The sequence below is a fragment of the Physcomitrium patens genome, chromosome 26 (genome assembly GCF_059467195.1).
Source record: "Physcomitrium patens ecotype Gransden chromosome 26, ASM5946719v1, whole genome shotgun sequence".
In the NCBI taxonomy this organism is placed as follows: Eukaryota; Viridiplantae; Streptophyta; class Bryopsida; order Funariales; family Funariaceae; genus Physcomitrium; species Physcomitrium patens.
The window spans coordinates 3913594-4038721 of NC_143435.1; the positions used below are offsets into that span (position 1 = coordinate 3913594).

Here is a 125128-nt window from a genome sequence, read left to right on the forward strand (position 1 = left end):
TATAGATTATTCTTGTCTAATTTAAGTTTTTTAATTTATTTGAGTTGTCTATAGAAGAAAAGATTATGGATGCTACTCTCAATAGAAGTGAAAATAGATTTGCAACTATTACGAATCTTCACGAGCTTATCAATACTCTAAGAATAAAAATCTCACATATTTTTAATATAAATTATAGAAGTACTATTCCTATACATATGGAAGAAGTCTAGAATCTATGCGAAGAAGTTGTATAGTTGAAGGAAGCAAGTAGATCAGCATTACAATCAAATCTAGGAAGTCTTGCTTCTACAAGCATAAAAGAGACAAGAATTAGTATATCCAAGAAGTTTGATGGAATAAGATCAAAATTTTGAAGATTTCTACAACAAGATAAGCTCTATTTGAAATTCCATCTTTTCCAATATCTTAATGGATTTACTCAAGTTGGATTCATTAATGTACTTTTATTAAGAAGTATTCTCTCTTAATTTGTACCTTTGATGGAAAAAGATTCGTGACTATTTTATGACTTGAATTCATTTTTTATAATATTTACAACTACATTTAGAGAAAGTGATTGAGAAATGATAGTAGAGACCAAGTTCATATCGCTACATCAAAAATCACATTCAACCACTACATATTTTGTTGAATTTCAAAATCTTATTAGTAAGGTGGATTGAAATAACAAAGCTCTTATGAATGAATTTTAATATGATTTAAAAGATAATGCCAAATATTTATTGTTGAAAATACCAAGAATAAGTTTATTAGAATAATATATTACTTAAGCCATTGCATGCAATAATCAATTCTTTGAAAAATATCAAGAATAGAGATTTGGTTGAAGAAGTATAAGACAAGCCATAGCAACACCTTTTATACTCAATTATAAAATAAAGAGTATGGTTGTCAAAGAAGACAATGTATCAAAAAAGAAGTTTTTTTAGATACAATAAGAACTATAATAGTGTATAGATAAGATATTTGTATTATTGGCACATAACAATAGATAATTAGAACCATGAAAGTTTCTAGAATTGTGATAAGATTACTAGACCGAGTAGAATCTACTATTGAATATTCAAAAACAAGTTTAGGATGGTTATCTAGATAAGGCCTATCGTAGAACCTTTTAGAAAGAATTTAAAGCGGTTATTTAAGTAAGGTCCATCATCTAAGAATATTTTAGAAAGTGCAAGGTATAAATAGGAGTGGCTAAGGCCTTTTGAAGCATCTGATCAGGTATGGCTTTGAATTCTTTTTCTTAATACAATTAAATTTTGTATCCTCCTGTTTTGTTCTGTTTTGTTCTAATTTTGATTATTCAATTTTTTCTTTTGTATCCCATTTTATTTAACTTTTTTAGTTTTATTTTGATCTAGTTGAATTATCTTGTAATAAAGTTTTATGTTATTAAAGATTAAAAAAGTCTTGGATACTTGAGATAGACTAGTTTTGTTTTATTGATATCGGAGCGAGTGTTAGATTGCTCTTTGGTAGTATATTGATAGTCATCATCTAATCCAAGGTCAATTATTGTGGTTTCAATAAATATCGTGTTGAAGCTACCACAAAATACTCTTAAAAAATCAACTAGAAGGTGAAAAGATATTACAATAATAGAATGTAATAGAAAAATTACAGTATGGAAGATATGGCAGAGCAACCCCAAATAGAAGCTCAAATACAGTACTTCTAAGGTCAGATAGCTACTTTGCAAGAACAAATAGAAGCCTCAAGGATAAAGGAATCAACATCTACTAGGTTGAAATTGAGTAAGCTTAATACATACTTTGGGACTTCAAAACAAGATGTATATCAATGGTTCTTTAATATGCAGCAATACTTTCAACTATGTAGGATAAATATTAGTGAAGGAACTATATATATAGCCAACTATTTGAAAGATGCGGCATCTAATTGGTGATGACATCGAGTTCAAAGCTATGGAGTTGAAGGTGGATTTTGTGATTGGAAGGAATTTGAGACTAAGTTTAGGAATCAATTTTGGTCTATTAATGCAAAGAAGATAGCATGTAATTAGTTGACAAATCTTATACAATCTAGATCGGTCCAAGATTATGTCACTCAATTCAAGTTCTTATATCTCCAAATTGACAATGTTTTGGAGGCAAAGATAATAGATCAATTCCTACAAGGTTTAAAATTTGGAGTTGAGCAAGAGATGGAACTAAGGGATCTACAAACATTTGAAGAAGCAATTTGGATTGCAGAGAAGATTGATGCTATAGATTTTAGAAATCATGGAGCTTGACCTACGATACAAAGTCCTATGCTCCTATCTAATACTATAGCACAACAATCAATGCCAATGGAAATTGATGCCCTACAAGAATCATTGACATCACAAAGACAACAAATATTGATGTTAAAATAATTGTATTTTTATTGTTGAGAGCTATGCCATTAGATTACAAGTTATTCAAAACGTCAAAATTCAAGTACCAGCAAAATTAGGTAGATTCACAATCTTGAAATTCACCAAGTCGATAATGAGATAGAGTAAGAAAACATGACTCTTCAGTAAAGGTGTTGAGGGCTAGTACTAGGAATAGCTATTGTCTCTGAGAGACATATGGCATGACCTTGGATAATTATAAAAAGAATTGATTTGTATATCTAATAGGACTATTAAGAGGACAACCATGTCGAGTGCTTATAAATTGTGGCTTTATAGAAAATTATATCTCAATTGAAATTACCAATGAATTTGGAATTAAAACTAAAGAAATCAAGGAAAAAAGTATATACCTTAGAGATAATTGAAAGAACATATTAAATAAGACATGTGAAGAAGAAACCTTGAGGTTGATTGACACCTACATTTTAAGACAGAGGTTCAAAGTGACAAAGCTAAGATATGATATTATCCATAATATGCCATGGCTAGAGATAGAAAATAAGCAAGTTGATTGGATAGCAAGGACAATCTCCTCTAAGAATCAACATATATGATTTCTTGTCAATAAGCTCTAGTAGTATACTGTTGAAATTTTGGTACCAAAATCCAAGCATGACAACCAAATACTTGTAGGTGAGATATATTTGAAATACGACCTGAAATGAAATCTTCTGATGTAATAATTTTAAGAAAAGAAGGACGGAGACATATCAATTCTACAACATGCAAAATTGCATGATACCACATAGATGCAAGTAAATTTATTTGAAGAAAGAGTGGTTGAGTAATGAATTATATATGCCTTATAAATGACTTTGCAAGTCTATTTTGAACATATTCATATAGAATACAATATATCAATTCAATCCTTGTTGTAATATAATAGTCTTTAAAAGACTTTGATGCAAATTCTTTTGCATTATCTATATGCAATGTTTTGATAGGATAAGTAGAAAAATGTGCTCAAAAACAAATAAGTATAGATATAGGATTAGAAAATACCATATTTTGGATTGATAATAATGAAATATGTGATTTTTTTGCTTGATGCATAAAGAAAGATCAAAAAATAAAGAAATAATCTAAATATTGGATTAATAGGACCACAAATATTACCATGTAACCTTTCAAGAATTGATAGTAACTCTCATCGGAGTTTCTAAATTGAAGGCCAAGTAATCATCTTGCCTTGCATATATGCACGACATAATTCTATAGAATCTACATTTGTAAATCTTAAATTATGTCCAATTATATATAGAATTATCTTCCAAAATAATGTAGACTTTGGATGTCTCAATCATCCATGCCAGAAAGAAACATGACTCTCTATGATAGATGATGCAAAATTAAATATAATGGGAGGCCACATTGCAATCCAATATAAATCATTTGTTGTAGCAAAGGCTTTTTTTATAATTTTATGGTTTTGTGCAAGAACCAAACCTCCCGCCTATCTAAAATTACAGTTAATAGTAATAGATAATTATTGGCATGCATATCTCGATAGCTGATCAGACTCCAAGATCTTAAAGGTGGAAATATTACGTATTTATATTTTATAATACAATCCATAGGCAATTTTATCACAACTGTTTCCTCTTAGAAACAAAACGCATTTACTCCAAACATAGTCATCAAATTTTTAGTTTACAAAGTTGATTTTCTTTTTAGTAAAAAACCATCTATCCTATAGAATAGTATGTGTTGTTGCAAAATCAATGAGCACATCATTTGATTCATCATTAGAGGTTTTATCATTCATATAAGTCTCTAAATCATCAACATCAATTGAGTCCATGGACGCATCCATAGTATAAACTATATGAGCCTCAACTCAAAGTTTTTAATTTTTTTGGAATATTTTAACAAATTATTTTAAAGTATAGTATGCATGTGCCAAATATCCAATCATCCCACATTTATGGCAAGAATTCATCTTTGATTTTTGTTTTTCATTATAATTAATTATAGAATTTTTATTTTTTTATATGGTTAGAAATTGTCATAATTATAACTGACCTGGTGTTTATGAGCATTTTTTCCATCTTTGTATAATATTTCTTTAGACTTTAAAATATTAAATGCATGAGATTTTAGAACCATGGTTCTAATATGATGAGCTTTTACATTATACAAGAGTAGCTCATTTTGATTCTCTACATGAAGTAGATAGGACATGAAATCATAATAACTCTAAAATTTCATATTCCTATATTTTTGTACAAGCACAACACATGCATGAGGAAATATAAAGAGAGTTTTTTCAATCATTTCTTCTTTAAAGATAATTTATCTACATAACTATAGTTGTGAGATAATACAATATATTTCACTGTTAAAAGCATATAAATTTGGAAAATCCAAGATATATAAATGTGTCCAATCATGATGTGTAGGTGGAAAGAAAATGGTCTTTTGATGATGAAATCTGGATTTAAGATTCTTCTAGAGCTTGGTTAGATCTTTCATTTCAAACTATTCATATTCCAATGTAAATACAAGATGACAATGAAAGAGAAGAAGTGCTTTCCAATAGATAGGAAGAAGAATTGAAGTACTTACAATATGAGATTCTTCAAAAAAAATTACATCTAAGAGTTTTTTTACAAATAATTTTTTTTTTGCTATTTTTGTCCACAATAGATAATAATTTCTATTACCAGCCAATGGTAGAAATAGAAGAGCTTAAAAATATTGGAATACAGTAGTGATAGTTGGAAATATAATAGAGGTAGTTAAGGATTTTGAAGCACTCATTATAAATAAATTTGTGTACAAAAAATACAAGTTCAAGTAGAAAAAATTGAGTAAAATACACATTGAAATTTAAAGCCAAATAAAATGATAAAGTTGAAACTTCAAATTAAAAATATTAAAATTTGATAAGATTTTTTTTTATTTCATAAAAATAAGAGTTTGTGGTGGACTGTGGCAAGGTGCAACAATTGGTGGTAGGGTGCAACAATCAGTAGCAAGGTGCGGTAGTTGGTAGCAAGATGTAGTAGTTTGGTAGTAATGTGCGATAGTCAATAGCAAGGTGTAACTCAGCAGCAACATAGTACAATAATACAATATCAGTAAGATAGCACAGCAATAATATAATATAATAGAAACATAGCACATTAGCAACAACAGAGCATAGTAGTTGCAGTATGGCAATAACACAACAACACAACACAACAACAACATAGTTAGGGAAAGAAAAAAAAAATGAAGAAAAAATAAAGGACAAAGTGCACATAAATTTTAAAGAACCAAGACTAATGTATAAAAAAATTGTGTTGATAACATTTTCATATTATATGTCATCCTATTTAAAAATTCATTGAGCATTTGACTATAGAAGATGAAGTTATATTTTATAAGTATTTAAGAAACTTAATATGTTTCACCCTTATAAAAAGAATGTAATTTGAATTTCAATTCAAAAGTACTTAAATTCAATACAAAGTGATCAAAAAAAATCTTCTTAATAATCTCAACCATACATAAACTCCAATTACCTTATTACTTTCATAATTAGGTAATTTTGATTTTTCTTTACAAGTTGTTATCATATTACGTATTGTCTTGCTTGAAAATGCACCGGGCATCTAGTTGTGGAAGGTGAGATTGTATTTCACAAGTATCCAAGAAACCCTAATAGGTTTCACCCATACGAGAAGAATTTAATCTGAATTTTAATTCAAAAGTGCTAAAAACACTCTTCTTAGTAGCCTTAACCATACGTAAATCCCAATTACCTTGTTACTTTCATATTTAAGTAATTTAGATTTTTCTTGTAAGCCCCAATCCTAATAAGTGAGTTTTAACAAGCTATAACATCCAATCCGATCGTCTACTTGATGTAAAATTTTGCATGAAATTGTCAATGTAAGACTTCCATGTGCTCAAGAATTTTTAGGCCAATCCAACTTACAAATTGTGAGAAAACCTCCAAAAATTGCACTGATGTCACTCGGTAGCCAACTTGGAAAGTGAAGCAAAAATTCCTATAGTGATTTCTCCTTTTTCAACTATTAACTTTCACTCAAAATTTGTTTGCAGCTTGATCTTCAAGTCCTTCAATACCATGCCAAATTTCACCTTGATCCAACTAATAGATCTCCAGATATCATAGGAATCCTATCCAACCTCAAACTGCCAACATCCAAAATCCTCTTGTGCTAAAAATTAGATATCTCTAAACCACGCCGTTGGATTATTACAAAATTTTGTATAAACTTAGCACACCTAATAATCCAAACAATATCAAATTTTCAACCATAGATGTTACACCAATTGCACAAACTAGCCAAAATTACTAGCCCTAATTATATTACATAAAACCCAAATCACTAATATAAACCCTGATTTTGAACAACAATTGCTAAGTCCTCAAAAACCCTCCAAAAACAATCCTTATGCCTGTGAAAAGAACTTCAAGCTAGCTCTCAAATCCTATCTTCCAATCTTCAAATGAATCCCTATTTTGCCCTAGGCTGTCATTGTAGTGGCCAGAGGTCTGATTTTGATCCTGTCTCACAAACGGCTGACCCTCAGGTACCAATCTAACTTCAATTCAAAATTGGTGTGTAACTTGATCTTCAAGTCTTCTAATACTATGCCAAATTTTACTTTGATTTAATTAATAGATCTTCAAATATTATAGAAACCGTATCCAACCCCAAACTACCAACTTCTTATGCCTTCTTGTACAAAAATTTAGATATCTCTCAATCGCATTATTAGATTATTACAAAATTTTACATACAATTAGCACACCTAATTAATCAAATATTTTTAAATTTTAAACTATAGATGTGATACCAATTTTACGAACTAGCCAAGAGTAGTAGCCTTAATTGTATTGTATAAATTTCAAGTCACTAATATAAACCTTGACTTTGAACAATAATTGCAAAGTCAAACAAAATCCTACAAAAAATAGGTCTTTAGTCTTTGGAACAAGTTTTAAGTTAGTTCTCCAACTTTATATACTAATCTTCAAATACCTCCATATTTTTTCCTAGGTCGTCATTTTAGTGGCTAGAGGTTTGATTTTGACCGTGTTTCACAAACGATTAATCCCTCAGATATCAATCTAACATATCCTAGGGGTTTTTTAGCCCAACTCTATCTTTAACTTAATTCTAGTATCAACCTTACTAATTATTTACCTCTTCTAAGCTGATTTTATCAATTTATGGTCTTTCTAAGGCAATAAAAGAATCTACAACCTAGAAGGTAAAATTACTAACTAATCTTTAACCTACTAACTATTAAAACAAGAAAATAAACTAATAGGCTTTTATAAAAACCATATTTAAATGTTTTGAATTATTATTGAACCAAGATAATTAGATATTAATTAGAAATTTACTTTTGATTATATTTTCACCATATAGTCGTATTATAATATAACAACATATTGAGAATGTTTTTGAGAGAAATACAAGAGTAGCTAGAAGTAATATGCACACACTTTATCAAAACACACACACACATGAGAGAGTATATTGATATTGTTATCTACCATATACAAAGAAAAGGGGAGAAGATAAATTGTTTCTTCTCATTACATTCCAAACACTATAACTATAGTATTTATTGTAAACTATAGTAAGTATCATGAAGAGCACCGACTACATTTAATGCTCTTATCTCAGTAGAACTCAAATAATCGGGCCCAGATTATCTCTCAATGGCATGGTCATGGAACAAACACGAACCCATGCCAATTCCACGGGATTAGACATTCCAGGGTGACGTACTCTTTGGCAATCAAGTCATTTCCCTCATTCAGTTGATATGGAATTTCCTCGTTCGGCGGCGTCACAGGCGCTTCACCCTGCCAGGCTCGCCTTCGCTGCCAATCCGAATCTACAACTTGTATGAATTGTGCTAAATTGTTTTACCTCACGATTGGGCGTGATCTGTTGGTACGTATATTAACAAAGAGTGTGCTCCCGCTGGAAGAATTGTCTGAGAGTGGATAGTTACCCAAACGTTTTGTATGTGAAGAAGCGGAAGATGAGTGTTGCCATTGTGCGACCGAGTGGAAGCTTCAATGGTGCGGGTGAGCTCGCATTTGGGGGCAGGGAGCCGCTTTGTGGGTAATTGTCAAGCTGGTTTGAGGATCAAGATCGATAAATGCGTTTAGGGTTTTGGGGGATATGGAAGGGATGGTGTAGAGCTCGGATGACAGAGCTGCAACTTTTTCTAATGTATCGGAAATTTTGGGACGTGGGTGTTCGAAGGCTGTGGAGGAGCGTTGGGTTTAGGACCGAAGTGGAGAGGGTGCTGTAGTGAGAACCAATCTCAATTCCAGTTGCAGACTAGGGTTAGGAATGCCAGTATTGTTGCCTTGGACAAGAAGGCTTTGAGTACGAATGGGTGTGGTGTTGGGGGAATGATGTGGCGTGCAACGAAGGTTCGTAACTAATGTGAGCTAATGGTTCTTCATTAAAGAATAATGATGTGAGTACGTTACAATGACAAGTTGTGTTTTTTTGGGGCTGCGTTTTAGTGTCCTGTCGTCAGTGAATTCTTTCAAAATTGATGCTGATCAATTATATGCTTGCTCGACAGACAGGATCAAGGAAGGTCCATACTGATGCGTTTATTTGGAGAAAACGTGAGCGAGGTTCGCTCTCTTGTAACCAAGTCATAGAATCCCAAGTTGTACCTTTTTACACAGTCCAGTTATGAGTCATTTTGTGCTCCTTCCACTATTCGTCTCCTTCACACATTTATCTATCTTTTTGGAAGCGAAGGAACACTCTCCTCGCACGTCATCAGAGTCACGTCTAATGATAGAAACTTCCTTTTCAATGTGTCGATTGTGGGGGTTGCGAAGAATTATCTTTTTTGCATTGGGGATAGATCCAGAATAGGGAAAAGGTGACCATGTTTCTTGTTGAGCCTCATTATCCAAACTCGGGTCAACATCTACTTAGCTATTCACCCTATTTTTTGACTTGTACAACGTCTGTGTGCTTCTTCTTGCAAATGTGCAGCATTGAGTTTTGATTCAATGGGAAAAATACACTTCAGACAAATAGAGTTTTTGGACTATTTTCCAGAATTCAAAGGAGCTGATGGGAGAATCTTTAGCCAGTGCAGTCTGATTTGGAAAGAGTGAGAACAGAAAAGCCTTGAAACAACAATAGGATTGTGTCCTTCACCTAAGATCATAGTTTGACTTGATTGAGTGTGAAGTAAGAATTTCAGACTCCACGTGTGGGGAGGCTTCAAGAAGGCCTTAAGTACCTGCTTACACTTAGATTTCTATAACCATTTCTACATGAGGTATGTGCAATTTTAATATCATTTTAGTTCTTTTTAACTTCTACGGAATTGAAAGGTAACATAGAGTATATCTCATCATTGCATTTTCTATTTAGCATGTTATACATTGTAAAGTAGCATATTTTCATGGACAATGTGCATTAAAACTTGAATATCATATGCAGAATTTAACTAATTGTTTTTGAGTACTACATACATTATACATTAGAATTGCACCAAATGATTTGATTTTGCAATCATTTTTTTTAAAACATAGTGTATTTATTTCAAATTCCTTGTAGATAGAAGTAAAGAGGTTTCTTTTGTAACTATATATATAAGGAAATAACTTAAATAATTAGGTTTTATATGAAAAAATATTAATTTTATAAATATATATATATATATATATATATATATTTATAAATTAATATTAAAAAAATATTAAATTTATTTAACTTATTTAATTATATAAGTTTATTTTTATTTTATCTAAATAATTAAAATATATAAAATATATATAAAAAAATATTACTTAATATATTATATACAATAAAATTCTTGTAATATAAATATTTGTTATAGACATATGTTTATTGTAGTTATTATTTATATAATATAAATAAGTAAAAATAGATTAATTTCATGATATCTTTTAGAAAAGTTTCTTAAAAACTTTATAGATATTATTTTGATTTTACATGTATTTGTAGTTGATTGATAAGTAAAAAACTTGGTCAATAAGTTAACTATGAGCTACATGTATTATTGGCTTGTGGAATAAGATATTTATGTGGCATTCATATCACAAATTTATCTTACAAGTTAAAATACGTGTTATACAAAGTTAACACATTTAGGAGGTCTTACAAAATGTTGTCATATAGCTCCTAAATAGATAGTATAAATAGAAGTAAGAGTGAAGCCTTCCTCATTCTTGTCAATTCTTTTCTTGCTTCTAATCTAGTTTTGAATGACTTTAATTTTCTTGTCTTTTGGCAAAAGCTATTCTAGTTTCTTTTCAAAATACATACTTCTTTATTTTTACTTTGTTATATTTTTTTAAGAAATTCTTAGTTATTTATTAGTTTTTATCAAGTTCTTGTCCTTCACAACACCTTGTTTAAAATATTTTTTAGTTGCAATACATATAATATAATTTTAGTATAAAAATTTATTTTTAATCTATATTTTAAATTTGATTACATATTTTTTTAAAACATATTCAACCATAAATTATTAAAAAATAATCTATTCATTTAAATATAATGATTTTTAATTTTTTACTATTATATTTATTGATATATACATGCATAATAGGTATATATACATTTAATAATAAATATATGTAATTTTTAAGCTTTAATAAGTAATTTATTCCACTTTTAATTTATATGCAAATTCTTGGCTTCCAAAACCTCTTCACTTTATATAAAATATCCAAATTGTAGCAAAATTCCTCAAAATATATTTTTCTCTAAAAGGATTTCTTTTTTTGAACTTTAGAAATTCATATCTTTTGATCCGAAAATTCAATTTCTTTCAAATTTTCATATAATATAGCTATTATCTTTAAACTTTAATATAAAAAAAATTAACCATAATATTCCTATTTATCTTTTGACATCTTAGAAATTCTTGTAGATGCTCTAAATCCTAACTTACAAGCACCTAAGAACTATTTTCTTCATATTTCAAAAATCCAAAATTTAAATATCACAAAATTTATGCATGAAGTTTCTTTTTTAAAATATATATCAAGTTATTTTTGACAATAGCCATTTCAGTTTCTTTTTTAATATATATATATCAAAAGTCATGGTTGAAAAGAAAAAAACATAAGATAGTAGATAAGAAGGTGAAACTTGTTCTTAAACACTTGCTAGAAGATTCTAAAGAACAAATAGAAAAAGCATAAAAAAAAGAGTTGAAGGGATCTAAGGAATATTAGGCACAAGTTCACTGAAAAGACTTTTGAGGAATTGAAGATTCATTTTGATGGTTCTTTATTGCCAAAAAAAATTATTCACTTCAAAGAAATGTTAGCAAAAGAAAGTAGATCATTTGCCTTTGAATCTCATAAAATTAGGTGTGTAGATCCAAATATTATAATGCTTATGGTTATTTTTATTGTACCACATATATCTTAAAATTTAAGGTCAATTCTAGTATCAAGGGCACATTTACCAAGCTTAGTAGAATTAGTGAAAGAAAAGATGAAGATGAAGATTTTTGAACCCTCTTTTATACCATATTTTAGTTAATGGTTTACAGTTCCTAAGAAAAATAAATCATTATAATTTATTTAAAATATGTAGCTAATGAATGTGGTAACTATCAAAAATATAGGAATTGGATTAATAATGTATGAATTTGTTAAAACATTTAAAGAAAGGACAATCTATTCAATGAGTGATTTATATTTGGACTATGATCAATTTCAACTTGCAGAAGGGAATAGAAATATGACAACGATGAAAACACCATTTGGACTATTTAAAATGTATACTCTTCCTGAAGATGCAATTAACTCAATTGCATATATGATGAAAGGGATGAATAAGGTGTTGAGGGATTTTATTCTTAAAAATATTATACCTTTTTTAGATGATGTTCCTATTAAGGGGTGCAAAAAAAAAAGACAAGGACAAGACTTTAGATAAGAAGAGGTGTTGTAAGTATATTATTGATCATATACAAGACTGTACAAAAATATTGACTTAACTTGAGGAAGTTCATCTCACATTATTGGATACAAAATCTACTTTTAGAGTATAAGTGTCAAAGACAAGAATTCGATGAAAAAGAAATTCAGACAAGTGAGCCTTCACTCAAAGAAAGGTAACAAAATATAAATAAACAAATATATATATTGAAAGAGAAATTGGAATGGCTATTGACAAAAGACAAGAAAACTAGAGACCCTTGAAACTAGACTGGAAGTAAGAAAGGAGTTGACAAGAGTGAAGAAGGCTTCACTCTTGTCTCTATATATACTATCTAACTAGGAGCTACATGGCGACGTTCTATAGGAACTCCAATATGTGTTGACTTTATAGGACACATGCTTTGACTTACAAGGCAAGTTTTTCTACGTGTGGGCCACATAGTTAGCTTGATCTTCAAGCTAACAACTTGTGTGGCATATGGCCAACTTGTTGACCACGTTTCTAATCCAAAAAGTCAATTAAAGATACCTATGGAGTCAAGGCAACGTCTATAAAGCTTCTAGGAAGCTTCCATATTAAATACTATAGAATTAACTTACTTTTATCTATTTTTACTTACTTCCACCTATTTGTATATGTAATTACTAGCTTACATGAGTATGTCCATGACATTACCCTCCTTTCTAGGGACGAGTTCTACGAGGAGCGATCATCATATGTTGAGAAAATCTATGATGCGACAAATTATATTCGCTACATACTCTGATCTTTGTTCTCTTCGAAGATGATTGATAGGGCCTCTCAATCATTCGTAGTGTCCCATACCAGGGCGTGAAAACCACCCACTTATTTTATCATTATTGAGGCCTTCATAACTTCTTTCGAATAGAACATTTGGAAGACCATCAAGAGTTGTTCCTACCTCTAGCAAAATCACCAAACATCGAGAGTTCCTTTCCAAATCATGATACCAAATACGTTGTATCTTGCCATCTATTCAAGGACGAACATGTTGTTCTTGAAGATCTTTATCTCGATTGCGTCGTCTTGAAGGTTGTGACAATCGTAATGTCTCGTCCGGTAGGTCAGTAAATAAAGGTTCTTGAGTCAAATTTGCTAGTTGTTGGTTCTCTATCTCTTGAGCGTCACAACTACAAAGAAGCTACAAACAAGGATTGAAAGTAGAATGTTATCTTGCCTAGATATTGTTTCTTTTATAAAAAAGGTTTTCATCTTGATATTGATGGATGTCATTGATGAAAAGCCTCCACCACCTTTGCTGCATTTACAAGCTTCTTTATTGGCTCCCATGTGCATTCACTAATATCATATCCACGCCAATGGACAAGATATTCTAATTTATTTCGACGCTGCCTTGAATCTAAGACTTCTTCTACTTCAAACTCTTCATTATTGTCCACTTCTATAGTAAGAGGTGGAGCTTGTCATCTTCTTGGTATGTCCACTGTCTTGTATGGTTTGTCACGGACACAGAATACAAACTTGATATCTACCAAGAAGTTCAAGAAGAACTGGCAAGAACTAGATTAATCAGATGAATACAAGAACAACACCAGAGAGGTGAGCTAAAGCTCCAAGAGATGTGTTGTCGAGACTGAAGAACTCTTCAGCCTCGATTCCAATATATACTCCTATTTAGGAAGCTTCTCAAGCAACTTCTATCAACTAGGAAGCTTCTAGAAGGTTCCAGAGACTTGCTTCTAGAAGGTTCTAGAAACTTATCTCTAGAAGGTTCTAAGGACTATGTCCCTAATATCTTCTACCAACTAAGAAGCTTCTAGAAGGTTCCAGAGACTTGTTTCTAGAAGGTTCTAGAAGCTTGTCTCAAGAAGGTTCTAGAAACTTGTCTCTAGAAGGTTCTAAGGACTATGTCCCTAACATCACCCCCTCCTTTAGCTTTGAGGTCTCTGAGAAGCAATGTTGTTGTCAATCAGTACCAACGCAAGAAAATGAAGATCTGTCGCATAACGTCTGCTATGAACTCCAACTGTTGTTCACGAGGTAAGTGGTTCATCGGCCCTTGAAGCCAATGGTAGTGGCCCACTCCTTCAACTTCTGATCAAGCATGAACTTCCGTGTCTTCATTGTGAAATTGTCCTACAAAATATGCCTTCTGGTTGACCATTGTAAGCAGGCTCGAACTTAAATACAATCACCAATGATCGGTTACTTGGTATCCTCCGTCGTCATCGTGGTGCAGGTGGTTCTTCATCTCAGGGTCGCCTTCGTGAATTAGTTGGTTGAGATAATCTGACTAGCATAGTATCTATCTCTTGGCTATCCATATCAGAAGACCAAACTATGGCTATTGAAAAAATTCTATTTTATCTTGGAGAAAATAACTACATCAACTACAAATTTTGGTGGTGCTCTCCTCCTTTCTTATATTCTTGGGTGAGCAAGCTTCAGAAAGAAGCTATTGTCGAACCGGCTTAGGTTTATGAGGATGTTGTTGATGAAACTCTTGTACCTTTTGCGGCGCATTGGTGAGATTTTCAACTGGCTCCAACATTTGCTCATTAATGTCGTAGCCGCACCAATGAACAAGATATTCTAACTTGCCCCACCTTCGCCGAGAATTCAGCACCTTTTCAACCTCGTATTCCTTGTGGTTCTCGATCTCAATACTAAGTGGCCGACATTGCACTCTTCCAGGAAAAGACGACTCTCGATAAGGCTCCAACAAAGAAACATGAAAGATTGGATGTACCTTCATAAAAGTCGGTAATTCCAGACGGTACGCCACTGGATTGATTTGCTTTTGGATGATAAATGGTCCCAATCTTCGATAGTCCAACTTATCACATGGTCGCTTGGTCTTGATATTCCGTCGAAGAAGCCATGCTTTATCTCCAATTTTGAAAGTAGGTGCTTGATTCCGAAATCTATCTGCAGACGCCTTGTAGGATTCTTGAGCGGATTGTAATTGAAGCTTCAACGTATTTTGAAGCTCTGATAGTTGTTTCGCAAATCCATCAGCTGTTGGATTGTTATTTGTTGATGGACTCAATAAATCAAGCTTTGGATGATACCCATAGTTGGAAAAGAATTGTGTGTATTGAGTCGATGCATGGAGGGTGTTGTTATATGCAAACTCGACTAGCGACAGATATGTGGTCCAATCGTCTTGTTGATAGTTGATGCTGCATCGTAAGTATTGTTCCAAGATTTGGTTCACCCGTTCCGTTTGACCGTCAGTTTGAGGATGAGAAGCCAAAAAAAGCTTGATATCCACCTTTAGTATCTCAAAGAGAGATCTCTAAAACTTTGATACGAACTGGATTCCTCGAACTGATACGATATCATCTGGTAGTCCATGATATCGATACACATTATCGAGAAAGAGTCTTACTGTGACTTCACTGGACGATGTTTTCTTGCAAGGGACGAAGTGTGCCATTTTTGTAAGCCGATCTACCACGACAAAGATGCTGTCAAATGAGTTCGATGATGGTAGGTCCGTGATGAAGTCCATGGAAATTGAAGACTATGGTCGATGTGGAATCGGCAATGGCTGTAGGAGTTCATAAGGGTGATGTCGAGGATTCTTGGATCTTGAACAGATGTCACAGGAGAGGACAAAATCTTTCACATCCTTCCACATTTGAGGCCACCAAAAATCTCGAGAAATAAGCTTCAAGGTCTTGTTGAATCCAAAATGTCCCGCAACTGGAAAATCGTGGCGAGATTGAAGAACTCGGAGTCATGCTGGTCCTTTTGGGATATATAACCGCTCTTCAAAGTATAAAAGATCTCCCTCCACCTTGAACTTGTCGTCATTGGCACGCTGCTTAATATCAATGGCTACTGAATCTTCAATGGTTACGGCACGTACCTGATTCAAGAAGTCAGCATCAATTGGTATAATAGTAGCGCAAAGCTGAAATTGCTTTGGCTTCAACAATGTCGTACATTGTTGATGAAACGCTGCTTCTCCAACCTTTGGTACAAGATACGATCTCCTTGATAAGGCATCAGATAGTCCTTGCTGCTTTTCAGGTCGATAAGTGATAATAAAATCGAACCTAGATAGCAACATACTCCATCGAGCTTGACGTCGATTTAAAACTTGGGCCGACATGAAATACTCCAAATTCTTGTGATCTGTGTATATGGTCACTCGATGTGCAACTCTTTCAAGAAAGTGACGCCATTCTTCGAAAGAATCCACTATAGCAAGAAGTTCCTTATCGTGGATCTCATAATTGATTTCAGCAGCAGAGAACTTTCGAGAATAGAATGCAACCGGATGGAGCTTCTTGTCTTCTCCCATTTGTGAAAGTACAGCTCTCAAAGCAAAATCCGAAGCATCAGTTTCTAAATAGAAGGCCTTTGTAAAGTCTGGATGTACCAAGATTGGAGCCGTAGTAAATGCGGTCTTCAGGTTTTGAAACGCCTTCTCCGCTAGAGGTCCCCATTCCAGCTTATCCTTGCATGTCAACCGAGTGAGAGGAGCAGCAACTTGAGAGTAATTCTTGATAAAGTTCCGATAGAAGTTGGCAAAACCAAGAAAGCATTGTACGTCTCTAACCGTCTTCGGAACCTCCCAGGACACGATTGCTTCCACGTTCTTGGGTTCCATCTTCAAGCCTTCCATAGTCGCAACGAACCCTAGAAACTCCATCTCTATTTGGTGAAATAAACACTTCTCCAACTTGGCATATAGTCCTCGCTTGCGTAGTTTCTCCAATACCAAACGAACGTGTTTTTCATGCTCTTCCTCATTTTTGGAGAATATCAAAATATCATCCAAATAGATGACAACAAAATCGTCAAGGTACTCTCGAAAAATGTCATTCATCATATGTTGAAAGACCGTTGGAGCATTGGTAAGACCAAAGGGCATGACATTATATTCAAAATGGCCATACCTTGTACGGAATGCTGTCTTCCACTCATCTCCTTCCTAGATTTGTACGAGGTTGTAAGCTCCCCTTAGATCAATTTTTGTAAAGATCCTTGCACGTCTAAGTTGTTCTAAGAGACCAGAAATCAAGGGTATCGGATAACGATTCTTCTTTGTTACCTTGTTGAGGCCTCGATAGTCCACGCACATCCGCAATGAGCCATCTTTCTTCTTCACAAATAAGATGGATGCTCCACCTGACGATTTTGAATGACGGATGAAGTTCTTGGCTAGATTCTCGTCGATGTACTTCCGCAACTCCGCCAACTCCATCTGCGATAGATTGTAGATTGGGCCAAAAGGCAGTTGTGCTCCTTCCTGTAAGTCTATGGCGCAATCATATGGTCTGTGTTCTGGTAGCATGTCGGCATTTTTCTTTTAAAACACGTCTTTAAAATCCTTATATTACTCCTGTATACTGGCTGTCGAGATCTTCTCCCCGGTAGTTGGAGCCGCATAAATGACAAACGGTGTGTCTCCCTTGGACAATCTTATAAACGCTCTTGCTCCAATAAATAAAGATTTCTCTATTCGGGGTTTTCTACTAGGCTTGCTCTTGGGTGGTTTTGTGAAAAAAGTCATCTTCCGCAACTTCCAATCTATGGATGGGTTATGCTTTTCCAACCAGGAAAGACCAAGAATAACAGGATTTGATGGGGTTCTAATAATATTGAAAATAATATGACTAATATGGTCCTTAAACGTCACTTCTATAGGTTCTGATTCATGGGTGACACTACTAGACAATAAAGGTCGTCCATCTATGACCTCAACGTGAACAGGTTTGGATTTTTGTACTAGAGGGATCTTATGACGCTTTGCAAATTCTTCGTCTAAGAAACAAGCAGATGCTATTGAATCTAATAATGCTAAGGTTCTCAGTTTCTGAGGGCCAATAAGCAAAGGGATTGTAAAACAAAGGGCAGGTGGAGCGGATAAAAAGGAACCTGGTTGTTGTTGCGATATTTCACTGTCCAGTCGCACGGTTCCTATTGTGGCTGGGCATCCTCGTTTTCCTGAATAAATGTGCCCCTAGTCTTGATAATACATCGATTTTGCTTCTTGGGGCAGTTTCCAACTTTGTGGCCTTCTTCACCGCAATACAAACATAGACCTTCCTCCATACGTCGCTTTTTTTCTTCTAGAGTAAGAGATTTGACACGTACCGCATCAATTGGCATGTCTTCTACCTCTGAATATGAATTCACGCTGCTTGCCGACATAGTTGGGGTGTAGCAAACCGTATGTTGTCTTAAACGTTGGTCTTGGCGACGTTGGAATAGACGATTATTGCACTTCACAGCTTGGCTAATAGCTTCGTTGAGCATTTGCGGATCAGGAAAAGTTAACAGCAAATCCTTCACATCGTCCCATAAATCCCAATAGAATTGACTCATCAACGCTTCTTCGTCCCAATTGATGTCGCATGCTAATTACGTGAAGTCCGATGCATAGACTGATGTAGAACGTATCCCTTGTCGTAGTGACCGAATCTTTGTTGTACTCCATCGAACCTTGTTGTGTTCACCAAATATTTTTGCAAATGCCTCCAAAAAGGTTTCAAAGTTGTTTAGTATGGACGATCGTTTCTCGAACAAACCATGATAGAACTTGTCCTGTAAGTAAGGTTCCAACAAGCCCAACACGTGACTACTCCGTTAAATAGCGTTCGGGCTGTAAAACTGTTATCAACCTGATTTGGTTGACGAATCCTCGAAACTTGGAACGTGTACCATCGAACTTGTCCGGAAGGCTAACTCGGGGTTCCTTATGTTGTAGAACCAGCGGTGCTTGTCGAACCTGAGGTAAAGTTACTTCTCCAAGTATAGAAGTTTGAGGCTGGTGCAACCTAGATTGTACCATCCCAGATGCTCCATCATTATGAAGCCTTGCCACGACTCCTTCAATCTCTACAGTTCTTTGCAATAACTTAGCAAGGGCATTCATGATAGCATCTAATTTGGACTCTGAACTTTCCGTCATACTAATGTCTTCGCCCCCGACCATTCTAAGAGAAGGAAAAAAATGACTCTACAAGAAGACAATATTGGTTTAGAGGAGGGTACTCCGCAACCTCTAAAATGCCTTAAGAGCTTCAAGAAAATGGGTAATCCACTCTCTCCAAGAAGAATAAGACTCCAATATTGTAACAAAAGAAGTATCAGTTTAGAGGAGGGTAATTCGCAACCTCTAAAGTGCTAGTACACTTCCAAGCAGAGGGGTAATCCACACTCTAACAAAAAAGAAACTAGCTCTGATATCTGAGGTGAGTGAAGTCTCGACAAACTGTCATGGACACAAAATACAGACTTGATATCTACCAAGAAGTTCAAGAAGAACTGGCAAGAATTAGATTAATCAGATGAATACAAGAACAACACCAGAGAGGTGAGCTAAAGCTCCAAGAGATGTGTTGTCGAGACTGAAGAACTCTTCAGCCTCGATTCCAATATATACTCCTATTTAGGAAGCTTCTCAAGCAACTTCTACCAACTAGAAAGCTTCTAGAAGGTTCCAGAGACTTGCTTCTAGAAGGTTCTAGAAACTTATCTCTAGAAGGTTCTAAGGACTATGTCCCTAACATCTTCTACCAACTAAGAAGCTTCTAGAAGGTTCCAGAGACTTGTTTCTAGAAGGTTCTAGAAGCTTGTCTCAAGAAGGTTCTAGAAACTTGTCTCAAGAAGGTTCTAGAAACTTGTCTCTAGAAGGTTCTAAGGACTATGTCCCTAACATGGTTCAAGAAGAGACATGTGGAATACTGAATGGATTTTCATTGACTCCGGTAGATGTAAACGAAATGCAACTAGATTGATTTGTATAGAAATAGAAAATGGTTCCAACCTTCAATAGTCCAACTTATCACAAAGACGAGTGGTCTTGATATTGCGATAAAGTAGCTATAGATTATCACCCAAGAGGAATGGTAGTTGTTCCTTTTTATAGACATCTGCATTGATCTTTTATTGTTCTTGAGCCTCTTTTAATTGCGCCTTCATTGTTGCATGTAGCTCTGATAAATGAATCGCCAAATCTTTCTTTGTTGCTCAAAAGCTACATCTCCTTCTTTTGGTAAATGATGAGAACATCTAGACAAGGCATTGGACAAACCTTGTTGTTTTCCTAGCCGATAAGTGATGATGAACTTGAATCTTGATAAAGACATGCTCTAACAAGCTTGACGACGATTTAATACGTGAATTGACATAAAATACTCGAGATTCTTGTGATTCGTATACACGGTGACTGGACTGAAACCGCCTTCTAGATAATGATGCCATTCTTGAAAAGAATCCATAATTGCAAGAAGTTCTTTGTCATGGATCTCATAAATGATTTCTGCTGCTGAGAATTTTCTTGAATGAAAGACTACTGAATGAAGTTTGTCATCTATTCTCATTTGTGATAAAACCGCACCTAGAGCAAAATTTGATGCATCTGTTTCCATAAAGAATGCTTTGAAAAAATCAACACGATACAAGATTGGTACAGAAACAAACAATGTCTTCAAAGATTCAAAAGCAACTTCCGCTTCTTAAGTCGATTGGAGTTTGTCTTTACAAATCAAACGTGTAAGTGGAGCTGCAATTCGAGAGAAGTCCTTGATGAAGATCCGATAGTAGTTGGCAAATCCCAAAAAGCATTGGACATCTCTTACCGTTTTTGAGATCTTCCAATCTATAATAATTTGAATTTTCTTAGAATCCATCATAAGTCCATCATTTCAAATGATGTAACCTAAGAAATCGACTTGAGTAGTGTAGAATACATACTTTTCTATCTTAGCATAGAGTCCTGCATCTCTTAATTTTTGTAACACATGACAAACATGAAGTTCATATTCTTCTGAATTCTTAGAATAGATCAAGATGTCGTTTAGATAACATACCACAAAATCGTCCAAAAATTCTCGAAAAATATCATTCATTAGATGTTGAAAAGCTGTTGGTGCATTTGTAAGTCCAAAAGGCCTGACGTTGTATTCAAAATGTCCATACCTAGTTTGAAACGCAGTCTTCCATTCATCTCCTTCTTTGATGTATACTAGATTGTATGCTCTCCGGAGATCTATTTTTGTATAGATCTTAGCTTAATTCAGCTGATCAAGAAGTCCAGATATTAAAAGTAGTTGATACCTGTTCTTGATGGTAATCTTGTTGAGTCCTCAATAATCAACACACATCCGCAATGATCCATCTTTTTTCTTCACAAATAGAATTGGAGCTCCTACAAGAGATTTAGAATGGCGTATGAAATTCTTGGCTAGATTTTCTTCAATATACTCCTTGAGTTTAGTCAACTCATTTTGTGATAAATTGTAGATTGGTCCGAATGGTGGTCGTGCTCCTTCTAAAAGGTCAATTGAGCAATCATAGGGACGATGTTCTGGGAGTGTATCCGCATTCTTTTTTTTGAATACATCTTGAAATTCTTGATATTAGCTTGGAATGCCACTTGAAGTCTTTCTACCAATAGAAACAGGTGTGGCATAAATAATATATGGTGATTCTTTTATAACATTATGTAAGAAAGCTTTTGCACCTATAAATACGGGTTTAATTGAACTGGACTTATGATTCTCTACTTGATTAATTACATTGTTAGTTATACTTTTAGAGAAAGTAAGAGTTCGGGAAATCAAATCTATTTGAGGGTTGTATTTTTCTAACCACGATAAATCTAAAATGATTGGATTAGAGGGAGATCTAATGATATTAAATACTACAAAGCTATTATGACCATTGATTATTACTTCTATAGGAAGGATTTCGTGGATAATATCTCCAGAAGATAATGGATGACCATCTATGACTTCTACATGAACAGGTTCAATTTTCTTTACTAAAGATATGCTATGTCTTTTAGTAAATTTTTCATCTAAGAAACACACCGAGGCTCTTGAATCTAACAAGGCAAAGGCTTTGTAATATTTAGGTCCTAAAATAATATTTAATGTAAAACAAGGAGAGGGCTCTGAGGAGAGAATAGGACCTTTACTAGATGTTGTGCAAGGTTCCAGCCGCACGATCCCTATTGTAGGTGGACAAAACTATTTTCCGACATATTGTCTTCTTTCACAACTATATTCTTCATTTTGTGATTGTGTCGTTTTTTTGGACAATGTTGAGCAGTGTGCTTTGGTTCTCCACAATATAATCCTTCTTGATGAAAACGAGTCTTTTCTTGTTCATTAAGAGGTTTGAAACATACTACATCAATTTACATATCCTCTACTTTCGAATGTATGTGTTGAAGAGGTGTTGGTGTTGCCATTGAATTATAGTAACGTTGAGGTCCACTTGTACGGTTCTCAGATCAAAATTCGAAAAGGCGATTATCGCACTTCACAACAAAGTCAATTGATTGACTCAATGTTTGAGGATCAGGTAAGTTGAGTATTAATTTTTTTACCTCATATTGTAATCTGTAGAGAAATTGGCTAATAAGTGCAGCATCATCCCACTTGATATCAGTTGCAAGTTATCGAAATTGTGAAGTGTATAACGTTACTAATTGATTGCATTATCGTAAAATATGGATCTTATTGGTTGCAACATGAATTGCATCATGTTCTCTATACATGGATTGAAACTCCGCCAGAAAAGCCTCTAGATTATCTAATATTGATTCTCGTCGTTCAAGAAAAGATGAAAACCATGATAGTGCTGAATGTGAAAGAAGCATACCAATGAATCTAACTTGCGATCCTGCAGTTGGATAGCGTTGGAGTTGAAGTTCAATCACAAGTTGCACTTGATTGATAAATCCTCAAAACTTGGATGTGGTGCCATCAAACTTCTCGAGTAGGATAATTCTTCGTTCTCTAATACTGGAAGGACGTTCCACCATAGGAGAAAGGATATGGTTTGGTACAGATATTGAAGCAGCTCCAACCATTTCTATATCTTCACTTCCTTCCAATCTTGTTGCTCCTTGTGGTGGTAAATTGAGTTGATGGATTACAAGCATTAATTCCTTCAATTGCTCTTGCATTTGTGCCATTGCACTCTTCATTTCAACAATTTCTACCATGATAACACTTAGAAAAGAAAAGATGTCTAATATCACTCAAGGCAAATAGAAGAGAGAACTTGAGAATAAAGAAATTACTAAAGACAATATCAGTTTAGAAGAGGGTAATCCACAACTTCTAATATGCTTATATCTTATCAAGAAAAAGGGGTAATCCACTTTTAATCAAGATTAGACAAAGCTCTGATATTGTAGGTGTACTCTTGTCAATTTGTCAAGGACAAGAACTCGATGAAAAAGCAATTCAGACAAGTGAGCCTTCACTCAAAGAAAGGTAACAAAATATAAATAAACAAGTGTATATATTGAAAGAGAAATTGGAATGGCTATTGACAAAAGACAAGAAAATTAGAGACCCTTGAAACTAGACTGGAAGTAAGAAAGGAGTTGACAAGAGTGAAGAAGGCTTCACTCTTGTCTCTATATATACTATCTAACTAGGAGCTATATGGCGACGTTCTATAGGAACTCCAATATGTGTTGACTTTATAGGATACATGCTTTGACTTACAAGGCAAGTTATTCTACGTGTGGGTGACATAGTTAGCTTGATCTTCAAGCTAACAACTTGTGTGGCATATGGCCAACTTGTTGACCACGTTTTTAATCCAAAAAGTCAATTAAAGATACCTATGGAGTCAAAGCAGCATCTATAAAGCTTTTAGGAAGCTTCCATACTAAATACTATAGAATTAACTTATTTTTACCTATTTTTACTTACTTCCACCTATTTATATATGTAATTACTAGCTTACATGAGTGTATCCATGACAATAAGAGATCGTAATTGTTGGACATTTATGTAGATTTTATAGAAGAAAACTAGATCCAACGAAGGTTAATACAATTGAGAGAATGAAATAGGATTGCAATTCTTTAACAAAGATTTGTAGATTTTTGGATGCATGTATCTTTTATCATATTTGGATTTCTTACTATGCTCACATAGTAAATCCACTGTATGAGTGATTATGCAAATATTATCAATTTAAATTGATAAAAAAGTATATTAATGCAATGCAAAGATTAAAGAAATTCTTGACATCACTTCTAGTGATGAAAAAAATTGATTATAAGTACAATAGACCAATGATTCTTATAATGGATACTAGTCTGATTGCCATTAAATAGGTTGTAGGTCAAGATGATTCAAACGGACACAAATTTGTAGTCCAATTTAGAGCTAAGATTTTAAATACTTGTAAATGTGCATATTCACAAGTGAAAAGAAAATTATGGGAGATTATTTCAGTTATGAAAGCTAAGAAGGATTATTTAATAGAGGCAATGATGATAATTGAAATAGATTTTTTGCCTTTACTTGGAATAATTACTAATTGTACAACACCAGATATTGCAATGTTGAGATGAATTCTTTATATCAAGTCATCAAATCTAGAGTTTATGCATATTATAAGAAAAAATAATCTGGTAGCAGATGTATTATGTTAAGCAAAATATAATGGAGAAGATGAGATGATTGAGGATATTGATGATGTAGATACAAAATTTTATTTAGTTTTACAATTGAACAAGAAAAATAAGTCATTTTGTAAAGAAAATTATGAAAGAGAGTTATTCAATATTGGATATTATTTGAACACATTAACCAAGCATATTAATTAGTTAATTAAAAAAAATTAAAAATACATATAAGTTTACATTATAAAGAGGATTTCTTTAGAAGCAGCCAAAATCAAACATTAAAATACCTCAATGAGTAATAGGTACCAAGAAAGATCAACAAAAAGTACTTGTTGAATTTCATGATAGTTTATGGATGAGACATAGAAGAATTTGGCTACTTTTGCTAAATTAAAGAAACAATATTGTTACAAGAATATGTATTGAGATATAGCTTTGTTTATAGAATCTTGTATAATTTATCAAATATAATTAAATATAGAACATTAAAATAGTCTACATCTAATATATCCTTTGGCTATTCATTTTAAATGGATTGAAAATTTGATTATTATATTGATGGGATTATGGCAAATGAGATATTTAGTTTTGGCTTGTAAAGATTTATCAAATAAAGTAGAAGGCAAGGTACTAAGAAAAAAAGTCTACAAAGGTAATTTCCAGGTTTTTGCTTCAAGATATTATTTGTTACTATAGATGTATAGAAAAGATTACTACAGATCGTGGAAAATTAGCTGTACATGAAGCTTGTGAATTCTTTAAAAAATATAGAATTAAATTATCATTGAATATTTCTTATAATCTAAAAAGAAATACAAAGACTGAATATGGACATCCACCAATTATAAAAGCCTTGATTAAAATTTCCAATGGAAGAGTAAAGGAATGGCTTTGATTTCTACCTTATGCATTATGGGTGATTGAATAATATATAGTTTACTTATAGGATATATGCTAATAGAATTCATGATAAGTCAAAAACCTATTTTGTCAATTGAAGAATGTGTGCTAATTTAAAGTGTGCTACTTGACAAGAAAAGAGTTGTTGGCTATTAGAAATTGACAACTTGAACGAAAATGAAAAGATATAAAGCTGACATTGAAATTAGCATGCTTGATATTAGGATTAGGTTGAGGATAGAGTTAGATTAAAAAATCCCTATAACAGGTTAGATTGATACCCAAGGATCGACCATTTGTGCGACAGGGTCAAAATCAGACCTCAAGCCACTAAAATGATTGTCTAGGACAAAATAAAAGGGCATTTAAAGGTCAGCAATTATGATTTAAGAGATATCTTCAAGTTGATTTCAAAAGTATAAGGTTTGTTTTTATAGATTTTGGAATAACTTTAAAATTATTGTTCAAAGTCAAGATTTGTATCATTGATTTGGAATTTACGCAATACAATTAGGGCTAGTACTCTCAACTATTTTGTACAATTGATGTAACATCCATAGTTTTAAAATTTTAAATGCTTAGTTGATTAAGTGTGCTAATTAAGCATAAAATTTTGTACCAATCTAATAGTGCAATTAGAAGATATTTGTGTTTTAATACAAGGTATTAGAAATTGGTAGTTTGGAGTTGAGTAGGGTTTCTATAATATCTAATATCTACTAATTGGATCGAGGTAAAACTTAGCATCATAGTAAAGAACTTAAAGATTAAGCTATATCTCAATTTTTAGTTAAAATTAATAGTTGAAAAAAGAAAAATTGCTACTAAAATATATGCATCAACTTTTAAGTTGGCAGCCAAGTGACATCAATGCGGTTTTTGGACTTTTCTTCATAATCTATAAATTGGATTAAATCGAATTCTTTTAAAATATATATATAAAAACTTTGAGTTGCATTTGTATGTAAAATTTTGTACTAAGTAGATAGTCAAGTTAAGATTTATAGCTTATTAAAACTTATTGACTAAGATTAGGGATTGTAAAAAAAATCAAAATTCTCTAATTATAAAAGTAATAAGGTAATTGGATTTTATATATGGTTAAAGTTACTAAGAAGAATATTTTTGAATACTTTATACTAGCTTTAAGAACTTTTGAATTAAAATTCAAATTATATTCTTTTTATATGAATAGAACCTATTAGAATTTTTTAGATATTTATAAAATGCAACTTCACCTTCCATAGCCAAGTACCTAGTACATTGCCAAACAAAACAATACATAATATAACACCAAAGTCTATTAAGATCCATCTTATATTTCATGTGTCTCTTCTTAAGCCATATAAGACTATAAATATCTTTTAAAAAAGACAAATACCACCTCCTTCTATAAAAATGGATAAGAATCAAGAGTTCAAAATGGAAGAAGTCTTAGATTTAAGGCAGCACCAAAATAGGTAGAAATATCTTATTCATTGGCATAGATATGATATTAGTGAGCACACATAGAAACCAATAAAAAATCTTGCAAACACAATAAAGAAAATTGAGGCTTTTCATCAATGACATCTATCAAAATGAAAATAAAGAATAGCAAATCTTCACTATAAAAGAAATAAGATCCAAAAAATAGCATTCTACCTTCTATCTTAGTTTGTAGCTTTTGTATATTTGTAACATTAAGCAGATAGAGAACCAACAACTACCAAATTTAATTCAAGAGCTTTTATTTGTTGACTTATTAGACGAGACATTATAATTGTTACAACCTTTAAAACAATATAATCGAGATGAAGTTCTTCAAAAATAACATGTCTTGCATTAAATAGCTCAAAAAATATAATATATTTGATATCAAAAATTTAGGAAAGAGACTCTTGATATTTGGTGATTTTATTTTAGATAGGAATAATTTTTTATGGTGTTTCAAATGTTTTATTTGAAGAAATTTATAAAGGCTTCAACAATGACCAAATAACAGGATGATCTTTGTATCTTAGTATGAAACATTATTAATGGCTCAGAAGACCCATCAACCATCTTCAAAGAGAACAAAGATCAAAATATGTAGCAAACATAATTTGCCGCATCTTAGATTTTTTTAATATATAAAGACCGCTCCTTGTGGAACTTATTCTTAGAAAAAAAGATAATGTCACAGACATACATATTTACTCTAATATTTATTTATATGATTAAATAGAAGTATGAAAAGTAAATTTATTTCATAATATTTTCTAGAGAAGCTTTTTAAAAGCTTCATAGATGCTCTTTTGAATTACATATGTTTGTAGTTTATTGATAGATTAGAAACTTGGTCAAAAAGTTAACCATGTGTTAATAGCTTATAAAATAAGCCAAGTTTGTGGTGTTCATATAAAAAACTTGTCTTGCAAGTTAAGATATGTGCCTTACAAAATCAACTTGTTTTGGAGGTCCTATAGGACATCACCATGTAGTTTCTAGTTAAGAATATATATGAAGACAAGAGTGAAGGCTTCTTCACTCTTGTCAATATCTTTTTAGTCTTTAGTCTTATTTCAAGACTTTCTAGTCTTCTTGTCTTTAGCAATAGCTATTCTAGTTTAATATCATATCAACTTTTAGTCACTTTTTAGTTTTTTTGAGTGACACAAGAGTGTATTAAGGATTTCTTTCTTCAAGATTTACATCCTTGACACAAATATGTAAAAGTATAGGATATATTGATTGATACGATTTGCTTCAAATTTCTTTCTGAGCATGAAAAGAAGTATCAAAAAAAACATGACTTATATTTAAATTATGGAGAGCTTAGCCAAAATATTTACAATTGCTACAAAAGATATTAATATATATATATATATATATATATATATATATATATATGTAAATGCAATCACATCACTAAATACTTTTCAAAAAAACAAAGATATCTAATCATAATAAGAATTGTATAACTAAATTTATCTATTCTACAAACCAAAAAAGATTATATATTATCATCTAATCTTTTTTATTTTTTTATAATATAAAAATATTTTAATGATTAATAATTCAAAAAAAATTCTTTAAAAGATTCATAAGCCTTTGCATACTTTATTAACTTAAAATATTCAAAAATCCAAAGCTATTCATATAAAAATCATAAATGATTGATCTTTATCTTCTAGAAATATATTATCTATGAGACTATTCCATTAAAAGTAGAATTAGTATATTATAGTAGTCATATTATATTTGATATAATTAAATTTTTATTTAATTTTATCATTTTATAACTTACTCATATAAAAAGATATAATTTTTATATAAATAAATTATCTTATAAAATAAAAAAAATTAAATTATTACAATTTTTTAATACTAAACTTAATAAGAAATTTTATATATCTTATAGATTCAAAATTATAAAGTCTCCTTTTATGAGAACAATCAAGAAGAGAATTTTTTTATTATTACTTATGCCATTATAATATTTGAAATAAAAAAATACTCTAACAAAAATTTCAAAGAATATAAAGAATTTTAAGATGTATTTAAAAAAAAGACTATAAATATATTGTCAAAATATTGTCTATATAATTGTGATATTAATCTTCAAGATGATGCACAACTACCTTGTTGTCCAATTTATAATTTTTTACAAAATAAGCTTATAGAATAGATGGATCATATTAATAGAAATTTAGTAAAGAATTATATTTATAATTTTAAATCTCATATTAATATACGTTTGTTCTTTCTAAAGAAAAAAATAGATCTTTGCAAATTTCCATTAATTATTGTGGTTTCAATAAAGTGGCCTTAAAATAATATTATCTTTTATCATTGATATTTAGATTTTTAGACGAATTAAATCAAGTTAATATCTACATCAAAATAGATCTTTATGGAGCCTATAATCAAGTATGTATTAAAGAAGAAAATAAATAGAAGACTACTTTTGTATAAGATATGGATTCTTCAAGTATAATATTATATCTTTTTTTCTTAAAAATTCATTAGCTATTTTTCAAATTTTAATTAATAATTTATCTTTTAAATTCTTTATTATATGTAATTTAAATAATATCTTGATTTATTTGAAGATTCTAAAAAAGCATAAATAATATGTTTGTTTCATCTTATAAAAATTATAAAATATTGGATCATTTATCAAATAGGAAAAATGCTTATTTCATAAGTCTAAGGTAGAATTCTTTTGCTATATCATATTAATTACAAGCTCAATGATAGATCCAAAGAAGAATAAGACTATTAGCAATCAAACAACTTCAAATTGGTACATGATATCTAATACTTTCTTATGTTAATATATTTTTATAAGATCTTCATCAATAATTATTCTCAAATAGATGATCTACTTATGCAAGTGACATGATTAATAAGCTTAAATAGAAATCAAAAGCTCAAAAAGCCTTTGAATATTTAAAGATAATATTTTTAACAATTTTTGTCTTAATTCATCTAGACTCTTTCAACTCATTTTTTATAGAAACCAATGCCTCTAAATTTATATTAGAAGCATTCTTGTTACAACTTAGAAGAAAATAAAGACTACTACTACTTGCATTCTATTTCAAAAAATTATCAATTTTAGAAATAAATTATAAGATCCACGACAAAAAAAACTTCTTGTTATTGTAGATTCTTTCTAAGAATTGTGCCATTTTTTTGAAGGTGCTTCAGATCCAATAACATTGTATACATATCACAAGGATCTTAAATATTTCATATTGGCTTGTATTATAAATTATCACCAATTTTATTGAACCATGTCTCTATTATATTTTGATTTCAATATCACATATCAATCCAAGAAGCAATAAAGATTATTAGATTTTTTATCAAGATAATTATACCTTGCATCAAGAAGATGAGAGACAATATGCAATTATTAATAATAAATACTCTTAAAATCTAAAAATATTATATTTGGATAATAATTATATCAATTCAAATAAATATTTTATTTTTTAATCAAGTTTGTGCAAACTTGATTCTAAACTTTTTTATGTTAAATATTTTTCAAGCAAGATTCAAAATACTTTAGTTAATTTTAAGATTAAAGATAGCTTCTTCCACTTTAATTAACGTGTGTGTATTCTAAAAGGGCCATTGTACCTTTGTGCTCTACAAGTACTTCATGACTTTTTAATTGCAAGTGATTTTGGATTCAATAAGACATTAAAATTCATGAGATTTTTTATGGCCTCAAATATGAAAAAAATTCAAAAAATTAATCCTCTCTTGCAATATATTTTTAAATTAAAGAATCATGAATATTTTTTATTTCAACTTTTTCAACAACTTCTAATTTCAAAAAAAAACTATGGTCTTCTTTATTTTTAGACTTTATTGTAGATTTCATGCCATCAAATCTTTTTGATATCATATACATATTTATCAACTAATTTACAAAGATAATAAATTTTATCTCTTGCAAAAAGACTATTATTCATGAAGAAATGATTCAATTCTTTATTATTATTTTTTATTGAAACTATTAATTATCAAATGATATCATATTAGATCAAGGATTAGAATTTGTAACCAAGTTTTGGAAGTTATTTTTTGAAATTATTTTAGTAGATATCAAAAAAATATTAATATATCATTTACAAATTGATAGCTAAAGATAATAAGTAAATCAAATCTTTAAACATACTTGAGATGTACCATCAATTATTAATAAGAAAATCAGACATCTTATTTGTCTCTAGCAAAGTTTGCTTACAACAATATATTTCATGTATCTATTCAATCAATTCTATTTTATTCCAATCATACTTACTATCTAAAATTAGATATTTTTATTTTAGTAGATCCAAAAATCCATCAACATATGATTTTATAAGTTGAATAGTTGATATCTAAGCTACTTTGAAGCTTTAAATGGAAAAAACTCAAGTATTCTCTAATAAATCAATCGATATATAAAAGTAGGAACAATCCCTAATTCAAGTTGGCAACAAATTATTATTATTGTAGCATGATATAAAGACAATCTAAGTATTAATTAAGTTCGATTACTTAAGGTTAGGACCATTTTTCATACAAAATCAAATTAATTTTGTTACTTATTAATTAAAACTACCACCATCCTTAAAGATATATCTTATTTTCTACACTTCTCTTTTAAAATCTTATAAAGAATCAAGCATGTTATAAAGAATACAATTACCACCACCTTATATTGAAGTAGATAACTATTAAGAATTTGAAATAGAAGAAATATTTGATTTGAGGCTAAGACAAAGACAACTAGAGTACTTTGTGCAATAAAGCAGTTATAACATTAGTAAGCATATATACAAGCCAACTTTAAATTTAATAAATATACTGCAAAAGGTATAAGAATTTCATCAAAGACATCTATCTAGATGTAAGGTAGCATTATATGTTAAATAATACTCCTACCTTATATATCCAAATATGATATATCATGGACTTTGTAATAATTATTTTAAAAAAATAGAAGCATTTTTTAAAATTTTCAAGAATTCAATCTACATGTAAAATAAAAAATTATAATAATTTATTCTATTTTATCTTAAATTTATGATAAGTCTTTAATTTAGCTTATGTAATTAGATATGGATAGTCAAATAGCCAATACCATACTAATAAGGCCATTTCAACTACTAATTTCATATTGTTGAATTCAAGAAGAAGAATTCCTTGAACCAAGAAGACATTAAAGAATATCTTGTAGTCACTTTGTAGCAATAATTATTGAAGTAGAATTTGGCCATGAAAGTTGTCTTAAAGCAACTTTTGAAAGATGCATTTGTAATGAAGATACAAAAATTTAAGCTTGATTTATATTAGAAGCCATTAGTTACTATTATTTATTATAAGGACTAATGAATCTTCTAACTTACAAAAGACAACTTTAGTATGTGACACATACCATGCAATATATCTTGACTTCTTTTATTTTTGAATAACATCAACTCTATCTCTCCTTGTTAAACTTGGAACTCTAGAAGGAGATGATATTACAATAGAATTCTAAAAAATTCTAAATGATTCTAAAAAGTTCTTAGTAGATTCTAATATATACCAAGAAGCTTCCAAAAAGACTTAAAAGATTCTAAAGATTTGGAAATGGTTGTAGAAGATACTTAGAGAGTTGCTTCATCTCCAAGTATTAAAAAAACATCTCAAGGAGCTTCTTTATACCTAATTTATATGAGAGTGAAGGTTGAAAAGATCCTAAGTTTTAAAAATGCAATCCATGTGGCTAAGCTTGAACCTTTTGATCTTGTTTATATGCTTGATTATAGCTCTTTGTTTGTAATATAAAGTTAATCTCTTCTATTTTATTTCTTTTAATCCTTCAATTCTTATTCTATTCAAGTAGTATATCCAAAATACTATTATATATAGAGATAAAAATGATGCCAACTTCAATCTTATCAACACCTTATCTATTCAACATATATTATTCAACTTTTAGCACTTTTATTCTAAAAATAAGTATTGTGGAAATTTTTGATAAATATATTAAAAATATATTATTTACAAATGTGTATGTCTTTTTGAGTTTTGTAAGAATTATTTTTATTACTTGACACATTACAATAAATCTTCAGTATTATCATTTGTATTAAAAATCACTTAATGGATCCTTTAAAGAAGTAATGTTACATATGTAATATTTGATATTTTTATATATAGTAGCATATCAAATAAAAATGTATAGCTTTTGGAGCTAAAATATATCTTACATTAATATATAAGTCTACTATATTATTCACATGCTTAATTTTTATAATTCTTCTATCATATCCTTTATATATGTATTTTTTAATATATTTTATTTTATATAAAGAAGCACAAAATTTTATATTGATATGGAAATTTTATATTTATATTTAAATTATAAAAAAATACTATAAATATTTATTATTTTACTGGCAACCTTAAATATTCTTCCATCATTTTTTCATCAGTAAATTAGATAATCATATTTATTCATTGACATAGGTTTTTAATAAAGTCTTAAATATTTGTTTTGGCATTTTATATTTTTCATATATAATATTCTTTGATTTTTTGTTTCTTGTAGACTATAAAATATATTATACATTGTAGTATCAAATAATATAGAATTACCTTCTTTAATAGAAAGTTTTAGCACATATAATATTACCAAAATCCATTATTTTTTATCTTTTTTATTTTAAAAATAATGTAAAATAAACAGGTGGAATACCATGTATTTAAAATTTTAAATGATTTCATTTATACAAGATCATTTTTAATAATCTCATGCTTAAATATATTACCAATTAATACATATTGCTTCAATTCAAATATCCATGCAATAATATTCAATTAATTTTATACTTGTTGTTGTTAAAGGAAGGATTTAATTATTTCTTTCCATTCAAGATTTAATGACAATATTCCAAATATGTAAAAACGGTCAAAAATATGAATAATAGCTATTAAATCTTAAATTATTTTAAACATCGTATATACATTTTTAATTTAAGACAAAGAAAGAATAATTTTTGTCCTAAGTTTTAGTTTTAAATTTCATCTATATTTTCAATCAAGTCTATTTCTTGAGCTTCACTCACTAAGTAATTTTTAATTTAAATAATCCTAGCCAACATAGATACTAGACTATAATTTGATTTATCAAGTAGATATTAAATATAATATCTTTATATGCTTTTGCAATATTTGAATTGAAGGCCTTGTGAAGCAATTTTATGTATTTTTCCATTTTTATATTGAATTCTTTTTGTGTAGTTTCTACTTGGACTCAAAATATAAAAAGAAACTATGCATGAATGCTTAATTGTCTTAAAAAAATATAATTTTAAAAAACTAAAATTATTAAATGGAATCCAAAAACAACCTTAAATAAATTTTACAATACTTGAGGGCATTAAAACAATACATCAAATTAGAAAATATGAAGTTATATAAAACATCTAGCAATTGTAATCATTGCACAATTATTAAAATTCATTTCACAAAATTGATGCTATATATTTTATAATATAAAAGAAAATAGTTTAAATTAGATAGTATTAAATAAGATAAAATATAAACTTACATTATTTTCATATTCAAATCTAGCTTGTATGTTTTTAAATATATCCTTTATATAAGATTTGTACCACCAATTCTATTATTAAGCATGAAAAAAATATTAATTATTCTTTTTTTAACATTGCAATCATCTCTTAATCATGATCCTTTAATTTAACATATCTTTCTTGTCTAAATTGTAACTCATCACACATTTATTCACAAGGTTTATCTAATTGTGATTCACAGGAAACTAAAATCTGTAGATGGCCTTTTAACAACTTGCAAAACATTAAAGCATGTTCATGTTCAATAGTTGGCTCTCTTTCACCTCACACTCCATTACACAAAATATTATAATATTAATGTCTTAAGCATCACCAAATTCATCCCATCAACAACATCTTAGCAAATCCAATTCTAATTAGTATTATTCTAGACATATTCATATTGTTATCATGTATTATTGATACATGATTAATTTTAGTATCCATGAATCGGAAAGTGTTAGTGCTTGCTCACCTACAACACAACAGCTTACTTCCTTGCAAGATCATTGTAACTCTATTACACCTCAAAAGAACGAAAGCTTATTAAAAATCAAAATGGACAGTAGGAGACCATAGCAACCAAGAGTAATAGGAAGGATGGTTTATAAACAATAGAAAATATATATATATATATATATATATACTCTTCCACATTAAAATTACCTTCTAGTTGAACAAAGCTCATGTTTTAACTTTTTCTTCTTCCCTGAAGTCCATGCGTGAAATGCAAACTCTCTAAAATCTTCACTTAAAATACATGCAGCAATGAGAAGGCTTGTTTATTCCTTAAATGTTAAATCTCACATTGACTTTTATATTTGTTTATTTATATTCACATTGGGAGTGTGGCGTGGGCACAGCGACGGACGCGAGCAGCGCGGGGGGGGAGGGGGGGAACCCGCGCCGCGAACGAGCCTCGTGACGGACGAGTCGCCAGCCCGCCTCAACACAGCGAAGCCAAAGTTTGCGAAGGGTAGGCAAAGGCTGCTAGGGAGGGGGGAGGGGGGAGGGGGGGGGGGATCGCATCACGGCTGGCAGAGGAGTAAACCCGACAGCAATGCAGTAGCGCACACAACGGATGGACATTGCTGTGCGGTATACGGCGAGAGCTCAGAGCAGAGCAGACGAGACGAGACGAGCGATGGGATGGGACGCGACTGGGACTGAACTGCACTAGACTAGACACTTTGAGATCGGTGGGCATCATAAACCTTACCTGAGGCGGATGGGGCATGACACGGAATTAGTTGCTGGATTTGCAAGCTGGCGCGGCGTCAAATTTGTGAGAGAGAGGGAGAGAGAGGGGGGGAGGGGGGGGGGGGGGGGGGGGGGACGGGATACGTCCCTCTGATGTGGTCCCGACATTAAGCGCAGGCGGCCCGTCGGTATCAAACGCATCGAATCGTGGTATGTCTGCTGAGGTGATTAACCTGGACAAGGCACAGCGATGGGAGTGTACCCTAGGCCGTAAAGTGGTGGCATGGGTGTTCGAAACTTCGGCTGCAATCAAGCATTCCATATCTGTTGGGCTTGGAGGAGGCTTGGAGCTTTGCTGAGAGAGAAAAGTCGTGCATGTGTGTGGTTTCAAGGCTTCAGCTGCAACTAAACTCTGTATGTTTGTGTGTGTGTGTGTTGAGGCCTTTGGAGATTTGGGCCTTGGGAGCGTGCGAGGCTGCGGAGCGCTGGCCTCGTTTGGTGTAGTTGTGTTGTTGTTGATGTTGTTTTCTGGGGGGTTCACATTGTGCGTATAAGCGGAAGATCGGTTGAACAGCTGCGAAGTAGAAGCCCGATGGATTGTGCGCTGTGGAAGAGCTTCCCGGCGGACCTTCTGGAGATAGTGCTATTGTATGTGCCAATTCCCGAGCTGTGTCGGCTCCGAGTGGTGTGCAAGAGATGGGCTGCGTTGACGAAGGAAGAAGAGTTTAAGTTGAAGGCCAAGCCACAAACTGGTTATCTGTTCCGGACACCTGACGTGATCACACCCAACGACAACGAGTGTAGCTGGGAGATCCGTGACCCGAGTACCCAAAGCCTCTATGTGCTAAGTGATACCTTTCTCTACGACCATCTGAACGAAAAGATCGAAATAGCCGATAACTACCAGCGCTCCACACTCGCCGCGGACAAGGGGTGGTTGGCCGTGCTCTGGATCACTGGAGATGGGGAGGATGAGGCCATGTTCGTGTGCAATCCGGTAACGAAATCATTCAAGGAACTTCCCCCGCTCTTCTCCAACTCCGCTGCAAAATACTTCAACCCTGCCGTGGCGTTGGTGGTCGCTGACGACATGCTGAGTTACAAACTATTTGTGGTCCAGGAGTACGGCATTGAAGACCCAGCGAGAAAGCGCTGCTTCGTCTACAACTCCAGTGTGGGTGAATGGCGACCATTCGCACACCCTCCACCAACCCTCACGCCGTGCCACATACTGAAGGTGGACACTATCTTGTACACAATCTTCCGCGACATGAACGAAAACCATGTATCGCTACGGACGTACGCAATTTACTCTTACGACACAAAGACCGACCAATGGACTGACTTGGAGGTGGATCCGCCCGGAGATTGTTTCATTCCTCAGCTGGTAGCCTGCTCAGGCGATTTGTTTTTCATCGGCTACAACGATGAGGAGATTTCCATTTCAGAGATCGACGCTGCCGGGAAGCAGCTCAATTTTGTTGCGACGATGGAAGACGAAAAATATCACGATATGCTTCCCGACTACGACTCTACATATGGTGGCCACTGGAGTCCTTACATCGATTGCATCGGCACGGGTGCTAATCTTCTTGCTGTGGGAGACGACCAAGGCTGCATCCACTTTTCGTCAGTGACAGGCGATAGCGTGTCCTACGACTTGAATGAGGAGGAGTGGTTTGAGGTGGAAGGTAACGGCCTCGCGGGTCATATGGATTTCGAAGAAGAAAGGGCGGGGTTGTTTGGCAACTTCATTCGTCTCTCTTCGGCTCCAGTTCCCTCTAAAGACTCCCCTAAGATTTGAATAGGCTTCAGGTCGGCAACTCATCGATTAGCCCTATCAAAGTCAATTGCATGGAAGAGCAAAGTACGTCGTCCCCCGCTGAAAAACAACGAAACCCGTTGAGAATCTGTGCAGAATGAATGGAGACGGATTTCTTTGAACTGGGTGTTGTCATTTTCCTCAGTCGGCATGACGCACCCTTCTCTGCTGGCAGCAGTTTCTCCCCCAAACCTCGAGGCTTAGTGTTTTTCGCTGTTGGTGGCGCCTCACACAGTTGGTTACGTTCGCTCTACGCGGAGGCACCCGATGTGACTCTGGTGTTGTGGAGAAGCTGTTCTGACAGCTAGTGATGTCCACAGGTTTTCACTCAGATCTCTCACAACCTTCTTCATGTTTTTCTGTTTTGCGGCACCCGATATTCTTGACTTCTCATGCAGTTTACTGTAGCAATTTTGTCATCTGCCCAGTTGGTGTGCAGATGTTCGACATGCTACTTTGCTGTTGGTGGCGTGAAACCCTAAACTTGGTATCTTGGGCTATGGCCGGAGGCGCATGATGCGGCCCTGCTGTTGTGGAGTTCTGACAGCTGATGACATCTACGGGTCTGAGCAATTGATGTGATAATGTAATTGCGGATGGGATTACAGTAAGTCGGTATCCCATTTTAGGTGAAATTTTCATACTTTGAGAAGTTGAAAATGCTTTACACATTGCAAGGAATTCATCTGTACAACTGTTGGGAAGGGTCTATTGAGGCATCAGTTTTTGAGCGCGCAAAATCATTCAATGTAAATAGAAAGGGATGTCGACTAAGTCACTTCTACTAAGCATTTTCAGACTTCTCGGGCAATTATTGTTCCGATCAACTTGGAACATCATACTGGATAAGCAGTTTCTTTCAGCACTGTGCGGTAGAGTAGTGGATTGCTACATGAAATATTCAACGATTTCAATCATTGCCATCTTACTTAATGTGACTGTTTAAGCTTTGAATGTATGGTAGTCAGAATACTGACTTTATCAACTTATTTTCCAGAGAGGACTTTTTCTCCTCCGCAGAACATAGAACATGATCTTTATCAGAATAACGTCATTTTCCGCCATTCAGAGTTTGTACACACATGTTTAACAGAAGATTTTTCCGAGATCCCCATTTTAGTGGGTCGTACATAGAATATTCTATGAAATATCAAGTGTATGGACATTGTTTAAGATTAAGTACCACAGCATTACATCACAGTGAAGGCGTACTCAAAGTGTCTGTGCCGTATAACTTAAGTTAGGACAGACTGTCAACTAGGCAGTTTGTTACAGACGTTCTGAAGGTAACGATAATATAGGGTAAACCCCGACAACAACGTTGAGCCTACGGCAGAAACTCCTCGTCGAGCGGAGCAATAATACATCAGAAGGGACTACAAGAACATCCGCCAAGAAGGAGGAATAGGAGTATGACGTCAGGAGGTTCCATATTCTAGGAAAACCAGAACCATACGATTGATTGCTTCAGGTTCCAAAGAGAAAATGACTCTTCAACAAGAAAACTCTGAGTGGAGAGGGAAACGGCATTTAAACCTCTTCAATGAGGAACACTCAGGAGTGACTACGCCGAGAGCATTACACACTAATACCAACCAAAAAACGACCTAGAGGAGTAGTACTTGATGTTGTGGCGTCATTTAACTCAACACCCCATGACAAGAGAAGCGAGGTGATAAAACGCCACATCCAGACGCAATGGTGACATCCCATCTGTTTTCACTCTACGAGTTCGTTCAGCCGCGGCGTACATCTACAACGAACCCCGCGGATAGTTATGAACTCACAGATATCCAAACGACACTAACAGCCACAACGACTCAAAGAAAACAAAAAATTAAAAACAAAACCAAAAACACTAGTCACAAGAAGGAGGAGAAAAAAAAAAAAAAGTGCAACTGATAGCATCAATCCCATACCCTAACGACAGTCAAGATCGTTAACCACCTGTGCTAACCTCAGCACAACTCAGTGCTCCGGTCAGCTCCACAACAGAGCCAAATACAATAATGCATTATCTCATGGGCAGGAGAAGACCCAAATACCATCCTCTCGACAGATGAGCGAGATCCACGAGAACCCGCAGCCAACACAGGATTTCGGTGAGGCACCTGCTTTCAGCCTTTATGGAGGACTCCGCGCAACAATGCGAACAAGCAAACCCTAATTCCTGCACGAAGGATGATACCCGAGGTAGATACCATGGTAAAAAAAACACAGAATGCGATAATTTGGTAATGAAGTCCTGGATATACCCGCCATGGTATCTGCTTGGCTTGAAAAGACAGCTCGCTGCTGAATCCTCCGCCCACTGTTTGGTTGTGTTTTGTGTGGGATGTGAGGGGCATGGTGATGTCGATTTGTGCCTCTGAATTGGCTTTCTGCTGTTCGAAGTGCCCGGTGGCCATGACGTCTGATAGCGTGCTTGCTCCTGGACAGCCACGCATCAAATCACAAGTCCAACGGTGAATTCTAATCTCGCTGGTTTTTCAATACAAATTTAGATAAATAAAGCTTAACTTCTGTTAGGTTTCAGGGGAAAAAGGGAAAGAAATGTGCTTTGTGTAACGGGCACACAGGGGCATGGGATGAAAGGAACTGAAGATTAATGAGGAAAATGGTATAGGATTCCACATAAACTGCATTGTGTATGTGATAGTCTTTTAAATCACTTCCAGAACAAGGATTTGAAAAATCAAAAGTCTTGAGAATAAGATTTAATAATAATAATAATAATAATAATACCAACCTGTTTTTTTATTTTGTGACCTCTCATTTTCCTTTGATGTCTATGTTTCATATTGAAGATTTTTAAATTTCTTTTGTTCCATGGAACAGGACAGCCTTTGATCACCCTAATACAATTGTTTTTTTTTATTAAAGAACTTTCAATGAATTTCACCAGTAAGAGAAAGATTTCAATTTTTTTTTTTATAAAGAAGAAAAAAAAAGGCTGAGGAAATAAATAAAGTACAACCACCTCTACTCTTTTTGTTCTTTTTCAACTTAAAAATAAAATATAAATAAAAATGAAACTTTTAAGGAAACAAAAGAATATTTACATATATGGATTGTGTTTTTGCAATATCTTACAAGCATACACACCTTTTTTCAAACTCTTAAACTTATCACCATTGCCTTTTTTTCAATTGATTTGTAATTTATTCTCAGTGATAAGTTAAATATGTCAAAGTTATTCCTTCAAAAGAGTCTACACTGGAACAATGTTATTCATTACTCATCCGCAATCTATTCATTTTAAAAATAATTTAATTTAATTCCTCATAATCTGTGCAAACACCGTAATTCAAGGTGTTCCCCTGTGCAACAAAAAGCCTTGATTTTATCTCCAAAAACCATGTATCAGCATGGTCCTTGAATTATCACCTCACCACACAAATCTCAGTTGGGCCCCACATCACTCTACTGACTTGGGATTTGAGATCCTTGGAACTCACAATGTGCAATTTGTAGTATATATATATATATATATATATGTGTGTGTGTGTGTGTGTGTGTCTCTACTTGAATCTATCTAATACACATATTTGTGTCTATGAATAACTTATACAAAGAGTTCCCAAGTGTAAAATAATAAAAGTGATGTAAATGCAAAAAAATACATGATATAGTATAAAAGTTTTAATTTGAAAAGTGGACTTTGTGCATAGCTTAGTAGGCCATAATGTGAACCATTACAAATTGGGATTGTGACTCTCTAAAAATGTAATTGGGAACGTTGTGTAGTAAAAAGACCAATGATTTCTTTGCTCCTGAAGAAAAATGGGCATCAGTCTAAGTGTGTCTTTTTATATACTTATTTATTTATATGTTTATTCACATTTAAACAAGCAAGTGAGGGAGTTGAAAGATATTCATGAATTGATTTTATTTACAATACTAGCAATTTTTTTCTAGCACCAATATTGTGACATTTTTCTTCTAGTATATTGTCTTTTTCTTTTACAATCTCTTTCAAAGTAGTAATTACATTGCCTAACAATAATACAACTTGGTAGTATACAAACACATTGCATTTGTGCACATTTTTAAATTAAAGTAGATAAAAAATAAAACACTTTTTATTTATTTAAATTTTTTATTCCTTAAAGTCTTTTTATAAATTAAATGTTATTGCTAAAATTTGTTTGACACTTTTGTGAAAATCTAATTGAAAGATTGTCTTTTATTACTTTCTAACATTATTATTGTAATTAATTTGTGAGTCTTTTGAAGCTTGTGAAGGTTGAAGGCTGTATAAATTTTATTTTTTCTATTATTAACCAAATAATATTATTAAAAGTAACATTCAAAATTAATATCACAACAATCCAATACAATACATGTAATAAGACTTTATCATAGTTATGTAATTCCCTATAGATAAAATTACTCTTTGGCATTAATTGTTTTTTTTGTCTTCGTATTTTTAACATTGCATTTTTTTCAAATTTTCATTACTTAAAATTTTATCAAAATAATTTTATGTTATAAATAATGTTTCATAATTTATTATTTTGTTTAGTTATTTTTGTAATGATTCACTGTTTTTAAATTGATGTTATTCTCATCTGATATTTATGTTCTATTTAAATTTACAAAACAATAAGATGTGTCTTAAAATATCCAGAATACTTTAAAAAAACATTAAAATAATATTCATATACATATGATAATAATAAAAATAATAACTTTACATATTTAGTATTGAATATAAATATTTGAAATAATAAATATTGAATACAAATGCAACTTTCTTAACAAAAGATACATGACACATGGCCAACTCCAACAACACATAGGTGCTCTTCATTCAAAAAAATCTAGAGAACTCAACAAACATCTCCAACAAAATATTACATGCTCATCTTCATTTGATGTTACCATCAAGAGTAACAATAACAATCCTCATGAACCTTTTTATTTTGAAATACATAAATAACTAAAAATGTTGGTAGCCCCGCAAAATACAAAAAGTTGATGCATCCAAGGGCAACAAAAAAGCCTCACCCACATAAAAGTGTTGGCAGAATGGGTCGTAGCCATAGAAGGAAGGAAAGAATGAAGGAAGGAAAGAAAGGAGAAAGGAAGAAGACGAGTTGAGTTGAGTTGAGAAAGTAGTGCGGAAGTGAGGTCACCAATGCCACGACTGAGATGAGAGGATGAGTGCCTGCCCGCCCACCTGCCCTCCCATCTGCCCGTTTACCTGCCCGAAGAAGGAAAAAAGGAAACCGGCCCGGCGCAGGGGGGACTCATCGGGACCGGGGACGGCCACGGCCCGTGGCGTGAGGCCATCCCAGGATTCAGGCGAGCCTTTAGTGGCGAGGCGAGGCCCCTCCGCGGCCCAGATTTCCTGTTTCCGAGTGGAGCAGCAGCAGCAGGAGGAGTAGCAGAAGTAGCAGAAGCAGGCAAGGAAGGAAGCAAGTAAGGCAGGCAAAAGCCAGGACTCTCGTAGCGAGCACAGCTTCAACAATCGACGGGTCGACCGTGGGAACTAAGCTTCACAGACAGAGCGAGGGCGGGTGTTGTTTTTTGGTCTCTGACTCTGCCTCTGAGTGCACGGAAATGGAAATCCCGCTCAAGATAAGCTCAGACTGATCGTGCCGCGGCTACCGTGTTTGTAGGTTTTTGTGTGTGTGTGTGTTGGTGGTGGTGTTTTTTGCAAGGGAAAACGCTTAATCACATGAAGGACCGCTTTGCAGATAAGGTAAATAGTGGTGGGTGGGGATTCCCATACTAGGGATCCCATTCTGGGCCCTGTTTCTTTGCATTTGATCTTGTGGGTTCCGCGTGGGCGGTTAATGCGTGATTTTGGGTTTGTTGTTTCTGGTGTTTTGTGTCTCTGTGTGGGGGTAATTGTTGGAGGGCGGTGGTTGGTAGGGGTCGTTATTGTGTGCCGAATGGTAGAGGTTTCCAGGTTGCTTGTGGCGTTTCCCTGCTTCAGTGTTTTTATTCTGGGTATATTTGGTGGTGGAAAATAGAGTTCGCTGCGGTGGTGTGGTTTGGGAGTGTGGGTGTTGGTAGTGGAGTTAGAACGCTGACCCTGATCATGTGGGTGAAATGATGAAAGTGGATGTTCTTCACTTCCGGGGGTATCGTGCAAGCTGTTTTTCGAATTTCACGAGTTTTTAGATGAAGATGCGGAGAGAAATATGAGCTTCGCTTAGGGTTGGTGAACGCCCCTTACACCTGTCTCGGTAGGTATAGAGTTTAGCTGCCAATCTGCAGTCTTGGGTTTCACGCCAAAGGCGACTTCTCAGCTGGGAGGGAATACACCGTCTTAGTTAGGGTTGGGGGATGGGTTTCGACACTGCCTTGGCGGAGGAGCTTAGCCTTGATTTCAACTGTATGAGTATTCCATTTCTCACGTAGAAGTTCGCGAATTGCCTTGCTCAATTCTTGACCTTTCCCGTCTCGAATGAACTGTGTTTATGCAATGGGACGCACTGAAACCAACATTAGTTATGATTTCTCGGGGTTTGTCTGGTTTGGAGGTGTTTCACAACGCACAGTGTAAAGCTTTGAGACCAGTAGTAGTTTGGCTTGATTCTTTCGTTGGATTCCGAATCTGCATTTAGCAACTTATGCGCGTCAAGCCTCTTAAGTTTGGTTGTGATTACGTCTTTAGAATCCTAATTTTCAACTTGCTGCACCTTCAGGTTAAGTTCTTCATTTATCTCGAGTTTTAGAGAGTATCTTTTATATGCTCTTTGTATTTTGTTGTTGTAGGACTGTTCGTCTGAGGAGCTGCAAACATTGCACAGTTTTTGGCAGGACTCGTGCTGCGTAGCACCAGCCTATTACACTCTTTGTGGTCGAGATTCAAAATCCTGGGCCTGCATACAGTCAGCTTGCCTCTTAAGCACGTCTAAGGTATTAACGTTCGAAAGGAGGAGCTGCAAAGCTCTTTACTATGGGGTATAATGGGAGAGAGTTTCGTGAACCATATAAAATGGTAGGGACAAGCAATGTTTTGGCTTCATTTGCAGGTGGCGAAAGCCTCGCTGCGAGCATGTCAAACTTGTCTGTTACTGCTCGAGATCAGAGTAAATCTGGATCCAACGATACCCCTGGCTATTCTAGCAGTCAGAGTCCCCCATTGTTATCCTCACAAAGCCAATCCAACCTCTCTCAGTCAACATCTACTTCTTTATCCCTAGCACGTACGAACCTCAATCCTAATGCAGCGGTATTTGTTCCCAAGACTTACAACGCCCTCTCACCTGGAAGTGTTGCTCAAGTTTGGGAGTCGCAGAAATCTCCTACTTTCGCAGCCAGTGGGGACAAAGAGACTGCAGGCTCAAGATTGAATAGAACAAATTCAAGCAACTCAAATGCTTCAGACGACGAATATAGAAGATTCTGTCGTGCACAGCTTCCAGAAGATCTCATGCCTGATTTTGATTTTGGGGATTTTGTGGAGAATGCAGAGTATGAAGAGCCTGGATCTCTTGATGTTCCTGGTCGGAGTCATATTCCCGCCAGCTGGACTGGTGGTGCTGGAAATGTTGTACCAGGAGAACATTTCACTTACGACGACAGAGCTCATCAGAATGTGTCTAGAGCCCCCACCTACAATCCTTCTGGAACAGTCACCGCTCGGTACAATGGTTCAGAGGGTTCAACCTCTTCCTTGGGACCTGGCTTTGTGAGGCCATACATGCCAGAGCTACGGTCTTCTGTTCAGCAAATGAGTCGTGATAGGCAGTCCGCTTGGACTGATAACAACGAAACAGTGACTGCATTCTCTGAATGGGGTGGATCTGATCTTGCGTTTCCGGAAGATTTAACCCAGGTTGTCGACCCTGTTACTATTCTTGCTAATGAGTTTCCAGGGTTTGCCTCTGATAGTCTTGCCGAGATTTACTACGCCAATGGTGGTGATTTGGCTCTTACGGTGGACATGCTTACCGAGCTTGAGGTGCGGAACAACCTTAGTCATTCTGATGGGCTTCAAACCTTTTCTGCATAACTATGCTGCTGAATGCTTTAGGCTGTTCATGTTTCTGCTTTGTCTTTTCTCCATTAAAGTAGCGGACCTGACAGGCATAGTTGACTTCTCTATCTTGAACTAACATTATATATCTTGCAGCTGCAAAATGAAGGCACCTCGGCAAAGCAATTCCAGGCACCACCTGCGCCTGCACCTCCTTCGCCACGAGATTTTCCAGTTCTACCAGGACTTGAGAACATTTCTGGAAGAGCATCTCTGAGAGAATCTAGATCTGTACCTGATTTTGCTGCAGCTGTGAGGAAGCAAGTAGCGCAACAGGCTGCTCAGCTGCAGTTTGAGAGAAATGGTGGCGTGGATCTCTCTCTTAGTGCTGGACGGGGTTTGTCTCAAGGTCCAGGAGCTGGTGGGTATTCGAGAGAAGCGAGGGTTTCCCACAATGAAAGGTTGGAACCGTTTCACATGCATGGACATGACGTTCAGACTTCTGTACCGTGGTTGGAGACAGGAGAATCTGTGGGTGAGTTGTCTAAGAGATACCCCTTACTGTGAAAAATTTCAAAGATTTTCATGTCCTTGTGTTGCATCCGTTAAGTATTTTGATCGTTCCCGTTACCAACTCTCTGTGTGTGTTTCAGGAAACATGTATTCCGACATGAGAGAGGAAGCTCGTGATCACGCACGTGTCCGAAATGCCTATTTTGAGCAGGTGCGTGTTCTGTACCTTCTTGGGACATTCAGCAGAGTTTGTAGGAGGAATTTAGTTTCGAAATTATTACTTCGCGAGCTTGTGCAATCAAGTTTCAACTTTTGAGGCATACGTATCAACTGCTCCTTAATGTTGCAGGGGTATTCGTATCCTATCGAACATCTGTTGTTAGTTAATTCTGCAAACATTCATTTTGTTGCGTATGCTGCCATTTGTAATTAGAAGGGTGCCTCTGTTTGTCTGGTTACTTTTGCGGACTAATATTACTTGGTTTACGTAGCGTTCTTTCCGTCTTGGATTTGGATGTTGCGAACTAAATAGTGTATGTAGCATTGCAAAGTCATCACTGGCTATTCTGTCGCGAGCAAAAGTACACATAAAATCTAACCGCATTGTCTAGAAGTTCGTTTAGTACTAGAGTTTCTGGTCATCTGCTATAATGTATTGAGAACCAATGTTCTAAGATTGTGTAATCTGAATGTTTCAAACAGGCAAGACAAGCATATCTTGCAGGAAACAAAGCTCTGGCAAAAGAATTGAGTGCAAAGGGACAGTGGCACAATGAGCAAATGAAAGCTGCACACAATAAGGCTGGGGAGGCCATCTTCTGGCAAAGGTTCTGGATGTTGTTGTGATACTTGATGGATCGTGTCTTGTGCCTTCAATTTCTGAATGTCTATCATGCTGGATTTGCAGCATTCTAGATAATCGAAGGGTACTTAGTTGACACTTACAGATTTTGCAATTGAGTGCCTGTCTTAGAGGAGTGTCCCTCTCGTTTTGTGATCGACGCTCATTTTTATGGCTTTGTCTTTTTATGTGCAGAAATTCAAATGCCTATATCAATAACTCTCTAGGGCAGCGATTGATAGACTTACACGGCCTGCATGTGGGTGAAGCAATCCCGTTGTTGAAACGTGAGATTGCGCAGTTGAAATACAACGTAAGAAACACCAGGCAGCGAGAAACTGTCTTCATCTGTGTGGGCACAGGACACCATACAAAGGGTTCGCGAACACCATCTAGGTTACCAGCAGCTGTGCAGAAATACTTGCTTGAGGAGGAGCATTTACAATTTACAGAACCCCAAGCCGGCATGCTTCGCATCATCATAAGATGACGGAGTTTGTCTTTGTCTTATACTGTATTTCAGCTTTTGGCTGGAGAAGCAAGTCCTTGGGCCGTGTCACATGGCCCTGCAAAGTTAGGCAAGTACATTTAACAACTGCTACTGTTTGTAGATGAATCCGTAGGGTTTTCCCTTGGGCTCTTATGTGATCCTTTTTCACTAGCCACTGGGTTTTAGTAGAGCAGCCCTTGCATAGAGGGTATACTTAAACAGTGCTATGTCACTGTCAGTATAATATTTCCATGTTGTGCAGCTTAATATGGTCAGGCACTCTTTTGTACGTGTAACGTTTGTCAACCTACATCTTTTAGAGACGAGGTTATAGCGATATGCATTGAGTGGACTGTTGCCTAAGGCTTGAAATAGGTCTCTCAGTAGGGTCGTCAAAAAACATGTGACCAATGAGGGAGTCTTATAGTATGGTGCCTATTTTTTCAACTGCAGTTAACTCAGTGTCTCAGAAGTCTCAGTAGTCTTTGCAGTGCTCTTTCCTTGCTGCAATGATTTTCCTGTACAGTCAACTCAATGTCACTTTGGCATGGACGTTTTCTTACTGCAAGCGTTGAGCTCTGAGACTCTGCAGGTTTAGATAGGTTTGGACAGATGAAGTGATTGTACATACCGTATACAATCATACTACATCCAGGTCTGCTTATTGTAAATCATTCATTGATGGAAACGTTAGTTTTCCTTGGCCTGCATAGACACAGGGCTGAGCAGCCCCCATTCATGTGACTTGAATCAGATTTTGGGCTTTGTAGAGAATTCATGTCTCTATTTTCAATGTCTAGAATCATTTAAATCTCGTTTCATCTTTATAAACCCAAGTCTATATCAAAACTGCTCCTCACTCTGCATTTGCATTAAGGTAAAGGCTTTTGCTTGGCCATGTTACTAGGGACGGTTGAAACCTCATCTCCGAAACAATACATTCTCCACATGTGGGAAGCCTCATGCATGAAGGGTTGTTAGTTCGAACATGAAATCGGTTATTCTTCAAGGTGAAAGTTGTTTCGGTGTGGTTTAATCATCATTTTAAATATTGCTTATGAAATCATTAATAATTGAAAGATGTTCTCGTGCATCAAATACACAGTATGACTGCTATTATAGCTAGATTGCATAAAATGAAGTGTTTGAATAAGAAATTGTCTAGTATTGGCTAATTGATTTCAATTTTATATGTGTGAAATAACAAGTGAAAGCATTGATTTATTATTTGTATTTTAAATACATCGACAGTTGCATCATTCATGTTCTCAGTTATACGTTACGATGCATTAATTTTCAAAGCAAAAAATATTGTGGTTTAGGAGAATAATTCAAAACTTTTTATTCATTCTTTTTTATACATTCTATGTTCAAAAACAAAGAGAAGTTATACAATGGTATTTTGAAATCTAAGTTTTGAACTCATGATTAGTATTTTAGTAGAAGTTTTTTTATTGAGGATCTTTATTTCAGAAAGCTTTTCTAATTATATTTAGCTTGTTTACATATAATACTTGCTTACATATGAAACTAAGCAAGCAAGCATTATGGACATTATAGGGCCTACATTCTCTGATTTCTCAAGTCAAGAGAATCTTCTAAGTAAAAAAAAGACATGCTATAAGAACATTTATAGATTCGAAGTATGATAGTATGCTGCTACTTTCTTACAATATAAAGCAGAAGCTATATAGATGGATGATTACTAGAACCAAAAAGGAGCTTCCATATGTCATGATTAAGATCCTAGTAGAGAATGATATGTACATAGTCAACTGATAAATAATACCACCTTATAGTGTCTATTATCAACATCAACCAGTCATGGCCTCAAAAAGAAGAATTATATATGATCTGAACCCTCTGAATATAATATTTACATGTGTAAGAGATGCATTCCAAGCTTCTAGATCAAAAGGAAAGTCTGTAGTCCCATCCGCTAGAAAAAGAGTAGGTATCTCGTACAAAGCTGAGAATGGAACAGAGTACCCTTTGATACTAGCACCAAAAGGATGTGCGTTCTATTCGTTTGGAATACAAGATGATTCGTTTTCAGGATCTAGTAACAAAGGAAATAAGAGCATGTGCATTAGCATCGGTGTAAAAGATAAAGATACTAACGAGAATGCATTTTGTGCTAACATACACGCAATATACGATCGTTGCAAAGAATACATCATGAAGCACTCCAAGGAAATTGGTATCAATGTATCAAAAGACGATATGTTTAAGCATCCGTTGAAGGAGTTTAGAAAAGATGGTACCACAACAATGCTGATGTACGCAAAGCTCATTACAAGCAACAAAGACTCAAAAGTATGGACTACCTTCTACAATGCAAAACAAGAAAAAGTAGATTCTAAGTCTTTAAAAGGAGTTCATTGTTGCATATATCCTGCTTTACTCTTCGACTCTTTATACTTTTGGTCTGGCAGTAGGGCTTCTTTACAATGCAAGCTTTCAGAAGCTGTAGTAGAGATAGTAGACAGAGCTACTCCATCACTAGATATGAGCTTGCTGAAGATAAAAGATGAGAAAGTGGATGTATAAAAAACATAAAAAACAATTTTTGATTACTTTCTTAAATAGAATATTTTCGTACACAAACAATACTGTACATCAACATTAAGTTACGTTCTATCTATACGGTACATCTTGTGCTCAAGCTAAAATAGTAATGACGTCAACCATGGAAGGAATGAAGGGAAAGCTTGTACTGTTTGGAAAGATTGGAGAAGAGGTCTACTACTGCAAATGCTCTTGTAACAGGAGGAATAGACAACATTCAATTTCCGATCAGTGACGGATTACAAGGATGTACGTTGAAAATAATCATAAAACATTAGATTCTTTATTTGTTTTTTAATTTATCTCTTCTTCTTTTTTAATGTCTTCAACACGACAGACATTTTCAATTACTTACATTCATAAAAATCAAGTTTACGAAATTTAAGTAAACGTGAAAGTTCGTAACAACAAAATAGATTTTTCGTTCGAACAATAAGACGTAAAGCATTACACTGAAAGTTATTTATTCGGTCACTAAAATTCCCAGTGCTAGAAAAATGATTGTGATACGATGTCAAAGTTACTAAAATGCTCAAGTGTGAACACAACAAACACTATGAATGCAACGGTGTTCTTTTCAAGTATTAAAAGTAAAACACGTTAAATAAACAATGAATATGGCATGAACGTCGGAAGCAAACTTTAAATCTTCACCATATATTAAAAACTACAAAAAAAAAAAAAAAAAAAAAAAAAAACCTCACCTTCCACTGTTTTTCCAATCTTCATAGTTTAATCAAATTACAGATAATTTTATCTGCAGTGTTCAACATATGTTTTAAGCTCCAACGACAAGCAAGCATGCAATAGGACAGGGAAGCATTCACAATCCAGCATAACAGGACACAAACGGTTGAGATTCGTAGGAAACGAATGCTCATTTGCCTGATTTCATTACAACTGTTTCACAGCTCCCTTAGTCAAAAACATATTAAACGACCGTCCATAAACTTAGATCCTCTAAGAATCATCTTCATAGCCTCGCAGGGTTTTTGCCTGATACTGAAGTCCAGGCTATTGGTGGAACCAACAGGGTGAGCATTTCTTCAACCTGGGTTCTCTAATTCCATGAATGTTTCGTTAATGGCTCCTTTGAATTTACACCCAGAACGATCCCCTGATCAAGAGCCACAACAACCAGAGGGTGTACTGATACCGATACACTCCCAACTCACTCTACTTACCAGGTCTCGGTTGATAAAAGTTGTGGCTCTGTCAATAATTGCTGGTTCTAAAATGCACTGCAAACGCTGCCTCTTGACTACTACCTTCTGAGCGAGACTAAGCATGATCATAGTGGCGAAGCCTGAATAGCAGTGCCTTACCAGCCCCATTTCCAGTTGCGAAGTAACCTCCTCCTGGACTGAAGGCCATGGAATGAACATACTGCAGCGGTGTCTTTAGGGTGGGCCAATTCGAAAACACCGTCTGGGATGGAACATGAATCAGGCGTACTGAATCTTTCTTCATACGAGAACTGATGGCCAGGATCTGTGAGTCAGGACTGAATCTCAAGTTATCCACAGACGTTGTCAAATTCATAAATGCCTTCAATGGCTTCCGGACGCCGCCAAGAAAACTCTCTCTATTGTACAAGTTGACAACACCGGCACTTGATCCCGTTGCAAAAATTTTACTATCAGGCGACACCTGCAACGCCGTATTTTTAACACACCCTTCATCTGGTGCCTTGTGGATGCATCTCCGAGTCCTCAAATCCCAGTGATAAACCTCACCGTCGCCTCCAATACTGAGTAATTCTTTCCCATCTGCTGCAAATGAGAGATGGCTAGTACTACCTGTCATGAGATAGTTTTCATTTTGTGAGAAGAGACTCCAAAAGTAGCCTCATTGACCCAGGATGACCGGAGGTCTAACCTGGACGTCAAGCTACCCTCTAACAGGTGGATGCGTAGAACTCTCAAGCCATAACTTGAGGCACTAAAAGAAACATAACACAACATAAAAAGCGAAAATAATCGACAAGGCTTACGAAAAAATCAACAATGTTGCACCTGCCCTCAGAAACAACAAACTGGACTGCGACTCTACGTAGACGAACACATGTTAAAGATTAAAAAACGAAAAAAAAGAAAAAGAAAGACGAAGCTCAAAAACTCACCATTCATCTTCAAAGTGCCGATACATTGCCTAGAACGCAGGGACGCCAATATAATATAGCCTTCATTACCGGTAAAGGCAACAATCTTGCCATCTGGAGATACCTCGAATCTCTCTAAACTCTTTTCTTCACGGCCAACCATACAATTCACTCTCTCTACCTTCCCAGCTTGTAGATCATACACAAAAAAGAAGTTTCGTCTTCCTGCCGCTACCACTCCAGACCCATCAGGTACAAAGGCGGCTTTATGAATTGGAAAATCTTCCAAGAATATACCTTGAACCTTAGGGTTCCTCTTGCCATCAATCTACAGACCACAGAACGATGAATATTCTTACACGATTGTATGAATAGTGAAGTATTTCAACACTGAATTCCAAATTAACCACATGCAGCTTACAGATTTACTTTTATATTTTTGTTTCATATTCTTAGTTTTATTTTTTTGAACACAAAAAATGGCTAATGTATTTCCTCGACTCAAACTCATCCACGCTTCTAACTCTGTATTACACGAATATATCACGTACTCTGGAAAATCAGCAATTCTATTACCAACAAGCAGAGGAGATCAAGCCTGGGCGGAGAAAAACCTGAAAAAATCTCAATTTCTTATCAAATCCAGCTGTCAGCAGCAGCTGCCCATTGCTATGAAAATCAACCGATTGCACAACCGCATCCGAAGGCTCCACAATATTGGCATCCTTCACACGAGACACTTCAATTAGACCCTGAGGAAGCCGACCCTTGTTCTTCACTACCAAGTCGCTGTGCTCAAGCAACAAACCCCGCTGGTTCTCCTCCTCCTCACCCTCATACTCCTCCTCCTCCTCGTCCTCCTCCGCACCCAATCCCAGTCCAAAATCATCCCCGCCCTCCTGCCGCCGCTTCTTCCTCTGCCAAGGAAGCTCAGCCCACGCGGTACTCGGGTTCAGCTTCGCATGGTGAGCACGCAACCGGGCAGCATACTCCGAAGCAGGAATCACCAATTCGTCCGCGGTAGTCCGCAGCTTCTTCAGCCGACTCGCGGCTTTGAGGTCCACCACCACGGCAGCATCATGCTCATCCTCCCACGCCGGTTTCCTCTCCTCCCGCTGCTCAATTCCTGCTCCGGCGACGATGATCTTCGATGCGCTGGGCTCCTCCACGGCGTCTGTTGTTGGATCGTCCTCGGGCTCCTCCGGCTTCTCACCCATCACTTCCTCCAGGAGAGACTCCATGTTCGGCTTGATGACGGCATAGGCATTGGCATCGGCATCAGCGGCGACAGCTTCGGTTCTGCCACGCTTCTTCATTGTCCTCTCACACTCTCTCTCGAGGCGCCCTTGAGCGCGGTGCCTGCAAAAACCGCAACAAAGAGAACCTTTGAGCTTCTTCTGCGACGTCGTGCACGATGATGCCCAATTCCTAAAACCCTAAAACCCTAAACCGCTTGGTATGGGTTCTGTTCACACAGCGACAGTGAGTGATGGACTCGATCGGGGGTTCGATCCAGCTCAGCCCTATTTAGTGTGCCACCTCGTCTTTCTGGTGGAGTGGTGTGGTTGTGCCTGATTGTTTTCAAGGGTTGGGTGGTCGTTAATTAATTAATTAATTAGTTAAATATATAATTGAATTAATCTTTCTTTTGAATAGTTTAATGTGAGAGTTTAGATACTATATTTCCTTTCATTGCAATTTTTTTAAATAAATAGAATTAGTGCATTGTATTATTATTAATAATAATAATAATAGTGATAATAAACCAATATCTTAATATCACTTTGATATATGTGTATAACAATATGGGTTTTTATTTTTTATTTTATTTTATTTTTTTGATGTGAAAATAAAATGAAGTAGTTTGTATTTCTTTTACATTGAAATATATTGACACATTGAAATAAAAAAATGATGTAAAGGTTGCAGAACATGGTAAAAATCTGTCTACTCTAATAATAATGATGATGAAACTACAATGCATTAGAATCGATTTGCTAAAATCAGTTAAATTAATATTTGATCCGTCTTGCAATATATATATATTTTTTTATTATACATATATTATATAAAAAATCATATATAATCAAAGAACTTATTCTTCTTTTCTGCAAAACTTTAGGAATGTGTTTTTAAGATTTTAATACCATACTTCTTTTTATAAACATATAGTATTTTGGAATCGACTACAAATTGAATGTATAATTGAATCTACCATTACAATCTTGACAAATTGTTGCATTAATAACATATGTTTTGTGTTGATTTACTAATAGATATTTAAGTATATACTAATTGAAGAGACTTTTGTTCTAGATTTGAAATATCATAAGTTATTTTAAAAGTCTCTGGTGACTATTATCTGTAGTGAGGCAAATTCGAGTAATAGCAGAAATTAGTTATGGCAAAAGCGATGTTTAGAGGATGGGAAAGGGGAACTCCACACGGGAGTAAGCAGATTAATAATAATAATAATAATAATTTTTAAGAGGAGCGATGGAGCACATGTGATCAAGCTCCGGAGCTTCATTTACAACATCTGCTCCGGGATGTGCTTGATGTGTCTAGGATCACAATTTTACGGTCTACACTAGGCTATATGGGTGGTCAACACTTTCCGCAACTCTTACTGATTCTCCATGATTTAGAAATTTGTGGGTAGTCTTTCAGTAGATGCGAGGTTTCTGAGCGACATATCCCGCTGTGTGGAACTCATTCAAAGAATCACTCTGCTTGCAAGTCATTTCCACTGATGTACACAGGAAAATTCGGCGTCTGGACGGCCACGATAATGCTAATGGTAGGTTAACTTTTTCTCTCCTGGTCTACGCACAAGGTGCGAAAACAAGAAGTGTACAAACTCAAGAAGCACCTTCTAAATCGTATAAAAACCCTACAGACTCTCACTCGTTTGGTACAAGGAGTTGAACACTGGTTTTTGTGTCTTGGCAGAATACCACACAGTCGTTCCAGTACAACCGAAGAGGGGGGGCGACACTAGAATAGCACTCCTACGCCAGTACTTTTCCTATGTCTGTTGTGCTCTCGCCATCAATGCGCCGTGCAAAAGATGAAAGAACCTGAAGAAAACGCCATCTTAGCATGTAACACAAAGCCTCTCTCTCTGTCATGGGAGTAAAATCTTGCCAAGTTTAGCAATTGCGGTTTCGAAAAATGTGTACTTTAACTAGGGGTTTGTACCACACGGAGCGAAGTGCTTAGAAATCTTAAAGTTGTGAACTATACCTTGACCACTCTATTCGCTTCGAGCTAAAAAACTTGCTTCATATACCTGTTTGATTAGTTACACCCTTCCTACTTACTAAATAACAGAGACGCAAAATACTTGTGTTCGCGACTTACGTTACACACGAATGAGATGTTACAAATGCCTATGACAAAACTAAAAGTCTGACGTCTAAATAATTGTAATTTTTTTAAAACTTAGAGACTTTATTTATTTACTTCTCTTGTGAAAGTATTGAAACTAAAGATAAAAGTTGTTTAATAAAAGCAAAAATAAGTAGAAATGGTATTTACAGCTGTCAAAAAATAGAACTACGGTTAACCAATTAGTTAAAGATAATCCATTTCAATTACAAAAATATATCCACTTCGTTTATCTTCATTTTTAAATTGTTTCTAACTGAAACTAGAACAAAGACAATCTTAGAGGACAATTGTAAATAAAGCTTATGTCTTTCAGTCTCACACTTTATACCTTCAATTAGTATTCTCCTAAAATTATGATCATCTTTCTCTTCTACACTAGAAAGTTGTATTCATTACAAAATTCTATATTAACTCTCTCTCATTTACTTCTTCATTCTCCAAATATTTTTTTCCCACCCATTCTGTTACTCATTCTGTTAGATGGTACTTGGACAACAGTAAGCGCGGAAGATGAGCTTGACATAATACAGAAGATAATATCAAAGTCAAAGCGTTCTAGAGAGATAATGGAAACAAAGCATAAGATATATGCTATATGATAACATTCCCTGTTATCACCACAACAACAAAAATGAATTCACAAGAGTATAGCATTAACATTAAATACTGCAATTCCGAAACAAGATTAAACACGATGGTCACAAACATTTCAAACTTTCCGGCATGATAACTAGTTCGAGAATCAGGGAAACGTAGATTCTACGTCTGCAAAACAGTAGGAAATTCTCAATTCTATGACTATCCATGACAGAAGGGCTGTAATGACTTGAAAAAAACAAAGTAAATTTTCATTCCGGAAAGATTAGTAACAAGACACAGAATGACGAATCATCTCTTGCAAGCACCACACCACCTAAATAAATCGTGTTTCAGCTCGAGATTGGTGCTACTATGAAACTGCAAAACTAGAATTGCAAATTATCTACACCTTTTAACCATGTTTACATGCAAGAGTTCAAGCCAAAGCAGTGAAATCGACCAATGTTTTTTTAGCCTGCAGGTAATGAAGCATGCAATGCTTGGGAAGTAGATTGGCTGCACTCACATTGTGCAGTTGGATCCCGTCAGAAAACTTAGTGCCGCATTTGAGAGAGGACCTGCTGTTTAAACTGATTAAACTGCTGGCTTTCGTGTTGTGGGTTTTGTAAGTGGTCCTCTAGAGTCTCACTGCCAAGCATTTCCTCTCAGAATTCGTTTTGCTCAATTTGCGAGTCGGGTTCTTCTGCTCTCCCGAACAGGTTCTCCTCCCCTTCATTTCATAGTTCGAACAGGAAGGTCCTCGTTACTGTGGACAAAGATCAACCGATTTGTGTTTAAATAGTAGACCCTGCAATTCGTAACCCTCCCATTTGAATCGATACAACAAGGCACGTTCCCTGCTGAGAAAACATCTCGGTTCCTCCTGCATCAACCTCTTCGTCTTCAACACCATGGTTGTGAAACCGATCTTCATTCCTCTCGAGTCCTACATCTTTTTTAACTCAATATAAGCTTGTCATGTCCCCCAACTTGATCCCAATGGCCACACGGTTAACTGCACAAACTGAAGTTGTAAATTCACTCAACAAGCCCTTTTTAAAACAGTGTTTGCACTGTGAATATAATCCCGCGAACCTCTTGGAAACTGCATCAAACCAAAAATGCGAAGACAGAATTCTTTCAGACGTGGCGCCACTTCAATGACATTCCCTGAAAGAGGCCTATTATTTTCTGGAACGACAAAATCACCGAACATGAGAACCATACAGTACACACCCTTCTGACATCCTTCCATACACTTTAAAACAAAACTGCTTGCCGAAACTCAAATGCGCATAATCGGGGTGTAGTTTCTCCTCAAACTCAGAACCTTTACAGGTTTCTGCAGTGGATCATGCAGGAGAACACCCGACCCAAGTCCAGCGGCCGAGACACACCATGCATGCTACAGGGTCCAGCAAACACCGGTAGCGTACAACCACTGCAGCAAATCGCAGCAAATGCAGGGCGACGAGGTGATTCACAACCCCCAAGTCCTATCCAGCGATTGGTACCCATGACGCCACAATCAGGCGGAATGAATTGTCAGTCACCCATTCCCTAGCAAGAATATTCTATCCAATACATATTGAATTGATTACTACTGTGAAGGCGAATACCGCCAAATTCACGCAGCCCCGCTTTTGTCCTCATGATTTGGCGGTGATGGGTGTGGCAGTTATTGTACGAAATCCAAACACTTGTATCCGTTTGTTTATGTCTACGTCTCTAACAGGTATTGGAGTTGAGAACAAATCACAAGTCACAGTGTGTCCATGACCCTTCGCTTCATGGGTGCTTCGTCTAAGTGGAAACCCGACCAGTGGGATCGGTGGTGGACCTCACAGTATCCAACATGTGAACAAATTTTTGCCACGTTTGGCACTCTGGCGATTGAGCAGACACAAAAAACGACCCTTAATTTCGGCTGCGCAACCAGCATCAGCAATATTATATGTATTTTCAATAGGGTCTGAACGGAGGTGTACCATTGTAATCCTACGCACATGCCTTGAATAGGGTGCAAAGTGCATCTCTGCCACCTAGCATGTTCCTTATCAACAATGTGGTTGCGTTACAACCTGAACTAAGATGTGTCTGAAACGAGACGTTCATTGGAATTCGGCACCGATTAGTCTCTCGGACACCTTGGGTAGAGGCCAAGTCAAGGAGCAAGGATCTTTTCGCTCCATCAAACAAGGGTGCAGGTTTCTCGAGTGTGTTCGAGATCAAATTCCGTTCCAAGCAGTTTACAGCTGTGCAACTTGGCCGAGTGCTCATGCCACCTCTGGAATCGTTGTAGTAAATCAAGTAAATCGTGCTAATTTGAAGCCAGTGAGTTTTCCTATGTACTTTTACATCGTAACGTCAATTAGACATCGAGTAGGTGCGTTGCTTTTCGAAATCACCTTAGTTAATCCACGAAGATATACAGGTCTTAGACAAAGGGGTTAGAATTCTGGGAGTCCGCAATGAAACAAATGACAACAAGCACAGAAGCTTAGAGGCACACGAAACACAAGTCTTATTAACTATAACAACAAGCTTGGAGAGGTCTAGACTTTTCATTTGTTGAATTTTTTATATTCCATATATACATGGTGTAATTATTTGATCAATTCAGTCGTTCAAGATGGCGCTCAAGGAGCACACCATTTTTCTAAACTCAAACCTCTCGCTAGCAACAACCAACGCTAATTACAAGTCCGATGACAACACCAGGCTGAGGAAAGCTCGGATTTGTGACTTATGAAACAACGCGTCCAGCCTTGGTCTGAAGAAACGCAGCGCGGCAGCCCTCGCTTGATGGGAAGCTCACCCACACCTCGTTGACACGGCCCAAGATCTTAAACGGGCTGCTGTACTGTGCAATGGTGTAAGCATCCTCACCATCCTTTGGCTCGTTGTCGGTGATGTTGGCCCACTGTGTCTTCTGAAGGCTAGCTTCCAGAGCAGCTGCTTCCTTGGCGACATTGCTATCCTTCGCAAAGCCTGTGAAAGGACGGGCTGCTATGCACTTCTCATCCCAGTTCTCAACTGTGAGATCGGAATCGATGAGGGGCATCGGTGGGTCGTCCTGATACTTATTTGGCACGTAAAATCGAATGGCAAATGCAGAGGAGCAAAATGGCCCAGCAGAGGGAACAATTCCTGTCAGCACAGGAGTGGTCATTTGAACTCGAGAGTTGTTGACGTTAGCACCTTGAATATACTGAAACAATCTGCTCGCGACAACACGACAGCCAGTTGTTACATAGTCATATTCAACATAGCTCTACCCAAAAAATTACAAGATGTCAGGAAAGGATACAGTAGTGCAGACACAAATGATTCCACAGTACTTAAAAGGAAAGTGTCATTATGGATGCAATTGAAATCAAAAGAGTCGCACGACATGCTATAATCACAAGAGATACACTTGAAATTAACTAGGAAGAAATGAAACTACAGATTGGTAATAATGCTTTGTGGACATGATAGATTGTCCGTCCGAAAGAAAGAAAGTTCTTGCTCACAACAGTCAATTCGTAATATGTTATTTTTAGCATCTGTCCCTCTCAAGCTCTCTCTCTCTCTCTCTCTCTCTCGTCAGGAATATAAAGAAGAATTCTTCATCCTGGTTAAGCGAATTTCGAGTTTCAATCTTGTATTGTGACCATACTTTACTGAACAAAAACCAGATTTTACAACATTGTGCCCTCCATGTCATCAATATGTCTCTCAAAATACCAGAGAAATCTCGGAAGGTGGCTCTTTCGCTTCCCTCACAAGGAATAGAGATACAAATAAAAAGACGCAGAGGTGTGCTAGACCATCATCCAGAAAGTATTTCCTTGCAGCAGTTATGCTACAAGGCCGGCTTCCACTCAAAACCCTACCCGCTCTGTTTACCGAAACCGTAGGAAATAAAGAGGCGGATAAATGCATGAAGCTTACTTGTGAAATCCAAGCTGGGTCGCCTTGCTGAAGGAGATATCCTCCACAGGAGTAGAAATCCATGTCGACGCTCGGTACAACCGAATCTCGAAGTCCGATTCCGCATGGATCACAGTATACTGTGGGGATTCAATGCTGTCCACGGCAGGTGCACCAGCAACTACTGCTGCCATAGCCAGTAACATCCACACACACATCTTGTAACCCATCCTTCGTCAATCAGAATACAACGCACGACTGCAAGGTGGCAACAGTGAGCAACAATTAGGCCCTCTCCAGCAATTCCCATTGCAACGCCCCCCATCCAGCACATGCCTTCAATCACACGAAACATACTATCCCACTGAAATTTACCCAAATTAAGAAAGCGCTGATCCCCCTAGGACTCTCTCTTACCCCCAAACCCGTCCACAATCAAACAATCCAACGCCACAATACCTCAATCAACCGCCGCGACAATTGAGACAACCAAACGAAGGAAGCAGTGCCTCAAAACAAACAGTCTCTGCCAAGTTGTGAAAGACCCATGTGACCCCCACACGCTACCTTCGAGATTACTCACCGCCAATTGTCAGAATTGTGCAGACTAGAAGCCTGCAGGGTATTTCGTCAAGGTGGGTATGAAGGCGAGCATGCGCAGAAGAGAGAAGAAATGCGGTGACCTGTATCCGATCAGAGATTAATGTACCCCCGCCGAGGTCTGTGTTCGCATCTGGTCCCTCGATTCGGGTGACCGTCAGCCTCTTTCCGTGAATGGATCTCGTCGATGACGTCACATGAAATGTATTGGGGTCCACGTAGGGTTCAGAAATAGAGGCTCCATGACAGATTGCTCCATGACAGATTGCTCCATGACAGATTGCTCCATGACAGATTGCTCCATGACAGATTGCTCCATGACAGATTGCTCCATGACGAAGGGCACCCCGCACATGTCAGATTGCCGCCACCTGGTTGTATGCATTCCAACATTTGGAGATCGCTTCCGATAGCCGTGTCAATGCTTGAGGCCATCTGATATGGATTAGGCGAAGCACTTGCAACGAGGGGTGCGTCGGCAATGAGATATGCATGAGTCGTCTGCGGTAAAAGATTTGGGGAAGTCAAGTTTAGTAAGCAGTCCACTGATGAATTTGAAGTCAATTACGGTTGAGAGCATTGCTTATTACCGGTGAAGGTGCTAGACTCTGTTTGGAAGAAAACTTCACGTTGAGTTTCATTGCTAATTGTCTGGAATGATATTGCGGTACAACCCTTCGAGAACATACCATTCAGTCGGAACAACGTCAATTTCTCCACTGAGCAGATACCATTTTTCTTCTCTTTAAGTGGTGGTTGTGAGACCAATTACTACCAGAAGACTTAAAATCAACCACCTCATGCAAAAAAGATGGGTTTAAATATTCTTTGTAATTTATTCCTTCTATTGTACACTTCAACTCCGATGCTTTATGCCCGAGTCGCTTTGTACACATGGCTTGATACAGATGAGACATGAAAGCCATTTCTAATTTCAATATTTTACATTCAACAGAGAGTGAAATCAAGCTCCAAACATGCATGATCTTTTAGAGTTGTTCACTTCCTAAGTTTTTGCGTAGTTGCGAGTCTCAGGCCACCACACCCGCGCGCAGAATTACGTTGTGTCGTTGGAATTCAGCCGGACACCAACACCAAAAAAATAAAGGGCATCCGAATCATTGTCTTCATTTGCTCACACACCTTCCACTAAGTTTAGCTCGACAGATCCTCAAAAGTTAATCAATTCCCTTGAAGTAATTCAAAATTGGTGCGCCTTCCAGAAGCTATCTCCTAGAGATACTTTGAAATCAACTTAATGAACACAACCTGATTAGTTTGTGCAGAGACAACCCACTTCCTTAAAGCAAATGGAACATATGTAGAGGGTGTTGACAAGGGTCAGTTCTCTGGATCGGATGATGATCAGTGCGTGGAAGCATTTATCAGCTTGTTGTAGAAGAGGTTGTGTACCTCAGCCACTTCCAACCGCCAGAATTTATCTCTACCAGGACTTGATGATAAATCCACGATCTTATGCACCTGAGCAACCAACAGAGGTCAAAGTATGAATTAGAGGGACTCAAAATGCGACCTTAGATTCCAAAGTCAAAGCAGGAGAAGAAAACACGAGTACTGGAATCACGACTATACATACCAAGACGAATGGAGATCCATCAGCTCCGATCAGGTAAGCCCCCACAACCAGCACGTACATCCCTACACATCAACTTTGAAAATCAGCCCATTGATCCCAAATGATACGTGGACAATAGATCTAAACCCTAAACATCAAGAGAGAGGAGGTACATTTAAATATCCGCAAACATATCATAGCGATGCATACCAGGTTTCCATGACTCAGCCCCCATTTGAAGAGGTATTGAGCCTGTTCCATCCTGCAAGAAAAAGCTTCCTTTATCCGCCCCCTGCACTAATACTCCCTGCAAAACAACCACGAATTCCTCATTCGTAAACATCCATACTCAAAGACAAAAACCGAGAGAAAAATTAAGAATGCAAGACCAACTCTTGGACTTGTCCCAGTGGATCAACTAACTCGTTAACAATTTAACCTGGGCCCTAGCCAAGCACTCTCCCATGCATACGGAATGAGGTTTGGACGCAAGAAAGAAAGAAAATAAAAATAAAAATAAAACTAAAACAACAACAACAACAAAAAAAAAAAAAAAAAAAAAAAAAAAAATTAGACACATGCAGTGTCTCATTACACCAAGTGTATGCTGAAAACGAATGCTTTATCCAATAACGCATCTTATTACGAAGATTTCTTTCCCATCCAGCAATACCGGAAGAAAGTGACAAATAAAAACCAGAGGTACACACCAAAATTTTCAAAATCGACTTACAGCTATCATTCACAAACTACCATCCTCAAGACAGAGTTCTGTGCAGGCAAGAAAATCCAATCGTTTCAGCACAATTACTACAGGCAAGAGCACTGACCGAGGAAAAATAGTAGAAACACTTGGATCCGTCACAATGCATCCAGATAAACAGCATGGTTTGAACAACACGAAATTCCGAACAGAATGAGGAAGAGAGTGATCGAGTAACCTGTAGCCAAGCGCGTTGGAAGACAAGCGACCCTATCGCAAACGCCGTTCCACCGTTCTGCGTCAACTCAGTGGCAGGTTTTGCAGGTTTTAGATGCGAAATGAACATTTTCACAGCAGCCAGGGAGTAATCCATGACTGCTTCAGCTTCCTCCCACGAGCAATGATCATTCACAACCTACATGACGTGATAAATTCGACAAAATGTCCTCCACACAAGCAACAGAGGATTGAAACAACGCAACAAGGCGTGCTCAAGCCCCTCGACGCCCCTCTTGGCTCCTGATGCCCCAAACACGTCGAAGAAACCCCGATATTCTGTCGACAAATGAACGAACTAGTGAACAGATGAACAGATGAACGAAGGCTGTTCGTTCGTTCGTTCCTGTCGTCCTCAGTAACCAAACTGGAAATGTATGATGTTTTCACCCCATTTGCAAAAGTCTTATGAGGTTTAATAGCTTTTACTTTTAGAGGTGTTCCCATTGTATTTGACAAGTTCCCTTTTTATTTTCTTGTTTTGGAATTCTTGGTAAATGATATTTCAAGATACTCTAGAAATGAAACAAAGTGTTATTAATTCATCTTTTGTTATCTTTGGTGTCATGGGTGAGTAGTGGTACATTTTTTTTTTCATCTTATTTTTTTAATTACGAAAATAATTAAAAATATATATATATTTTGGGAAATTCTTGCAATTCATTTATTTTTTAAATTAATACTGGTGTTAAAAAAGCTTCTAGATATGTTTATGTAGGAACAAAATAGATATGTGTATGTGTGTATATATGATGAAATAGATATTTATTTAGAGCATACATACATGTACAATCTACAAATTACTTTTATAAATTTTGTAATGGTCTTTATTTTCTAAATCATTATTTTTACAAAAAATAAAAAATAAACCATTATAATAGCATCATGCAACTTGAACACATTTCTTATGAGTCTTGTGGCTTGCTAATTAATATATATAGAGGCACAATTTAATATTATCAATATTTTTCTTTTGCTTGAGTCTTGGTTTAAGTCACTCTAATCTTTTGTATTTTACAATATCCATTATAATACATTCTTTTTGAATTAATATTTTTTTCTATTTTTATATTTTATATAAATATACTATTTTAATGAACATATCCAAATTTATATCCTTGATAATTAAAGTTTTATGAATATTCACATTAACATATCTATAAATTGATGAAGCAATATTGTATTATAACACAACTATTGGACAAAAGAGAAAAAAAGAATAATTGTATTATAAAAGAGTTTAAATGAAAATATAGTAGCAATTTACTTTAGAAACATAGGTAGAAATTAAGAAGGTAGTAAAAACAATTTAGTGTTAATGCTGTTTTTTTAAATTAAATGGGCTTTTACTTGCTTTGTATGACCATGAACAAGACAAAAAAAAGAGTAGGGTAAAAGAGATAATATTATAGATATCTTTAGATGAAATTAATTATTAGCTTTCAACAAGAATAACCTAAAAAAAACTTTAGATTAATACCAAAGAGGACCAATTATATATCATGACCAAAACTAGGCCTTGAAGTACAAAACTATGCACTTGTAAAAAATTTAAAAATATAGATATTTCTTATTGATCAAAGAGAGGAATTAGAGAGCAGACTTAATAGTATGTCTTTGAACATACGTTTTGAAGAATTCGAATGGGTAATGACTTTGTGAGAGCTTTGCAAAGTTAGGATTGTTTTGAGTGACTCTATTTTTAGTGGAATAAAATAAAATAAACAATTATGGATTGTATGAGATTTTTAGTAGATCTACATGAAGTTAGATGAATTTATGAATGTAGTTGTGTTTGATGTCTTTGATATAATTAAGCTTAATTCAAAAATCAAATTAATTAAGTTAGACTCTCAAAAATTAGATTTTGAAGGTAAGTGAAGGTTTCTATGATTTTATGTAATTTGCTTGTTGGATTGAAATGTTTTCTATTGTGTGCTAATAATTGGCCTAATTTGTAACATTCTTGTAAGTTTTAAAAGCAAGAAAATAGTAAAAAAATGAGTTATTCATGTTGGAAGGTTGACATCAAGATTGGAAAAGGAGGATGGCCAAGACTTGAGACTAACCTAATGTCTAGTACATTTTGAGACTAATTTTTACATAAAAAAACAATGGTTATATTCTCTTGAGATTAAAAATAATAGATTTTATGGTGTTATGTATTTCACTTAAGAATTAATATTCTTAAGTAGTTTAATATTTTGATTTTGCCATCATAAAAATAATAAAATAATTGTGTTGGATGGATGCATTGCAGAATTGAATGACATGCTTTGATAACACAGTGCAACTTTATGATGAAAATAGATGAAGATGAGAAGATAAAATAGTGGAAACTTCATTCATGGCCAATTGGGATATGTGAATGTAATTCATTTATGTCATTACCCTTAGATACATTTATTCTTTATAAAGAGATAACAATGACCGTTTGTATTCAATAAATTTCATATATATGTATATATATATATATATATATATATACATTCCTTAGAGTAGAATTTTATTTTATTTTATACAAATAATACTTGTACAACTCTACTTACTGTATACAAAACTTTTTAGGAGGTCATTCAGAATCAAATATGTGTTATCATCTTGTACAGTACAATGATTTTGAAGTTACTAATGTAACTAGATATTTATAAATAAACATATTCAAACATTTTTCATATGTTTTTAAACTATTAATTTGATGATTATAGAGTTCATTAAAAAGATCATGGTGCAATAATTGACATCTTATTGAAATAAATCATTTTTAGAGTTTATTGATACAATTCATATTAATAATAAGAAGCCCCAGACTCAAGGGGTCTATGTTCATTCAAGCATTCAGTTTATTTTATTTGTTTTATTTGTTTTTTCCTTCTGAAAAACTAATTTCCAACCATTCCATCATTGCATTAACAAACTGCCTATATATATATATAGATATATATATAATCATTGTTTAATTAAGAAAAAAAGTTTGTGAACGTATGTTATAAGAATATGCTCATTTGATCCAGCTTATATTTTAAGGTAATTTCAGGTAAAAATCAATAAATTGAAATACATTACAACTCTGATGTATTCAAATATTAAGAATAGTAAGAATACAATTTTTATATCAATACTATAAAAATAGAAAAATAGACACTAAATCATGTGTCATATTTTCATATTCAAAACCCTTATATATGTGATACAAAAATATTATAAAAAATCTAGACATGAATTCACGTTTTTTTATATCATAGAAGAACCGTTCAGGTAGACGACCCATTTCTGACCACTTAAGCATTTTAACATATATGCAATATGGATACAATGAATTAAAAAAAATTCAATGTGTAGGGAAATAGAGATCAAGAGGATTCCAAGCTTTTTCACATCTTTTCGTTCAAAAAACAAAATTATTATGAATTTTTCAACTGAAGATTTTGGTTGTCCTAAACTTGTCATATAGATTAACCTAATTCCGACCAATGGTTGGTTACAAAATTGAGAATGCTTGATTCCAGCCAAATTTTCCAAATTGGCATGTAATTACCAAATGGCAATACAGAGTTGAGACGAAATGTGCACTAAGTAATGTGCACACAAGGTGTTAGAACCCATCAATGATTCATGTCAAGTTCATAGAAAATAGACCATTTTATATGACAAAAATGGGGGTGGTCCGGAATGGGTCGTCAACCTTACATGTCCAATTTTTGCAACATTCACGCTCTTGAATTGAATTGGTACATTCCAACGGATAATGGACATTTTCGCAGTGTTAAAAAGCAAAAGTGATACCGAAAAAGTAAAAAAAAGAAGAAGATGTGCGTGATGGGCATTTCGGGGCCAAGAGAGCGCGCAAACGAGAGCGCCGGCGGGGAGCGTCATTGCGTCGTCGTGGTTTAATTTCAAACTATCCAGCTGGATTCCTCACTGTTCCCCCTTCCGAATTTAGGGTTTCACGGATCCCTCCGTCTTCACTTGCTTCTTCGATCCATGTCCTCAATTGCACCAGGCCAGGCAATCAGCTTGAGCACCGATCCAATGAGCCTCGCCACGACTTCTGTCGACGTTGCAGCAAAGAAGCTGAGTCGGGGTTCGATTAATTTGCAGTTGTATTGAATGTTTCTGATGGTCGGAGTGAGCGGAACGGGATCTTACAGAGGCTTGCAATCGCGGATCGCGTGAGGGGAAGCATAAGAAGAAGATGGAATAGGGCGTTGTATGAGGGGAGGGGTTGGAATCTACATTGATCGGGGCTGGTGGTGGTGGAGTTTTGATGGAGACGATAGCGGAAGGGCTGTGGGAGTTGGCGGAGGAGCACGAGAAAGGGGGTTGCATAGCGCAAGCTGTGAAATGCTTGGAGGCGATTTGCCAGAGCCAGGTGTCCTTCCTGCCCGTGGTGGAAGTCAAGACGCGGCTTCGAATTGCGACGCTTCTGCTGGAGCATACTGATAATGTTACGTATGCTAAGGCGCATTTGGAACGTGCGGTAGGTGGTGCGCAATTTTGGTGTCGGTGAATGCAATTGCTTCGTTCGTCTTGTTGTGTGCTCCTTGTAGCTTGCGAATGTGGCCTCTGAAGACTCTCATACGCGTCGAATCCGTCTTTGAGACATGTGCGATTTGTGTTTGATTCAGAAGAAATGCGAATTTGGTGTTAAGTCTTTTCTTCCTCGTTAAAATGGCCAATCGGGGCTGTATACCTGTAGTTTAGTGGAGAGTTCTTGCCAATTAGTTGCTTAGTTGATGTTCTTCGAGTTCTTTGGCGACCCCTGACTGTTTTATTTTCATTTGCTTTTAAATTGTTCATTAGGTGGGTTTTTAGTGAATCATAAGCTTCAAAGCAACTGAACTCTATCAGTGTTTCTCTCTCGAGCATCCATAGTTAGTATTGGCTTAGCTTTTGTTCACGGGAGAAAAAACGGGAGCATTCATATTGATAGGGTCATCAGTCCAATGAGCGGAATATTTAGGTATAGTTTAGCTGAATTAGCTGGAGCGTCTGAGTGGATATCTCTGATTCTGCCAGTTGTTGTTTCCCTGTACTCGAGTCAAATTGATCTTGTTGTCTTTGTTCTGGCTGCAGCAACTATTATTGAAACAAATTCCAACTTTTTTTGAGCTGAAATTTCGAGCTTACAGCCTATTAAGTCGATGCTACCAACTGGTGGGCACTATTGGGGCTGTGAAGCAGACTCTGAAGAAAGGGTTAGAGCTTTCTACCAACGCAGGGATTGGGTGCGTACTTGGGCCTCAGCATTGACAAGAAGACTTGTCTTAATTTTGGAAATGAGCGGCTTAAATGCTATTCGTCCTGTGTCTAGCGGCGGTGGAGTGTGAACATCCCTCATAATGTTTGATCTTGGCAGTGATTCAGGACGACTGTGGGGTTGCAACTTCAATTTGCAACTTGCTAAAGCTCTAACGACTGAAAATGATTATGCTGGCGCACTAAGAATGTTGGACAACGGCAGCAGATTAGCAGCTGCCATGAATCAACCTCAACTTGAGGTAAACTCTTCACTAATCTCTTGTTGTTGGATGGCCTCACGACTACGTGTACGATACGGTGTTCAGACTCTGGTTTTTAGTCGTACTGCAAATCATCATCCTTCTAACACATAATGTGGATAAGTCTTCTGCAGTCCTAAAGACAATGATTTGGTTCTGCACTCTAGCTTTCTCTTAGGCGAGAACAGTGGTACATATTTGGTACTTATTTAGAAACTTCTTGATTCAATGGCTTTTTGTATCCCTTCATCTGTTCCCCGAAGTTTGTGAATTGAGAATGTGTAACTGACAATTATAGATGTACCAGATGGTATTTGCTACTGCTAGGTTGCATGTTCAGCTGATGCAATGGGAGGAGCCTACAACCATCGACCAAAGTCTTGCTTTTTGTGATCGGTTGTTTGACAGAATTCCACAAAACCTGGTATGATTCATCTTTGAGGGCTCGGTTCGATATGCACATTGTTCATGTTTTGAAAGGGGGCAATGATAAGCATGCTTCGTTTTAGTAGTAGAAAATTCTATGGCTTGTGAACCTACTCTTTGTTGTTCCCCTAGTAAGACTTGTGCACGTGTCATAAACAGTTGTGACCCTCGCTTTAGTTGCGACAAACCCCCATTATATGTTTTCGGTTCACCACTAGAACCTGTGACATCATGGTGATGTTTTCAAATTCTAACATCAACCTTGTTCGGTAGGTGAAAGAATATGATTTCGAGTTTTGCTATTCTTTCATACATAGTACAGTATCTCCAGTTAAAGTGCCAATCTTTTTCTTAGTTCAATTTTCATTTGCATTGAATCTTCATCTGATTCGCCCTTTGAGATTGTTGACGAAACATTTACGTACTCTAGGTTTTTGTAGAAACGATCACATGCAGGTCTACACGTCTACAAGGAGCTTCTTTACATATTTTACCTCCTGCGAGCATGTGAGTACAAGGAAGCACAAGATCGCACGACTGACCTGGATGCAACTCTACGGGAACTGGAACAGCCCGCACCAGTGCAACAACCTGTATTTGATCCTGTTGTACATCGAGAGCTTAAGAATCAACTGCAGTGGGTGGTTACGGAGCTACAACGTCCAGGTGCTCCGCCACAGCGGGCTGCCGATTTGCGGTATCATTATGTCTTAATTCAGCAGCAGCTCCTTCAACACGAACAACTAATGTAAGTCGCGCAGGAGCGTCTAAAGTTTAGTCTGATGAAGGACACAAAGTATATTCTGTTGAATGAATCCTTTTTGTAATGTTTATTAGACTGCAGTCCTTAACGTTGGCAATGTTTTTCCCTTTCATTTTAAGTTCTCTTCCCATGGTACCATTACATTCTCTATTTCATTTTGGATTTCATTTGTAGGCGCCCTGCTACACAGATGGACTCAAAAAAGCTTCCATTGGGACCTGCACCTTTGGACGAGGAATGGATTCCCAAGGCTGCAGTACTTGTTCTGGTAGATCTTATGGCTGTTATTTGTTCAAGGCCAAAAGGCATGTTCAAAGATTGTACATCTCGAATTATCTCCGGACTGGAACGTGTCAATGGTATGCAACTCCATATTATTAGGCCTCGGGTATCCATGTTTCTGGATAAGACCACTTGCGTAATATGCTGAATAGTGTTCTGAAATTGCTAGGTGATTTAACACTACTGAACTTATTAATGTGATACTGCTATTAAACTGATTGTTTTGAGCCTCTTGTTTCTTTACAAGGTGAGCTGGAGAAGCTTGGAATTACAAGAAAAGTTGCAGGTGGGCTGACTTGTCGTACACCCTGTTTACCAATTTCACTTGTATGTAAATTAGTTTGAAGTTTGTTAGAACCTCTACTGTAACTGAGATATATTGAAGAAAAAGTAAGCACTGACTTTATTGATTCGCGTGACAGAGGGAGATCTGCAACACTGGGCAATGTGGACAGGTGGCGTTTATTTGCTTTTGTTGATGCAGCTACTTGAGAATAAAGCAGTTATCAACCTCACCGAAGCCGATTATGTCGAAGCCCAGAAAGTAAGGAATACATAGAATAGAAAGAGGTTTTAGTCTGTTGTGCAGCAGAACGTGCGCTTTTGTACTTACAGGATGATGATTTCATTTTGTTGCTGTCAAAGTTTGATTCCTTCAATTAGGCTTTCACCTAGGCGGTTTTGTTTTCAGTTTTAACCACTTTCAAATGTCAACATAGTGAGAGAAGAGTTTGCTAAGAATCATTTTTTGTGTTGGTTGAATAAAATATCAGTCTTTGGTTCAATTAGTGGAGTGGAAGAGAAGGTATCCAACAATGCTACAAGGCTGTGAAAGCAATATTCAATTACTTCTGGGTCATTACGCACAATCCTTGGGCTGTTTCCGTGAGTCCGCTCATCATTTTATGCAGGCTTCTAAGGTAAGTGGTATTCTTACTTTATTCTAAGATGATATTGTTCAGTTTTCCTGCTGTGTAGTGTCTTGACCTTCGGTGATCTGAAGCACTGATTTGATTGTGCATAGTTCAAGTGATTGCTACAACAGAGTTTAAAGTTGGGCACACCAGCTTTAAAGATTGCTCTAAAATAGGTTATGCATTTCTTTAGGTTTTCAGTCCTCGCTAAATTGTGATTATCTAACAATCAAGTTGATAATTAACGTAGTGTATGTTTTAACGTGCGGGTTCTGCAGATGGCAGATTGTGAGGGATTGCGAGCCATGTGCCAAGTCAATGCTGCAGTATCTTACATTTGTCTTGATGACCCAGATTCATCGTCGCATGTAAGTAGACCACTAATATTTTTTCTCGAGGGAGTCATCTAGCAAGTTTTAGTTTAACTATTTTATTTTTGAACTGTGTCCGATCAGCCTGTGTCTATGTGGTGTAGAGACGTAGACATGTTAATAGAAAAGTACTGCTGTCATGTAATATGGTGAGATCATGTCATCATTATGCCTTTTTGTGGTAGTAATTCATCCCGGTTTATGTAATTGCAGGCATTGGACCTTGTTGCTCCTGTATATCGGAATATGGACACATATTTAGGGGCTCGTGAGAAAACCTTGGTTCTCTTTGCATCAGGCATTCTGCAGAGGAAGCAACATAACCCGCAAGAGGCTCGGTACTCTTCAGAACTTGTTGTTCCTAGAGCATTCTGTATTTCTTATGTCTCGATCATTTCATACATCCTGAGTGCTGATATACCCTGTGGTTGCAGGACACGATTAGCAACCGGTTTAAAAATCACTCATAAACAATTGGGTAATCATCAATTGGTTTCTCAATATCTAACGGTTCTTGGAAGCCTGGCCATTGCCATGCATGATACCACTCAGGCTCGTGACATTTTAAAGTCTTCATTCACACTGGCGAAGTCTCTCCATGACATACCAACTCAAGTAACAGTCCTTTCAGAGCTTAAAGGTATAGCTTTAACTTCTCAACTTCAGTTGGTTGATATATCATGCAACTATTCCTTGTTTCGTAACGGTGTCATTGCTGCTGATTTCCTCGACAAGTTTTATGGTTCTTAATGTTTGTTCGTGGTAATCTTGCTCTTTAGCTATGTTCCGGAATGCTGAAGAGGCCGGAAAGGAAGCAGAGCATGCAGAAGCTGAGGGCAAGAAGCTCGAGGAGCTTCATCGGCGTATTTCTGAGGCACAAGCAACTCCTTACCACACAGCTCTTTTGCAGGTTTATCCTTTTTTAGCCTTGACCAATTTAAGCAATGTATTCTGTCCTGTAAAAGGGACAAAGTCGGTAATTTTCATGTGTTTGGTCAGATTCTTCTCTATGTGGTACATCTTTTTGAAGCTTGCATACATGTACGAAAAGGGATTTTAGTGGTTCGGAATTTCATAATTAAGGAAATCTCGTCACGATTTTCTTTTTGGGCTCTAATGGACTTGTATTTTTTGAATGCAGTACGGCTTGTGCAGATAGTATGGTCATACGACTCGTCCTCAACTTCTGCACTTGTACTTTTGCTGCACATAACAAGACCTGACTTTTCTTTTTAGTCTGTACAATGGTAGCATATCATTCAGGTCTTGTCTGCAGTATCATGCTTTGTAACATATGAAACCTTCGGGTCCCAATTCTCCAGTCGATGCACTGGAGTGAGTTCTCAGGTTGAGAGTAAGAGTCTCTAAGCATGTAGTGCATCAACACCAATTCATGCGATCAGGGCTCTATCCTCATGCGTACCGGCGTTTAATCCCTTTTGCCTCTAGTAGTTGAAGGGGTCAGAAGTGTACTTTTTCATTTTTTAAACTTTTTAGTTCTTTCGGTTTTTACCAAGAGATCCTAATAGCCAAGTCATATACATTTTGAACTCGAAGGAGTACAATGAACATGAACAGTGCTTGCATATGAATTTACTTGAACGATCAGTAAAACGTCTATTGAGACCATGAATTTTTTTACTGCAAAATGTTAAGCATCAGAGTAGAGGTGGTAGGATGGTTTGGAGAAAAGTTCTCGGAGAATTAAGTTAGTGGAGAGAGTTAACACACAATTCACTCATTGGAGAATGTAACTTGTTAGTAGAATAGGAAGAAAATGATGTATAATTTTTTAACTAGGGAAGTATTTATTGAGCATTTGTAGATCATGGGCTCTACTTCAGAGATGCACTTGTCTTTGTCTTCTACTTAACTATTTTTTCCTGACAAATATTATATAGCATTGAGGACAAATGTTTGTTGTTTGTCAGTTTTGATAAAATGCACTAAATCTTGCTAGTATATCTATGTGATGTCTTCTTTTTTTGTAATTGGCTTTGCATTGTTTGTTATGCTTCTTTGTGCAATTTTTATGTACTTTGTTGTATTTGTCTTTGTAATCTTTCATGTGCCTCTTTTTACAATCTTTTTTTCTTTTGACAACTTGGGGATTTTTTTTGGGATTTGTTTTGTGACTAAAAGTGGATACACTCATGCATAATTCTTCATATTATTATATTTCTTGTTTTGCATTGGCATAGTTTGTTATTGTATCTTTCTAGCTTTGCATCACCATAGTCTTATTTGATCTTTTATCTCTCATGTAAAATTGACTTGTAATTAACATATGCTTCATTTTCTTGTTGATTTGTATAGGTATTGTTTTTATTAAATTAATCACCATTGTTGTCTTTTGTACAATTAGGTGAATCTATATTGCCTAGATACACCACACTTATTCTCCTTGTTTCTAATGGTTGTTAGAATTGGTTACTTGTTGTACAATGCACATGTGTAAAAATAATTGTTAGGTAATATATCATACTTTTAGGTTTTGTGTATTGAATTTATAGTTTTATGATTGTTAAACTTTAGCTATGAACATGTTATTTAGCCTTCTATTAGGAACCCCATCAGCTCCAAGTAATACAAAAAATATCACTAATACATGGAATTGAATTGTATTGTTTCATATTTGCATAATAATTTATTTTTTATAAGCAGATTGATATACAAACTAGAAATTGTTCAATGTTATATGCATCATATGTTAGGATGTAATATACAAAATAAAAAGAATAGTTGATTGACAATGAACTATTACAATTGTGTAATCATGTAATGTTTTTATGTATTTAATGTCTTTGCTATATGTATTATGTAGTATTGTTGAGTAGAACAAAAATGTGTGTGTAAAATAAAATCAATTTTGTTATAATTGTTGTAGCTTTTAGTATTATTTCTATTTAAATTAATAAAATAATATATTTTATGAGAATATATAAACATCTATATAATGAATCATAGAATAGATGTTATTTAGATATAAAAGTAATATAGTTACTTTCTAGAAACTTTATTAATTAATTATCAACTTCAATTATGTATTTATTAATATTATATATATTACAAATTTTACAATTGTAAATACAATATGGATACCTTGATACTAGAAGGTAGGATAGAAGAGCAATGTGAAAATTAAATCATTGCAATATAATTGGCGTAAAGGTTCTTAATTTGCTATTGGTATGATATGATTAGTTGTGCTCCATAATATTACTCTGCACTTAATAGTATATTTTTATTTTATTAAAATATTTTAATAAAATAACAATAGTATTAGTCTTTTTATTTTAGCAATCTTAAGTATAGGATTTAAGCATCTTTGCTATTAGTAAGACATAAAGCAACTTTTCGAGTGTTTTTCAATTACTAGTGATTCTTAATTACTTCCTTTGGCATCTATTTGTAAAAAGAGGGGTAGAAAAAAAATATCTTTTCTGAAAAACCAAAAATATTTATATCTATCATGTAACATATTTTTTTCAAAACCTAATCTTAATAAGATTAATACATACAACCTTGGTCAAATATTATAGAAGAAAGTAGAGTTTTGCACCTTAGAAAAAATATCTAAATACTTTTTATTTAAGAATTAAACCTAAATAGGTAAGTAAATAAATGTGTATATTTTTAAATACTTCTATTAAACAAGTAAGTAATGTTTTAAACTCTATATTTAGGACTTGAACAAACAAAGGCCAACAAGAGTAATTAAGAGTCATTGGTTGATAAAATTAGTTGTTGTAACAATGCCAATGGTTGAAAAAAGTGTCTTGTGATGTGCAACTCTTGCTAATGGCAACTTGTGGTGGCATTAGCAAAAACCATGGTAATATGTGGTAGATGGCAAGTTCTAGTGACAATAGCAAAAATTGAAGTGACAATAGCAATACCTTATTTAAAACCTAAAAATCTACATCAATTAAAAAATTAAATAAAAAGAATTAAAAATTAAATAAAAAATATAAAAATTAATTAGCTAATATAATAAATATTATATAATAAATCTTCAAATTTGTTATTTTTTAAAATACTTTCTAGATTATTATTATTATTATTTAATTTCACCTAAATATTGTATTTTAAAGATAATGAAACCCACCAGCATATTGTATTTTTTAAAAAAGTAAACAAATGTATTTTTGGTTTTCATAAAATATTTTCTTATAATATTTTTCTAATTATTATAGTTTTATGTTATCTTATCTTTCTTTTTTCTTTTTTTCTTTTTTTTTTTGTTTATAAGTAATTTTACAAAAGCATTTTCTTAAATGGTTTTACAACAAGTCAAACAAAAAAATTAGCCAAACGGAGAGCCTCGTGAAATTTACCTTAACTTGTCATCAAGCAACACAAATGGCACCATATTCGATTCAGTCGATGAACTCAAGAGCTTGGCGCAACTGGACCTGTCGCACAATCACTTGACCGGGAGTAGCCCTACAAATCTTTCACAGGCAACCAATCTGACATCTCTCGAATTGTCTCACAACAATCCCACCGAGAAGATCCCTTCAGAACTCATTTCATTGACATACTTGAATATATTAGATTTATCCTTTAACAATTTGAGCGGCGAAATCCACACTCAAATCAGTGGAGTGCTTTCGGCAAGTCTTCATTCGAAGGAGATCCTCTGCTTTGTGGAATTGTCGTAGATAGAATCTGCCCAGGTTTGTTTCCATGGTTCCCTCCTCAGCCCCTGCTCCCGCTCGATTGATTTCCAACGGATTGAAAGTGGACTGGCCTGTTTGGTCGAACCCTCTGGGTACAACACTCCTGTGATGGGCGGCACTGTAGGCTATGTCCCTCCAGGGTGTGGACAGACGTGGAAGGCCACACCTGGCGGCGATGTTTACAGCCCTGGTGTCGTCTTGTTGGAGTTGGTTACTGGCAAGACCCCAATAGGCCGTGAATTCCATGAAAGCTGTGGCGGCAATTTGGTTGGGTGGGTTCGGTCCCAAGTCAAAGATCAGTGTGGCTTCAAATGTTTAGATCCAAAGCTCCTGGCGAGTGGCGTTAAAAGTGAGATGCTTGAGACGTTAAGAATGGGGTACCTTTGCACGGCCGAGCTCCCCACCAAGCGCCTGACGATGCAGCAGGTGGTTGGTTTGCTCAAGGACATCCACGCCGAAGTTACTTCCGTGTAGGTGATTGATTATTTACTCATTTAAATTCTTCGAATTTGTATAGAGGTGAATGAATTCACAGATGCCACCTCTAAACAATGAAGATGGTTTCGAGCGTTGCGCAAGCGTTTATATTCACTCTCTCGCACAAGAACACATTCAACCGGAAACTGATTTCTGTCTACCTAACACTATTAATCTCACGTTGCAACTCTTGTGATTGAAGAATCTGGAGATGTTCATTTGTAGTCGTTATGTGAATCAATGCAGCCGTACATGCAATTGATTACCTGGTTAAGGTGATCTGCTTCCACGTACATGAATACATGAAGCTTGCAAGTGATCGAGTTCGCATCACAGAGAAGGCTTAACTCGAACTCGGAGCTCTTCTAGATCAACAAACATCGATTCCGCTTCAGACACTTGTTGGTATTGCTCACCCCGATGTGATTCACCCACCGAATTCTTCCATCCCGCTTGTGATTTCCACTGAAGTTGCCGGATACAGTATCAACAATTGACTACCCGACTGCTTGAGAAAGCCGCCGCTTAGAAGTGAAGACTCCCTGCAAGTTAACAACCTGGTGGTTCCGAGTACTCAACCACCATCATCCCTGTCTGCAACCCCACCAGCTTAGTAATCAGGAATTATATGCTCCCGTGTAGAGACAATCAAATGGCCACAATGTCTGATATGTGAATGCAATCCATGGACAAAGAACTGATCGCTCGATCTCAAAGCTCATGAAGCAGCGGGTGGAGACTGAGCTGCAAGTGAGGATTCGATCTGCAAGAGCATCAAGGTCGTGATCATTTGTGATGCGCTCGTAGGGTCGAAATTTTGATGCAGATCGTACTCGTCTTGTTGCAATTCATCTCTCGATGCCATCGATAATCGATAGAGTCGGCGAACCCATCGAGCTCTCGAATCGATGCATACAAGTCTCCGCAACAAGGATGCGAGTTCCTTTGCATACGTCAACACATGCGCTGCTGGAAGGGACCTACGGCACAACCTGGTTAATTAATCACTTTAATCACTACTTTAATTTGCAAATTTGATAATTCTGCGAATTATTTTTCGTACGTGTTTCGATTCATTGTTGGCATTTGTTTTCTTTAAACATATGGATATATCTATATTATACCTCGTAGGTGGAAAATAGCGCGGAGCATGATTCGTATTTTCTATTACCGACGGACAGTTTTAATATTTTTTTATCATATCAACCAAAATTAAACATGAGTAGGGATTTGGGATCATTTTGTGAAATATTTTATAACATTTTTTCATAAATGAATCTTGATTACAAAGATTACAATCACAAAACAATTTTCTGACATCACCCATGTGGATTCTACCCACCCACGTCTCCAAACGGATCTTCGAATGACATACAAACAACAACAATAAATAAATAAACAAATAAAGAAAACCCTTGTAGTCAATTAGCAACCCATTATAATTTGGACCAGATTTTTTTTTTTTTTTTTTTTTTTTTTCTACCAGAGTAAGTACATTCGGTTCATGTTTCCTCCCATGCTTTCATTCACAATCCTTACAATTGATTTCATTTGGAATATATAAAGTAAAAAGACCATATAAATTTCAATGAAAATTTCCCTAAAAAGTAAAAAGACCATATAAATTTTAAAAAGCAAACTTTAGGAACACCCATTAAACTTGGGGAACATGGCAGCTAATGTGCATTAAATAACATGTCTAAACATTTAGAATTTTTTTATGCCTCATAATGTGGTCTTCCACAACAGCTATGGCTCCTCCACCCTTTTGTATTTATACACAAGGCTGGAATCGAATGTTCGGCGGAGTTTCCAACGCGAGGGGAAGAAATAGCGGTGGTGAGCTTCACAAATAATACCATGGATCATGCGTTTTGAATTCTTGGCTTTCAGCAACAACTGTTGTTGTATTGCCAGTACCCCCCCCCCCCTAATATGAATACTATACATACGTAGGATACGATCGTCGCTGTTGAACATCCGTTCGATCACTGTATGTATAATAATGGAAAAAGTAGGTGTACAGTCCTTCATAAAAAGTGTAACTTGTTCATGGATCTGTTGGGTACGAACACTAAATACTGAATGGTACTCGTATGAGCTAGTGATGTATAGATATGGTATTTAAATGGAGTACATTTAATGGTGTTGACTTTACGGTTTAGTTATGGATGGATGAGGATCGGACATTGATGCGTATTTTTCATCCATCTATGCCGATTGTGGAGGCTTGCAAACTTTCCTTCATAAATGACAATTCATTTCATTTTATTTTTTACTTTCTTATATTTGATTTTCCACCTTCTTTATTGTTGTTGTTTGTTCGTTTTGATTTTTAACTTTTCTTATAAGATGGTTAGTTTGAGGTCCAAATGTTTATACAACCCACTTCTAAGCTCTTTCTACCTTCATTGTATGGAAATCAAATCTTTTCCTTGTCATAGTTGTGCAATGAGGCTCATGAATCAAGTGGGTGCAATTTTGGTGCAACTTGGGTGCCTCTATGTTGAACTAAATTTACTAAATTGTATGTTCTAGACCACCTTGAAGACTAAAAGGAGATCCCCATAGACTTGGTTGGTACCTCAGAAACAAAGCCAAATCAATCACTTTGTTGAAAGTCGTAGAAGATCAGTTGCTTGGCATTACAGCAAAATCCTTTTATGAATACCCCACCACTCGTTGAAGTGAAGAAGAACTTAGTGCTTCCATTCCACTTATTTGATTTTAGTAAATACCTACCTTCAAATAGATAAGAATATATTGAGAACGTGAATATATTTTTTTGCTTTCATGTTTTAGTTTTTATTGAGCTATTTATAATGCAACTTTATTATAAAGTAAGCTTGACTTTTGGTAAATAAATGACACACCCTTCTTTTCGCGAAAGGGTCATTCTGAGAAGTTTCATCCAACATGTGGATGTGAACCATTGGTGGGTTGTTTCTAGTAGTGAGCGGGAAGTTTCCTATGAATCAAGTCAACGATGATCAGATATGGAAATATAACCAAATAAAAAAGATAATTAATGTCTCTTAATACAGGCCCTTCTTTCGGGTCCCAACTCATGCCACCCCAAAAGCTCAACCGTCGAAATATTATAACAGGAACAAAGCCACGACGCAGTAACTCCTATTCACAAATACGAAATTCAAAACAGTTCAACGCATAATTCTCACCACTTTATGAAAATTACACATCTATAATTGCTTGCACACTCCATAGAATCTCAGATTTTCCTTCACAGTCCCTCTTTTATTTTCCTCACCACCTTCAAAGCAACACCCAAAAAAAAAAAAAAAAAAAAAACATTGGAAGTGTGCAAAGATTGTTAACCCTAAACCCTAACTTCATGATGTAATAAATCTACAAACCCATAAACAAATTCGCAACACTCAGAAGAAAAAGTGTTGCTTTCACATATTCTAATTCTATGCACACGCATTTATATATAATACACACACATACATACAATAACAAACATAAATTGCAATCCTTATGATAAATAAACGTACACACACAATAACAACGAGAATATTAATGAGAAGAAGAGTGAGGAGCGAGGAAGAATGCGTAATCAAGTTGCGTGAGAATCGAATGATGCTTCGGGGGAATCGCTCTTCTCGGCTATCAGTTACCGCAGTGCGGCGTTGCTCGCATGGGTGCAGAATCATGGTGGCAACGTGGGGGGGCGGGCCTCGGTGCACAGACCCCATCGAAAGCATGCACCCTGTCGCCTGCTTCCTGGCTTGCTTGTTGGCATGGCCTTGCGCAGAGAATCACCCCGTTGGCTGTTTGCTTGCGTATGACAAATTCGACGAGTAGCGGCATGGAATCTACTGCAACGGCTTTGATAGAGTGAGATTCTGAAACCGGTTTGTTTCGGGGAAGCGATAAGGCGAGCGATCGGGAGTTGTGACCCACGAGCAATCAGGCGTCGACAGTTGATACTGGACACCAGCATTCAATAAGAGGGGGCTGAGAAGTGTCTGTGCCCCCCCTCAATTGTTGTCGCAGGCAGGGGCTGATCCACCCAGCTCCGCCTTGTATGCGCAATTCATTCCCATCTCAGTGATTGTATAACCACCTGTCCACCCTGGCCTGACAATACCGCTCGCCACTACCACCACCACCACAGGCTTCTTCTCTCGTCCATTGTTTCTGTTTGTCTTGAGTGGGGAAGTCTGAAAAAGGTGAATAAAACTACTGAGGAGTTTTAAGGCTGGAAGGAATCCATGCATCAGCTCGATTAGGGTTCGAAGGGTGGAGAGTTAATTGGCGTTGGAGGGAGATGGAAAGTGTGATCGATCGATCAATCGGTCGGGAGCTTAAACCTCTGGTGTAGATTTTACTGGACCCGATCACGAGCTCACGAGGGAGAATTTGTGTGGGTTTGTAAAAATGTGTCATTACGGCAAAGGTGAAAAAGCAAGGCGGCATCATATTCTTGGTTGGGGTCATAATTCGAAAGGTAATCGTTCGTGTCTGAGGTACATCAATGCAATACAGAGGTTGCATTTGATCTTACCTGGATGTGAACCCTTTTTTGATAATGACACGGTAAACTCTGCGCAGAACGGGGCTCGGAAAGCAGAACTGGTGAAGAAGGCCGTAGTAAAAGAATGATACCACCCTGAGCAATTATCTACAGACATTGTGAGGCCCTCGAAGCCTCCACAACTATTTTTTACGGCGAAGACGACGCCAAATTTTGTTATTAGGTCCCGAACCGATTGACTGCACATATTGGTGAAAATTGGATGGTTGTGCACTAAAATCTGCCACATCTCTGCGTAAATCAGGACAGCATTACATCCTCCTCGCCATGTGTCGTGCCCTGAGTAACCTCCGATTTTATTCAATTAACAAGTGAAGCTGTCGGACGCCACAAATAGCTACAATGGCAGTAAAAAGTCTATTTCCATCTCCCTCATGCAATCCATCGATGGCTCTCCTTCAGTCGAGTGCTCTGCATCGCTTCCAACCATGGAAACCAACGCCCTCAAAAATAACCTAAGTGGGAAGTTGCGCAAACCATGTTCAAAATGCCAAGGAGACCAAGATTGCAAAATAATGCAGTTGAAAGAAAACGATAGAAGTGAGTGTTCAGAATTAGCCTCGCGGAGTGGATGGAAGGCTGCCATTCTGACACAAAGGTTTCTGTCGCTCAGGGATCCCGTCCTGGATTATATCACCAGGCTGGAGCCCAAAGTCGGGATTCCATTTCGGTATTGTCTCTTTGTTCCTGCTAGGCCTCTCAGTCGGGGTGGTGTCAGAGCCATACACGCCTGTCTTGTACGCTTTGAAGAGTTGGGTATATCTTGCAGAAGACGTACTGATTGAGGTTGAGCTTTCGATGCTGGATTCAAGCGAATGCGGAGGCAGTGTTCTGGCACAGACAGCTGGGTTAGAGGTTATTAGAAGCAACCAGCGACTTGAGTCAGAGATTTAGAAGAGCATCTGCGTCTTCCATGGTGTCGTTCGGGCGCGGCGACGGTGGTTGTGTGTGTGTTGACGGATGTTGTGTACGACATACGGCGTGAGGAGGCTCGGCTTTGAAGTGCTGGAAAGTTTGTAGAGTTCGCAGTTGGATCACGGGGGTGGAGGAGCATTTGGTATGGTGAATTGGAGGGCAGTCGTTGTGTCGGGGTAATCTCATGGTAGAGTTTGAGGTTGTGTGTTGGTGGCTACGAGCTATAGGCATTGGATGCTTCGAATAGTGGGGTGAGGACTCTTACTAGGGTAGTATCAGCATTCAGTTTGGTTGGATATTGCGGGGCGCATCTGAGGATTGCGACAACAATTTTCTTGTAATTCTCATTGCGAAGGAGGATCGTCTCAAGTAGATTTGAGAGCATTCCAAGTTTGCGAGATTTTGTGGAGATGTCCATGCGCCAAAGGGCCACACAGTGCTTGGGGAAGCTCCCCGACAAGCCGCGTAGCCGTGCTTCCAATCCCACGAGCCCACTATGGCCTGGTCATCATGTTCGGTCGCACGAGTTAGAACTGATCGAGCCCAGTAGCCCTGTTGCGTCTGTTACCTCTGAGAGGCTCTTCCGATCGAGAGAGACAGTGAAGGCTTGGCTGGAAGCAAGCCCCAAATCCGTTCTTGACAATCATCTCGTTGACGAGATTTCGGGTTCTTCATTTGAATCCCACGACTCCTCTCCTGCTAGTTCGGAGTACCGTGGCTGCTCCAATCGATTCGGCTGTTCCAGCTCGAGGACTAACCGGCTTAGGGTAAGCTTCTTAGAATCCCTCTTTCGTGTTTAAGTTTTTGCAAAGTAGGAGGCTGTTCCTCTGAGTTCCGAATTGGGGGCGCCAGGCTTGGACTCCCTGTTTCAGACGTTTCTAGGAGTTCTGTATCCGAGAAATGCTGGAGAGTTAAATAAATATGGTGAATGCCCATGTGTCGCTGTTGCAGGCAAGGGCTATTTCTCCTCCGAAGTGTCCAGCAAACATTAACTCTGAAGATGTTTCGAGGATTGATACCGGACGTTGCGGCGGCAGCAACTTCCTTGTGCACGTTTTCAAGGATGCACAACGTACACGTTTACTTCTTTTCCTTTTTTTCAGTTTTGAAAATCTCTTCCCTTTCGTGAGGCCATGTGGTGAAAATGGCATGCTCGACATGTATTTAGCACCCACTGATATTGTGGTACCGTTCTGTAGATTTTGAGACACCGTCGCCATCTGCATTCCAATACGCGGGAGCTTTTAGGGATGATCACCTTCGAGGTTTTGCCCCAGAGGAATGCGGCTCTCCCGGAAGCGAATTTAGCTTGACTTCTGAATGGCACAACATGGTGGCAGCTGGAACTGCCGCAGGCATGAGCACACGCGGTTCGACCTCGAATAGTTCGGACTTCGACACGCATGGAGGTTTGCGTAGATCCCGGCTCAACCTGGGTTCATCTGATTATGTGGTTCGTACAAATCCGCGAGTGTCAAGGAGCGCATGCCGAACTCAATCTATGGAACTCCCACGATTAGCTCGTTTTAGTGAACTTTCGACAGGCCGCCAGTTCGAAGGTGACACTCACCCAGCACAAATTAAGACTGTCGGACACAGTGCCCCGCTTAAAAGGACATATTCGCGACAGCCATCTGGAGATAATGGTAAAGCTCTTAACCGTGCTACGAGATATTGATTTGATATTGCTTGATGATACTTTTTTGCAGCGTTTACTGATTGTTGGACATGGGTGGTTGGAATTCTTCAGATGTAACTGATCTTCAAAGATTATCAAGAGGAAACTCAGAGTGCTCCGCTTCCATGCGGGAAGCATTTGCGCACGTTTCTAAGCAGAAAGCTCTCAGCCCCACTGACTTGAAGTACGCCAATCGGTGCGTTTGACTTATTGGTTCTTACAGAAAGATTTCAAATTGGGATTCTGGAACGATTGTCGTTCGTTTTGGCTCTGAAGGCTTTGAAAATATTCTCCTAACTTTTCTGTTTTGGTACCAGATATGAGAGGGAAGTAAGGGAACACAAGTCCTGGGAAGAGCAACAACGGACTAAAGCCGCTTCTGCGCTGAGGCAAATCGAGGTTTGTGTACCTCTTGCACAGCTGTAGATTGTGTTCACTGACTCCTTGTTTGTCAATTCGTTTCGAAGCACCCCTAGTTAGTTTTCTCATGCCAATACTTGTGATTTATCTTCTTTTTATTTTATTTTATTTTATTTATGTATCTTGTCACAGTTGAAGCTGGAGCTCAAGCGTGCACGCTTAATCGAGAAGATGCAGAACGAGGTAGCCGTGGCGCGACGGAAGGCAGAGGAGAAGAAGGCCATAGCTGAGGCGAAACGTGCTGATAAAGCAGCGAGAGCAGCAATGGATGTAAAGATCATGAGACGGCCCGTCAAAAATCCTCGTGGTTGTCTTTTCCTCGGTTGATACTCAAAGCGAACTCTCCACCTCGACCACATCCTTCAAAAGTATCCTTCAACTCAACTCTACTCAACTCTCAACAATTACCATTCCGATTTCACAGCCCCGCTTCCTCTTAGTGGAAGATTGATTATTTTTCAGTGACGTGATGTTTTCACGGTTGTACAATGTGCAAGCTCCATCACATACACCCGGGGACGACGGTCTTCAGAGGTGTTCAGATCTCATCATTCATAATCCTGGTCCGCACTGTGACAGGAATTTGTACAATAAAACAGATGACACTTGTATTAGAATATATCACTGTTCAAGGCTTATATCACTATTCATGGCGAATTAATCGCCACTCCGCTTCTCAGGTCAAAATCTTGGCTGTAGATCGACTTACTATTCAAGGTTTGCTAATCTATTCACGCTAGGGGCTGAGAAGCATTTTTCTCGAGAGAATGATCAATAGTCTAGCAGTAATTATTCGTGGCTACCAATTGTTTCTTCCAATTCATACTTCGGATTCTACCAACAATAAATTACGCACGGAAGATGTGCTTGACTTATTTCCCTGTCTCGTTTATTTGTGCTTGGAGATGATATGCTTTCCTGTCTGATGAGACTGATTCTTCCACCCTTCTGAGCCAAAAATGTGCTTAGGATTCGGCGCTGCTTGCCACACATCCTTCCGTATGTCCATCATTGTTTATTTCTCGTTTTCTCATGCAAGTGAAGACAGACATCGTGTAATAAACAATGCTGGTCAAACTTGAACTTGATAATCTTGAATCCGGTGCACGATGCGCTCATTGCTATTGCCCATTCGAGACGAGAGAGTTATCAACCAGTGGCCTGTCGTACCCCTACAACTGATAATCGAGTGAAACCAGAAATGCCAACCAGTCTTGAAGTGGTGAGCAAGCCTCCAAAAAGCGGCGACGCCTCGAAGATTGTGTATGGGCTGGAAGCCTCAACAGCACTATTCCCTGCAATCATATCACCACGTTCTTTACACGCTCTTGCAAGCCTGGCTTTTTGTAACACCGATGTTCAGCGTTTAGGACGTCTCGACTTTCTACAAGTCACCCACCAACGAAAACTCGTGTTCTCCCCTTTGCACTGACAGCTTCCTCCAAACACGGTTCCCGGCTGGGCGACAAATCCAGCTGCCGAGATTTTTTTTTCTCTATGCTCTCCTTTACTCCTTTTGCGAGCAATTATTCAGTGGACCAAATGCAGCTTTATCTTGGTGCTTCCTATTCCTTCTCAACCCTTTACCACGGGCGAATGTAAAAAGCTCTTCTCCTCAACCTCCGCACGAACTCATACAATCTGTGCCTCGGCAAGATTGCAAGGTACTGCCAGCACAGTAAGTTCAGCTGCGGAACTGGCCCATGAGCTTGTCAACTTGCAACTAGTCATCACCCACTCATCTCACAACACATTCATACTTCACCCCAGTTTGAAACAGTGGACGATGGTGTGTGATCAGTGCCGTCTAGAACGGTGCAAAGGTTACAATTTCAGCAACTTGGAAGAGTCAGAAGCTATTAATAACAGCCACCTCTGCAACCCACAAGTCCATTTTTTGACTATGGTGGTTGTCAATCCAACCAAATTCTAGACGAGACAAGACTACTGGGCTGTGGCCCAGTTCGCGAAACTCTGGAATATGTGCGGTCTCCGGAAGCCGCGCCATCGCCCCCTGTCACCGAGCAGACGGAACCTATCTTCGGTGCACGGCCGTAGGGGAAGTAGGCGTGCTGCACGGAAGTCGACCCCACGGTGGGTCGCTATTCAGTCAAGGCACGGTTTTGGGGGTGTTTGCGTGGAATTTTTTCACCCACACTATTTTGCTTAGTTGTGGTACAACTTGGTTCGAGAAATATCGCATCTATTTGTGGGTCAACTCAACCCTCCTCATTCTATGTGAGCTTGGCTTGTTCTTGGTCAAAATAAACTAGGTGAGCTGAATGCCTGAATGCTTTCAATATATATATATATATTTGGGGGGAAGGGGAACAATATATGCTCCTTGGTGGGTTTCCAATGTGGGGGAATTGTGAGAACTACTACAAGGGAACTTCTCATGGGGAACCTCACTTTTAGGCCCCCCTAACCCTATGTACAAATCCAACTTAGGGTTGGAATTACTTTGATAGCATTTTATCATAAGTTATGTTTTGGTGTATTTGAATACATTTTTGAATGGAAAAAAATAAGAATAAAAGCAAAAATAAAATCAACTATGTGTGTTGTGCTTGATATGTATAATCCTATCTCTTTCTGTTTCTTTGAACTTGTTCAGAAATCCTTTGATGTGTTTAGATAAGTGAGGCTTGTTTCTGTGAATTATATAAAGTGATCTTGGTTAAACTGTGTTTGAAAAAATTAAAATTAAAATTAAAATCCTAAGTTACATAACATGTGTCACACTACTTCCTAATTTTACTTGTCTCAACCCTTCACAAATCCAAGGCACATGTTACTTCAGAAAATAACTAAATATTCTTTTGCAGAACATTTTAATGTTTGCAATGAATGAGATAATGTGTGTGTGTGTATGTATACACATGTATTTTATATATGTACATATATATATATATATATATATTTGTAGGTGTATGTATACACATGTATTTGTATGTGCATTTTTAATATTAACAAATATATATGTTAACTAATTATACGAAAGGAATATTCTTTCATTGTAAAATGTTTTAAATTTTAAATCAAGAAATGCTAGCTAAAACATTCTCTGTGACTTATTGAAATGAACCACATTTCTCAAGTGTCTTGCTACCTAAATCAATTCTAAAATATACTTGAATAATTACATGCATGTATGCACATATATTTTATACATAAGTAAGCACATCATTTTGAAAATTCAGCAGTAATGCTCATTTTTCAGTTCAATGTTTAAAGTAAAAGACATCTAGTGTACTTCAAAAATATAAAGAACTACAGTTTTGTCAATTTTACATATGATTCCAAAAAAATATAAAAGACTAAAAAAGGTAATAAAAATACCAAAAAACATATACTTCAATCTTTATTCTTAAAATGTAATAAAGATATTGTGTATGAGAAGCTAGTGTAGAAATGGAATAGCTTGAAAAGACCTTTTGACAAATTATTAGAAGTACCTCCATATATGACATCAAAATATTACACAGTGTCCCATATTTTTTATAGTTTACCGATAGTAATTATATATATATATATATATATATAAGTATTTATGGTCTAAAATGATATATAAATTAATCAAGCTCTTAACATGTTTGTAAACTAAGCCATTGCATGCAGCATATAACTGTTTGAAGATCAATGAAAATTTTAATGGTATGACAGGAATGTAATACAACCAACAATACCATGTCATTATATATGTTGATGACTTTTTTTTTTTTTTTTTTTTTTTTTTTTTTTTGCATTTAATCAATTACAATCAAGTCAAATTCGTATAAAATTAAAATTAAAACCAAACCAAACCCCAAAAATATTAATATTTGACAGTTTTTAAATCTTTGAATGTGATTAAATGATGAAAATCATTGCAAAATGTCAAATGGTAATGAATTTATCAACTAATATATATATATATATATATATATACATGTGTGTGTGTGTGTGTGTGTATATGTATCAATATTGTATACACTTGCATTGTAAAATTCAGTTAAAAAGTAATTACAATGTATCAACTCCTATTAATAAATAAATAAATAAATAATGCACATTCAAGTTTAGATCATGTAAAGTATTGTATATTTCAACTTATTATAACCATTCTACACAATTCACTTTCTAAAGTTTTTTAATAGTACATCCAAGGTTAAATACAATTATATGTGAGGTTTACCAAATGTTACTTCTACTTCATTTGCCCAAATTGTGTTAAGTGATATTGTTGCCTTGCCATTGTGAAGCCTATCCCACCTTAAGTAACTCAACTAACATGCTGGAAAACATTTCATTAATAATTTATTCTTTCCAAACCACCTTTCATAGTATCATGTAAATAACACATTTCTCTTGAAGATTATTACACAAATCTATTGACTTCAAATCTTTACACACATTGTATGTGGAGCCAATCAAAGTGGTTTGCTTACTTGTTTGATTCCTTTTGCAGCTTTGATAGATTTCTTTACAAATTATAAAATACCCATGGTTCTCAATAGAATAGTATTGATGTACCTTTTTTGAAACTTTCATTCTGTTTGAATTCCATCCTAGCCAATGAAAATATGGGTGCACTTGCATACATGCCACTCCAAGTCAATGCCAAAGAGCCCCATCATCTCTAAAGCCAAACCAACTATCCCTTTCAACCACCCACACATGTATATCAATACACTTTGTGAGAAAGAAAAAAACGAAACGGAAAGATAACGTTCGAAAGAAAAATGGAACAAGGAAGAAGCACGAAAAAAGGCAAAAAGGAAAAAGAGGCGATAGAACCTAACGTAAAAGGAAAGTTAAAAACGGAGATTTAGAAAGAAAACGGAAAGAAAGGGAAAAAGAGAGAGGCTGGGCGGGGCTGAAGAGGGGGAAACCATCTCAGCATACGTAAGGCACAGAGTCAACACGAGGGGAACGAAGATATGCTGGGAACATTCCGTACGTTCCCTACACCACCCCCGCGCGCCTTAGACCCGCGGCTTCAGGGCCCACCCTGTGACTGTTCCTCTCTTGGCTTGGGGCCTGCTTCGAGAGGTCTGGTAGTCTAGGTTCGAGACCTGAGTAGATGACCTTTCAACCGTTGCTGTCCTGGGGTGGACGGATGAATGCTGGGTTCCGTAGATGAATAGTGGTTCGGGGGGTGTTTTTTTCTTCTTCTTCTTCTTCTTCTTCTTCTTTCCATACATCCTACTCCCTTTTTGCCTGGTGTATATATATATATATACATACATATATATTTAAAGAAAAATTTAGGACCATGTCAATAAGTGAGGTTCAAGTGGTCTTGCTTCCCTTAAAGATACCAAGCCTCTCTTTGGTCTTTTTGAAGAGAGCCTTCGATGAAATGCCATGATAAAGACCCATTGACTCGTGATCACAACTGACGGGTCTGACTACAACTCTTCAACAAACACATCTAACAATCTTTTTACGTCCTTACTTTTTTCTCTTTTTTTTTGGGGGGGGGGTGCATTTGAATTCGAGGAGCTACGTAAGCACACCTCGTTTGGGACGCCGAATGGGAGAAAGAGCTCACGCAAAAACAGGAGATCTTGCATAGGAAATGGATAGTGTAAATGAGCCCTCTCACGAGTCATCTGGGAGGGGGGGGGTTAGGGTAGTTCCCATGGAATGAAACTTGCATAGAAGTGGGTATTAAAACCCTATTATTTTATTTATTTATTTTAATATATTTTCATTGTTAAATTCTGTGTATGCAAAACGTTTATTCCATGAAACTTTTTTTCATTAACTTTTTTATGGGGGTGGGAAAAGATTTCTTTTACAATAAGTTACGTGAAGGTGATGGTTTTAGGGTTTTATAGTTCGGTGGTGGGCAATGGAAGCCAATCGACGTGAAGGAGTGAGATCCGGTCGGAGGTTGACTTCGGAGATGGGGCCACGTGTGACGTCTCCTCTTATTCTGGTGGGAATCCGCCCCGCCCAGTAAAGAGACCGCGAGCGGGTAGGGAATAATCAAGGACTAATGGGAACGTACGCAAAACCCGTCCACAACCCGCGCCGGGGCGGGGCGAGGGCAAAGGAAAGCAAAGGGAAGAAGAAGAAAAAGAAAAAGAAAAAGAAGAGTGGTCAGGAGGAGAGGCAACGACGACGACGGAAAAGCCCAGAACATCGCGAGATCGTTTCAAGCGGAACGCTGAATGTGGCGTAGCTCAACATTTGACTCGCCCCAACAGGTGAGCCTCCTGCCAGTTGCAGGGAGCCAGCCAGCCAGCCCCAAGCTTCGGAACGCTTGGCGAAAAGAGAGCAAACGAACAAGCAAGCAAACAAACGAGCGAGCGAGCACGAGAGTCAGAGTCATCGAGACAGATTGAGAGAGAGCGAGTGATACACAGAGACAGAGAGCGAGGGAGAAGTTTGAGTGAGTACATCTCGGTGGGTTCATCGCGATTTCGCATCGCAACTACTCCGCCAGCTGACGTTTGTCCATCCCCCCCCCCCCCCCCCCGGACTTTACATCCGAAGTCGGTCGTGCACAATAGATTTCGGGACAGGTGTGCTGGGTCAGGGTCAATTTTGGCTTCTCGGGTGGCAGGAGGAAAATTTTGATGGTTCCGAGGCGGGGGTGAGTGAAGGCGAATGATGGGTTTCGAAGCTTGACGGTGTTTGGGTTAGAGTGGCGGCGCGGTGCGTCTATGTGTTGTTTTGGGTTGGTGCCGTGATCGGAGCACGAAGAGATAGATGCGGGGAATCACCTGATAGAGTGGGTTGCACACGCGCAGGGTTCCGTCAGATAGCTTCCGAAATGGCCTAGTGTTTGACATTCGAGCTCATAATCAAGTGAAGTGACTTTGGTTTTGGTGTCCGCCATTCATTACCCTGAAAGTGTTCCGTAGCTGGTTCGACATCCGCGAGGCGCCCATGTTTCTCCCGAGGCGGGAAGGACTAGTATTGGGTGCAATCTGCGGGCTAGCCATGGAGGATGCGTTCGTACTCGAGTTTGCTGTTGTTTCATGTCCACAGTGCGCGCTGGAAGAATTCCTAATATCTTGACGTCGCTGTCAAGCACAAGGCCAGCCTGGTATTGGCAAGGGAGTGGCATGGTAGAAGATTGAGCGGCGGAATTGGCAGAGGATGTCATTTGGATGTTATGTGGAGAAATGAGATATTAATTTATGATTTACTGTCTGGCTTTTGTTTTGTTTTGTTTTGTTTTTTTTTTTTTAATATTTCTAAGCTACATGCGTCGGAAAGGCCTTGTGTACACGATTTCAAGTTTCATTTGGAGTTACAGCACTGAATTACGTGTGGTGTAAACCTAGCGCACTGCACATGAAATCTGCTCTGATGGTTTATGCAATTTGTGACTACTTTAATATCACGCACCAGAAGACTGGAGCACCATCTGCATATATTCGTCGCAATTATCAGCTGTAGAATGCTGTCATTCTTGTTCAAATTCATCTACCATGGACTTGGGCTCTGGATCTTCACTTTATCGCTGGCTTTAGCAGTGGCTGAACCCTTGCGAGGGGGAGAGCCAGCATCTCTCACAATATCGAATGGAGACGCGAGTGCTGGCTTAGGAAGAGGTGAGTACTCAGCCATACATCACATGTTAGTTCCAGGGAGGCTCCAATTTGTCTCCAGAATGTTCACATTATTATTATTTTCCAGGCCAACAAGATAACGCTATCGTGATTGCAGGAGTTTGACCTAGATATAGAATATGTTTAGTGAAGCAATCCGTTTTTCCTTCAAGCTCTGCATGAAATTGCTATCCCCAGGCCTAGCCGACCTCGTTCAGAATTTCCTGTCTGCAGTTATTATGAAAACCATTTTAAAATTTTCCATCAGCTTATGTGATGTATCCATTAAATGTGATTGTAAACAGGTTTGCAATCCGAACCCTCATCAGATGAATGGCTTAAGCAAGATCAAAGCGCTCTGAAGAGTTGGGCACTCTCGCTTCAGAACCAAACGTATAACATCAAGTTGCGTTGGTTATCCGACAACGCTTCTACACCGTGTGCATGGTATGGAGTGCAATGCGGGGTTTCGGAAGGAGTTGCTCGAATTACTATTATTAATTTTTCTCTTTTCAACCTCACAGGAACTATGCCTTCTGGACTTGGGAGACTTACAGGTCTTCGCACTTTAAACTTGGCTAACAATAACTTTAGTGGAGGGATTTCAGATGACATCGGGAACAGTTTCAATCTTAAGGTCAGTCCAGCTTGGAGTAATTCCAGTCTCAGATATATTTTAGACCGCTAAGTGTGCTCTGTCATCTTTTTTGTTTGTTTGCTTTTGTTTGTTTTTTTAAATAAAAAAAGAAGCTCGATTGTGAATCATTTCTCTTAAAATTCACTCTTCTTGAAGACTAACGTTCAAATTATGCGGCTTTTTGGGGTTATTACTCTTTCAATGTTGAACATTCGATGGCCCTTTAGTTATGGCTCCTGCTACTCACAACACTTACGTCCTCCGTATCTTGAAGCAACTCTTTTGATAGCATAATCATTGTGTAGCAAGTCATTCATTTCCAGTCCCTAAGGTGGCAGAATCATGTGAAGTCAAAGCTAATAGATGGGCATCTTGGTTGTTTGTATAGATGTGATTTCTGCCAACGCACTCCAATTTTACTCCTGAGCAGTGATAGATGTAACTCACAGATGCTAATGGAATGGTGGTATCTGTTGCAGGAATTGGATCTGTCTTTCAATGCTTTCTCAGGAAACCTTCCCAAAGGGCTTTTTGATAACTGCCAGAATTTGGAGTATTTTGATGTGTCACATAATAATTTGGAAGGGCCGGTACCACATGAGCTATGGAGTTGCTCAAATCTCCAAACGGTACGACTTAGGAACAACAATTTCACTGGTGACTTGGCTTCTAGTATTGCTCAACAAGGCAGCTTCTTAAAAAAGCTCGAAAATCTCGATTTGTACCTGAATGGGTTTACTGGAAATTTGTCAGATGTCGTCGATTCGATTACGTGTTCTAGCCTTGCGCACCTTGACCTTTCCTTCAACTACTTTAGTGGAGTTATTCCTGCCTCCTTGGGGCGGTGTAGCAACCTGTCTTACATCAATTTTCAAGAGAACGATCTGGCTGGGACTATACCGGAAGAATTGGTTCAATTGCAGAAACTTGAGTCTTTGGGATTAGGCTCGAACAATCTCTTTGGGACGCTTCCTGAAAGTTTTCTGCAGTTCCCAGCGCTCTCGGCGATCGATGTGAGTCAAAACTTTCTTTCTGGAGTCGTACCAAAATGCTTGAGTGAAATGCCCAGCCTTCGCTACTTCGTTGCCCATAGCAACAATATATCGGGTCTAATTCCCCTTGAACTTGCCCATGCACCAACGTTGTACCACTTGGACCTGGGTAACAACAGCTTGAGCGGGGAAATCCCTCCGGAACTTGCAAATCTCACTACCCTGCGATTTCTGCGCTTGTCTAATAATCAGTTACATGGTTCGTTGCCATCAGCGTTTGGAAATTTGACATCCTTACAAGCGCTGGACTTGTCTGCGAACAACCTTAGTGGGCCATTACCGTCCTCCTTTGGGAACCTCCTGAGTCTCCTATGGTTGCAACTGGCTGAGAATCAACTGGGTGGTTCAATTCCGGTGGAAATAACGGGATGCAGCAGTTTGCTGTGGCTGAACCTGCGCAACAATCGTTTTTCAGGGACGATCCCTCGTGACCTCTTCTCCATGGGCTCACGTGCAGGTGCCGAGTTTTCCTTTATCCAAAAGTCAAACGACTTCCCTCCTATTAGCTTTGGTGAGTGCTCCTTGGCACAGAGCTGGATACCTGATGATGTGGTTCCGTTTCGCAACATGGTGAAGGATTTAAGGCATGATCAATGCCGACAACGGTGGGTGGATATGTTGACTGGAAAGAAGTTGAGTTTGGGATATTGGCAATTATCCAACAATAACTTCAGTGGGCCAATTCCTATGCCAGTCACTGGAAGTATGAACTTATCCTGTCTTCTACTGTCAAACAATATGCTCTCAGGCTCGATTCCATATAACATGGACGAAGTTCCATTGTATAATATAGACCTGACAAACAATAGCATTGATGGGCCCATTCCAGATATCTTCGAGAGGCTGGCACCAACTCTTCAGAGCCTGCATCTTTCCTACAACCGTCTTTCGGGGTTCTTCCCTAGCTCTTTAAACAAGCTGAGCTTCCTGTCTACCTATAATTTCTCCTTCAATCCTGATCTCGAGGGCCCAGTGCCGAACAACGCATCGTTTCGAAATTTTGACCCAACTGCTTATCTCAACAATAGCAAGCTGTGCAGGTGGGCAGATGCCACTCAGAAACCAGTACCGCAGGAAATGAAATTTTGCTCCAACTCGTCCGCCTTAGGGTTGGCGCCACCTCGCATGGAAGGTCGAAACGGATTCTCTAAACACGTGGTGTTGATTTGCACTCTCATTGGCGTCTTCGGTGCCATTTTGCTGTTCCTCGCAGTGGGTTCAATGTTTCTATTGGCCATGAAGTGTCGAAATCGTCACTTTCTTGGGAGGAAGCAAGTTGCTGTGTTCACGGACGCCGACAACGATTGCAGGGTCTACGACGCGTTGCCTGTGAACCTCTTCGTCTCAGTTACATGCTTTGGCTCTTTGAAGGCCCTTACGTACTCGGATCTTGTGCTCGCAACTGATAATTTCAGCTCAGCTAAAATCATCGGAGATGGAGGATTTGGAATGGTTTATAAGGCCAAGTTAGCAGATGGCACAACGGTTGCCATCAAGAAACTTGTGCAAGATGGCGCTCAAGGAGATCGGGAGTTCCAAGCGGAGATGGAGACGTTGGGCCGCATTAAACACACGAATTTGGTGCCTTTGTTGGGATACTGCTGCCTGTCGAGGGAGAGGTTGCTTGTTTATAAGTGCCTTAGCAATGGGAGCTTGGATGATTGGTTGTACGAGAGCGAGGATCGCGCAGCTGTTCTTACGTGGCCGCTGCGTCTGCGAATTGCTGCTGGAATAGCTCAGGGGTTGTCTTTTCTCCACCATCAATGCGAGCCACTTATCATCCACCGTGACATGAAAACTAGCAACATTCTTCTTGACGAGAATTTTGACGCTTGCTTAACAGACTTCGGCCTTGCGCGTATTGTGGACCTACAAATGTCACATGTGAGCACTGTGGTGGCAGGTACCCCTGGGTATGTGCCACCAGAGTACGGAGAGACCTGGAGGGCTACTGCCAAAGGAGATGTGTACAGCTTTGGCGTTGTCATGTTGGAGCTTGCCTCGGGAAAACGGCCAATTGGTCCTGATTTCCAGGGATTAGAAGGTGGAAATTTAGTGGGATGGGTGAGGGCTCTTATGAAAGCAGATCGTCACACAGAGGTCTATGACCCCATCGTGATGCGAACCGGTGACGCTGAATCACTTCAGGAGTTTTTAGCTTTGGCAGTGTCATGCACGTCGGCTGATGTGCGGCCTCGTCCCACTATGCTACTGGTCTCTGCGAAGCTGGAGGAGCTTAAATTGAGGCTCAAGTTGGAGGAGCCACAAACTAATACTTCCCATCAATATAGCTCCATTATATCGGATATCAAGGACATGTGATTGAGAAGCTGTCTCATGGAGCGGTCTCTCCCATGGACGGTATTCAAATCATTCATAGGTCGTGTGCTACAGATTCATCCAACTCGTGGTTGCTAGTGTCGGTGTTCTCGCATTCTATGTGGACGTCCAAGGCTGGCTTGTAAGATTTGGTGGAAAAGAGGAACTAGTCGCTCTTCATGATACGATTATCTTTGTACTAAAACCTCAGGGCTGGACTTGAGCAAGGGATCGACCTCGATGCATGTTGGAGAGGAAGCTGTAAATACTAAGAGAGTTTTAATTCGTGAAGGTTGGCTGATACTTTTGACAATCTAGCTATATCATTAGACTTGTACATTTCAGTTTTGACCGATGACAATCAGAAATCTGCTGTTACCACTCGTGAAAGGCAGGATGTTGTAGATGGGGTGACGCGGGGGAGTAGTTCCTTAGACATAAGTTCTTCGAAAGCTGCACTTTCCCCTATACTTGCGTTACTGTTTGAGTGCTATAGATACAAGCACGCATCACCTGCAGTATCTTTTCGCAGATCAGAGGAGCGAGCGTACTTGGGACGATTAGAACAACTGCACCAGTTCGTATTCCTGCAACCATAGGTGCCCTTACTGGAAAGGACAATTTGTAAGATGGTAAGACCTGCCAGTCTGGTCTGAATATAATTTATACAATGTCAGCCTTGCTCCAACGGAGCGGTGCAACCAGATTTTGTCCACGTGAATGAATTTAACAGTCAGTTAATACTCGTTGTTTTCAGGATTCTCACTCTTTGTTTCTTCTTTGTGAGAAACTTGGAACTACTATTTACTGGTATGCATGGATTATCTGTGAAGCCGCCACCATTGGATGCAATCCGTTGAATCCCATTTAAGTGCACTAGGGTTGTGCTCACAGAAGACTTCTTCAATTTCAACGGACGAACCCATGGCGATCAAGGACTTGGTTGGGCGTTGACGGAATCAGACAGCATGCCATTTATTATTGTCGATGGAGAGGCTTGTGCAGTTTATTATGATGTGTAACGAGTTAATGCTGAAGAGTAGGGAATGTGGCAAACAAACTATCGTTGACTGATCCAATTCAGCTTAACTCACAGGTTCAGAAATGACACTTGTGACATTTGGCAGTGATCTTCGTTTTAGTTCCACGAACTCCGCCAGGTTGTATAAAATTTGTAGGTCAGGTGTATTGCACGACAGGACTATTACCGGCCCTGGTTGGCGGTTGTAATTATGTTTGTATGGTATTCTAGTCATCAACCCCTTTCTGTATCCGTTCTACTACTTAACCCATGGTTCCACTACTCCTCCTGTGTTACAGTGCTTAATTGCACAAAATTTATCGTCGCTGTTCTCCATCTTAGTGTATGCCAAACAACCTTTGCTCCAGATACAGCTGTGCTACTTCCCTCGCATGACACTGCATTCTGTTCTCTTGCTAGGTGAGTCATCTCACTCTTACGTTAGAACTGTGCCGTTCTACATTGGTGTTGGTTCTCGTGTGTGAAGTAGATAAAGTGAACCTTGAGCATTGTGAATGTGGTTGAGGATTCTACCTTGTGCAGGGTATGCAACCAAATTGAGCTCACGTTATTCAGATTTTTGTGGCAATAATGGTGTTATTAGTGCCTGGAGTACCCATGGCAGACGATGTCGCATCATCGCTAATTGGCCATCGACTAAAGTCTGGAAGACTGTCACGACCTTCCACTTTGTTTTTCTGAAGATCTTTCTCAGCACAACCATTGTGCTGAGACATATTCAGCGCATCCAATAAGCAGTGATGAAATTCATGAAGACTTCTATTCATTAGAGAGAAGGTGATGCCCTGTACTCAGAATAATGTTGCGCGGGTCAATAACTGGCGTGGATAATAGGGAAAGTCCCAAGAATATTTGGTAATGACTAATACAGTCCATGCCGGGGGCTACCAATTTTCTCCTGACCGAGTTTCTGTTTCTGCTCGAAGCTCCCATAATCAGACGCATTGGCACATTCAATTACCGGACCAGGTTTTATAGGTGATTTAATGGTCCTTCCAAAATAAGATGGAGGATTTTATGGAAGTTAATGTTTCCGAGGTGCAAAGCACCGGGATGGTTGCAGCGCTTCATCCGACGGCTCAACGGTCACCTTTCCATTTGAGGGGAGGAACCACGAGGACCCTTCTTACATGCATTGTATTTCTTAATTTCTTCCCTACATATCGACATTATTTACAATGCATGTAAGCTTCAATAACCAACTTGCTTTGAGTTGTCAGTAACCCGGTGAAGGAAACAATTAGTTGCTATACTAAAAACTATGATGCAAATTTTAGGATTAAAACAAAACAAAACAAAATAAACACACACAAGAATCAACTAGCAATTAGATGGGTTTAAGAATTTAAGAGGATTTATTAAAAAGTTTTAGTGCAAGGAACCATTTGGGTTTTTTGTTTATCCAATACTATATACCAATTGGTAACCTAATCCATTACATCCAAAAAACTTGATTTAGATTTATACCACCTAGTTAAAGAATTTCATAGGATTTTATTCCACCCCATTAAAATTAATCTCTTCAAATTTGGGTTTTGTAAAATAATCTCTAGATTTAATTTGTAGATGAATACTTTCTAAACTCGGATATTGTTTGTAGTGGATTAATAATTATTGCAATCACATAATATTTATGAACATGTAATAATATTTTCATAAATTTTTAAAATATTATGTAAGAATTTTTAAAAAATAGAATAAAATATCTATAATATTAGAAATAAAAAATATAATCAATTTCAAAAAAATTCAATGGCCATCAAGAATCAACATCTAAATTTTACATTAATCATTTTAATAACCAATTGTCACACACTCCAGGAACACAATGATGTTCTAAAGCTCCTTGCCACTTAGAGGAAGTAGGCTTCAAGAGATTTTGCATTGCATGGATCACCATTCCTAAATAAAAGGTTGTTCAATTACAAGTAAAGTGAGGGAGTAAATATTATCTAATCTATTTCTTATTGTCTTTAGCAAACATTGCAACAAAAGAAACACAATGCTGAAAAATATCATATATTATGTTTTTACTTGATTGATTAGGATTTTACTTAAGAATAATTAGGATTTTTACATGAAAGTGATTAAAGTACAAGTGGTTTGATATACAATTGCTATGATGTGAGGACAAGTAATCACCCTACACAATGTCAATATACATAGAAGTGCTCAAAACAAAGATGGCTCATACCTTGGTGGTTCCTACTATCTTTGAGGAAGTCCATACAATGGAACAAGCAAAGAGTAGATGGATAGAGTAGAGTTAGAATTCATAGTAGCCATTGCCAAGATAAAAAAAATTATAGTGATCAATTTGATCCAAGAAATACTAGGTAAAAAACTCCTCGTATGTTTAGGTAAGAATTGCATTGATTTTCTTTAAATTATGCAAGTAGAAGTTAGGCTAGATAAAGATAAAATCCAAAAGGAAATAGATTTATTCCAACAATGCATTGTGATTACATACTTCGTGGGAAGTAGATCCATGGCCAAGGTCCTGCAAGCTTGATTAAGTCAATTAAAAATTGAAGTGTGTAAAGAGTTACAACTTGGCAATAACTTAGGTCATGATTTCTTTTAGATTATTTATAACAATAAGGTAGCATCACAAAAACTACTTATGAAAACACTGCATCATTCTCAATGGAAGATTTATATTATTTAACCATGGATGGTTGGATTTAATTCAAGTCACCCGATTGGCATGAAAATGCCTACTTAGATAATATTGAAAGCCATTCCAAAAAAATTAGTTATTGGTACAAAGAAACTTGCAATAAGTCTTGGATTAGTGATTGAAAAGGATCAAAACAACAAAATTGAGATTGATCAAAAGTTTTGTGTTACTTTATTGAATCAAAGTCTATATATTCTTACAATCAGAGCATTTAATCTAGTAACTAGAAAAACAAAAATGTGCAAGTGGATTACAATAATTTATCCATTGATTGTAGATATTGTTTATCTATTTTGAATCTTATATGAAACTACTCTTCACTCTTTGGATATTATAAAAATGGCAATACAATAGAGAGGCAACTACCTCAAGTCATTCTAATCTACTAGAAGACATCGCAAAAGTAGTGCAAAGACTCTACTTAGCCTTCACTAGTCCAAAGCCCCTCTCTTCAATTACATTACAAAGAATTATATCTCTTTTGGTTCAAACACCTACTTGAATCTACCTAAGGCAGAGTATAGAAGAAGCATAAGGAAGTCAAAAAATAATCAAAATCCAATAAATCACATTATCAACAATCTGTGGTAGAAAAGTTTAAGTTGGGCGAGATGGCTAAGCAAAAATCAGAATAACGCTGAGAATCATCTCCAAATACATCATTTTTTTTTTTGTAGAAAAAAATTTCTTCACACCTATAATAAGTAGACTAATAGAATTGAAGATTAAGCCTTTGATTGTACGTTGATATAAAAAAACAAGCTAAAAAAATTAGGCAAGTAATAGTGGATTATTTCCAAGGCCTTTGATATAGTCAACTTGTCTTTGTGGTCACTAAAGAATTCTAAAGGAGGATTAGAATAAAACCATTAAATTATGGAAAAATTAGCCAAAAAAAAGAACTTACTTGAGGTTCCAAATTTGATTGAAACAATGGATGAACATCAATCTAAACCACAAATTATTCTAATATATATGATTGATCTACAGGAAATATTAGCTTAGACGAACTGAAACAAAGCATTGTCACCCTCAATTCACTATGGAACTTATTATGTAGTCCATAGAGTAATGGAGTTAATCCTCACCCCATTTGGTTGAGAATTGACCTAAACAAAGGAAATCCAACCAAATTGGTTTGAGCAAGTATAATTCATGATAACTCCTAAAAGCCAAATGGCATTAGTTGCATAATCTAAAAAGGTGGAAACAAACTTAGATCAAAATATACATTGCAATCCTCAAATATGTCCACAAAGATAATCAAAAAAACCTCTAGAAGTATTGAGAATTAATTGCTATCATATTACATGAAGTTTGTTTGAGAATGTACTAAATACTTAGTTGTAGAAGGAAAAATGGAACTTGAAACAAGATGATCTTAACTACTCTAATAGAATCCTAAATAAACTTCAATAAAATTATAAAAATATTAATAAATATTTAATTAAATCAGAAAGAAGTCTCAAGAGCTTACAAAAGAAACAAAAAGAAATCATAAATTAATCTTAATAAAATATATATAATAAAAAATATCAAAAATATCAAAAATAAAAATTTTAAATTAAATTCTAATCAAACTCTAATATAATCTTCAACAATTCCTAATGAAAACTTAGACAAATCCTAATCAAATCCCAAGTCAAATTTTAAATCCTAATCGTAAATCAAATTTTAAATCCTAATTGTCAATCAAATTTTAATCAAATTTTAAATAAATTCTAATAAAATTCTAAAAAAATCCTAATCAAATCCTAAATCCTATTAAATCAAATCCTATTAAATCCTAAAAAAAATTTGAAAAAAGCTTAAGCAAACCCTAGACCCAACTCTAATGAAATTCTAATTCTAAATAATTCCAAGAAAATCCCAATTAAATTTCAATCAATTACTAAAATTATTTGAAACCTCAATAAATATTAAATGAATTATAGATCTTGACTAAAATTTTACCTAGACTTCAACCAATAAGAAATTAAAAAGCATACAAATTTGGAGAAGAATGAAACTTACCAATTGCAACAAAAGCTCTCAAAACCTCTCAATCATTGGCCCCCTTTCTTCTCCGACTTAAAATGTTGATTTTTCAATACCTATTTTTCCTTGCTAAACTATTCAATCACTCTAAAAATTGAATTGTATATAGATATTTAAATTTCAATAATTCTTACCAAATTTTTACATTAATCCAATTAGTAGATATTGCTAGATCTTGGAATCACTCATTGATCATAAATCTCAAATTTTTGAGACTATAATCTACAAAAATCCTCATATGCTTCAATTTAATTGCTTGATTGACATCAAATTTTTTACACATATTTATGACAAGTACAAAAACAAACTGCCCAATTTTCATCCATATCTACATTACAAAACTCACAAAATTCTAAAATTTATAAATCTTTTTTATTTTTTAAAATCTAAATCCATTAAGTACATCATTAACTTTGAAAATCCCTCAAAATCTCAATATTAATTCAAATAACATGAAATCAATATTCAAATATAATCTCTCAATTTTGCTTTCAAATTTCACTTTTTAATTTACAAAAGATCTCCAAAGTTATCATAGGTATTTGATTTTGTGCGTTGGGAGCTAATTTTGATCCTAGTTAGCAATTAGTCTCCTTTGGATATCAATTCTTGTATTCTTGAGGTGATTTCTACTAACATCTCTTCTATATATGCATATATCATTTATTTTTCTAATCTACCTTATTTTGTCTTATTTATGGCTCTATAAAGTAAATAGAATTTATTTTTATAAAAGGCAATTCTAACTTTAATACATTTTATTACTTGTCTATTATTTATCTATATTTTTTTACTATATATTTTTATTTAGGCTCTTCTATAATAAAATAATTTTCTTCTTCTTTTACTTAATATTCATGTTATTATATAATATTACTTACTTAATGTTGTTGTTTAATGATTGGTTAAGAATGATAAGGCCTTAGAGTCAACATAACTCATCCAACACAAATATAGATGTCAAATAAATCATTGCTTTGTAGGAGCCAACAAGTGACACCTTCAAAACAATTGTGAGCCTTCTTTTCCTTAAAAAGAAGAGAAGCTAATAACCAAATTCCAAGCTTCCAATAGAGACTTTTAGAGATCAGCATATTCCTTTCAATCAACCTAAATCATGAAAGTTGCAATACTAACCAAAAATGTGGAAAGATTGAATGGTGTAAATAAAGTGAAGACAATTCAAAACTATTTGTAAAAATTACAAAAACCAATTGATATTTTTTATATCTAAGTTCATAAACTCCAATGCATCAACATGACAATTTTGAAAAATCAAGTATGGCCAAAGATTGGGCTTTTCAAAAAAGAAGCTCACATCGTATACAATCATATAGCGAATAAAGAAGGCATTGGAAATGGAAGGATTGAGCTTTAGATCTTTCATTGGTTGATCCACTTGGTATCAACATTAAGATACTTGAAGTCTAGAAGAGCACAATGGATCTGATTTTAAGTAGTGTTTGGTGGTGACTTTTCAATCTAGAATGTAGATGCTCCACATATCATGTAGAAATGGAGTGTGTTGTAGGCAAAATTGATCAAGATATTCTTTGATAATAATAAGTGGATATTCTCTAGAGATTGGAATTTTTTCAAAATGAACAATGACAAGTTCAACTAATGATGGACAATCCTTGTAAGTAATAAGAAGAAATTATTTTATATACTCATATTTGATCTTCATATGATCAAAGATTTTTTTTACCTTGCATATATTAAAATATAATTGGAATAATATGTGAGGAAATGGAAACCATGAAAAGGCATGAATTGATGCCACCTACAAGTTTGCAATGTTGTGGAAGATTACAACTAGATTGACTACTTGATTTTAGGCAAAAATACTCATTTTGATCATTATATATTATAAAAACAGATTCAATTAAAACTAGAACCATAGCAGCAATCACTATATATTATGAGTAATTAATTCTTCTATATTGAAAAAATATAAAGGTGTATTTGGCAAATTTGGGGTATCTTACCATCCTTCTTATTCTTTGAGAAGTTCCAATGCTATGTTCAATTCTACATAGCATATTGTGTGTATAGGACAATAAATTGTTGACGCTCAAAAGACGAGCTATGATGAAACATAGCCACAACAATGGACATTTCATAGTCGAATTTAAAGAATTTTCAAAGCCAAATACAGCTTATAGGACGTGCTAATTGTCTAAAGCAAATGAATGCCACAAAAATTGCAAGCCAAGTATTGGGCATTAAAGTAAAATAAAAAGTAGCAAAGGATTGCTATATACTATAAAAAATTTGAGTTCTCAAAGACCAAGTTGTGATGGAATATATCATAGAATTAGTCTACAAATAGGAATAAATCCATAGCAAATTGAAAAAGATGGCATACATCAATCAATTGTTATTTTTCAGGTTATATATGGTACATCCAATTACAACCAAAACCAAGGGCATTAGGAACAAATAGCAAGGAATATAAGCAGCAAGTTAAATGGAAAAATGAGATCCAATCTTATGAGCCTTCTTACCATAGGGGAGCTCAAAATGGCATTAAATGCAATGTTAAATAGAAAATCTTGTAGACTTAATGAGATCATATTAGAATTTTATAATATATTTTAGAATTTAATTGAAAAAGAATACTTAGCCATGCTTTAAGAAAGTATTAAGAAGGGATGTTTCCTTCGAATTTTAATATATAGATTAATAGCCTTACTGTATAAATATGGTCTAAAATATGATCTCAAATTAGAGGCCAATTACTTTATTAAATATAAGTTACAAGTTTTATTCTAAGGCATTGCAATTTCATCTTCAACCAATACTTATATGGATTATTAATATAGACCAATTTTATTTTCTTTCCAAGAAATTTATTCTTAGCAACATATTCTTAACTCATGAAACCATGGCATGGGCAAGAAAATTGGACCAACCTCTTCTCTTTTTAAAACTAGACTTTTCAAAAGCCTATGATATGCTTGAATAGGATTTTATATTTTCAATAATTATTATACAGAAGAAATGGACTTTTCCAAAGAATTTAATCTAATGATTAAATTATTATTTGTAAATACATTAGCTAAAGTAAAGATCAATGGCTCATTATTTGAACCTTTTTTTTTATTAAGAGAGAGATAAAAGTAAAGATGTCCTTTAGCTCCCTATCTCTTTTTTGTGGTTGCAAAAGCTCTCAATTCTATGATTATTAAGGAGGTTGAACTTGGAGCCATTAAAAAGATTTAATTACCTATGAGGCACAAGCAACAAACCATAGGAATTCCTTCTTTCTTTTATTATTTATATTCTCCCAACTTGCCATGAAGAATGGTTCAATTGCAATGTAAGGCATCATCCTACTATTCCTTGCATTGGTTTAGAATTCTCTAAGGCTAGAGTAACACAACTTCATCTTAATGGATTGAGAAAATATGAGGATATGTAGCATGAAGGGAGTTTTTTTTTTTTTTTTTTTTTTTTTTAAATCATGGGAATAAAAATTTGTTTTAAATTAGAAAAGAAAGAAGAAGGTGCATGGGAGGCACTGACCACCCTCCTCTACCAACAGCGGAGCTAGGTTATGGAGGGTAGGCAATAATATGATAAGAACTATGACCAACATACTTGTGAACTCATTGCAATTCTCCCCCTCATAGAAACGTTGCCTATTTGCATATTGAATTTTCAATTTTAAGATTGTGAACTGGATCTGGCTTCTGTTTTGGAGAGTGATCATCTGATCACTATGGATCAAGAGGAACAATGTGGTATTTAATAGAATACTTTGGGCTGCAGAGAAGGTTTATCAAACAACATGGCTGCACTTAGTAGATTATAGCAAAATGGCTTAGTTGTGAGTGCAATAGAGGATGCAGCTTGGGCCCTTACAGGTTGGAGAGCGAGTTTGAGAGTTTCAGCAACAATTGTGTAAAAAACAAAATTTTGGCTTCATGGTGTCATAGTCAACTGGAGTGGAATCTAGTAGGCCCTAATACTAGCTTTATCCTTAGTGGTAGTTAGTAACCTAACCCTCTCAGGTGGACCTCTCTAATAAGAAATCTTTATTTGTGTCGACAAAAATAAAATAAAATTAACAAGGAAAATAAATTATATGATGCTAGTATGTGATGAAATGAAAAGTGAATACATAACCTACATTTAGATAAAACCAGTATATCCCAGAATAGAACAAAGCGAGAGCTCCCTGTCAAGGAAACAGTGTTCCCCAGTGGGAGAGTTGGAATTTTTGGGTGAGCAGAGGGGCAATCAGGTACTGGTCCATGACGTTGAACTCTGACCGAGAAACAAATTAGGGTTAGGTCAATGTCACGGAAATAGGTCTCCAGGGCCACGCCAGCTGTGGCTTTATAAGTCGGGAGAATCGAGAATAGAGAGAGGTCAAGGGGTCCCAAGTCAACTTGTAGTAGTAGTATCACTAGTAGTGCTCCACATTCTTTTTATGATCCTTTTATGTTCCATACTATTTCATTATGTTTTCTATTTTTGTGGGTTTTTGTCGGTTGTTCGTGGGCTATGTTAGAATTTCGCAGGTTGGGTTTTTGTGGGTTTTTTTTTAGAAAGTTGGGTTTCAACTGATCTCCACACTCTACATTTCATAGGTTCAGTTTCAGGTTCAGGGGGCTGGCAGTTTGGAGGGTGGCAATTTGGGAATTCCCGATTGGGCCTGCACGGATCCATGTTCTACCCCTCCCCATTGGGCCCAAACTAGTATGAACCCCTGCCATTGACCACAAAAAAGTTCCAAAATAAAATGTAGGAACTTATTGTCTTATGCCATGCAAATCTACAAAGATTAGTGCTGAGTTCACTTGCAAATGGGTCATTCCGTAAAGGTACAAACCCTCAAGTGCAATATAGTATCAAGAAGTCATGAATTGAAGATCACAATTCTTACAAAATTGTGAATCAATGCAAAAAACATACAAATACAAATTCATAAATTTTTAATAGTATTCTTTATTAAAAAAATAAATAAAAGTGCACCAAAGTTTTACAAATCCATTGAACACACTGAAATTTTTCTCATAAGAAAATTAATGTGGCATTTAGTACCTATTTTTATACTTGAAGCTTCAATATGTCAAAAATCAAAACCCAAATAATTTCCTCAACATAGTGCTGTTGATGAAAAATGTCCCTTTTATACTTTGAAAAAAGAGATTACCAATTTATCTGTTTTATCTTCTTTTTATGTATTTTTTTTAATTCTTCAATAAATAAATTTTTAAAATTTATTCGAAAAATCTATATTTCATTTCCTAATTTTTGTATCATGTGACTTTATTCTGAGTCGTTCGTTAAAAACCATTTTACCTTTACAAAATACAATAAAATGACTTGAACAGTGTTATGGATAAAAAAAAAAAAACAGAAAATTACACACAATCTTAAGTTACTGATGCATCATTTCCTCAAACTGAAAATTTAATTACACATACACATAAAAATCAGGTTTATCTGTAAATCTTTCTTCTTCTTCTTCTTCTCCTTTTATTTTTTTCATAACTAAACCAGGGTTATTGAGTTATGGATCAAAAAATGTTTTTAAGCAATTGAATTGTGATTTTCCCGCGCTCCCCTGTTCGCCCCGCCAGTTTCCCAAGAGATCCTTTGTCCGCCCTCTGCGTTCCCCAAGAGTTCCCAATAGACCTTGTAACGGCCAGGATTCAATCTGAATATGACGGTCCAGATGTCTCGAGACAGTCGATTGAAGAAAGTGGTTTATTTATTACTGGATTGCTCGTTCAAGAGGTGTTGTCGCAGTTCAGAGCATTGAATTAGTCCAGATGGATTGCAATGGTGTTGGGTTTTGTCCAGAATCTCACATGGAGGCTTTTGCCAACTAGACCAATTATCATACTCTGTTTTACTTGGATAATGAATACAGACAAACTATTCAAATCATTGAGGAATCATTTAACAAAACACAATAATAAAAGAATAAATAAATAAAGATAACGAATAAAGTTTATTACAAAGACAAAAACAAGATTTTGAAATGCCTTTCCTTTAAAAAAATCTATATATTTTAATTACTAATTTTTTTATCCTCACCTCCGCCCATGCCGAAGCACCGTGTGGCTTTGTGTGGGCCCGAGCCTCAGCTTCGAGCCGAACCACAGGCGAGGGGCGTTCTCTTGGGGCTGGGAACCAGCGTTCCCAATCAGCCAGTGACTCCGTTCCCCGTGCTCACCACCCTCGTCCCCTAAAAGTTCATTATTATTATTTGAATTTGAATTTTCTTTTTATTTTTTAATCCCACTTTATAAAATTTATAAGAAAATTTATAAATTATATATTGCTCCCACTTTGACTTGACATCATCATCATGTACTAGTTCAACTTCCTCTACCAAAAACTAGAGATATATCATTAATCCCAATATTGGGGTATTGTGTATGAGAATACATATATATATATATATATATATATATATGAACCTAGGACTTTCTCTAAAGAGGGTTGAATTGACTTAGTTAAACCCTATATTTAGCTGGCTTTTAAAGCTTGGATTTCTTTAGAAATAATAATAATAACAACAATAATGCCCTTAGGCCTATGACTGCAATAGCTGGTTAAGCTGGCTATATGTATTATCAAGTATGTTGTGTTTAGATATCAAGGATACATGTTTATAAATTTAATAGGACTTAAAGGAAATAAAAAAATTGCTTTCTTTTTTAATTTAATTTTTAAAGAAAGCTTTCTTTTTTTAATTTAATTTAATTTAATTTTTATTAGTTTATTTTTTTATACAATAATGGAATATTGGAATTCACTTGACTCTTTTTTTTACTTCAGTTTTAAATAGCATTTTAAAAAGTTTAACAAAGACAATTAAAACAAAAAGTGGTTAACTCAAATATGATTTACATCATGTTTTACACAAATACTAGATTACTATACTAGTAATTAATATATTCTTTGAATGTTTTTTGCACGGTTACTTTTACAGTTTGAAAAGCCTTAGAACTGAATATATAATTTTAATTATATTGTTGATACTGTGAAATGGTAGATTGGTAATAGTACCAAGTCCAATTTTATAGTTTATCAAGTTGATGTTATATCTAAAACTTAGACAGAAATATAATTTAATAAGTAATTTTGACAAATTTAACTCAAAAGACATAAAGACTCAAATTATAAAAGAATCTATTAAATAATAAATTGTACAGTTAGATTGTTGAATAGACCTTTTGTTTGCAAGGGTATGGAAAATATTGAATTATCAATCTATAATGTTTGTAATAGTTTAATGGTAGTTCTAGCAAGATTTGCAACACATTATATTCTACATGTTAAATAAATTATTATAAGAATCAGGAAGGAATTACATATAATAATAATTTATGATAAAAAAAAATATATCATGAATTTTAAATAAAATTCCATGAATAATTATAATCTCAATTAATTCAATAATTGAATGATTTTTTAGTAACAATTTATGAAAATTTGAATCAAAATAGTTCGTAAAAAATTTACCTAATTATTGTAAAAGAAGTTTTCATATGTATCAATGTTACTTTATAGATTTTTTTGTTTAAGAATATATAAATTTGTAAAATATCAAAGTAAAAACATGTCATACATATTTCTAATCTTATTATATACAAAAAGTAAGTCATTTGAAATATTCAAAATTTTATACTGCAGATTGTAATGGAAATTGGTCTGTATGTGCAAAAGAAAGGAATGCCTATAGATATGTATTTTGTGAAGTTTAAGGGATATAAAATATAAATCAAAGCTCTCACAATATCAATTGAAACTTTAAGTTTTTCTTAGTTTGAGTTCATTAAGAATCAATTGCTTATTTCAAAAATAAAATATTTAAATCCAAAAATAAACATGCAATAAATTTTCAATTTCTCAAATTTAATTAAAATTTGTAAAGTATTTATATAAAATCAAATCTATTAAACTAGTTTTAATGGTAATCTCCAAATTAATTTAATTTAAAAAATACATAAAGTCCAAAATTACTATATATATATATATATATATATGTGTGTGTGTGTGTGTGTGTGTGTTATGGAATACAAAATTTATGTTAAATTAAGAATAAGGATTAAAATGTATGACCACACAATTAAAATTGGTGTGGAAAAAGTTTGGTCTTTTCCAACATCTCAATGCTCCAACTGCAGTGAATAAAATTTCATGAATAATTATAATTACAATCAATCTCAAGGATGTTTCACTTCTCTCCCCTTTTCTACATCCCACTTTGTTTTTAATTACTTTTGCGAGAAAATTCTCTCAAACTAAAAGAAGAAAAAAAGTTTGATTTATATATATATATATATTTCTTATTCGACTTATTATTTTTAAAACAAGTATCAAAATTAGAGCCAACTATTGCATATGCCCCAAAAAGAATATACATATTTGTACATATTTATTTGTTTATTATCAAGTGTATTTTGAAAAAAAGAAGCATGTTGTTGTTGTGAATTGTTGAGACTATCAACCTTTCCAAGTTGGTCAAAGGATTAAAAGCCAAACCAACATGTATTTAGTGGTAAAAAAGATAAAAATCCGCCAACTTTGCAAAAGGATGTTATCGAAAGAACCCTTCGTGAAAGAATGTCAACTGTAAGTAAAGACCCTTTCTGTGTGGCCGAAATAACAATAAAGCTGTAAGAGAATGTGAAGAAAATGAATATTCTTTTCTGTCACATATTCTGGTGTTTTTCATGTACAAATAATCCATAAGAGCAACTGAAAACTGTTGAACAGTTTGTTAAACTCTTTGTATTGTCATTTGTCTTTTTCTATGTGAAGACCATCCTTATTCAATAAAAACACATGAAATTTCTAACAGTATTATCTTACATGATAAAATGATTACATCTGTTCCACTGAATGTCTTCCTATGTAACTCATTGAAACCTGGTTCATAACAATCATTTTTGGTTTGCGAATAATATTTTCAGTTGTGACATTGCAGTACTAATGCTACCATAGTTTTTGCTACTATCATCACAAAAATAATTGATTGGTTTGAAAAATATTGAACAAAGGTGAAATGTTTTAAATGGAGAATTGTGATAAAAATAGCAAAAATTGTGGTGGCATTAACATTACACTATATACACATATAAGGATCAACATTATAGATATCATATTTTAATATTTTATCACATTTTCTTACATTTACTTGTCTTATGTTTCCAATAGAAACATCATTAGTTTTGTTGTTGTCTTAATTTTATTTTATTTTTTCATTATACACCATTTTTATGTAATTTGAAAATTCATTAAAAATTTATTTATTTATTTCTATACATGCAATTTGAATAAGATTATATATTTTTTAAAAATGTGTTGATTGGAAAAGTTATTTAAACTCTTTTGTTTTAGATGCTTTAAGATGTATACCATGTCTACAAATATTTTTGAATTACTTAGGTTATAAATTATTGCTTGAAAAAAACACTTGGCAAACTCATTATCGACTCATTTTACAAACCAACAAAAGTTTTACATTAAACCAGTTAAACATATCTCAATATTTAAATTGATTATGACAGAAACCAGTTTTTAAGAAACAAAATAACAAATCCTAATAAAAGCTCAATTGGGTGAATATATATATATATATATATATATATATATATATATAATAAAAATTTAACCTAATATTAATTTAATCATTGTGCAATCTTTAAATCACAAGTTTTACAGTGTAATATATATATATATATATATATATATATATACATATACACATGTATATACATCAACTTTAGGAGATTTAACATTGTTAATTTTAAGATTTAAAGTTTAAAGATCTGGAGAGGCAACTTTGGAGATTAAAGATCCAAAATAAGAAGAATCTCTAAGTGATATGTGTAAAAGAAGAATTAGACAGTTAAATATTTTTCCACAATATAATTAACAATCTCATAGTTTTCAATTTTATTATTATCATTCATTATTTTTATTCCTGACCCAGTTTCTAGAAGTTACAAAGAGTGCAATGGACGTCAATATGCTTTTGTACAAACTTAGATTTTTCTACTAACTTACAATTGTGTGATTTCATGTTACACACACAGTTGATACAAGTAGGGGTTGATTACACTTTGTAGGTTGGAGGTACTATATAAAACTCTTATCAATCATTTTAAATTCATTGATAGGAAATATCATTATATATATATATATATATATATATCATTGTCAAAAAAGAGGAAGAATGGAATTAATAGATGGGTAGGGAAATTGGGAGGTTGAAAAGGCTGATGTGGATAGAAGAGAGCATGAGACAGGCTCTCTTTTTGTATTGTACATGTTTGGGTTTGGTTGCCCTCCCTTTCAGTGACTCCTCTTGACTTCATCTTTATCTTCTTCTTCTTATATTTCGTTAATATGCCCAAATGTGAGTGCCTTTGCTTCTATGGCAACACCACATGTGAGAGAAAATCTCTTAAGGAAAAAAGAAAAAAAAAAAAAAAAAAAAAAAAAAAGAAGAAGAAGAAAAAGTTAGGTTATAAAAAGTTACCAAAAGTTGATAGTGCATGTAGCATCAACAAATATATACAGAAGAATACTGAACTCAATGCTGGTGAAAAGTTAAAGTTGTATGTAGAGAATTCTTTGTATAAAACTGGTTGGTGTAGTGTAAAAATCAAAATGATACAATTTGATGTAATTAATGAAGCATGTATATTGTATGTAAAATCATGGAAATGTAAAGAAGCAAAATTTATTATTTGCAAACCACCACAAAAAGCATAATTACTTCATAAGCCATTAAACAATACTATGCTGCCATTTGAACAAGAGCCCCTCTCTTTCACATGCATGGTACGGCAAACTGTATTGTATGATTATGCAAATAGTGTTAAAAAAAGAGGAAAAAGAAGAAAGAACGGGAGGGGGGGGGATAAAAACGAGTCCCCCCCCATGTCCTATTAAAGCTGTCAAATTGTTGTAAAGGTTTTGAACTTCAAGTTCGGTCGTAAAAGTTTAACAACAACAACAGAAAAATTATAAAATAAAATAAAACAAAATAAAAACACACATCAACCCTAGAGGGAGAAATTCTTCATGTGGGAAGGGTGAGCAGACTGGGTCAATGTCTTTGAAGGGTTGAATTCATTCAAAGGGGGAAGGGGGCTGGCCTTGCTGGGAGAGTCAATAGTAGCAATAGGCTTTGACTTGCTCATTGTCTCCTTTCTCCTCTTCCACCTGATATATCTAATATCTAATACTGCTTCCTCCCTTCCTTCCTTTGTGTGTTGATATATATATATATATTTATATGTTATCCTTATTGCACTACTTGTATTACTTATTCCAAAGGGCTGGTCCGTTCGTGGCCCCCTATTACATTTCTGTACATGGCCCCCCCTGGCAATGATGGTGGTGTATTTCAATTATCACACTCTTACACCCATATATATATATATATTGTATTGATTGAAAGTTCACCCTCCACAAAAGTAGATTCTACCAAGATGTGGTATCAATTAAAGTTTTCGGGGGCAGAAGCCCACCACTGTGGCCTTTGTGGGAATTAGAGAGAAAGAGAGAGAAAGGAAAGTTTACTTAAAATAAGGAAAATAATTAAAAGAAAACATAAATAATGTTGGCTCCCTCAGTTAATAACTCATCGTGGCCAAGCCAACCTTAAGATCTCTCTAAACAGGGCTCTGATCCTTTCCAGAAACCCGAGAACAGGCGGAGGTGTGAACGCGTCTAAAACTGAGACGCGATCCGATTTGGAGTAGGATTTGACGTCATTAATGGCGTCAGTGGTGACGTCACCCACGTTTTGCGCTGTCTGAGGTAGTCCAATCTTAGTTGGCACCGAAATGCCACGTTAGATTGATGAGTCCAAGTGTCGAAATGATACTGGCTCTGACCCCTACGACGTGGCCAAGTGACGTGGACTGAAAGTGTGGGTCATCGGCCATTTATTGTTATTTATTTATTTATGTTGTTTTTGTATGCATCAAAATAACTAGAAAAGAACTTGTATTTTTAAAACATGAATAAATTATCTTTGAAACAAAATGTGCATGAGGTCATTTTTTATATGATTCTTTCAATATTAACCACATTATTTTATATTATTATTATTTTTCTATTTTTTCACACTTTTCCATATTTGACTTGTAATAATAAAAATAAAATAAAAATAACAACAAAAATAATTAAATAAATAGACAACTACTTATTATTATGTATTAGTTTCTTACTTTTTATTGTCTTTATTTATTCTTTTTTTATCTTTTGCTTTTAGATTAAACATTGGTTGATGTAGCATTTGATTGATATGTGATACATAATTGAAAATATAGTTAAGGTAGCCAATCCATGGTCAACCACCCCCCATTTCCAACCTATAGGATAAGTATTTCAATGATTTCCACATCATGTTGTCAATTATGTCTAACATTTTTTGGTCAAAAATATGTTAGGGGCTAGTTAAGTTTATAATATTTTTTATCATAGAAAAGTGTCATAGAATGGAATAGGTGTGTTCTATTGTAGGTAGCAATTATTAATTAGTTGAAGTAGAATAATACCATAATTAGGTGTCACACTTCTCTTGATAGAATAATTACGTGCCACAATTATTATTATTTTATTATTTTATTATTTTTTGATACAAATAGAATTACATCTTTATTGCAAATAATTTAAAAGTTACAAATCTCAATTAGGTCTAGTTACAAGTATTAGGTATTTAAGTATATACCATTGACAAACATATTAATTAGTTTTAATAATTTCCATTTGGGTCTATCATATATCTATGTTGCTAAGGTTCTATTTGCATACCATTATTGATGAAAAAATTGAGAATATTCTTCAGCTTGACAAAAACTATGTTTTATGTGTGATTGTATTTTGATCCAAGAATTCCTTCCATAATCAACTATTTTCAGCCACACTATGTAGTATACTTGTTCTTAAGACTATATGGTCCTATTCATCATTTTTTTCTATCCAAAGCACCTACATGATTACTTCATGGAGCAAAAGCTTCTTATTCCAAATCTAGCAATAAGAGGGATATCTAGACTAAGGTCCTTAGGTAACATGAATCATTGCACCTAATAAGATGAAGACCAGAGGCCATGAAGTAACACCTCAATTGATTACCTATGAAAATAGAAACTTACAATATTTATCTCTTTGTGGATTTATTAAACATAGCAATAAGTAGGTTATGTATACTCCCTACTTCCATATTCTAATTATTCCTCAGCACTCCTAAAACCATTGGAGCATTGACTCCTTTATTTCTATTGTAGAAACTAAGTAACTTTGATCAATCTCATTACAAATTCTTTCTTTCTACAAGTTGATTGTAGCTATCTTATACCAAGTTAACGAAATCAATCTAGCCTCCTTCTCCATTTTCTTCATGTCCCATGTGTTTTTCTACTTTAACTTGAATAATGACAATAAAATACCTTCTCATTTGTAAATGAGATCATTAAAAATGACATATAAATTTTTGAGTATAGAAAGGCTAAGGTAAGCCGAGTATGCTATGAAGAGCATCTCTTTTCCATCTCTCCTTCCCTCCCTTCTATTAAAATTAGTCAGGATCTTATGTCAAGCAATCAATATACCTATGGCAAAAATAAATTACCTTCTTAGACTATCTATTCTTTCTTGTTGTGATGTAGACTCATTTGGGTAAGTTGACAAAGTAAGTACTGTTAGTGTTCACCAGTATAATTGCAGGGGATTGAGCCTTACTTTCTTCTAATGAGAATTCAAAGAGTTCATTCTACATCCCTTTGAGTTTATATAAGGGAATATAAAAGGACATCTAAAATTATTTTAGGCTTATATTTATTTGATAATTTGCTTTGGATTTCCAAATCAAACTTAATAACTTTGATAATTCATTGAAAAACAAATCAATCCATTCACTCTCTTTAGGCTCATATATTAGGTTTGGTAAGATTAGTTGTTTTTATTATTGTATTGTATTGATTAAGGCTTTCCATGATCCTTCTTCATATAGCATCAATCTAAAGTCATTTATATCTTCTACAAAGCTTAAGAAGTTATTATTTTTTTAAATATTGCTATATAATTTCATGACTTATTCATGTAGTTTTGCTGCTCTTTGTTTAGAAAATCTACACCCAATACCATTTAATTTTGGATTGTTCCAAATATTACAATTAATCCATTTTTCTTGACAAGTAGCAGGTAGGCATGATACTTTAGGTAGGAAATCTTTTTAAGTTGATATAATTTTATTCCATATCTTCAAGCCTTTTTGACTTTGATATTTAGATTTGGTGAAGAATTCTAAGCTTTGTTGATACTTCTTTTTTGCATAAAGTTGAGATGAACTAAGGTAGTGCCTCAATAAGGCATACAAATTTGAGTCTAATAGTTCTAATGCTTTGACAATCCATTTGATTAATAATGCAACAACCATATCTATTAGATTTATGACGTTGATTTTTTTTTGAGGATGAATTGATAATATTATAATTAAACTATTTTAGTACAAATCTTTTACATTGTACTACTTGCCATATAATTACTAAGAAATTCTTTAATTTTAGAAATATTTCTTTTTTTATCTTACCTCACAAAAAGATGAAAAAAAATATTATGAAAAGTAAGATCATATTGACAATTATCTCCCTTCATGTTGCATTAATTATACAAGATTTAATGGTTTAATTTTTTTTATTGATTTTTTATTATAAAAAAATATAAAAATTTACTAAGATTAATGAGAGTTCAAATGGTATACCTGAAAGCTTGCTTATTTTATCATCTTTAAACCATGATATGCCTAAACTACTTATCCATGGTAGGTGGATTTGTATATAGTGACTTTTTTAGTGTCTACTTGATTTATGCTAATTGAAATTCAAGCCGGTGTCATATTACATGTGTTCTTGTTTAAAAATGCATCAAACATCCAGCTATGGAAGGTAAGTAGAAATGTAACAATAATCCTATCATGTCTAATATAATCTTAAATAAACTTTAAGTAATCTTTAATAACCTTAATCAAACTTTAACCAATCCAAAAATAATTTAAAAGAAGTTATAGAAGAAACACAAAGAAGTCTTAAATTAAGGTCAAAGAAAAATAACAAAAAAATCTTTAAAAAATATAAAAATAAATATTTAAAGAAATACTAGAAATAGAAATTTTCAAGAAATATTTTTTTCAAAAAATAAAAAAATATAAATTATAAATAAATCTTAATTTAATCTTGATTAAAGCCTCAATAAATTTTAACCAAAATCTTGGATCAAATTCTAATTGAAATCTTAATTAAAATCTCAATGAATTTTAATCAAATTATAGGTCAAATGCTAATAAAATCCTAAATTGTAGACCAATATTAATAAATCTTAATAAAATATTAATCAAATTTAGACAAATCTTAATCAAATCTTAATCAAATCTTAATCAAATCTTAATAAATTTCAAACAAAATCCTAAATCCTAATCAAATTCTAGATCTTAAATATTAATTCAAATATTAATCCAAATGATATGAAACTAATGCTACAAAATCTCTTTTTAAATTTGTTCTCAAATTCGACTCTTTGATTTACAAAAGAATCCCAAAGTAGCAATAGGTACACAATTTTATGCTTTGGAGTTTGATTTTGATCCATGTTGACAACTGGTCTTCTTTGGATATTAATTTTTAATAATTTGAGATAATATTTTTCTTTAATCTATTTTTAATTCTCTTTCAAACATACATATATAAATTTCTTATCTCATTTACTTTGATTTGGCTCATTTATATCTCTAAAAAGTAAATAAAAGTCTTTTTTATAAAAAATAATATTAAGACTAATATTTTTACTATTTTTCTATAATTTATTATTATTATTTTATTACATCTTTTTTATTCGGCTCTTTTATAATAAAATCCATATTTTTATTTTTTACCATATAATTGCATTATCATACAACACCTACTATCTTTGAACTTATGCATTTTTTGGTATATATCAAATAATTTAAATCTCATTTGATTCATATTATATTTTCCATATCTACATCCAATTCTTCTTCATCACTTTTGCTATTCAAGTCAAAATCATCTTTTTGTCTTAAAAGATTTATGTCTTCAATAACTTCTTCTATATTTAGTTCTATTAGTCTTTATTTGAATATCTTTATATTTTTTTTTACAATTGGTATTTTTAACCTTATTCCATCTAGCTCTTATAATGAATAAGTTGCAATAACATGAACAATTGTTACCATATATGGTACAAACCATTTTTTAAAAAACTTTTAAAATTTATTATATTGGTTATTAAAGCTACTATCATAGACCCAAAGTCAATCACCTTCTTCAATTGCTTTAGGTCTCAATTGATGTTGATTATCAAACCGTGCCTTATTTTTTAACCTTATACTTTTTAATCTTTTTAATGCTATTTGCACATCTTTTGAATTTTACTCAAGTTATTAAATTTTGATAGCTAAAAGTTCTTTTCTTATTAATTTATCTTTTTATGGTAGTACACTCTAAGTAAGTACTTTCTCTTCAATTGATATTATAGGTTTTTGCCCTTTTATGAGTTCAATAAATATATATATCTTATTACTAAACTATGAATTGTTTGATCAATTCATAATGCAAATGGCAAAAATTAAGGCTATTTTCTAATATTTCTATTATAAGCTTTAATAAATATTTTTTTATAATTGGTAGATGATCAAATTTACTTTTTGTAATTTCTTTAAAGATTATAAGCAATAGAAAATGATAACTTAATTTTAAATCTTTCAAAGAAATCATAAGCTTCTTGTGCATTTATTTCTCTATAATTTGCATTGATTTTTTCTATACATCAATAGCAACAAATAACATCTTCAAATAAGAATCTACAATTTTTTTATATATATTTTATTCTCAATGGTCTATCTTCTACTTGGTTTGATAAATCTTTATGAATTAAGATCAAATATGTTATTTGCCATAATCTAATTGGTATAATAATCAAATCAATAAACTATTTAAAATAAATAGCCAAAGGATATGTTAGATGTAGACTATCTCAATGTCATATATTAGAATATACTTGATAAGTTTCACAAGATTCTATAAATAAAAGAACATCCTAATACATATTTTTCTACCAATATTTTTCTTTGAATTTAGCAAAAGTAGCCTAAATTTTCCTATAGTGTGCTAATAAATTATTCTAAAATCTTTTTAGTAGTTTTTATTGCTCTTCTTTACTTTCTATCACTTATTTTGGTATTTCAATCTCTTTTTTTGGTTGCTTCATAAAAATATTTTTTGAAGCAGAAATGCATATGTTTTTTTTTTTCTTATTTGTTTAAATTTTTTTATAGACCAATATCCACAAATTCTCCTTCATAAAGCTCTTCAAAACATAACTTATCTTCTTTACTAAGATTTGATACTAAATAGAATTTTGATCCTACATTATTAATGTCTTCAACCATTTTGTCTTTTCTTTCATATCATGTTTAAGCCAACATGTCCACTACTAAATTATTCTTTCTAATAATATATTTAAATTTTAGATTTAATGATTTAATATAAGTAATCCATCTTATCATTATAATATCTAATATTAAATAATTATTAATCATTTTAAGCAATCAGAAGCAATCTCTTTCAATTACTATAATTGTACCAATGAAATAATATTTTTTGGCTTTCATAGATGAAACAACCCATATACTTCTCTTTTGCCTTGTGAATATGCATATTGACAAATACTTAAAACTTTAGCTCTAAATCAAACTGCAAATTTGTTTTTACTTGAATCATTTCAATCCATAGTCCATCCAATAGTAATAGGACTATTATCTATATTGAGTATTAATTATCTATTACATTCATAATCAACTCTTCTTAAAATTTGAAGTGTCAAAAATAACACTTTTAGCTTTTGCATTGCTTTAGTATACTTTCTTTTCCATTCAAATCAACAATCCTTATATAATAATTCATACAATGGATCCATTATATAAGCATAATAAAGAATCCATATATAATAAAATATACAAGCCTTTAAAAATCTACATATTCTATTAAGGAGTATCGTGTACCTTTCATCATTTCAATTACACCAAATTTGCTCAGATCCAATTTACTCCTACAAAATCCATACAAATGTCTTCCAATGATAACTTCTTATATTCCAAATATAGATGTTGCTTCCAAAAGTATAAGATGAATTTTTTCAAGTCAAGTTAAAATCTTTTCACAATCTTATATATGATCAATAATATACTTGCAACATCTATTTTCAACTAAAGTCTTATTTATTTTATTTTATCTTTCCTTCTTTACATCTTTTGATAGAAACATCATTTAAAAAAGGTATAGTTTTTTCACAAATGAAATCTATCAATATCTTGTTTATTCCATTGATCATATGTATAATTGAATTTGTAGCATCTTATAGAAGAATATATATTTTAAACAATCCAAGTGGTATTTTTATTATTATTAGATCTCTATTTCCATATGCAAGTTGAAATTGATTATAGTCCAAATATTAATCATGCATTGAGTAAATTATCTTTCTTACAAATGTTTTGATAAACTCATCTATTAAAGAATTTATACTTGCATTTTTAATAGTTACTACATTCACTAGCTGCATATCTTAAATAAAATATAATAATCTATTTTTCTTAGGCTTTGTAAACCAACAACTAGAATATGGAGCAAAAAAAGGCTCCAAAATCTTCATTTACATCTTTTCTTTGAATAATTCCATAAATTTAAGTAAATATGCCTTTAACATAAAAATTAATTTTAAGTTCTAAAGCATATGTAGTACTAAGAAGATAATCATTACTAGGAGAAATAACATTAAGATCTACACATCCTATTTCATGAGGTCCAAAAGCAAATGATTTATTACGTTTTGCAAGCATTTTTTAAAAATATTTAATTTTCACTGGTAATAAAGAACCATCACATCCAATCTTCTATTCTTAAAAAGTCCCTTTTATAAATTAATTTCCAATATTCTTTGAATTTTTAAAACTCTCTTCTTTTGATGCCTTTTCTATTTGTTGTATAAAATCTCTTGGTAAATGTTCCGCAACAAGTTTTACTTTCTTGTTTATTATTTTATATTTTATTTCTATAATAACTTTTGGTACTTGAAAAGATTCAAGTATAGAATAAGCCCCTCTTAAATGAATTTCTATAATCTTATCATTATTTTTTAATCCAATAGATGTGATTAATTTCAAAGAATCTTCCAATCTATTTTCTTTATAAACACCTAAAATCCTTTAATAATCTTTTAATGTCCTTAACTTATATAATTTTTTTAATATTATATATTATATATTATTATTATTATTATTATTATTATTATTATTATGTTTTTAAATCTTCAATTTTTTTATGTATAATACTTCTATTTTCAAAAATGCTAATAAAACTTGCATCAAAGATACTTATATTTTACAAAAGTGCCTCCTCTTTTATATCTCTATAATCCCACTTTATAGTGATATTTCTCCAAATTCTACAAATTCTTCCACAATTCTTGGCAATGGTTTCTCCTTCAACCTATTTCAATTTTGTTTGAAATAAAAAGGTATAGTTAGAAATTATACTGCTTTTTTTCTATCTTAACTACATTTCTATGCAAAAGTTGAATCATCATCAAGTATTTTTGTTTCTTATCATAGTATATGATTTTTCTAAAATCATTAGATAAAATTTTGTATCTTAAACAAAAAAATATTGCTCTCTTATAACATCTCTAATTTGGATTTTAATATCTAAACAAACTCCATATAATTCACCTTGTATATTATTAATTGCTTGTATTTTCTATCCATGCTCTATATCAATTGGAAATTTTTGCTTCTTATAATGATGCTTAGATATAAGATTTATTTTGAAATTGTGCTCAATTAAAGCAAGAACTGGTTCTTCTATATCTTATACCTTCACCAATACTTCTATAGTTACTTTTGCTTAATACTTTTGAGTATAATGGCTTGAAGCTTCTATTTCTTTGTCACTATAATCTTCAAAATGAATTCATTGATTATAACTATTCCTTTCACTTATTGATTGCTTGTAACCATTATCAATCTTTTCTTTGTTCTTGATTGTCTTTGCATCAATAAAATGACTCACTCTAGCTTCAACTATTAATTATTATTATTTTTTAATACTATCAATAATAACATTATAAAACTTATTCTTTGCAATTCCTAAAATCTCTTTTAACATAAACTCTATTTTAGCATTAAGTATACATTCTTTCAACACTCCTTTTAAATATATTGTTGCTTCAATATGAAAGTATAGTTTATAAGCTATTGATTTACTTTTATCTTTTTTTCCTTTATTTATTTATTTTTCCAATTTCATTGAAGTATCATTTGTAATAAATTTTTGTAAAGCTGTCTCACGAGCCTTGTCTCTTTAAGTTTGCTTCTTAGAAGTATTTCTTTTTTTTTATATCATAAAAAAAAATTGATCTCTTTTCTTCCACCAATGATTCATATTGATTCTTAGTACTATATGCATGAATTAAAAGAGCCTCTACAAGATCTTCTCAACATATTGCATCACATATTGTTGTTGTAGTTTTTAATAATGTTTTATGATTTTTTTTTTTTTTTTTTTTTTTGCATTATAAAAATGGCAGAAGTTTAGTATCCACTTATCTCTATATTTCTATCAAGGTCATCTTCAACTCTAACCATATCCTAACTTATCACCATAATTTGCACTTTTTTATGTTGCTATTCTATGTATTATTAAATAGTCTTGAATTAATGCTTTCATACCTACCTTGTTAAAATTAATTTGAAGGAGGTTTCTTATATCTTTTAATGCTACCTTTCCATCATTCTAAAAAATAACTCTTTATTGCATTATATCATTAAATTCTTTACAATCATTCCTAGTATGAAAAATATTATTATACCAAATATACCTTTGTATATATCTTTATTTAGAAATAGCCTTTAAATTGTTTATAGAAGTCTTTTCTTCAAATCTTATCAATTTAACTTTAAGATCTTGCATTCCATGTATAATCTCTTCAACTTCCATATCTTCTTTCTTTGATGTAGATATTGAAAATTAAATAATAGGTATTATTGGTTGTATTGTATATACTTGAGTTTTAGATATTTGAGCTATTCTTGGAATATTAACCCTATCCTTCTTTCTTTCTTTCTTATTTTCAAGCAAATCCATTGCATCTTTAATATTTCTCTACTTTATTGTCAATCCTTCATCTATTTCTTTATCTTCAATAAGTAAATCTATTTTTTCTTATAATTTTTTGTCTGCAGCTTGAAAAAATAATTCAATATTGCGTAGCTCTAAAGTTAACTTTTCCATCTTTAATAATTAAAAATATTACCTTTCAAACTCCCTTAATAGTTTTGTTGCTTGTAGATTCTTATAAGGTCACTCAATCCATTCTAAAAATAATTTCTTAGTAATATAATCAATGTCTTTCAAGAAATATTTTTCTTTTAATGCATATAAAAATATCTCTTAGGAATTCCTATAATACTTTATAATTAATATAATATATTCTTTTATCTCTAATACCATGGGAAGCTCAAATATCTCAATCACTTTCTTCTCATAAACTTGATTTAATTCTATTTTCCACATATAACATCTAAAATACTTTGAAATATTTCTTCCATCAAATTGGTCAATTTTTTTATTCATTTCTTGCAATGCTTTGATTGCAAAAGCTTTCTTACAATTATTACTTTATTGTTGTTGTATAAACAATGTAAAAGCTTGAAACATACTTGCAATGGTTGGATCCATGTATATATCTTATTGTTTAGTGGAAATTCTACTTCAAGCTCTGCTTGAAGCTCTTTCCATAGCTCCTTCAAAATTCTTGCTCTTATTTTCTATTAAATAAAAATAAAAATAAATAAATTTCAAGACCTTCCACCTCAAGCTTTCATGTTAGGTTCATTACTTATGTCGTATTATGTGTATTCTTACTTAAAAATATACCAAGTATCTAACTATGGAAGGTAAGTAGAAATGCAAAAACAATCCTATAAAGTCTAATAGAATCTTAAATGAACTTTAAATAATCTTTAATCATCCTAATCAAACTTTAATCAATCTAAAATAAATTTAAAAGAAGTTACAAAAAAAAAGACAAAGAATTCTTAAATTAATGTCAAAGAAAAATAACAAAAAAATCTTAAAGAAATATAAAAATAAATATTTAAAGAAATAATAATAATATTAATGAAATATTAGAGATAAAATGTTTTAAAGAAAAAATAATCTTTAAAAAATACTAAAAATTAAAAATTAAAAATTAAAAATTTAAAAATCTTAATTTAATCTTAATTTAATTTCAATTAAAATCCTAATAAAATTTAATCAAACTTTAGGTCAAATCCTAATTAAAACCTTAATTATAATCCTAATAAACCTTAATCAAATTCTAGGTCAAATCCATATGAAACACTAAATCTTAAACCAATCCTTATAAATCTTAGTAAAATCCTAATCAAACCTTAGACAAAAATTAGGCAAATCTTAATCAAATCTTAGTCAAATCTTAATCAGATTCAAATAAAATCCTAAATCCTAACCAAATCTTAGATCCTAAATCAATCCTAATCAATCTTTAATCAATTTCTAAATCTTATTTAATTCTTAAAAATCCTACAATAGATTAAAAATTCAATAATTAATGATTAAATTGTTGATTTTAATTCAAAATTTGCATACCTTACAAAAACTAAGTAAGCAACAAGCAATTTTTTTTTGAAGAAGATTGCATATACCAATAGCAAACAAAGCTCCCAAAACCTCTTGATTATTGATTGCCTTGCTTCTCCGACTTAAATTCTAATTTTTCAAGACCAATTTTTCTTTGCTGAACTATTCAATTGCTTTAAATCATTGGATTGTATGTAAATATTAAAGTCTTAATTTCTCTTACTAAATTTTACTTCAATTCAACTAGCAAATATTTCTAGAACTTAGAATCACTCACTGACCCTAAATCTCAAATTGTGGAGACCATAACATGAAAAAACCTTCATATGCTTCAATTTAACTACTTGATTGACCTCCAATTTCTCACAGACATTTACAACAAGCACAAAAACAAATCGTTTAATTTTCATCTTTACACATACTACAAAACTCAAGAAATTTTCAAATTTATAAGTATATTTTTATTTCTCAAAATCTAAATCTATCAAGTACATCACTAACTTTGAGAATTCTTCAAAATCTCAATATTAATTTAAATGACTTAAAACTAATACTTAAAAATCTCTCTTCAAGTTTGCTCTCAAACCCTATTCTTTGATTTGCAAAAGAACCTTGGAATAGCCATAGGTATGCAGTTTTGTGCTTTGGAGTCTGATTTTGATCCATGTTGATAGTCGGTCCTCTCTAGGTATCAATTTTTGATAATTTGAGGTAAGTTTTGCTATAACCTTTTTTCAACTCTCTCTTAAATATGCTTATATCAATTTCTTATCTTATTTACTTTTATTTGATTTATTTATGCTTCTATAAAATAAAAAGAATTCCCTTCTATGAAAAGTAGTATTAAGATTAATCTTTTTACTACCTTTTTATA

At 35.0% G+C, this 125128-nt stretch overlaps 10 protein-coding genes and 1 long non-coding RNA gene across 21 annotated transcripts; 7 read left to right on the plus strand and 4 right to left on the minus strand.

The window, feature by feature from the left end:
* Positions 1-7881: 7881 nt before the first annotated feature.
* LOC112277787 (uncharacterized) lies at positions 7882-9875 on the plus strand. 3 transcript variants are annotated; one of them, XM_024510509.3, is made up of 5 exons: positions 7890-8281; positions 8414-8468; positions 8650-8822; positions 8985-9035; positions 9409-9875. In XM_024510509.3, exons 1-5 carry the CDS (start codon positions 8201-8203, stop codon positions 9412-9414), a joined length of 366 nt encoding a protein of 121 aa, XP_024366277.1. In that variant the 5' UTR covers positions 7890-8200; the 3' UTR covers positions 9415-9875. The 3 variants fall into 3 exon arrangements, with proteins under 3 accessions (XP_024366276.1, XP_024366277.1, XP_024366275.1); XM_024510507.3 differs by having other exon boundaries at positions 8081-8281; positions 8981-9035; XM_024510508.3 differs by having other exon boundaries at positions 7882-8281; positions 8985-9875.
* A 25875-nt stretch (positions 9876-35750) lies between these two features.
* LOC112277706 (F-box only protein 6) lies at positions 35751-38668 on the plus strand. Of its 3 annotated transcripts, none has more exons than XM_090248084.1 (3): positions 35751-36137; positions 36354-38055; positions 38175-38668. In XM_090248084.1, exon 2 carries the CDS (start codon positions 36506-36508, stop codon positions 37715-37717), a length of 1212 nt encoding a protein of 403 aa, XP_090104210.1. In that variant the 5' UTR covers positions 35751-36137; positions 36354-36505; the 3' UTR covers positions 37718-38055; positions 38175-38668. The 3 variants fall into 3 exon arrangements, with proteins under 3 accessions (XP_090104210.1, XP_024366105.1, XP_090104209.1); XM_024510337.3 differs by having other exon boundaries at positions 35751-36123; XM_090248083.1 differs by having other exon boundaries at positions 36051-38055.
* Positions 38669-38873: 205 nt separating this feature from the next.
* LOC141044965 (uncharacterized) lies at positions 38874-40155 on the minus strand. 2 transcript variants are annotated; one of them, XR_016501219.1, is made up of 2 exons: positions 39683-40155; positions 38874-39488 (listed from the first exon to the last, which is right to left on the minus strand). It is a non-coding gene; the product is annotated as an uncharacterized LOC141044965 (long non-coding RNA). The 2 variants fall into 2 exon arrangements; XR_012216807.2 differs by having other exon boundaries at positions 39655-40155.
* A 2938-nt stretch (positions 40156-43093) lies between these two features.
* Positions 43094-48225, plus strand: LOC112277947 (polyadenylate-binding protein-interacting protein 7). Its single transcript, XM_024510830.3, has 6 exons — positions 43094-43442; positions 44465-45656; positions 45828-46206; positions 46325-46395; positions 46887-47011; positions 47221-48225. Exons 2-6 carry the CDS (start codon positions 44649-44651, stop codon positions 47513-47515), a joined length of 1878 nt encoding a protein of 625 aa, XP_024366598.1. The 5' UTR covers positions 43094-43442; positions 44465-44648; the 3' UTR covers positions 47516-48225.
* A 2699-nt stretch (positions 48226-50924) lies between these two features.
* LOC112278183 (U3 small nucleolar RNA-associated protein 18 homolog) lies at positions 50925-53596 on the minus strand. Its single transcript, XM_024511362.3, has 3 exons — positions 52799-53596; positions 52206-52512; positions 50925-51882 (listed from the first exon to the last, which is right to left on the minus strand). Exons 1-3 carry the CDS (start codon positions 53498-53500, stop codon positions 51365-51367), a joined length of 1527 nt encoding a protein of 508 aa, XP_024367130.1. The 5' UTR covers positions 53501-53596; the 3' UTR covers positions 50925-51364.
* Positions 53597-58701: 5105 nt separating this feature from the next.
* LOC112278057 (uncharacterized) lies at positions 58702-60733 on the minus strand. 4 transcript variants are annotated; one of them, XM_024511072.3, is made up of 3 exons: positions 60655-60733; positions 60093-60329; positions 58702-59377 (listed from the first exon to the last, which is right to left on the minus strand). In XM_024511072.3, exons 2-3 carry the CDS (start codon positions 60299-60301, stop codon positions 58903-58905), a joined length of 684 nt encoding a protein of 227 aa, XP_024366840.1. In that variant the 5' UTR covers positions 60302-60329; positions 60655-60733; the 3' UTR covers positions 58702-58902. The 4 variants fall into 4 exon arrangements, with proteins under 4 accessions (XP_024366840.1, XP_024366842.1, XP_024366841.1 ...); XM_024511074.3 differs by having other exon boundaries at positions 60639-60733; XM_024511073.3 differs by having other exon boundaries at positions 60531-60733.
* Positions 60734-61483: 750 nt separating this feature from the next.
* On the minus strand, positions 61484-63422 carry LOC112278058 (uncharacterized). The gene is made up of 4 exons (XM_024511077.3): positions 63189-63422; positions 62458-62554; positions 62269-62330; positions 61484-62153 (listed from the first exon to the last, which is right to left on the minus strand). Exons 1-4 carry the CDS (start codon positions 63321-63323, stop codon positions 62037-62039), a joined length of 411 nt encoding a protein of 136 aa, XP_024366845.1. The 5' UTR covers positions 63324-63422; the 3' UTR covers positions 61484-62036.
* Positions 63423-67077: 3655 nt separating this feature from the next.
* LOC112277676 (sister chromatid cohesion protein SCC4) lies at positions 67078-73132 on the plus strand. Its single transcript, XM_024510274.3, has 14 exons — positions 67078-67706; positions 68303-68454; positions 68586-68727; positions 69035-69151; positions 69594-69901; positions 70091-70275; positions 70446-70484; positions 70621-70742; positions 70972-71118; positions 71391-71480; positions 71697-71821; positions 71918-72123; positions 72263-72393; positions 72625-73132. Exons 1-14 carry the CDS (start codon positions 67494-67496, stop codon positions 72640-72642), a joined length of 1995 nt encoding a protein of 664 aa, XP_024366042.1. The 5' UTR covers positions 67078-67493; the 3' UTR covers positions 72643-73132.
* Positions 73133-76273: 3141 nt separating this feature from the next.
* LOC141044967 (putative LRR receptor-like serine/threonine-protein kinase At2g24230) lies at positions 76274-76989 on the plus strand. The gene is made up of 2 exons (XM_073531480.1): positions 76274-76598; positions 76889-76989. The coding sequence occupies exons 1-2, from the start codon at positions 76274-76276 to the stop codon at positions 76987-76989; spliced, it is 426 nt and encodes a 141-aa protein (XP_073387581.1).
* Positions 76990-81755: 4766 nt separating this feature from the next.
* On the plus strand, positions 81756-85088 carry LOC112278176 (uncharacterized). Its single transcript, XM_024511350.3, has 6 exons — positions 81756-82882; positions 83067-83187; positions 83315-83761; positions 83866-83989; positions 84111-84192; positions 84346-85088. Exons 1-6 carry the CDS (start codon positions 82526-82528, stop codon positions 84538-84540), a joined length of 1326 nt encoding a protein of 441 aa, XP_024367118.1. The 5' UTR covers positions 81756-82525; the 3' UTR covers positions 84541-85088.
* Positions 85089-90363: 5275 nt separating this feature from the next.
* Positions 90364-97075, plus strand: LOC112277942 (uncharacterized). 3 transcript variants are annotated; one of them, XR_016501143.1, is made up of 4 exons: positions 90364-91766; positions 92069-92400; positions 92880-96403; positions 96529-97075. XR_016501143.1 is itself a non-coding variant. In XM_024510818.3 (3 exons), exons 1-3 carry the CDS (start codon positions 91529-91531, stop codon positions 95772-95774), a joined length of 3465 nt encoding a protein of 1154 aa, XP_024366586.1. In that variant the 5' UTR covers positions 90364-91528; the 3' UTR covers positions 95775-96475. The 3 variants fall into 3 exon arrangements, 1 of the variants encoding a protein (XP_024366586.1); XR_016501144.1 differs by having other exon boundaries at positions 96666-97075; XM_024510818.3 differs by lacking the exon at positions 96529-97075 and having other exon boundaries at positions 92880-96475.
* The last annotated feature ends 28053 nt before the right edge of the window (positions 97076-125128 follow it).

Bases quoted from the DNA above. Each gene is read 5' to 3' on its own strand.
- LOC112277706 (XM_090248084.1), top strand. From the start codon at position 36,506: ATGGATTGTGCGCTGTGGAAGAGCTTCCCGGCGGACCTTCTGGAGATA.
- LOC112278176 (XM_024511350.3), top strand. From the start codon at position 82,526: ATGTCCATGCGCCAAAGGGCCACACAGTGCTTGGGGAAGCTCCCCGAC. The intron at 83,188-83,314 runs GTACACGTTTAC...ACCGTTCTGTAG, and splicing joins CGTTTTCAAGGATGCACAAC to ATTTTGAGACACCGTCGCCA. The intron at 83,990-84,110 runs GTGCGTTTGACT...TTTTGGTACCAG, and splicing joins GACTTGAAGTACGCCAATCG to ATATGAGAGGGAAGTAAGGG.
- LOC112278058 (XM_024511077.3), bottom strand. From the start codon at position 63,323: ATGGATTACTCCCTGGCTGCTGTGAAAATGTTCATTTCGCATCTAAAA. The intron at 62,331-62,457 runs GTATGCATCGCT...GTTGATGTGTAG, and splicing joins GGCTGAGTCATGGAAACCTG to GGATGTACGTGCTGGTTGTG. The intron at 62,154-62,268 runs GTATGTATAGTC...TTGGTTGCTCAG, and splicing joins ATGGATCTCCATTCGTCTTG to GTGCATAAGATCGTGGATTT.
- LOC112277942 (XM_024510818.3), top strand. From the start codon at position 91,529: ATGCAATTTGTGACTACTTTAATATCACGCACCAGAAGACTGGAGCAC. The intron at 91,767-92,068 runs GTGAGTACTCAG...GATTGTAAACAG, and splicing joins GAGTGCTGGCTTAGGAAGAG to GTTTGCAATCCGAACCCTCA. The intron at 92,401-92,879 runs GTCAGTCCAGCT...TATCTGTTGCAG, and splicing joins GGAACAGTTTCAATCTTAAG to GAATTGGATCTGTCTTTCAA.
- LOC112278183 (XM_024511362.3), bottom strand. From the start codon at position 53,500: ATGAAGAAGCGTGGCAGAACCGAAGCTGTCGCCGCTGATGCCGATGCC. The intron at 52,513-52,798 runs GTTTTTCTCCGC...TGTGGTCTGTAG, and splicing joins AGAAATTGAGATTTTTTCAG to ATTGATGGCAAGAGGAACCC. The intron at 51,883-52,205 runs GTGAGTTTTTGA...ATCTCATGACAG, and splicing joins CGGCACTTTGAAGATGAATG to GTAGTACTAGCCATCTCTCA.
- LOC141044967 (XM_073531480.1), top strand. From the start codon at position 76,274: ATGGGCGGCACTGTAGGCTATGTCCCTCCAGGGTGTGGACAGACGTGG. The intron at 76,599-76,888 runs GTTTGCTCAAGG...GAATCAATGCAG, and splicing joins GACGATGCAGCAGGTGGTTG to CCGTACATGCAATTGATTAC.
- LOC112278057 (XM_024511072.3), bottom strand. From the start codon at position 60,301: ATGGGTTACAAGATGTGTGTGTGGATGTTACTGGCTATGGCAGCAGTA. The intron at 59,378-60,092 runs GTAAGCTTCATG...TGTCGCGAGCAG, and splicing joins ACCCAGCTTGGATTTCACAA to ATTGTTTCAGTATATTCAAG.
- LOC112277676 (XM_024510274.3), top strand. From the start codon at position 67,494: ATGGAGACGATAGCGGAAGGGCTGTGGGAGTTGGCGGAGGAGCACGAG. The intron at 67,707-68,302 runs GTAGGTGGTGCG...TTCTGGCTGCAG, and splicing joins AGGCGCATTTGGAACGTGCG to CAACTATTATTGAAACAAAT. The intron at 71,822-71,917 runs GTACTCTTCAGA...CTGTGGTTGCAG, and splicing joins CATAACCCGCAAGAGGCTCG to GACACGATTAGCAACCGGTT.
- LOC112277787 (XM_024510507.3), top strand. From the start codon at position 8,201: ATGGAATTTCCTCGTTCGGCGGCGTCACAGGCGCTTCACCCTGCCAGG. The intron at 8,823-8,980 runs GTTCGTAACTAA...CTTGCTCGACAG, and splicing joins TGATGTGGCGTGCAACGAAG to ACAGGATCAAGGAAGGTCCA. The intron at 9,036-9,408 runs GTTCGCTCTCTT...GCAAATGTGCAG, and splicing joins TTGGAGAAAACGTGAGCGAG to CATTGAGTTTTGATTCAATG.
- LOC112277947 (XM_024510830.3), top strand. From the start codon at position 44,649: ATGGGGTATAATGGGAGAGAGTTTCGTGAACCATATAAAATGGTAGGG. The intron at 46,207-46,324 runs GTGAGTTGTCTA...TGTGTGTTTCAG, and splicing joins GGAGACAGGAGAATCTGTGG to GAAACATGTATTCCGACATG. The intron at 46,396-46,886 runs GTGCGTGTTCTG...TGTTTCAAACAG, and splicing joins GAAATGCCTATTTTGAGCAG to GCAAGACAAGCATATCTTGC.